We start from the raw sequence: 144,179 nt of genomic DNA, 5'->3' as shown, positions 1-144,179 counted from the left end.
CCACTGACACGAGCTATGCAGCAACTGGCTGGTCCCTAGAACCAGGCTTGGCCCTGGTGTCCTGCATGCAGCAGGGACAGTCCATGAGTGGGAGTCCCAGGGAGGTCTTTAGACATCTGTATGAACTCAACCTTACAAAACTTTGCAAAGTCTCGTAAGCTTTTCTCACCCAGAACTGAGCCACCTACCTTGCGCAGTTCCTCATTCTCCTGCCACACTATGCTGCCTCTCTGGCCCTGCCAGCTGCTGCGTAAAATCTTGGCACAGTGTCCTTGTCCTCAAGTTGTCACTTAAGCCTGTTTGAATCTGAGCAAAAGAGGAAATAATTTGTGCTCCTTTCTGTGTAGTGACTATATGTAAACTTTGTTAGCTGACTTACTGCAAGTATTTAATAATTGAGAACACTTATTTTTAGTACTGTATACTAAATAAAATACACAAGGCAGCAATACTTAGGGGCCAGAAATACTGTTTACTACAAGTCAGTTATGGAATCATAACTTACAGTAAAAATGGGCACGTCCAAGACTCAATTTTTCTGTCATTTACGGTAGAATATTTTGTTGCTAATTTTCTACACTATCTACTGGGAATATGTGTTACTTTTATAATCAGAAAAATAAACATTGCAGTCATGTGGCATATAATGATGTTTCAGACAACAGCAGACAGCATATACAACAGTGGTCCCATAAGATTATAATATCATATTTTTCATGTAGCTTTTCTGTGTTTAGATACACAAATCCTTACTGCATAGATCTGTAGCTGAGGGGCAATACGCTGTACCATGTGGCCTAGGTGTGCAGTAGGCTGCTCCATGTAGGTTGGTCTAAGTACACTCTATGATGTTCTCATGTCAACAAAATTGCCTGATCATGGCTTTCTGAGAGCGTATCCCAGCCTCTGAGGGACACACGACTGTACTGAAGAGCACCGGGTGATACAGGCTACAGCTGAGTTCTGTGCATGATGTGGTTGGGGCCCTGAGGGACGGGAGGGCTGTGGACTGAACTGTGTCCCCCCCACCCATTATTAGACACTGAAGCTCCAATCCCCAGTGTGACTGTATTTGGGGATGGGGCCTATAAGAAAATGATGAAGATTATGTGAGGTCATAAGGGTGGGCCCTGATCCGGTAGGATTCGTGTCCTTATAAGAGACCAGGGAGCTTGAGTGCTGCCTTCCCCCACCCTGTGGGAGGACATGGTGAGAAGGCGGCTGTGTGCAAGCCAGGACAAGACGCCTCTGGGACTTTTAGCCTCCAGAACTGTGAGAAAATAAAACTCTACTGTTTAAGCTACTCAGCCCATGGTATTTTTTTAGGGCACCTGGAGCCGACTAAGATGGAAGGATTCACCCTTCTGCGGAGAAGAGGCAGGGGGCCAGAGGCCTCCTCTGGTTTCCCTGGCTCTCCACAGAACTCCCTCCCTGCCCCTCCCCTTTGTGCCAAAACATCCTTCTAAGGGCAGACCTGATCGCACTGTTCAGAGGTCCCCAAAGCCCACAGAAAAGTCTCAGCTCCTGGACCTCATGAGTCCCATCCCACTGGGGGAGCTCCCTCTCTCTTCTGTTCTCTCCTCTCAGGAGGGAAAGTTAACAGCCTGCTTGGCCACCCTCTAGGGAGATGCCACGATGGGGTGCTGCATCCTGGTAATGAGCTGGGGGTAAGCCAGCACGTCTCCTCCAGGCCTTTTGTCAGAACTGAATACACATTGTTAAGATGATCTTTAGAAATGGAAGAATCAAACTGGGAAGAATTACACGCCTGTAGTCCCAGCCTACAAGGAAGCCTGAGGCATGAGGATCACTTGGGCCCAGGGGTTTTGAGTCCAGCGTGGTTAACATGGTGAGAACCAGTGTCCAAAAAATAAATAAACAAACAATAAATACATAAGGAAGAATCAGGTGACTGTTCCAGACTCCTCCAAAATGGGCATTGTGTCCCTACTCTGCTCTTCCCAGGACAGGGCTGTGCCTTCCCCTTTCCTGGTGGCTGTAAACCCGGTCCTTCTCGCTAAAGAAGAGAGAAAAAAAGTGTTCAAAGCACTTTGAGTTATGCGAGGTGTGCAGAATGTATCAGGCCCAGAGAGAGGAATATGGGACTTCAGTCACACATTCAGTGTGTGACTTCAGTCACACACCTCATACCCATGCCCCAGCGACTATTTAAAGGCATTTTGTTCCTGATTAGCTTTATCTTCCTGTTACTGGAATTTGTGATACAAAAGATAATACAGAGCCAATAAATAGCTTATGTTATTTTAATATACATTCCTCTGGCCAGACCAGCCAAGGTGGGAGGCCCCCTTCAGGCCAGGAGTTCAAGACCAGGCTGGGCAATACAGCAAAACTCTGTCTCTATTTTTAAAATTCTTGGTAAACAATTTAGAAACTGCCTCTTCTTTTCCTTTAAAAACCCATTTGTAATTGCTGCTAATTAGAGTGTATATCAAGGCAACTTGCATCTCCAGGGTTGCAGTTCTCAAACTTGGCCCAAATAACTGTATTTTTTTTTTTTTTTTTTTTGAGACGGAGTCTCCCTCTGTCACCCAGGCTGGAGTGCAGTGGCACAATCTCGGCTCACTGCAACCTCCACCTCCCGGATTCAAGGGATTCTTGTGCCTCAGCCTCCCAAGTAGCTGGGATTACAGGCACCCACCACCATGCCCGGCTAATTTTATTTTTATTTTTTGTAGAAACGGGGGCAGGGCGGGTCTCACCACGTTGCCCAGGCTGGTTGCAAACTCCTGACCTCAAGCAATCCTCCCGCGGAGGCCTCCCAAAGCACTGGAATTACAGGCCTGAGCCACTGCGCCCGGCCCAACCTCTCCGCCTCTCCACTTATATTAATTTTACCTCTGCTTCTTCTTTTCTTTTCTTTCTTTTTTTCTTTTTTTTGAGACGGAGTCTTGCCCAGGCTGCAGTGCGATCTTGGCTCACTGCAACCTCTGCCTCCCGGATTCAAGCAATTCCCCTGCCTCAGCCTCCTGAGTAGCTGGGATTACAGGCGCGCCCACCATGCCCGGCTAGTTTTTGTATTTTTAGTAGAGACGGGTTCACCATGTTGGCCAGGTTGGTCTTGAACTCCTGACCGCAGGTGATCTGCCCGCCTCTGCCTCCAAAGTGATGGGATTTCAGATCCTTTTTAGATCACAAAAGTGATCGAATCCCGCCACTTCCCGGGTGCTGGGTGGGAAGGTGGGGTGATTGCGGTGCTGCTGTGACTTAGGTAGATGCCCGGAAGGCCTCTCAAAGGCGGCCCTGTTTGCAAAGATCTGAATAAGGCACCTCCAGAGGAGCCGGCCTGGGGCAACCGGGGAGAAGGCAGCCGCACAAATTCGTGGTCAAGCCACTGCCAGGCTGGGAGCTTACTTACAAAGCAATGTTCCTCGACCCACAAAGGCACAGTAGCTGCTCCAACCCGGGTCAGAGGACCCTCGGAATCGTCTCAGCCCACGCGCGCCCTCTGACCCCACTGCCTTCCCGCCAATCCTGCATCCAGTCAGAGGGCGCCCCACTACGTGTGTTGAGCAACGGCCAATTGAAACTGGGATCCGAGCCTTGGCCCACCTCCCAGGAGCTCCGGACCAATGGTGGCCTGGCACCAGCGGGCCAATCCCAGACAGCGCGTGGGGGGAGGTTGCAGTTGGGCGTGCGCAGCTGCAGCGGCGGTTGAGGTCAAGTAGTAGCGTTGGGCTGCAGCAGCGGCGGAGTTCAACATGGTAAGGCCAGGTCACTCCTGCCCCGCAGACGCCCAGGCTGGGGGGTGGACGAAGTTGGCCTCCTGAGGTAGCTGGACGGAGGGATGCTGTTGCGGGCCAGGGAGCAGAGAGGAGGCCAGAGAAGGACGCAGGGCCCAGGGCGGGACACGAGGACACGGGATCGTCTACTGGGTCTGCGGGCTCCAGGGCAGGGACGGCAGCTTTTGTTTTAGATGAAGCTGCCGGCCTTGAGTCAGTGGACGGGGAACATTGACCGTGTCCCATCTCCCAGGGAGCAAACAGTGGTGTCGCCTCATGAAGACAGGAGGGTGCTGCTCCCGCTTTCCGGTCTCCAAACGTCTCTGTGCTACTGGAAACCACTGAGAACCCCCAAGGAGCCTTGCTGATGGAGGCTGGGGCTGTGGACATTGCTCAGATCAGGAATTAAAGCTCAGACAGGAGGTAGAGGCGGGGGATCCCCTGAGGTCAGGGGCTCCGCACCAGCCTGGCCAATATGGCGAAAGCCCTTCTCTACTAAAAATAGAAAAATTCCCGGGGTGGAGGCGTGGATCTGTGGTTCCAGCTACTCGGGAGGCTGAGGTGAGAGGGTCAGCTGAACCCAGGACTTCGAGGCCGCAGTGAGTCATGATGGTGCCACTGCACTCCAGCTTGTGCGACAGAGACCCGGCCTCAAAAAAGAAAGAAAGAAAGAAAGAAAAAGCAACCATCGCATTCATGTAAAGAATAGATTTCCAAGTTCCAAGTCTGAATAGCTGTGGCCATGTGGTTTGTCAAGTATCTTTTTTTTTTTTTTTTTTTTTTTTGAGACAGCTCCGCAACAACTCTGTTGCCCAGGCTGGAGCACAGTTGCATGATCACGGCTCCCTGCAGCCTTGAACCCCTGGGCTCCAGCAATCCTCCTGCCTCAGCCTCCTGAGTAGCTGGGACTACAGGTATGCACCGCCACACCTGGCTAATGTTTAAATTTTTTGGCCGGGCGCTGTGGCTCACGCCAGTAATCCCAGCACTTTGGGAGGCCGAGGTGGGCATATCACAAGGTCAGGAGATCAAGACCACCCTGGCTAACACGGTGAAACCCCGTCTCTACTAAAAATACAAAAAATTAGCTGGGCGTAGTGGCCTGTAGTCCCAGCTACCTTGGGAGGCTGAGGCAAGAGAATCGCTTGAACCTGGGAAACAGGTGCTGCAGTGAGCTGAGATTGTGCCACTGCACTCCAGCCTGGGCGACAGAGTGAGACTCTGTTTCAAAAGAAAAAAACCAAAAAATTTTTCATAGTTGCCCAGGCTGGTCTCAAACTGGTCCCAAACAATCTCTGCTCAGCCTCCCAAACTGCTGTAATTACATGCATGAGCCACCACATCCGGCTTGGCAGTGCTTGAAGAAACCACCAAAGGACAGTGCAGTGTCCCAGCACTGATGACGTCTGGGAGCCATTATACTCCTAGGCTTCAAGGGGTGGAGGGGAGGGAGTGCTTACAGAAAATTGAGAGGGTAACTTTATGAAGAGGGCCACCTGCCAAAACTGTGGCCTTGATGGAGGGATTTGGATCACCCATGAAAGTTGAGCAGGAAGGGGCCAAGGGAAGAGTAGCCTGATGCCACTCTCCTCCAGCCTTTTGGTCTCCTGCTGCTGCCTGTCACTGACCAAACCATCACGAAGCCAGAGGACAAGGAAGGCCTCTGATGCCGTCCTCATGGGTCAGCCTCTGGGAGCACAGAGCAGGTGGTGAATGATGGACGGTAGATCTCGGGGGGGCGGGCGCGGGCAGAGAGAGGACACATACTGAACATCTGGGTTTGGACCACAGTGACCTGGGACCTACTGTCTTATTTCCTTACCCAACCCAATTACCTTATCCTTTGATCAGGACATAATCAAAAACTGCTGTGTATTCTTCAGAGCATTACTGTGACTGGCTATAATGTGGGGTTGATTAATGACCTTACATGGCTTCCACATTTTAAAATAATCTAATTTTTGTGTAGTGGCAAACATTAGGTTCTAGGCCTACCTCTGGAACTTAGTAGCTAGGATGGTTTAGAGCAAGTAAGTTTTAATGGGGATAAAGGGGTCAGTCACCTAACCCTCCTAGGAATTATCAATTGTGAAAGCACCAGATACTGAAGCACTATACAGATATTAAATTAGAATATCTTGCATGCCATATAGCTTCAAGTTGCCTTGAAATGAATGGGTCTACATTTATGTTGTGGTTCACAGCGCGAGTGTATCTCTATCCACGTGGGGCAGGCAGGTGTCCAGATCGGCAATGCCTGCTGGGAACTGTACTGCCTTGAACATGGAATTCAGCCCGATGGTCAGATGCCAAGTGATAAAACCATTGGTGGTGGGGACGACTCCTTCAACACGTTCTTCAGTGAGACTGGGGCTGGCAAGCATGTGCCCAGAGCAGTGTTTGTGGACCTGGAGCCCACTGTGGTCGGTAGGTGCTAGGGCCCTGGATGGCAGCTTTTCTAGGAGGGTGGGAGAGCATCGTTGGTAAAGCCCCATGTGGGCTCCTTTGAATCCTTCTGCAGAAGGTATGAGAGAGAAGCATGTTCCCATGATGTTGTTAAGAGATAAACTGAAAGGTTCATGATTAAAGTGTCTGTGAGACTCCGCTCCTAATTTAGGAAAACCTGACCTACAGGGAAAAGCTGCTTTGCCGGCAGTAAGATGGGCTGTGGAGAGATTCCGTCGTGGCTGCCTCAGCCCTGTTCAGGTGGCCCTGCCTGCAGGGCACAACGGCATTGGTTCCATCCTGAATGCTGTGCACTCTAATGCTGGTGCACGAGAGTCCTGACCTGCATCTTAGGCATAGAAGGTTAAGTACAGAACATGCATTTGCTTCCTCCAGATTAGAAGCCCAAGTTAGTTTCCAAGAAGAGCTGCAAAGAGACAGCCCCTTTCAGTGGCCCCACATGAGATGACAGTGTCATCTGAAAGCCCGTGGGGCCCCAGCCACACAGGGTGCCCTGATGGGACTGCCCTGCAGAAGTCACATTGACCTGGTGACTTCCCAGTTTGTAAGAGTTTTTAACTTACAGCCTTTGATGTAGCTACATGTAGGAAAGAATTATGTACCTGTAGAATTACCTGTGTGGGGTTGCTAGAGCTTATTTCCCTTCCCTGGGAACTGGTCATGCTAACGTTTATACTGCAAGCTGAGTTGAACTTCCTAGAGTCATAAATCGCAGTTTGGTTATCACACAGAGACATTTTCTACCAGACACTGCCACTGTTGACCTGCAACATGCAGGTCATGTACTTTGAACAGCATGTACTTTGTAGAAGTGAACAGTCCTGGAATGTGTCCATCTTGGTGAGTACAGGCCTTAAAGATTCACAGTACACACGGTCTCTTTTGTAGATGAAGTGCGCACAGGAACCTACAGGCAGCTCTTCCACCCAGAGCAGCTGATCACCGGGAAGGAAGATGCGGCCAATAATTACGCCAGAGGCCATTACACCATCGGCAAGGAGATCGTCGACCTGGTCCTGGACCGCATCCGCAAACTGGTAAGAAGAGAAGGCTTCATGTGACCATTGTCCTGCACAGGAGGGTAGATCTTGGGTTGTGAAGGGGAGGTCATTTTGTCAAAACTTAGACCAGCACTTTGGCCAGGTCTGGTGGCTCACGCCTGTAATCCCAACACTTTGGGAGGCCAAGGTGGGCAGTCACCTGAAGTCAAGAGTTTGAGGCCAGCCTGGCCAACGTGGTGAAACCCTGTCTCTACTAAAAATACACAAATTAGTGAGGCGTGGTGGTGCCTGCCTGTAGTCCCAGCTACTCAGGAAGCTGAGGCAGGAGAATGGTTTGAGCCCAGGAGGCAGAGGCTGCACTGAGCGGAGCTCATGCCACTGCACTCCAGCCTGGGCAACACAGTGAGACTCTGTCTCAAAAAAAAAACTTAGACCAGCATCTTGAGTCCTGTTGAGTCTGCAATGGTCTTAGTCTGAAGTATGCATGGGGATTTGTCTGTAGATCTTTGTCTGCTTTTCTTTGCTTCAGAGTGTACTGCGTGTTTATTATGGATGATTTGAATCCATATCAAGTCTTCAGAGGCAGAGAAGTGGCCCTGGCTTGGTGGAGGTTGGTGGTGTGGCATCCACGGGCATTGGCTCATGTTGTTTGGTTTCTTTCAGGCGGATCTGTGCACGGGGCTGCAGGGCTTCCTCATCTTCCACAGCTTTGGGGGCGGCACTGGCTCTGGGTTCGCATCTCTTCTCATGGAGCGGCTCTCAGTGGATTACGGCAAGAAGTCCAAGCTAGAGTTTGCCATTTACCCAGCCCCCCAGGTCTCCACGGCCGTGGTGGAGCCCTACAACTCCATCCTGACCACTCACACAACCCTAGAACATTCTGACTGTGCCTTCATGGTCGACAATGAAGCCATCTATGACATATGTCGGCGCAACCTGGACATTGAGCGTCCCACGTACACCAACCTCAATCGTCTGATTGGGCAGATCGTGTCCTCCATCACGGCCTCCCTGCGATTCGACGGGGCCCTGAATGTGGACTTGACGGAATTCCAGACCAACCTAGTGCCGTACCCCCGCATCCACTTCCCCCTGGCCACCTACGCCCCGGTCATCTCAGCCGAGAAGGCCTACCACGAGCAGCTGTCCGTGGCCGAGATCACCAATGCCTGCTTCGAGCCAGCCAATCAGATGGTCAAGTGTGACCCTCGCCACGGCAAGTACATGGCCTGCTGCATGTTGTACAGGGGGGATGTGGTCCCGAAAGATGTCAACGCAGCCATCGCCACCATCAAGACCAAGCGCACCATCCAGTTTGTGGATTGGTGCCCGACTGGATTTAAGGTATGACTGGGTGGTGTGGAGGCCTTGTACCTTTCAGCAAGCAACATACACACAGAGTACTGCTGCCCCTGAAGGCTCGCATCCTTTGAGGAGACTACCCTTGTTCCATGGGCTAGGCGCGTGGGCATCAATTAGTGAACCAGAGTGATCATTAATTCAGTGATGTCTTTTTTTTTTTTTTGAGAAAGAGTTTAGCTTTGTCGCCCAGGCTGGAGTGCAGTGGTATGATCTCAGCTCACTTTAATCTCCATCAGCCTCCCAAGCAGCTGGAACAACAGGCACCCACCACCATGCCTGGTTAATTTTTATGTTTTTAGTAGAAACAGGGTTTTGCCATGTTGGCCAGGCTGGTCTTGAACTCCTGACCTGAGGTGATCCACCCACCTCGGCCACCCAAAGTGCTGGGGTTAGAGGCGTGAGCCACGGCACCTGGCCCAGTGATGTCTTTTGAACTCTCTTTCTGAGTCATTACACTATATATCTGTGATGAACTTTACTTACTTACTTTTTTGTTGTTATTGTTGAGAAGGCTGGAGTGCAGTGGTGTGATTTCGGCTCACTGCAACCTTTGCCTCCCAGGCTCAAGTGATTCTCTCACCTCAGCCTCCTGAGTAGCTGGGACCACAGACATGCACCACCACACCCCAGCTAATTTTTGTGTATTTAGTAAAGGGATTTCACCATGTTGGCCAGGCTGGTCTCAAATTCCTGGCCTTAAGTGATCTGCTCGCCTTAGCCTCCCAAAGTGCTGGGATTACGGGCATAAGCCACTGTGCTCGACCCTATTTATTTACTTTTTTGAGACAGAATCCCACTCTGTCACCCAGGCTGGAGTGCAGTGTGGTGATCACAGCTCTCCACTAAAAATACAAAAATTGGCCCATGCCTGTAATCCAGCACTTTGGGAGGCCAAGGCAGGCGGATCACCTGAGGTCAGGAGTTTGACACCAGCCTGGCCAACAGGCAAAACCCCGTCTCTACTAAAAATACAAAAATTAGCCCGGTATGGTGGCAGGCACCTGTAATCCCAGCTACTCAGGAGGCTGAGGCAGGATAATCACTGGGATCCAGGAGGTGGAGGTTGCAGTGAGAAGATATCACCCCACTACACTGCAGCCTGGGTGACAGCACAAGACTCTGTCTCAAAAAAAAAAAAAAAAAAAAGACAAGATCATACAAATTCTAGGCATTAGAGGTCACAAGACCTCTGTCATACCTACCCCTCTCTGCTGTTGGATAGCAAAATCAATCGGCAAATGAAGGGGTGTGGTGGCTATGTTCGGACAAGAACTTACAAAATTAGGTGGCTAGTCCAGCAGCTGTGCTAACCCTTGAAGGAGAGGAAGAGACACCCAAGGTAGGAAATCCCAGTCAGAGCTGACTGCAGTGGTCGCTCCCCACAGAGGCGGTGGGGATCTGAGTCAGAGGCAGCAGGGAAAGCACAGCACAAGGACCGCACGGGCCCAACAGAGAAATGCCACAAGATTTAGTAACCAACTATTGATAAAGCTGAAAGAGGACAGCAAGGTTTCTTTTGTGTCAGTGGAAGGTGGGGACAGATTTTGTGTCTTGAGGCAAACCCAGGCCAAAATTACTAGGCTTCCCAGAAGAGAAATAAAGACGTTGCTGGTTTTTTGTGTATTTTTTTGTTGTTTGAGACGGAGTCTCGCTCTGTCACCCAGGCTGGAATGCAGTGGCACAATCTCTGTTCACTGCAAGCTCCGCCTCCTGGGTTCATGCCATTCTCCTGCCTCAGCCTCCCGAGTAGCTGGGACTACAGGTGCCTGCCACCACGCCCGGCTAATTTTGTTTTTGTATTTTTAGTAGAGATGGGATTTCACCATGTTAGCCAGGATGGTCTCGATCTCCTGACCTTGTGATCCGCCCACCTCAGCCTCCCAAAGGGTTGGGATTACAGGCGTGAGCTGCCGCGCCCAGTCTTTTTTTTTTTTTTTTTTTTTTTGAGACAGGGTCTTGCGCTGTCACCCAGGCAGTGGTAGTGGTCAGATCTCAGCTCATTGGAACCTCTGCCCTCCAGGCTCAAGCGATTCCCCCACCTCAGCCTCCTGAGTAGCTGGGACCACAGGTGCACAACATTGTGCCCAGCTAATTTTTCGTATTTTTGGTAGAGACAGGGTCTTGCCATGTTTTCCAGGCTGGTCTTGAACTCTTGAGTTCAAGCAATCCACCTTGGCCTCCCAAAGAGCTGGGATAACAGGTGTGAGCCACTGTAACTGTTGCTGTTTTCATTCTTTTTTTAAATCAAACCCTTCATGAGACAGTGGAGTGAACGATGTAGTGAAGCAGTTTGTAGTAATGCCCAAGTTAAAATAAAATATATACACCACCTACAAGATTCCCCAAAATGCCCATAAAATTCCTAAGTTCAACCTACCTTTTCCACATGAATTCTACCACCCAGGAAAGGGGCACAAAAATCCTTTAGAAAATACCTTATTCTAAAATTAAAAAAATAAACGCTGGGCATGCTGCCTCATGCCTGTAATCCTAGCACTTTGGGAGGCTGGGGTAGGTGGATCGATTGAGCCCAGGAGTTTGAGGCCAGCCTGGGCAACATATGTTGTCTGGAACTGTCACCCTGCCTGGCACAGAGAAGGGCTTAGTGACATTTGTGGGGTGAACTGAGAATTCTCCTGTTCACCTACAGGGTGTCTTCTGTTCGAGGAAAAGTAACCACCATTTCTAGGTTTGATATAAGCTTCACGGACTGTTTCTTCCTCTTCTCGGGCAGGTGGGCATTAACTACCAGCCCCCCACGGTGGTCCCCGGGGGAGACCTGGCCAAGGTGCAGCGGGCTGTGTGCATGCTGAGCAACACCACGGCCATCGCGGAGGCCTGGGCTCGCCTGGACCATAAGTTCGATCTCATGTATGCCAAGCGGGCCTTTGTGCACTGGTACGTGGGAGAAGGCATGGAGGAGGGGGAGTTCTCCGAGGCCCGTGAGGACCTGGCAGCTCTGGAGAAGGATTATGAAGAGGTGGGCGTGGATTCCGTGGAAGCTGAGGCTGAAGAAGGTGAAGAATACTGAGGGGCGGGTGTGGTGGGTTCTCCACTGCCACCCCCAGCATGGCTGCTTTCAAGTTCTTTGCAATTAAAGGTTCTGTATAAAACCAAGACCTCTGTATGTTGTGCTGCTTAGCTCTGCCTGCAGGAGCAAGTGGGACCCCCAGAGCCGGCATAGACAGTGGTGGGGTGCCAGCCTGCCCTGCTGGTGTGGGGTTGGGTGCAGCGGGACAGTACATACTTAAGGAGCTGCTACAGAAATAACTTGACATGGAGAAAACTGTTTCTTCAAAGCCAAGTGTTCAGTGTATAGATTTCGTAAATTCTAGGAAAGCAGAGTCAGGGTTTTCAATTGAATTTGCAATTTTGAGGGCTTCTCTATTGATGGGTGATGCTGGCTAAAAAGAAGAGTCTAGAAGTGGAGTGTTTAAATCTGAGGTCTGTGGATGGGGCTTGTCCATGAAATCCCTAAAGCTGCGGGTCAAATATGTAAGGTCAGGACATTTTAGAAGGGGGAAAGAGTGTTACTGTGTTCTGCACAGCATTCGTGCCCACAGAAGGTCACAACACAGCCAGCCTTCCACAGTAACCTGGAAGACAGTGTTTGCCCTCTGTGCACACACACGGCCACTCTGCCCCTCAGCACTGTCAATCAATGGGCTTGGTAGAAAACCTCCTACCTTTCAGTTCAAGTGAAGCTTGGTGAGGTCTTTATAAAAGACCTGGCAATCCAGATGCCTTTTCTCAGAACCCAAATCAGGTCCAGGAAGTTGCCCCATGGTGAAGGGACCTGGTTAGTTCAGCTGTGGCACAACGAGGAATGGCACAAAAATGTCATTCTAAGTCTGTGCCTTAATATAATAAAAACAAAAAGGTAGAGAACGTCTGATCTGGATGCTCTGCATCTCAGAAAGGTTTATCATCAACTGAAGGAGACAACACGTAGCCTTTGCTGGGGACAGTGATGTGACAAGTCTGTGCCCTATCCTAGGTGCTTCTCCGTGTAGGGCTCTTCCCACGCCCGCCCCCCTTGGGCAGCCTGGTAGTGCTGGGCAGGTGGGGCATCCTCTGGCTGGATCCTTTGTGTCCGCTGCGTTCCACCAGGGCTGATGTTCCCCTGAGGGCAGTGCTGCCTTTATTTCTCTCTTTGTGAGGAGACACAAAGCACAATGATTAGGAATGGGCGAGCCCCGTAACTGCAGCATCTACTGTACTCATGCTCCTTGAGCAACATTGGTGTCTACACATTTCCATCAAAGCTGCTTCAGCTAGAGGCCCTGCATCAGCCCTGAGTCCTGAGGCCCAGAACCACTAAAGACAGGTCATGTCCCAGAAGCCCTTGGCAGTGTGTGCAGGGGACCTTTTAGGATGTGTCCCAGGAGCAAAGCCATGCAGAGAGCACACTGCCAAGGGAACGTTTTGAAAGGACACACACCACAGGTCCATTTAGGGAAAGGTAGGCACGGCCTGTCCACACCTGGCCTGGACAGCAAACCTGGTCTGCCCTGACGGTGCCAGCAGTGGCAGCAGCAGCAGGGGCTCGCCGCCTCATCCTCTAGGTGTGTTCATGCTGGACTGTACATTTGAGCTGCTCCAGACAGTGACAGGCAGGAAGTACTGCAATCACCAAGTCCTGGAATCAGATTTCTGATTTTGATTTTGGAAGCTCTTGCATTGTTTCCTACTTACCCAAGTGTTCTGCAAACAGTGGCCAAGCCTCTTCCTCTTGGGTTTAGCTGCTGATTCCACAACTGGGTTCCTGTCACAGTCTGAATGCTTGAGACTTTCCTTCTGACCACCAGAGTTTCACTCAGATGAAGACCACGGGTTCAGAGTTTCTTTGATTTGTAATTTGCTTACTTTTCTCTTTTTTGTGAAGATAGCCAGGAAAGATCTGCAAGGACACTTGGGCCACAGCTTTACTTTAATGGATTTCCCTGGGCTCAGGGTGTTGACAGCATTAGCAAGACCAACTGAGAGGACAGTCTTGCTCTCTTTCCCAGGCTAGAGTGCAGTGGCAAAATCTCAGCTCGCTGCAACCGCTGCCTTGGGTTCAAGTGATTCTCCTGGCTCAGCCTCCTGAGTAGCTGGGACTACAGGCACCTGTCACCACCCCCAGCTAATTTTTGTATTTTTAATAGAGACGGGGTTCCACCATGTTGGCCAGGCTGGATTTGAACTCCTGACTTCAAGTGATCCGCCCACCTCAGCCTCCCAAAGTGCTGGAATTATAGGCTTGAGCCACTGCACCTGGCCTAGCCATTATTTTTTTTTAAAGATAGGATCTTACTCTGTCACACAGACTGGAGTGCAGTGGCACAATCATCACTGAAGCCATTCTCTCACCTCAGTGAGTATGGGCATGCATCACCACAGCCAGCTAACTTAAAAAAAATTTTTTTTTTTTTCTGTAGAGATATAGGAGGGGGCCTCGCTGTGTTTTGCCTAGGCTGGTCTTGAACTCCTGGCCTCAGCAATCCTCCTGCCTCAGCTTCCCAAGTAGCTGGGATTACAGGTGCAAGCCACCACACCTAGCTAACTTTTTATTTTGAAATAATTTCAGGCTTACAGAAAAGTTTCCACAGATAATAAAAAGAACTTTCAGACCAAGCATGATGGCTCATGCCTGTAATCTCAACACTTTGGGAGGCCAAGGCAGGAAGATTTCTTGAGACCAGGAATTCGAGATCAGCGTGGGCAACATAGGGAGACCTTGTTCCTATGAAAAATAAAATTAGCCAAGCGTGGTGATGCACAATTATGCTCCCAGCTACTCAGGAGACTGAGGTGGGAGGATCACTTGTGCCCAGGAGTTCAAGGTTACAGTGAGCTATGATTGTGCCACTGCACTCTAGCCTGGGGTAACAGAATAAGATCTTGTCTCAACCAAAAAAAGAAAAAAAACAAAACAAAACACTTTCATAGATGCTTCACCCAGATTTCCAAATTGCTAACACTTTGCTGCATCTGTTTTATCCCATCTCTATTGTATGTGTTTTTTTTCCCTAAGCCAATATGAGTAAGCTACAGGATACGACACCCCTTGACCTGTTAATATTTCAGTATATTTACTAGAAATGAATGCATTATCCTATATATTCACAGTGCTTATAACCACACCAGAAATTTAGTATTGCTACTAGGCCACACCTAGTCATCAGAGCCCACTTGGGGTTCATTACTAGCTACTCCATTCATGCCCGTTACCCAGTTGGAGTCCGGCACAGCCTCACCGACTGTGTGCAGTGATGTTTCTAGTCCCCTTCAGTCAGAATCGTCCCTCGGCCTTTCTGTCTTCCCTGATCCTGACCCCTCCAAAGCATGCGGCCACCCTTTGGGCTGTCTGATATTTGCTGGGGCTTGCCTGGGGCCGCCCCTTGGGCTGTCTATCAGCTTGGGCTTTGTTGGCAATAGCACTGCAGTGGGACATCTGGTCCTTGCCAAGTGTCTCATCAGGAGGCCTGCAGTGCCCCTTTGCCCCATTGCTGGTGATGTTAGCTTTATCACTGGGCAAAAGAGTGTCGGCCTGGTTTGTCTCTGTAAAATAAATACTTTGTGCCCAGATTAAATAGTAATGAAGCCAGGCGTGGTGGCTCATGCCTGTAATCCCAGCATTTTGGGAGGCCAAGGCAGGGGAAATCACTGGAGTTCAGGAGTGCAAGATCAGCCCAGACAACATAGCAAAACCTCATCTCTACCCAAAATTTACATCAGGCATGGTGGCATGCACTTGTAATTCCAGTTGCTTCGAAGGCTGAGGTGGGAGGATCACTTTCACCCTGGAGGTAGAGGTGGCAGTGAGCCAAGATCATGCCACTGTACTCCAGTCTGGGCTACAGAGCGAGATCTTATCTCAAAAAAAAATTAGTAATCAGTGCCTGGACAACACAACATGACTTTGTTTCTACTAAAAAGGAAAACGTTAGTCAGGCATGGCAGTGTGCACCTGTGGTCCCAGCCACTTGGGAGGCCTAAGTCTAGGAGGTTGAGGTTGCAGTGAGCTGTGATTGCATCATTGCATTCCAGCATGGGCAACAGAATAAGACCCTGTCAAAAAAAAATGGTAATGACGATTTACCAGGAAGATGTATGGAGACTTTGTAATTATCACTACTATTAGCATCTACTGTTGATTCTCTCCTTTTTTCAAATTAATTTTATTTTGAGACAGGGTCTTGTTTTCTCACCCCAGGCTGGAGTGAGGTGGTGTGATCTTGGCTCACGGCAGTCTTAACCTCCTGGGCTCAAGTGATCCTCCCGCCTCAGCCCCCTAAGTATCTGGGACTACTAGCAGGCACCACCACACCTGGCTAATTTTTGTATTTTTGTAGAGACAGTGTTTTGCCATATTGCCCAGGCTGGAAATTTCATATTTAGAAACAGGGTCTTGCTCTGTCACCCCAGGCTGGAGTGAAGTTGGCATGATTATATGTCACCAGAGCCTCAACTCCTGGGCCCAAGCCATTCTCCCTCCTCAGCCTTCTAAGTACCTAGGACTACAGGCATACACCACCATGCCCAGTTATTTTATGTTTTGATGGTTTTCTAGAGACAGGGTCTCACTTTGTTGCCCAGGCTGGTCTCAAATACCTGGTCTGAAGAAATCCTCCTGCCTTGGTCTCCCAAAGTGCTGAGATTACAGGTATGAGCCCCCATGCGTGACCTCAGTGTTGATTCTGGACCAAATCAGCTCTTAATAGGGCAGTTGCCAAATGGTGGCTCTCTAACTTCATCCCTCCTACATTGATTAGTGGGTCTGTGGTCACTCTGTGGTAAGGAAGACTCCTCTTTGCTATTTATTTATTCAGGGATATCAGTGTGGATCACGGGGCAAGGGGGAGCATTGTGCTATTGAACAAGTTGCAGTCAGTCCCTACTGCCATTGATTTTGATGTCCAGATTGCCCCTGGCTAGGCCAGCAGCAGCCTGTAACTTGGACCTGTTTCTGTGTCTCCCTCAGGACACCAGCCATGCCCTTTGCTTCCTACAGCCTCCACCACACTAGCCTCCTGAAGCGAAATATCTCTCATCAGACGTCTGTGAATGCAGACCCCGCATCCCATGAGATCTGGAGGTCAGAAACTCTGTCCCAGTGAGAGCTGGGCTGGTCTCAACTTCTGTTTCAAAAGAAACTGTTCAGCCGGTGGGCACGGTGGCTCATGCCTGTAATCCCAGCACTTTGGGAGGCTGAGGTGGGTGGATCACCTGAGGTCAGGAGTTGGAGACCAGCCTGGTGAACATGGTAAAACCCTGTCTCTAGTAAAAATACAAAAACTAGCCAGGCATGCTGGAAGCCACCTGTAGTCCCAGCTACTCAGCAGGCTGAGGCAGGAGAATCACTTGAACTGGGAGGCAGAGGCTGCAGTGAGCTGAGATTGTGCCACTGCAAAAGAAAAGAAAAGAAAGAAGTGTTCAGCCACCTTCCACTATGTGCAGGAGAGTCCCAGAGATGGCCCCTCAGCCAGGGGCTAATTCTAAATTGTTGATATTTTCCTGCTATGACATTTAGAAAGCATAAAATAAATCATATGCCATTGACAGTGTTTTTCATCCCAGGATCCCCTGTCCATGGGAGTTGTTTCATTTTGCCCATGGTGATATAATCGTTGCAGAGTCTTTTAGTGTCCATCTCCTGTGTTGCTGGAGATGTTTCCTGTGATTACCACCATGTGGATATATAGCCCTGCCCCAGTAGCATTTTTATGACTGAGTGGTGAGGGGTCTGTGCAGCCTCCACAGGCCTTCAATTGATTCAGAGGATGTGAGTAGTAGGTGACAGAGTCCCCTGTCTGCCCAGAGGGGCTGCAGCCTCTCAGGATGGTGTGGGCTGGCTCACTTCCTGAGTGCTGGCCGTCTCTCAGGTCCTGGCTGTGTCTTCTAGGCACACCTTAGAAAGATTTGGCAGGTGCTTCTTCTTACACTGGACCCTAGGGCTGACCTGGTAGCCACAGCCTCACTGTTGACAGCCTGGCATGTAGATAAGATAGGATTCTTTCTCCCACCTTGTACAGAACTCCTAGTATGTGGGGTGCTGTGCTTTTTGAAGCCTCCATGTCATTTCACAGCTTCCTCCAGGGGTGGAATGGTAGGAACCATCACTCCTGTTCAGAGGGGGCCATGGTGCCCAGATGGCTCTCGGGTGTGTGGACTGTGGGCTGTGCTGGCTGTGAAGTGGGCAGGAGACCATGACACAGGCTTACAGGACAGAACTGGAAGGTTCTGTTGTTTTCCAGACCAAAGCATTAATTTTTTTTTTTTTAGATGGAGTCTCTGTCACCCAGGCTGGAGTGCAATGGTGAGATCTCAGCTCACTGCAACCTCCACCTGGGTCAAGTAATTCTCCTGCCTCAGTCTCCCGAGTAGCTGGGATTACAGGCATCCACCGCCATGCCCAGCTAATTTTTGCATTTTTAGTAGAGATTGGGTTTCACCATGTTGGTTCAGGCTGATCTCGAACTCCTAACCTCAGGCAATCCGCCTGCCTCGGCCTCCCAAAGTGCTGGGATTACAGGTGTGAGCCATCACACCCGGCCCTTTTTGTTTAATTAAGAAAGAAATTTTAATTTTAAAATATACATACCATAAAATGTACTGTCTTAACCATTTCCAAGTGTACAGTCAGTAGTGTTAAGTACGTTCACGCTGCTGCGCATCCCATCTCCAGAATGCTTTTCACCTTGCAAAACTTGAAACTGAATCAGCTCTGGCATGGAGGCCTCACACCTGTAATCCCAGTACTTTGGGAGGCCAAGAAGGGAGGGATTGCTCAAGGCCAGAAGTTTGAGACCAGCCTGGCCAACATAATGAGACCCCATATCTTTTAACAACAACCAAAAAAGAAACCGAACCATTAAACAATTCCCCACCCAGCCCCGGGCAATCACTATTCTGCTTTCTGTTTCTACAGATTTGACTCCTAGATCTGCAGAAACACAGTACTGATTTGTGTGACTAGCATGCTTCACTTAGCAAAATGGACTCAAGATTAATCCATGTTACAAACTGTGTCAGAATGTCCTTCCTTTTTAAGACTGAATAGTGTTCCACTGTGTGGATGTACCACATTATGTGTATCCATTCATCTCCCAGTGGACACTTGAGTTGCTTCTGTTTTTCTTTTTTGTTTGAGACAGGGTCTCACTCTGTTGCCGAGGCTGGAGTGCAGTGGCACAATCTCAGCTCACTGCAGCCTCAAACTGCTGGGAACAAGCGATCCTCCCACCTCAGACTCCCAAGTAGCTGAGACTATAGGTGTGTCCCACTACACCCAGCTAATTTTTGTTTTTTTTGTAGAGACAGATTTTCACTATGTTGGCCAGGCTGATCTTGAACTCCTGGCCTCAAGTGATCCACCTGCCTCAGCCTCTCAAGGTGCTGGGACAACAGGCATGAGCCATGACATCCGCTGGTTGCTTTTTTATTCTATCAGTAGTATCTTTTGATACCTGAGTGATTTTGATGAAGTCTGCTTGTCTTTTTTTTTTTTTCTTTTGTTGCCTGTGCTTTGGGTGTCATATTTAATTAATCACCACCAAATCCAGTGTTATGAAGCTTTCTCCCGTGTTTTCTTCTGAGAGTTTATGGTTTTAGTTCTTGTCCTTGGGCTGCTTACTGACTTTCAGTTTTTGGCGATGGTGTGAAGGAAGGACCCAGCTTTACTGTTCTGCACGTGGCTATTCTGTGCTCCCAGTTCTCTTGTTGGGGGCACTGTCCTTTCCCCACTGAACGGTCGTGGCACCATTGTTGAGAATAATTTGACTAGCTAATGCCTTTTTGCAGGCTTTTGTTGAAATGTGGCTTCACCAGTATTCCTTGGAGATGTGCCAAAAAATGCAGTCCCCTCATGCCAAGGTATGTTTCCACAGTTTTTGTTCCCACCTCCTGCTTCTGACCCTGCTCAGCCTGCTGCTTCTTATCCTGAGTGAGATTGCACAGGCTGGATGGTGGGAATAGAGACTCACCACCCACCCCTCACTCAGAAGCCAAACAAGAGGTGGGCATAGTTCTCTAGTTCCCGGTGGAGGGCAGGGGGCGTTGCACCCTGATGTGTAGACACTTGAGGCCTGGTCTCTCTGGAGCCCCCTCCCTGGCAGGGGAACACATGAGGCTGTGGTGCTCTTGCTCTGGGTGTGGGGGAGCCGTGACATCTCTGGGAGCCCATTCTCGTCTGTCTCCTTGACCATCAGCAGCAACTTTGTGTTTTCCCATGAAGTGGTTGCCTGGGGCAGACGCCTGCCCACCATGGTGACCTGGAGCCTCCTTTGCCCGTCTCCCCTATTCCCCCACCTCCTCCAGAGCATGAACAAGCAGCCTTTCTCATGGTGGATGGGGCCTGGTGCCCTCCTGCATGTGGCCTGGCCTGCTTTTTCTCCCTCTGCCTCACCTCTCCCTGTTCCCTCTCTGGGAAGCATGCGACTCACAGATGCATGGAGGTGGTGGAGGCCCTGGGTCACTCCTATTGTTTCTGTCCATGGGGCTAACATCCCTCTGGACTGGTCAGAGTGAGAATGTGGTAGATCCCCAGTCGGTCACCCTCCATGGAGCAGCTTGACTCACGCACATCCAGGACTCTGGCTGAAGCAGCATCAGCCACGCAGTCTGGTGCCCACAGTGTCTGTGCATCATTGTGCTTTGGGGACTTTGGCTTTGTCACTAACAAAATTCTTGAGGGCTTCCTCCAGAATAAAGGCTCTGTGGGTGATGGAATTGAACTTCAGAAGAGCATCCTGTCACTTTTCCTCTGATTCTGGGGAAGAGCTGTGGGTCTGCTTCTGCCACGGTCTCTGCAGCCAGTTCTACGGAGCCAGGCCTTGCAGTGTGGAGGCTGTCTCAGAGCACAGGGTCCCCCAAATCATCACCTTCAGCATCACATGGGAGAATGGGGAAAAGCTGAGGGCCCCATCTTCGGCCTCCTGAGTCACAAAGAGCCTGCAGTGCCCTTTCTGCTTCCAGAGCAGACTAGCTGCATGTGCCTGGCCAGTGCCTGGGGGCCTGGTTGTTCCCAGGGCCCATTCCTCCAGCGGGGCTCCGGGACACTCAGTGCACCTGCATGTGGTTCTGGCCTGGCAGGGGCGGGGACTGCTACATTGTATTGTGTTCCTGTTGCTTCTTCTGTCTTCTGAGCGAGTGGAAACACATCTTTCAAAGGCTAGCCAGAAAGGCTCTTCTGGGCTGTCACCTGTGAAGATTGTGTCCTCACGGGCCAGAGGGAAGAACAGGTGGCTGTCCCTGTAGAGGGTAGGAGGTGCCTTTCCTTTCTTCCCCATATTCGCTTACTCTTGAAAACTAGGTGGGTGGCAGTCAGAGAAAGGCAACTATGAATGTCTGTGTCCCCTAAGGACCCTTTCCCGGGCCTGTGCTGCACCTGCCATACAGAAATCCCTGCCCATTCCTGCTAGCCCTTATTTCCAGATGCACGGAGTGAGACTCCTGGGGTCATCCTCCTCTCCCTGGTTGAGTCCAGGGTGTGTGCTTGCTCTCTGATGGCCCTGTGGGCAGGAAGGATGGCCACGGTGCTGCAGGCCGCTGTGTTTCTGCAAGTGTGGACACACCACACGGGGGGAACTGTATGTCTGATTCCTGCCCGAGCCCCAGGTATGGCAGAGGAAGGCTGTGGAGAACACCTCCCCGCCCTGCTCTTTCCCACCCTGCTCTGCTTGTCTTGATGTCTAATAGGTGTGTTCTGATCTCTCCTGATATGGACCCCAGTGGATGCACTGCTTGGACAGAAGGCATGGTGCTGTCAGGGCAGGATGTGTGCCAGGCTGGCTCTGGCTGTGCTAGGCTGAAGAGGTGCTTTGGCAGGCCACAGTGCTGTGGGGCGTGTAGGTTGGAGGGTCCTGGCTGGGAGCCAGCTGAGCCTCAGGCTCCTGCTACCTGTGGGTGTGTGTGGTTCTGGCCAGATCCTTGGGGGCTCCTGCCCTTGGAAGCCTGCCATATCTGGAGGATGAAGTTTCTGGTGCTGTAGGAGAGGATGCCTCCTAGAGTCAGAACTGATGTGCACACCTCAGCTGACCTCCAGACTGTAGCAGTGGAGGGCAGGGCCTTGTGCCCTAAGGAGACCTGTGCTCGTCCTTACTTCTCAGACAGCCACTCATGGAGGGAACATTGATTGGGTTTTAGACACATAGGAACTGATCATGTCTTAAATTTCTCAAGACAACCCAGGGAAATCCAGTCTTTTCTGGGTGGAGTCCACCTCCTGGAATATGCCCCACTGGTTTTCTTTTCTGAGCCCCAGGATCTTGAGGTCTTGGTGGCTGGCATGTGCCAGTGAGGGCCCAAGGCCCTTGACGACCTCTGATGTGCATGTGTGACATAGTGTGGCCTGAGTCACTGGGGAGAGTGGGTCCCATCTGGAAGGGCAGTGAGTTGGGCCCTTCCAATGAACTGGAGAGGCCTTTAGGCCCCAGCAACATTGAGTGGCCACCCAGGTGACCTGGAGGGTCTCTCTGCCCGGGCCTCCAAGGCTGATGAGTGTGTGGCCACAGCCCTGGCCTGGCTGTGGCGGGGGGGTCCTGCACTGACCCATGGCTGCTGGGACTGTGTTTGGATTGTCACTAACTGTAGTGTTTTTTTCTCCTCACTTCCGGCCTCATTCTCATTGCTTTCTCTCTCCACTTTGCCCTCCCATGTCTGGTCCCATCTCTCCCCTTCCCCACCCCAACCTCTTGTCCTTGCTCTTCTGTGTCTTCCTGCTTCTCTGTTGGTTCTCTCAGCTGGAGATTCTGCACTACTGTCTCCAGCACCCTTCACAGCCCCGCCCAACTTAGCCTCCAGGTTCTTCACAGCCTACGAAGTACTGGCTGTGGTCCTCTATTCCCTTACCCTTGCCCGGAGTGCATGTCCGCGCCTGGCAAAGCAAGGGTCCAGCCACAGGTGACTCGAGAGTCTAGATCGAGGCAGAATGAAACCCCTGTATTGGGAAGAGGCGGGGGTCAGCGTCCAGCTTGGCCTGGCCCCTGGCTTCGCAGAGTAGCCTGGTGTGGGCAGGAGTGTGACTATGAGGCAGAATGAGGTGTATGGCCCTGGCTGGCCAGGCTCCCAGCCAGTGGAGGTGTCACAAGCTCTCTGGTGTTGGGGGCCCCGTGCTTGGCCCAGGTTTGAAGAGCTGGAGTCGTCAGGCCTCTGCAGTGGCCAGATTCACCCCAACTCTGCAAGGTTTGGCACTTGGGAAGATACAGAGGCCTGGGACTTCCGGGTGGTGTGGTTTCTGCCTTCTTCAGAAGTGTCTGTCTGGAGGTGCTGTGACACAGAGCCTATGTGTGAGGCAGGGGGATGGGAAGAATCTGGGGCTTGACCCTATAGCCCACAGAGGCTGTCAGTCCTTGACGGCCCAGCCAGGGCCCAGCCTTCACCTGGGGAGCTCTGGCCACTCATACACACCTTCAGAAATGGATGAGTTTAAGTGGTGACCTCATAGAGGTTGTGGCTGTCTAGGCAGGAATGACAAGTGTGTGGATGGATTTGGGGTTAGTGAAGCAAAGTTCAGACCGTAGGGGACTTCAGGGATGGCAGAGTTAACAGATCCGTGAGAGCAGGGAGAGACAAGTGGTGCTCGCAGCCAGGGGTATGTCCTGTTCACCCAGTAAGGAGCACACATGAATGGGAATTTGAGCACAAGATTAGAGAACATGTTGGGCCCCGAGTGCTGGTGGGCTGGGATGGCAGCTGCAGCACATGGGGACACCCTATTCTGCAGGAGCCACGCAGACGAGGGACCAGGGGGCTTGGGCCAGGTGGGGAAGGCAGTGTCCAGGAAGCATCTGGCAAACCCTGTGGTGGGAGGGGTGACTAGTGAGGCCCATGCGGAGTGAGCTGAGGTACTATAAGGCTGGGCCAAGTAGGAAACGTGGGGCTTTGCGGACACATCCTTAAGAAGCAAACAGGTGCAACTGTAACCAGGGACTCCATGTGGGAATGTGGCCCAGGAGGGGTGCAAAGCTTGGGGAGAAGTTTGGCTCAGCAAACCTGTGGAAAAATAGCGTGAGAGGGTTCCATGTGACTGCTGGGGGCAGGGGCAGTGAGCCCTCCATACTCTTCTGAAGGACCAGGTGAGATGGGGTGAGTGCACCAGTCGGGGAAGGCGGGTTTCCAGTTCCCATGTGGAGGTCATCTGCTCCCGACTGTAAGGAGGATGTCATGACTCAGGATCCCAGGTCAGGATTGGAAGGATGGCCAGGACTGAGACTGGAGAAGGACGCTGGACCCACCCTGCTGGTGCTCTTCTAGTCAGGCAGTATAGGTACAAGTATTCCATCTCATACTTCTCTCCTTTCTTCTTTTTATTTTCCTTTCTTTTTTGAGATGGAGTCACCCTCTGTTGCCCAGGCTGGAGTGCAGTGACATGATCTCGGCTTACTGCAGCTTCCAACTCCTGGGTTCAAGTGATTCTCCTGCCTCAGCCTCCTTAGCAGCTGGGATTACAGGTGCATGCCACCACGCCCGGCTAATTTGTGTATTTTTAGTAGAGATAGGGTTTCACCATGTTGGCCAGGCTGGTCTCAAACTCCTAACCTCAAGTGATCTGCCTGCCTCAGCCTCCCAAAAGTGCTGGGATTACAGGCATGAGCCACCATGCCTAGTCCATCCTTCCAAAACAGCGCAAATTTATTGCCCAAAGACCTAACAGTATAGATAAATAGAAGTAAATAGCAGGGCATGGTGGCCCATGCCTGTAATCCCAGCATTCTGGGAGGGTGAGGCAAGCAGATTGCTTGAGCTCAGGAGTTTGAGACCAGCCTGGGCAACATGGCAAGACCCCTGTGTCTACAAAAAAAAAAAAAAAAAATACAAAAATTAACCAGGTGTGGTGGTATGTACCTGTGGTCCCAGGTACTCAGAAGGCTGAAGTGGAAGAATCCCTTGAGCCCAGGAGGCAGAGGCTACGGTGAGCCGAGATCACGCCACTGCATTCCAGCCTGGGTGACAGAGTGAGACCTTGTCTCAAGAAAGAAGAAAATACCCCTCACCCCATAGCTCGATCCTCAGACTCAGCCACTATCTGCGGGGTGTCACCTGGACCTGTGGGACATTTTTCTGACAGAGACTTGAGTGGATTGTGATGTGGGCAGTGACTCCTGCAAGATCTGCAGCATCCCAGGATATACCTGGAGGCCATGCCCTGCACCAGCCTCAGCGGCACAGATGTGTTGAGGCCCAAAGGGCTGGGGGGCAAGCGTGGAGAGGCGAGCATGTCCACTCAGACTCACATCCCACCCTCAGTGCCCCCATTCCCCTGCCCTCATCCAGTGGATGCTCCCACCTGCCCTCCCAATGCTGAGCAACCAGAGGAAGCCCACAGCCAGCAAAAAGGCTTTCCTCTCCGGCTAGGTCTCCAGGATCTTGCTTGTGTGTTGCAAATCACAAGTTTGGCTTACACACTTGACAGTGCTCTTGTCTTGGGGCTTTCCTGACCACAGGTCCATGGCCAACAGAGGAAGTTATGCCTGGAGCTTCCCCTGGGCTGAGCCCTAGTCGGGCTATGTCTGGGATGAGGAGCAGGTGGAAGGAATTGGGGAGGAAAGTGAAGCCATGGGATTTTATTTTTTCAACAGGGTCTTACTATGTCACCCAGGCTGGAGTGCAGTGGCATGATCCTAGCTTACTGCACCCTCGAACTCCTGGGCTCAAGTGATCCTCCCACCCCTGCCTCCTGAGTCACTAAGACTATAGGTGTGCACCACCACACCCAGCTAACTTTTAAAAATCTTTCGTGGAGACAGGGTCTCCCTGTGTTGCCCAGGCTAATCTCAAACTCCCGGCATTAGCGATCTTCCTGTCTTGGCCTCCCGAAGTGCTGGAATTCCAGGTCTGAGGCACCGCGCCTGGGTTCCGTGTGCTTTCTGCACACACTTGGGAGGTAGGTGGGAGACCCTGGGTCTAGAGCTTGGGGGTGACACTGGCCTTCTCCTGCCCTGAGGGTCAAGCAGTGCCCAAGGGCACAGCCTGGTGAGGTCTATCCTGTGCCACCCACTGCAGGTACACAGCAGTGGGGAGGGGGAGGGGTCAGTGCTGGGAGACCCCCTGCAGATGTGTCTGCTTAGCGAGCCGTCCCCAGGGTGGGCTCTGTGGGTGTTAGGCCAAGTGCTTCCCTACCACGAGCTGGTTGCAGTTTAGACCAAGCAGTCCAAGGTACATCTGCTGGGTGCCAGGCACAGTGGTGTCCCAGGGCATGGTGGCCCCACTGCCGGCCTGGCTCATCTCATGCCTCCTGTGGGGAAGCTGAGCAAACGGCCCAGGGCAGGATGTGGTCAGACCTGGAGGCTGAGTGCCGTGGGCACCGCAGTCCTTCCCATCCCTGACCCTCTCTTCCTCCACCTAGCAGTGGTTCGGGCCCGCTGAGGAGCATGTGCTGGTGGTGCACCTGCTGCTGAAGCATCTGCATGTCTCTGCCAAATGCCTGAAGTCAGAGCAGGCCTCCCTCTCCTCCCACTCCCACTCCACCAGCCGCCTGGAGGAGTTGAAATAGCGGGTGGCCCTTGCGGCTTCTTGCAGCTGCCGTCTCCTCCTCTTACCCCTCTTCAGGCGTCACCCATAGCGACCTCACCCCAGGGCATGGTGGGGGCAGGGTGAGGGGAGTCCCTTCCTGCTCACATAGGATGTGAGGCCTCTGGAGGGCTAGGCAGCTGCTTTTTCACCCTGTCCAGATGGCCCGGCAGGGCTGCCAGCTGATCTCTGGCTCCCAGAGCCTCTCTCCAGACTGGCCAGAGAGGCCCTACCGTGCTGCCATCTCTTGTTCCTCCCCATCCCTGTCTGGAGAAGGGCTGGGGTGGCCCCGACTCCCACCCACCAGGGCCAGCAGAGTGGGCTATTTGTGTGGGACTGAGGTGGTGTGTGCATAAGTTGCACTGGCTTGGCCACCTGTGCTGTGTTTCTGGGATGTTCCCTGACCTCTCTGAACCTTGGTTTCTTCCTCTGAGGAATGGTGCTAAGGTCATCTCTTACCTCTCAGAGGTGCATGGTGCTCTCCCCCAGCAGATCCAACCCTTGTTGCTGAGCCCTGGGCTCATCTATGAGCAAGGCCTCCTTACCAGGCAAGCAGCAGGTGACCCTCCCTATTCTCTGCAGGGCCACCATCCTGAGGTTCATCCGGCAGAAACTCCTTCTTGCAGCGTTGCTTTGGCCACTGACCCCTGGACGCATTGTTCAGAGCTGTATCAGCCCTGTCACACGTGTGCCTGTGTCCACTGTGTACCCTAACGAGGAAGCTCCCCTGGGGTGGATGAGGAGAACAAGTGTTGTCACGAGGCCTTGAAGAGGAGGGGGCTCTTGGAGGGCTACATGGTTGTGTTTCAGTTTCCAAAGCCAGCCCTCAGGTACAGGAAAGCCCTGCCCTGTCCCACCTGTCTGCTGCCAAGCAGGTTCCTACCCTTACCCAGCCAGGGAGCACTGGACCCCCTGGGCTGGGAAAAGCGCACCCATGGCCCTGGCTTCTGAAGGGCCAGCAAGAGCCAAACCTCACAGGGCTGTGTGAGTCTCCTGTGCCCTCTGGGGGAAGTGGGAAGAGTCAGTCCCACCCAGCTGCTGCCTGGGACCTGGGCTCCAGGCCAATGGAGGAGTTGGCCCCCAGCCACTGGGCTCTCAGCTCACACCCCCTCCCACAGGTCCTAGAAATGTGGCTGAGCTACCTGCAGCCATGGTGGTATGCACCTGACAAGCAGGCTCCAGGCAGTGACTCCCATTCCTGGTGTGTGTTGAAGAAACGGTGAGCCTCAGCTCCTCTCCTGACAGCCATGCCACTGGCTCCCCAGGATGGACGTTGCTGCAGTGGGTGGAGGCCAAGCCAGCGGCCTGTGCTGGGGTCAGCCTGGCCCTGACCCCTGGCCTCCTGGGCCCCTCTCCCAGGCCCTACTTTGTGGAGCAGACCAGCCCTTCCTAGACTCAACTTTCCCAGGCCCTAGAATTGGTTTCTCATGGAAGCAGTGGGTGTCCCATCCTGCCCTGTCCCCTCCACCTTCTGGCCCAGACAAATGTTCAATGACCCCCAGCAGCACAGAGCAAAGCAGTGGCCACTTTCACCTCATCTCCTGTGTGATCCTTATGGCAGACCCCCAGACTTCCGTGGCACCTGGCCCGGCCATCGACCTCTTCCCTTGTGCCCTTTCCCTTTGAATCCTCTGGGGGATCCTCCCTCACCCCCCTCTGGCTCTGAGCTGGCCTCTGCCAATGGTGGCCTCAGTCCTCTTGGAAAGGGACCTCAGCCTTGCTAAGGATGCAGTGTCCTCAGAGGGCCTGGGTCTCACCTGCCTCTGACCTGCCCTTTCTGCCCACCCACGGCCCCACGAGCTATCATCTGACACCCTATCGCCTCGGCCAGGGAGAGTTTGGAAGCCCAGGGACAAGCAGGGGTCTTAGAGGCATGGACTAGTGCAGTCCCTCCCCCAGGGGGAGGACTGGCCCCGACCTGCCACCTCATTCCCCAGGGTGCCCTTTGTTCAGAAGAACCTGATGTACACCAAGCTCTTTGTGGGGTTCCTGAACCATGAGCTCCCCACAGACTTGGTCAGCCCCAAGCATGCACTCATCATGTTCTGAGTGGCCAAAGTCTTTGCCCAGCCCAACCTGGCCAAGATGATCCAAAAAGGTAAGTCCTCAGCCTGGGCAAGCCTGGCAGATCCTGACCCAGCCAGACCGGGGCCAGGGCCTTTGCTGGTGGGTGGCAGCTCTGCAACAGAGGCTCATGTGCTCAAAGTGGGCCCTGGCAAAGGGTGCTGTGGAGACTCCTGGGACACATCTGCAAGGTGAAGTGTGAGACCGGCTGGACCCCGCCTGCCCTGCAGCCACCAGGCACTGAGTGAGGGTCTGCAGATGTGCCCACAGAGGGGGGCTGCAGTACTGCAGCCCCGTTTCTCCCTGGTGATTCCTGGTGGCTGTCTCAGGAGGCAAGCCTGGTCTCTGCTGTTTGTCCTGGCTGGGTTGGGCGTTGGCTTCTGTCACTCCTCCTGGTGTTTGCCTCCTGCAAACACTGCTGGGGGGCTCTTTGTGAACCACCAGCTGCCCTGCCCACCCTCCCCATGTCAACCACCTATTGCACGGGAGATGCGGCCAGACAGGGCCTTAGGAGGACACCCTTCGGTCATGGCTCCCCAGACACCTCAGAAGCACCCCAGAATTTCACAGGCAGTAGCCGGATACTCTACCCCTGGAAGTGGGCACCAGGTACATCTCCTGACTTCCAAGTGAGCAGCTGTTCCTGCAGCCAGAGCTTGTCACCGCCCCCGCAACAAGCACTGGCTCTTCAAGGTCCCCACATTCACCACCAGCTTCCTGTCACAGTGGCCGCCAGCAGTCACTGATGCATCCTTCAAGGTGAAGAGCCACGTCTACAGCCTGGAGGACCAGGACTGTAAACACACTCGAATGTTCGGGGGCAGAGGCCCGCATCCTGGTGAGTGGGTCACCGGCACCCATCCTCAGGGTCCCCGGAGCCGTGGGGCTGAGCAGAGCCTGGGGAGTGCTGTGTTCCAGCAGGAAGGAGGGAGGCTGGCGTAGCGTTTAGGCCACATCTTCCCGTTTCAGTAAAGTCTGATTTTTTTTCTGATAACAAAGGCAGTGTTAGTTGGGAAATTTCACATTTACAAGATCATCCTTTACTCTTTAAAAGCACTCCGGCAGACGCTGCTCCTTCTGGTGCTCAACCGTCTGGCTGTGTGCATTGCTCTTGGGGCCCCTGGCTGGCCTGCCTGGGTGGCAGCACAGGCCCGTCCTGCCAGTGACCTGCCCATGCCTCCCTCACAGGTCCCGCACCTTGCTCAGCTCATCACGCAGGCCAAGCACGTGGCCAAGTCCATCTCGGACCAGTGCGTAGAGAGCCCCCCGGCTGCTCCTTCCTGTCGTGGCTGGGCTTTGGCCCCACGAACACCAATGGCTCCTACCCAGCCAACGATACGGACAAGATGCGGCAGGACAGTGTCTGGAAGACAGACAAGTACCTGAAGGAGGTCCTGGAGTATTCGCTCCAGATACTCCCTGTATGAACTATGGGGCCTTCCTCACTGCCATCAGGGTCCCTTTCCTCAAAGGATCCACTCCCCCTCAGCCTGTGGTCAGCCAAGTACCAGTCCCAGGCCCCACTCAGATGAAGCCAGTATTGTGGGAGGCAGGCCCACACCCTGAGCGTCATGTCTGTGTCTCCTTGTTGCCACTTCTAAGAGGCCGGTGGGGTGAAGACCAGTCCCCACCCTTCACTTTCATACTGAGAGAAGAGGCACTTCTCTCTGGCAACCCAGTGAAACACAGCTCAAGCAGTTCACACTCGCCTTGGGCACCACCCAGGATAAGAATGGAAAGCAGCAGCTCCTCAACTGCATCATGGGTAAGGATGGACTCATCCTCATGCCCCTGGAGGTCTGTACCAGGTGAGAGGTGCATGGGCTGGGCCCTGACCTGTCCCCAGCTCCCTCCTCCCCCATGAACAGATGCAGCTCCACTCCTCAGAGTTGTGTGTGGGCCGTTGTTTTCTGACCTGTCCCTGTGGCCTGGGTTTATAGACCATCAATGGGCTGTGAAGGTTTGACATTGAGTACCAGGGGGACCCAGAGCTGCAGCCCATTTAGAGCTACAAATTGCCAGCTTGGTCTGTGTGCTCTTCTGGTGGTCGTCTGCCACCCACCGCAGAGTGGGCAGGAGGGCCAGCCTGGCCTCTTCAGAGAGGGCTCTGGATGCCCCTGTGCAGGGTGCAGTCCTGGGGTGGCCTGTGGGGGTGGGGCACTGCTGTCCTGAGGCCTGCGGTTACACCACCCCATACCCCCCTGCCACTGTGCATCACTTTGCAGGACAGATGGCAGGCAGCTGTGTGTTCCTGGGATGACTTCCTGGGCAGTTTCCGTCTCTTTACCATGTCATGAGCCTGTGCTGGCCAGCAGGCACCTGCTAAGCCCCATGGGCAGAGGCAGACAGCCGGCCACGCCCATGGCCCCAGTCTCAGCCTGTGCTTCCTGGGTAGCTACCAGATTCTGCTTTGGCTGCTGCTGGCCTTCTTTGAGGCCTCTCTGTTCTGAGTTGGTCCCTCCCTGGCACTGCTGCTTGCCCTGGGCTATGTCCTCTTATGCCTCAGCTGTGAGGCCGCTGACTGAATGGGGAAGCTGCAGCAGCCCTGACTGTGTTGGCTGCTGTCTTCACAGCAGGCTGGGGGGATTTGCCACACAGCCCCACCCTTGTGCTTGGGAGGTGATGAGAGCACACCCCCCAATGACCCTGCCCCCGCACCTGTGAAAGCCCACCACACTTTGGCAGCGTGTTCATCTGCCAGTTGTGGAATGTCAACCTCCTGCAGGCCCAAGAAGTGAGGCCCTGGGTGGTGCGGGTGGCCCTGGGCAGCCTGGCACTGCTGTGGGCCCCACCATGCTGATGTCCTTGTCTTTCAGCTGCAGTACCTCAAGTCCCTCCTGGAAAAGGGCCAGAGGCCTCAGGCAGCCCCAGAGGAGGCTGGGTCTAGCTCTCCCAGGTGAGTGCCTGGTCACTCCCGCCCCATCCCTGGGGCCTGTTTGGGGCTCACTGCTGACTCTTCCTTCACCCAGGGACCAGGAAACCATGCAGTTCCCCAAGTTCTCCACCAAGAGCCTCTCCAAGAAATGGTGAGTCCCACTGGCATGCGGATAGGGGCAGCCCTGCAGCCTGGGCCCCAGAGAGGGAGTGGGGAAGGAGGGGTAGCAGTGCAGAAGCAGAGGCGGCTGTGGCCTCACTGGGTCCTGATGCACACTCCACTCCTGGGGATTCTTAAGGGGACAGTCCCTCTACCCGCCCCCAGCCTGCTTATGAGCCCCACTCCTGTGGCAGCACGTGCCACTCTGCCTGCACTGAAGCAGAGACCATGAAGAACAACTTTGCCAAGTGGCAGAAGAGGCTACAGGCACTGCAGAACTGGCACCTGCCCCGCTCAGTGCTTTGAGCCACCTGGATCTATGCCCGCAGCTGGTCAGTGCCAGGCATACCTACCTGCAGCTGGAGACTGACTCACTACACCATTTCCTGATAATTCCACTTTTTTTTTTTTTCAGATGGAGTCTCACTCTGTTGCCCAAGCTGGAGTGCAGTGGTACAATCTCGGCTCTCTGCAAGCTCTGCCTCCCGGGTTCAAGCCATTCTCCTGCCGCAGCCTCCCAAGTAGCTGGGACTATAGGCGCCCGCCATCACGCCCGGCTCATTTTTTTTGTATTTTCAGTAGAGACGGGGTTTCACTGTGTTACCCAGGATAGTCTCCATCTCCTGACCTTGTGATCCACCTGCCTCTGCCTCCCAAAGTGCTGGGATTACAGGTGTGAGCCACCACCCCCAGCCAATTCCACTACTTTTCAACCCAGCTAAATTCCAAGATAGATGACACTCAAGATAGAAAAAGTACTTGATTTCCAATCTGATAAGCTGTTTGTGTTCTAGTATTTTGCTATTTGATATTCACACAAAAGCACATGATGAAGTTAAGTACTGTCCTACCTGTTGAAGACTGAAAATAAAGCTGTTTCTTTCCAAGTCGTGTGCCTTGTCCTCACTGGCTATCAGGCATTTCTTCCCAGTCCCTGTTGCCTTCAGGGACCTTTCTGGGCTGCCAAGGAGTCTTGTTCATCCCAGGACCTGGCACTGCCCTGGCAGAGCTGCGCACACCTCCCTGGAGGTGGGAGGGCTTTTCTGGTCCCCTAGCTGGGCTGGAGCTGCCTTCCAAACACATGACCACTCTGGGTCTCCTGCCCAGACTGCACTTCCTGGGGACAAGATGCTGTCCTCTCCTGCCCTGACACAATACAACTGACAGGCCTCAGAAGACTGTCTCCAGAGTGCTGTGGTCACACCTGCACCACCCCTCCCACCACAGCACAGCTGTGTCCATTGTCTGGGAGTGGCCAGCTAGCTCAGTGCCACCCTCACCCGGCAGCACAGTCCTCCGAGGCCCACAGCCCCATTTCCTTGGCATTAATGTCAGCCTCTTCCTGCTTCAGGGAGCAGGAACTTTGCCAGGAAGCTGGAGGATGAGCCAGGCCAAGGAATGGGACAGTATGTCAGAAAAGGAGAGCTAAGGTCATGGCTGACCAGGGCCAGACTGGACAGTGCCAGCCCCAAGGCTGACAGCATCCTGACAGGACAGTGGGCCCAGGTTCATGGAGAAGGGTACACAGTGACAACTCCTGATGAACACAGGAATAATGAATTTATCATAACAATCACAAATGATGGGGTAGTGCACATAAAAAAGGGGTGATCCCTTATCACCAGAGGGCTGCAGGCTGTTGCCCAGAGTGGCAGGCAGCACAGGGAGGCGCTCACTGCATGGCCCCGCCAGCCGCCAGGCCCCCTCTCAGTGGTGCAGTGCATGGTATTTTGAGGATGCAGGTCCGAGGGCCTTGCTCTTCATCCTTCACAGTGAGGACATGGTCCTCATGCGAGCAGCACAGGTGTGCCTGCAGTAGGATCCTTGACAGCCCTGTGCCCTGGGTGCCCCACAGTGCTCAGCAGGAATGCTGTGAGGGCTGAGGCCCAGTTGGTGGTGGGAAGCTGGCAGCACCCCCAAGCCAGCCCTCCCTCTGAAGGGCAGCCTGTGTCCTAGATTGGGGCTTCTCCAGGAGGGTGCCCCACTTGTCCAAAGCAGCTCAGCCTGAACCCAAAACTGTGACCAAAGAATCACGTGTCCTGTGTTGTCCTATAGAAGTGAGTAGGGGTGTGTCGAGCACACACAAGACACTCTAACAACACCCTGAGTGCACCCTCACATAGCTGAGATGGAATCGGACCATGGACAGACTGCAGCAAGAGGAGCCCAAGGATCCTGACTAAGAATTCCTAAGCCTAGCTGTGGAAGGTGACTGCATCCACCTTTAAACATGGGGCTTGTAACTCAGCTCACACCCAACCAATCAGGTAGTAGAGGGCTCACTAAAATACAAATTAAGCTAAAGCAGGAGGTAAAGAAATAGTCAAATCATATACCACCTGAAAGTGCAGTGGAAGGGACAATGATCGGGATATAAACCCAGACATTTGAGCAGGGAGTGGCAACCCCCTTTGGGTCCCCTCCCTTTGTATGGGAGCTGTTTTCACTCTATTAAATATTGCAACTTAAAAAAAAAAAGGCAGCCCAGGGATCTGGATTCCTGGAGGAAGTCACATGGAGGACCTCCTCTAAGAAGATGGCCAATGCCTCATAGACAACCTGCTCCACTGCCTCTGTTCTGGTTCTGTCCAAGTGTGGGATTTCATTAATCAGGGACTGGGCAGCCCCAGCAGTGCCCGCTACCCAAGGAAATCATGCTGTCCTGACCTGATCATCAAGGAAGGACAGACCCGTCATCCATCACCTTTACTTGTTCCACTAAAAATACATTATGTAATAGGTTGGCTAAGATACAATTCACCCGTTTAAAGCATTACATTCAGTGGTTTTTGGTACCACATTCTGAATTGTGCAGTATTATCAAAATCAATTTTAGAACATTTTCTTTTTTTCTTTTTTTTTGAGATAGAGTCTCCCTCTGTCACCCAGGCTAGAGTGCAGTGGCATGATCTCAGGTCACTGCGACCTCTGCCTCCCAGGTTCAAGCGATTCTCCTGCCTCAGCCTCCTGAGTAGCTGGGACTACAGATGTGCACCATGACACCTGACTAATTTTTGTATTTTTGGAAGAGGCGGGATTTCACTATATTGGCCAGACTGGTCTCAAACTCCTGACCTAAGCAATCCACCTGTCAAAGCCTCCCAAAGTGCTGGGATTACAGACGTTGAGCCACTGTGCACAGACCAATTTCAGGACATTTTTGTCACTCCAAATTAAAACTCCATTTCCCCCACAGCATCCTTGACCCTTGACAATCACTTATCAACTTTTTATCTGCAGTAGGCTAAATAACAGTCCATAAAGACATCAGGTCCTATTCCCTGAAACCTGTAAATGTTACCTTATTTGGGAAAAGGTTCTTTGCAGATGTGATGAAGTTACAGATCTTGAGATGGAGGTTAATCCTGGGTTATACAGGTGGGCCGTAAGTGCAATTGCATGTATCCTCATAAGAGGGAGGCAGAAATTCTCACACACACAGAGAAGGCAATGTGAAGATGGAACATAAAGAGAATTTATTTACTCTGTGATGCTGGCCTTGAAGACTGGAGTGATACAGCCACAAGCCAAGGAGGACCAGCAGTGACCAGAAGCTGAAAGATGTGAGGAACAGGTTCCTCTCCTATAGCCTCCCTGCTGCCACTGTGATTTTTGCCCGTGGTACTGACTTTGAACTTCTGGTCTTGAGAATTGTGAGAAATTAAATTTCTGTTCTTTTAAGCCACCAAGTTTGTAGTAACTTGTTATAGCAGCCACAGGAAACATGAATTTCATTACCAGGAGTGGGGTGCCTAAAAATGTGGCAGTGGCTTTGGAATTGGATAATGAGGTCAATGGTAGAATTGTGAGAAGCATGATAGAAAAGGCCTAGGTTGCCTTCAACAAGTAGAAATGTGGATGTTCAAGACTCTGTCACCAAGACTCTGCCTTAAACGAAATGAGGAACTTGATACACAAAGTCTGTGTTATCTTCAAGAATACATACACTATCATAAACAGAATGTTGGTAGACACATGAATAGTAAAGGTAATGCTAAGGGCACAAGGAACATGTTACTGGAAACTAGACTGAAGATGATCTTTGTTATATAATGGCAAAAATTTAGTTGGATTGTGTCCTGTAGCTATTTGGAAGGCAGAATCATAAGCAATGAGCTTGCACATTTAGCTGAGCAGACTTCCAATCAAAGCATTCAAGACTCAGCTTGGCTTTTTTCCTGCTTATAGTAAATGCAAAAGGAAAGAGATAAATTGAGGGAATAATAAAAAATATAAATAATTTAAAAGTACAAAAAAATAGATAAACTGAGGGAAGAATTTTTATGCCAAAAGGAACCTAGACTTGATGATTTGGGGAATTCTCAGGCTATTTAGATTGGAAAAAACCAAAAAGCTAAAACTAGGAGGTTCAATGTTAGGAAATCGTGTTCTGTTGAGAATGCCAAGGGTGTGGCATGTCTTGCAAATTTCCCTAGTGCCAAAGAGATTACACATGGGACTCATGAATCCCCTCAGTCACCTCATGGAAGTGAGAAAGAGATGAAACTATCTAAGAAAGATCTGTGGAAAAACCTCATCTAATGCCATGAATTCCATCATATATGCAGAAATTCTACAAGGATTTTAGAATGTTCTACCAGCATAAACACTGCCAGCTTGGACTAGAAAGTTTAGGGACTAGACAAAATCAAATAACTCTCAAAATTTTAGAGGCGGGAAACAGGCTGATAAAACTACTCAACCTCAAACATGTGCTACCCTTTAAGAAAAGCAAAGATGAGCATGAGGGCAGAGCCATGGGATCAGAAGCCAAAGTCATAGACACAGAGATGGAGCCTCCAACTTTATGATATCTTGTTATGTGCAGCCATGGGAAACTAATATACTCTCTCTACAGATCTACCTATTCTTTGGAGTTTTTTAGAGCCTTGCTCTGTTTCCAGGCTGGAGTGCAGTGGTGTGATCTCGGCTCACTGCAACCTCTGCCTCCTGAGTTCAAGTGTTATTTTGCCTCAGCGACCCGAGTAGCTGGGACTACAGCCGTGCACCGCCATGCTGGGCTAATTTTTGTTATTTTTAGAGTTTCACCATATTGGCCAGTCTGGCCTCAAACTCCTGACCTCGTGATCTGCCCACCTCAGCCTCCCAAAGTGTTGGGATTACAGGTGTGAGCCACTGCACCCGGCCTCTTTGGACATTTTATAAAAAAGCAATATGTAGTCTTTTGTGACTGCTTCATTTCATTTAACGTTTTTAAGTTTCATCCATGTTGTAGCATTTACCACCTCTTCATTCCTTCATGTGGCCATATGATATTCCATAGCATATTCCACGTTCAGTTCATCCATTCGTCAGCTGTTAGACATGTGGGTTGTTTCTACTTTTGGCTATTACAAATGATGTTATGATGCTACAACCATCTGTGTATATGTTTTCGTGTGGACGTGTTTTCTTTTCTCTTGAGTATATACCTAAGAGTGGAACTTCTGGGTCATATGGTTAACTCTACATTTAATTATTTGAAGGATTGTCATACTGTTTTCTAAAGCAGCTGTACCATTTCACATTCTCTCCACCAATGTATGAGAATTCCAGGTTCTCTGCTAGGTGTGGTTGTTCACACCTGTACTCCCAACACTTTGGATCACCCGAGGTCAGGAGTTCCAGACCAGCCTGGCCAACATGAGACCCTGGTCTCTATGAAAAATACAAAATTAGCCAGCTGTGGTGCTGTGTGTCTGTAGTCCTAGCTACTCAGGAGGCTGAGGCAGGGGAATCACTTGAAGCTGGGAGGTGGAGGCTACAGTGAGCCAAGATTGGGCCACCGCACTCCAGCTTGGGCAACAGAGAAAGGCTCCATCGCAAGAAAAAAAAAGAATTCCAATTTCTCTACATCTTTGTCAACACTTATTTTTGTCTGTCTTTTTTTTAAATCACAGCCGTTATGATAGGTATGAAGTGGCATCTCATTGTGGTTATTTGCAATCCCCTAATGACTAGTGATGCTGAGCATCTTTTCATGTGCTTCTTGGCCATCTCTATCTCTTCTTTGGAGATGTTAATTCCAGTACTTTGCCCATTTTTGAGTTGCACATTTTTTGGTGTTGTTGAGTCGTAGGAATCCTTCATGTATTCTTGATTTTAAACTCTTACCTGATATGTAATTTGCAAATACGTTCTTCTTTTTCCCTCTTTTGACAATGTCCTATGATGTACAAGTTTTTAATTTTGATGAAGTCAAAGTCATCTATGTTTTTTGTTGCTTGTGCCTTTTTGGCATCTTATCTAAAAAAACTGTTGTTGCCTAATCCAAAGTCATGAAGATGTATGCCTCTACTTTCTTCTAACATATTTAGTTTCAGTTTATAAATTTTATTTTTGACCCACTTTGAGTTAATTTTATGAAAAAAAATACAAAAGTTAAAAATAATTAGCCAGGCTTTGTGGTGTGCACCTATAGTCCTAGCTACTCAGGAGGCCGGGGTGGAAAGATCACTTGAATCCAGAAGTTTGAGGCTAGAGTGAGCTATGATCACACCACTGCACTCCAGCCCAGGCAATAGAACAACACCCTAACCACACACACACACAAAGCTGAAGGTAGCAAAGCATCTCCATTCATCAGAGGCATGTGGGCATCTTTGTCCTCTCTTGCTAACCTGGGGAACGCAGTTGGGCCTGACTATCTGTTTTGCCCCTTGATTCTAGCTGGTTGGTTGCTCAGCCCAGGCCCTCCTCTCTGATGAATCCCAAAGTGGCTCCCCAGTTCTAATGCCCTCTCAGCTTTCCTAGTCCCTGAGTTTCACCATAGCTCCCTAGTCAGGGCTCAGCTCTGTACCAGCAGTTTCTAAACTGCAAACCAGAAACACGCACTAGTTTTCCATAATACTATGTTGAGTGCAAAATAGGTGACAGGTATTTAGCTTCTAATGGCTAAGTAAGCAAATGTCCAGAAATACATCCAATTCCAGTAAACGTTTCTCCACACTGCCCCTGTAGGTGCTGACACAGAGGTGCCAGTACCCATCTTCTCATTCAGTGGGTGCGAAATCTTCCTGAACTTTCCTTCAGGAGGCTGGCTGGAGTGTTTGGAGATGCCATCCTCACTATCACCTACCACCCCCAGGCATAGCTATTTTTGTATCCCTCAGCCTCCCGTAGACAGAGTAGTCCCACCTGTAGAAATTAAGGTGTTAAGAAATTAAAGTGAGTGTTGGGTAACTTTTGCTTTGACAGATGGGAGTCAGCAAGAGATGTCAGTAATAGTGTGGGCTCTGACATCAGCCAAGTGACATCCTGAGCATAACAATTAGTATCATGCTTCGGTTTTTCCTTGGCCATAAACTGGAATGAGTGGTACTGTAGCCGAGTAGGGATCAAATGAGTTCGCATACGCATGAAGCATGCAGAACAGGGCCTTGCAGGCAGACATCACTGTAGAGTGCACAAATGGGGTCTGGCTGTGAGACCCAGAGCCAGGCAATGACAGGATATGGAGGGCTTTAACTTGGGGTGCTGACACCCACACTAAAGGCATGAGCTCATCCCAGACCATTTGGTGAATTCTTTAGACAAGTACATGCAAGGCTTTCCTTGCCCTGGGGTATACACTTGATAGCCTTAGGTGCCCATTACTGGGGCACCTAAGGCTTTTTTTTTGGTTTCTTTTGGGATGGGCACCTCTGGACTTGGAAGCCTGCCAGGATTGCAATGGAGGGTCATCCTCCTCCTCCATGTCCCCACAGCCTCCCAGACTTTCTTGGGGTCTGGAAACACAGAGAAATTACTCCTTCCTATCCTGTTCCCTGCTCATGGGTCCCACGTTTTACATTCCTTCACGGTTGCTCCAATAGGGTCTCAGGCAGCAGGGACAGGTAACAAGTGTGCCTGGGCTGCATCTGACCTGGAGTCCTACCACAGTCCACCTGCTGAGACAGCCCTCACAGCACTAGCTGGCATTGCCTCCATGTGGAGCTTGAGCACTAAGTATAAAGATGGCCACTAGGCAATAATATCCAAGTAAAGATGTCTGTCTCTTTAAAAATAATGCAGAAAATTTCCAACAAAATTCTTATACATATTTGTCTTCCAACTAAAGCTTCTTCTTGGAGTTAGGAATTTACAACCAGCTTGAAAAAAGGAAATAGACTACAATCATTAAGGCACAGTGTGTGGGCTGCAGTAATTCAGGGTTCAAGGCAGAACAAGCTGTCATGGGGAGGGGCAGGTGTTCTGCTTGATGCCTCCTTCAGGAGGGACAGGTGTTCTTCTGGACGCCTCCTTCGGAAGGGGCAGGTGTTCTGCTGGACGCCTCCTTCGGGAGGGGCAAGTGTTGTGCTGGATGCCTCCTTTGGGAGGGAAAGCTTAATCCTCAGGCAGTGGGAAGGTGTCTGTGGTAGCTAGTCTCCATGATGCTCCCAAAATAATCAACGGTCTGCCTACCTATAGGCTGCTGCTCTTATCAAATGGTGGAGGTGATTTACCCTCCCCTGAATCTGCACTGGCCTTCAGACTTATTGTTTTCAAGTGATGTTCTAGGGGCTGTGAGGACTGGCAGCTGCCACTTCTTCCTCCTCTTGGAAGCCAGCTGCCATAATGTAGGGAAGTCCAGCTATGCTGCTAAAGATACCACGGTGGAGGCCAAGTCAGGAAAGCTGATGTGCAGCCACCAGAGTGAAGCCTTTATGGCCCTCCAGCCTGGTTGGGCTGCAGGGAGAAAGCAGCCACATGAGAAGTCACAAGTGAGACTGGGAGAACGGACCAGCCAGGCAATTCCAGCTGCCCCAACTCCTGACCTACAGATGCAGGAGAAATAGTAACTTGCTGCTTTAGCCCCTAAGTTGTGGGGTGGTTTGTTATGAACTAATAACGCTGAACGAGTAAGTCTGCCTTTCAATCTGAGATAGTTTAATAAGCCCTTATAAAAGCTCATTTAATTTTAAGAAACTACAAACTAACAAAAACAAAAAGTTTTTAAAAGACAGAATCAGGCTTGGTCGGGCATGGTGGCTCAAGCCAGTAATCCCAGTACTTTGGGAGGTCAAGGCAGGTGGATCAATTGAAGTCAGGAGTTCCAGATCAGCCTGGCCAACATGGTGAAACCTCGTCTTTACTAATAATACAAAAATTAGCCGAGTGTGGTGGCAGGCACCTGTAGTCCCAGCTACTTGAGAGGCTGAGGCAGGATAATTGCTTGAACCTGGGAGGTGGAGGTTGCAGTGAGCAGAGATCCCACCACTGCCCTCCAGCCTAGGTATCAGAGCGAGACTCCGTCTCAAAAAACAAACAAACAAACAAACAAACAAAAAAACAGAGTCAGGGTCTCACTGTGTTGCCCAGGCTGGTCTTGAACTCATAGGCTCAAGCAATCCACCAGCCTTGGCCTCCTAAAGTTCTGGGATTACAGGCGTCAGCCACTGTGCCTGGCCAAAAATTGACAAATTTTTAAATTAGAAATCCCCCAAAATAGGCTGGGTGCAGTGACTCACACCTGTAATCCCAGCACTTGGGGAGGTCAAAGAGGGTGGGTTGTTTGAGCCAGGTGGTCAAAACCAGCCTGGCCAACATGGCAAAACCCCATCTCTACTAAAAATACAAAAATTACCCAGATGTGGTGCTGCAGGCCTGTAATCCCAGCCATCCGGGAGGCTGAGGCAGGAGAATCGCTTGAACCTGGGAGACAGAGGTTGCAGTAAACTGAGATCACACCACTGAACTCCAGCCTGGGCAACAGAGCTACTCTGTCTCATTAAAGAAAACATTCCCCCAAATATTTGCAAATTGTGTATCTCATAAGAGACTTACATCCAAATGCATAAAGAACTATTACAATCCAACAATAAAAAGACTAACAACACAATTTAAAAATGAACAGAGGATCTGAATAGACATGCTTCAAAGAAAATATGCAAATGGCCAAAAAAGCACAGGAACAGATGCTCCACATGGTTAGTCACTAGTCAAACGCAAATCTAAGCAATGAGACACGAATTCAAAGGCTATAAACAGTGACAAGTACCGGAAAGGATGAGGGGAAACTGGAATGTCATTTAAGCTGCTGGGGAGAATTTAAAATAGTGCAGTTGCTTTGGGAAACACCTGACAATTCCTCAAAAGGTTAAATACAGAGGTACCATATGACTGGGCAACGCTACCGCTAGGTATATACCCAAGAGAAGTGAAAACACAGCCCCCATCAAATATTGTTTTACCTATTCATGATAACCAAGAAGTAGAAACAATCCATATATCCACCAACTAATGAACGGCTATGAAAAATGTGATATAGCCATTTATACATGGATTATTTAACAATAAAAAGGAATGAAGTACATACCAAACACTGTTCATGGACCTTAAACTTTAAAAATATTATGCTAAGTGAAATAAGCCAGCTGCAAAATAAAACATGTATTGTACAATTGTATTTATACGGAAAATTCAGAATAGGCAAATCCACGGCAGTGCAAAGTATAAGTGGTGGCTGAGGGTTGAAGGAAAGAAGAGCGTGTGACTGCTAACAGGTATAAAGTTCCTTTAAAAAATGCAGACTGGGCCGGGTGTGGTGGCTCATGCCTGTAATCCCAACACTTTGGGAGGCTCAGGCGGGCAGATCACCTGAGGTCAGGAGTTTGAGACCAGCCTGGCCAACATGGTAAAACCCTATCTTCACTAAAAATACAAAAATTAGCCGGATGTGGTGGAGTGCACCTGTAATCCCAGCTACCCAGGAGGCTGAGGCAGGACAACTGCTTGAACCTGGGAGGCAGAGGCTGCAGTGAGCCAAGATGGTGCCACTGCACTCCAGCCTGGGCAACAGAGCAAGACTCAGTTAAAAAAAAAAAAAAGCAAACTGGGCACGGTGGCTCACACTTGTAATCTCAGCACTTTGGGAGGCAGGAGGGTAGCTTGAGATTAGAAATTTAAGACCAACCAGGGTGACACAGTGGGACTCTGTACCTATAAAAAATAAAAAAATAGCCCGGTGTGGTGGCACACACCAGTAGTCCCAGCTACTCAGAAGGCTGAGGAAGGAGGATCACTTAAGCCCAGGAGGTTGAGGCTGCAGTGGCCTGGGTTCATGCCACTGCACTCCACCCTGGGTGACAGAGACACTGTCTCAAAAAACAAAATAAGTTCTAAAATTAGGCCGGGCTTGGTGGCTCACACCTGTGACCCCAGCACTTTGGGAGGCCTAGGCAAGAGGATTGCATGAGGCCAGCAGTTTGAGACCAGCCTGGGCAACACAGTGAAGGTGCACCTGTTTATTCATTTATTTATTAATGAAAGTTCAAAACTTAGATTTTGGTGATGGCTGCACAACTCTGTGAATATCATAGAGACTACTGACATGTAAACCTGAAAGGGTGAATTGGATAAAGCTCTTACAGAAAAAGCTTATCACATGCATGCATAGACAGAGCCTACTCCACCCACCTCAGCCCCTGTGCTCTTGCAGCTCTGTCTCACACACACACGTGCACATAAGTGCATGTGTGTTTTGTTCATTTCTAGTAAAACAGTTCTGTCCCAGGGGCACTCACAGATGAAAGGAGGTGGTCACATCAGGCTCTCAAGTGTGGTGCTGGCCCAGGGAGAGAGCTCATGTGGTGGAAACCCTTCTCCTCTACTCCACCGGGATTGAATTCTTCTAGATAAGCATCACCTTCTTCATTTCGCAAAAGGGGACAGGGATGCTTCTGGCCCACGCCTCAGGGCTCTGTGGGGCTTAGGTAAAGACCCCTAGGAGAGACTATAAGGACAAACCAGATTCTTGCTTATGGCACTGATCCCTTCCACAGGAGCAGCTGGGGTCTAACTGAGCTCTCTGTGGGATTCATGGGGGCTGACCACAGATGGAAGGTGCTGGCAGTGAGCTCTGGGGCCAGAGGCTGGCCTGCATCCCGTGTCCTCCTTATACCGTGGACACACAGGAGGACCCAGAGTGCTGCAGGCAAAGCCAACTGTGCCTGTGATCAATGAGCAAGTACCCCACCCTGACTACCTGTGATCAATCAATGAGCAAGCACCCCACCCCAACTCCCTGTGATCAATAAACCACTCCTCCCAGACTCCCTGTGATCAATCAATGAGCAACCATGACACCCCGACTCCCTAGGATCCCCCACAGAGGGGTTCCAGAGTCTGTGACACTGTCCTTTCCTAGCCTCTCTGCCAGAGGGGCTCACCCACTAGGGCCTTACCCAGGACTTGGCCTTCAGGAACACATGGCTCTCCATATCCCTGCTGGATTTACTATGCGTCACGCCAGCTTTCATCATGGCATCCTCGCTGAAACACAAAAGGAGAGGTTTGCACACACCACTGAGTCCAATGCTGTGGGACCTTGGGCAACAGGCCTTGCAGTGGTGCTGTCCCCAGCACGCCAGCCTGGCTGAGGTCCAGGAGAGGCAAGAAGGAAGGTGCACTCAATAGAGAGCAATGACAGGCCGCTGAGTCAGGGAGAAAGTGAGCAGGGTGATGAGAAAGAAGGGACAGGAAAGATGGTCACCACGGAGCAAAGAAAAACCCCTGGCATGAGGCAGTGGGGGACTAGCCCCTAGGGATGGATCACAACCCATTCAAGTTGAAGGAAGTACGTGTTACACTACTGGGCAGCAGCTGGCCTCTAGTTCCTAGTTCCCGCTCTCTGAGTGGCCTGCACCAACTCTGCCAGCATGGTAGGACCCAGATTCCTCCTCTGTAAAATGAAGGGGCCACATGAAGTCATCACTCAGTCCCTCCCAAGGCAATGGTCTGTCCCTGTGTGGGACAATGCAGGTTTCATATGAGGGATCAAACAGACAAGTCCCAACTTCAACAACTTCTAGCTGGGTAGGAGAGGAGAAGGACCACATAAATGTAATCGATATCTTTAAAAACACATTTACCAACAATTCTGTACTAAGAGATGGAATCCTGGGAAAGGTTTTTCATCACACTGCTGCTCCGCAAGGACAGACAACCATGTGCGTCAGTTAAGCTGGAGCCCCCTTGATTGCAGCACACGCTGCCCCCACATTCACACAGGGCAAGACAGGAACAGGTGTGTACCTGTTAGGAAGGCCTGGCCTGTGGCTCCTGGGGACTGGCTGCCCTGGTCTGTTCATGGCCTGCCTTCTTCCCAGTAGGAGGGGTCTCTTCCCTGCCTGGCCTCCCTGCAATAGCCTTGAGGTGGTGGGATGACCTCACCTTTGGGCTCAGTGATGATTTGACGGACTCCAAGTCTCTCGCAGACATAATGGAAGGCTCGATTCCCAGGGTTACACCACTGATCGATATAATCATTTGAGCACGTCCATAACATGTTGTTCACAGAGTCCTAGCACGTGCCTGTAAAAACAGCATACTTTATTTAACTATCATGCCACCAGCTACCTGTACACACATTCCACACAAGCACTGCTCAAAAATACAAGGGCAAGGGTGCTCTCTAATGTTGAAACCCACATCCTTACTCCCATATATTTACATGGCAGAACACTAGGTTGGGACTTGGCAAGAAGCCAAGACTTTTAAATTTTTGCTTACCTCCTGTGTGAGAAGGAATAAGTCTCACAGAATAAACAGTAACTGATTTATGTGTGGCCTAATTCCAAAAGGGATTTAAGTGGCTTACATTAAAAATCCAGGTAAAAGGGGACCAATTAACATTAATACACAATAAAAAGCCCTAGTAACTGAGCCCAACACTTAGATACAAGCTTCCCACCAGCCAGGGAAAATAGAAAATCCAATGTATTACATAATGTTCCCTTTCTCACAATAACAAGTGTACCAGTTCCTCACCGGAAATAAACATTTCTATAGCATTAACCTTGATAATTTGTTACAGGCATCATCACACAACCTAATGAACAGTATCTTCAATTGCAGTTTATTCAGAATGATTTTGCATATAGAAATTTCTCATACTGATTCCTAAATTTAAATAGCACAAAAGATTCTTCCTGGCTGCGTGCAATGGCTCCTGCCTGTGATCTCAGCACTCTGGGAGGCTAAGGCGAGAGGACTGCCTGAACCCAGGGGTTTCAGACGAGGCTGGGGGACATAGTGAGACCTTGGCTCTACAAAATGTAAAATTAACTGGGCATGTTGGTGTGTGCCTATAGTTCCAACTACTCAGGTGGCTGAGGTGGGAGCCCTGGAGGTGGAGGCTGCTGTGAGCCAAGATCATGCCACTTCACTCCAGCCTAGGTGACAGAAGAGATTCTGTCTTAAACAAAACTTCTTTCTTTTCAAGGAAACTAGAATGCCATAGAGAATTGGCAAGATACTTCAGGGAAAATTTGCTAAAATTTTAAATTTTCCAAAGAAATGCGTTTGTTATTCAATCCTGGTACAAGAGCACTACAGCCCAGTGAGCTCCCAGGAGCAATGAGGTCTGCACGACTTGTAAACTGATCACCCAAAATATGATACACCAAGCCAGAGGCTAGGACGTTGGAAACAAACATTAAGCTGTTTCATGAGCCTGGAGATTATTTTCAAAGTTTTTAAGTTTTCGGCTCTTAACAAGACTTTTTAACAATCACACCCTTTTGTCATTGTTGTGTATTGGTGGCAATTAGTGGTAAAGAGATGGAAAATAAACACGTAAGACCACAGAAAGAAAACTGTCACCACCCATCTTCCTAAATTTAATACCGAACCAGAATTTGCAAAGTGTTTCTAAAATGGCAACTTTTGCATGAAGGCTTTTCCCGATATACATTATCAAAAGGATAACTTAAGAGGGGTTATGATCATTAACAATGCAAGGTAAAAATGTTTACAGGAAACACTTTGTAGTTAGTGCTCAATACAGTTTGGTGTACACCCAAACATAGCTCAGCTGCAATCCTTCCAAATACTAGCTCTAAAACCTGGAGACACCTTGGCCTTTTCCCTTACCACAGGACAGTGCAGTGACAGCATGCACTTTAGGATTCAGAGGTTGAATTCCAGCTCTAACACTTTTGGGTGGCCCTGGCAAAGTCATGGAATATCTGTTACCTCATTGTAGAGTGGAAATAATAAAACTACATACCTACCTTATACAGTTATTGTGAAGAGTAAATGAGTTAAATATGTCAAGGATCCACACCAGCATATATGTGTGTGTGTGTGTGTGTGTGTATATATATAGTGTGTGTGTCTATATGTGTGTGTGTATATATATATAGTGTGTGTATATATATGTGTGTGTATATATACACACACACACATACACTAATCATGATCATTGATTTTATTTTCTTCACCACTTTCAAACAAAACTTTAGTGCTGTGTCTCTTGAGTTTGTTTCTCTCAAGTAGCTGGGACTGCTGGTGTGCCACCATGCCTGGCTAATTTTTGTATTTTTAATAGAGATGGTTTTGCCATGTTGACCAGGCTGGTATCTAACTCTTGACCTTAGGTGATCCATCCACCTTGACCTCCCAAAGTGCTGGGATTACACAAGTGAGCCACCATGCCCAGCGTGAGGAACATTTTTTGATTCTATACATTATTCCATTTAACTGTGTACCCACTCTGAAGCCAAAAATACACTGCTTTAATTACTATAGTATGCCTCCTTATAAAAATATATGTACATTTAAAAATATTGTTTCTATACATTTTTTCTGTATTGTATGCTTAGTATTTTGTATGTGTGTCCTAAAATGAGGTGTTTTACATGCTTATTTTAATAGCTTTGAAAGTCTATCATAGTGAGTAGAGTTCTTGCTGTCATCGGTAAATAACATGGGAAAATACTGTTTTCTAAAACTTTGTTGAACTGATTAGTGTCTCGACTACTTTTACAGGATGATACTTTTCAAAACTATACTATTATGTCAATCACAAAAATTGTATTTTTAAATCTTCCTACCCTATATTGATAATTGGTGTTTTTGGTTGTCAGAGAATTATTGCAAACATTTTTTTTTTAGATAGTCTCTCTTTGTCACCTAGGCTGGAGTGCAATAGAGCGATCTCAACCCACTGCAACCTCTGCTTCCTGGATTCAAGTGCTTCTCCTGCCTCAGCCTCCTGAGTAGCTGGTATTACAGGCACCCAGGTAATTTTTCTATTTTTGTAGAGATGAGGTTTCACCATGTTGGCCAGGCTGGTCTTGAACTTCTGACGTCAGGTGGTTCACCCACCTTGGCCTTCCAAAATGCTGGGACTACAGGCATGCACCACCACACCTGGCCACAAACAACTGTTTAACAAAGTAAGTTTAAAATAATAGGCAAGCCTTAAATTTCAGAATTTGAGATAAATCAAGGAATGAGCCACAAGTAAAAATCACTTACTTTTCAAAGATCACAAACCATTTGTTCCACCAAAAGGAGAGCGAGTGGTAGAGCTGCTTGATCCCCCTGGAGAAGACACCAGTATCACCAAGCTGGTGCCACAGGTATGTGTCTTCTGCAGTATTTTTAGAGGCAGCCCACAGCTAGTATTTGCTGGAGAAAGGAATGAAAATACTAAGTCTAAATATTTGACACAGAAATTCATTTGATTACCAAAACAGATTAGGGTATAAATGAGGGAGCCCCAAACTGAAACTAAGATAAATCCCAATTATGAAAACAGAGCAAGAAGTAATAGCTAAGGAAAAAAAAAAACTTATCTTCTGACTCCACAACCTGACCCCAGTTATGTGCTCTATTATTATAAGGCCTCCTATGATAGGGTCTGACATTTCTTGAGGGTGTTCCCAATCCTCAATATGGCCTCATGCCTCTACAAATTATTCCAAAAAAATTTCTCACGTGGACTAAATCTCAAAATAAGAGAAGAAATCCTATTTGTGTTTCCCCTAAAAAAACTGATATAGTTGAATACACTTATCTGAAATGCTTGGGACCAGAAGTGTTTGGATTTCAGATTTTTTCAGATTTTGAAATATTTGCATTACACTTAAGAGTTGAGCATTCCTAATTGAAAAATCAAAAATCCACAATACTCCAATGAACATTTCCTTTATTTTTATTTTTACTTATTACACCTGAGATTAGTGAGATTATTTCCTTTGAGCATCACATCAGCATTCAAAAAGTTTCAGATTTCAGAGCACGTTGGATTTTTAGATTTGGGATGAACCACCTGTATTCCAATCAAGATCTTGGGCTTTTATTTTCCATTTTATACAGCATAAATTCTTGACAGGTTTGTGATACTACACTCATAACAAACAACTTCCAACATAAAATCAGCCAAAAATTTCACCCTAATAAAAGCTTTCAAATATTACAAAACAATTTTATACCTGCGTAACTTATTGTAACCCTTTATATGTATTTTATTTTTCCTTTTATAAACAGTCAATGACATAAACTATCATTAGGAAAATAATTATTGTTTCTAGTGAGGAGATGCAAAATGTACTTTAATCTCCCTTACTGGCATATCTGAAACATGGAGTTTATGGATTTTCCATATACAAGCCCAGTGAGAACTGATGATGTCAACAGAAAATCAGAGTGGTTCACTTAGAAAGCTGTCAGGCTATAAAATATAACTTAATGGCAGGGCACGGTGGCTCATGCCTATAATCCCAGCACTTTGGGAAGCCAAGGTGGGCAGATCACGAGGTCAGGAGTTCAAGACCAGCCTGGCCAACATGGCGAAACCCCATCTCTACTAAAAACACAAAAATTAGCCAGCTGTGGCAGTGTATGCCTGTAATCCCAGCTATTCGGGAGGCTGAGGCAGGAGAATCACCTGAACCCAGAAGGCGGAGGTTGCAGTGAGCCGAAATCAACATCATGCCACTGCACTCCAGCCTGAGTGACAGAATGAGATTCCATCTTGAGAAGAAAAAAAAAGTAGCCTAGATAGATGAAAATTCATTTTTAAATGGTTTAGATTAGAAAAGTAAAAATCAATCTGTCTGGTATTTGTTTTGAATGCCTGTGCTTCTAAAAACCTTCATTTTCATTAAACTGCAAGCCCCAAGAAGTATATTCTTCATTCAGGAACATAAATCCAAGAGGATAAATTTCCACTGGTAACAAACCCAAAAAGGGGAATAACTGAAAAATTAGGAACTTTGTTAGCATAACATTTTCACCAAGATGTTTTTAACAGATACACTCTTATTAACATGGTCATAGGTAGTAATTTATAATGGAATAAAAACTTATAGACCTCCTGAATGTTCACCTAATTTTCAAAACTTTACTCAGTTCATAACTGGTGAATTTCAATGTAGTGACATCATGTTAAATGAATACACAGAGAATGCATATAAAAGTACAATCCTTACTTGGGCCCTGCAGTTCGGGACCAGCCTGGGTAACATAGCAAGACCTTGTCTCTCAAAAAAAAAAAAAAAAAACACTGAAATCACATGTTTAAAATATTCAAAACCAACTTCTACCAAGTTATAAATGTACCTTTGCCTTCTGATGGCTTTTTTTTTAATACTGCACACATTTTCAACAAGCATTCCTTCAGTATTTCCATTGTTTAGGGTAAGATTTAATTTTCTCCCACGGGACAAGCCCAGATCAAGCCTTCAAACTTGTCATGACAACGTTTATTCAGGTAAAACAAACAAATAAATTGTCCTCTAAAAAGCTCAAATTATCCACTTACACAAGTTATAACAACTATTAACAATTTTATCATTTCTATTTGATACAATAGAGGCCTATGAAAATAAAATACTGTCCTTAAATTCTAGTGTGGACTACTAAGTATTTCATTTGGTGTGAGTATTTAACTTGGTAGTCGCACAACGAATTAATCATATTTTCACTTTCTAGCATTTCCAACTATAAAATTAAAGCATAAAATTACACTGAATTCATTAAATGCATATTAACTCAGATGCATTTTTCTACATATGGCATCTTTTTCTAGCCTTACCTTTTTACTACAGCTTATGGTTTGTTACAAATCCAGATATTTGGTATGTTATCTGTAAACTCTTATGGAATGATGATTTTTAATCTTTTGGGGAATCACAGATGGCTTTGAAAATCTCATGAAAGTTATGACCAGATACAGATAAAATGGTATTTGAAACTTTGAGGGAGTATGTTTAATAACCCCTTAAAGGTTTATGCTGGTTAAGAACTCCTCCTACTTTAAAAGTACAGTGGGCCGGGCACAGTGGCTCACGCCTGTAATCCCAGCACTTTGGGAGGCCGAGGCAGGCGGGTCACCAGTTCAGGAATTTGAGACCAGCCTGGCCAACATGGTGAAACCCCGTATCTCCTAAGATACACCAAATTAGCCAGGCGTGGTGGTGAGCGCCTGTAATCCCAGCTACTCTGGAAGTTTAGGCGGGAGAATTGCTTGAACCTGGGAGGCAGAAGTTGCAGTGAGCCGAGATCACACCATTGCACTCCAGCCTGGGTGACAGGGCCAGACTCTATCTCAAAAAAAAAAAAAAAAAAAAAAAAAAAGGACAGAACAGCATACATACTATACTACCTTTTATTAAGGTAGAAATTATGAACATATATAATGTAATTATATTTGCATAAAGAAACCCTGGAAGAATAAGTGAAAACTAGTAAATATGGTTACTTCTGGGGGATACGGTGGGGGCAGAATATAGAATTCATCAACATGGTGGGAATAACACTTCCCTGCATATACCTTTGTACACTGTTTTGACTTTAAAACTCTGTACAGCTATTTTAGAACATTAAATTACAAAAACAATGGTAAATTCTAAAAAAAATGTACTATAGAAAGCTTTTACTTGCTTGTCAAGACTGTATTTAGCAAAGATGATGCTAAATATCAGGTTTTCACATTCACAAAGCATATGAAAAACATGAAATCAACTAATTTATACTAACAGTGATGATAAAGTGTTTACAGTTAAAGATGGGGCTGTTTTGCATTCTTACAGGTTCATGCAAATTTATGTCCATAGCCTACAACATGTATTGGCTGGAATAAAAATCTGGACAATGACTGGAAAAAAAATAAGGTCAAGTATGCATAGGTAAGGGCTTTGTAAAGCACAGAGTAAGTGCTCAATTAAACATGGATGAACAGAGCTATACAGAGGAACAGGTCTGGGAAACTCAGAGCAACATAGCTGCTTGTTACTGTTTCAGAGTTTTGGAGATGGTGGAACCAGTCCAGGCAGTTAGCGTTGCTGATAGGGAGGCTCTATATCAAGAAAGTCTACTTAGAAGCATCTCATTAATATTTTCTGCAGACTTGCCCTCTTTTCTCATTAGTATTGAACGTTCTGAACTGGGTTGGCTACAAATACACCGTTTTCAACCTAATATACAAAAAAGGGAGATCCCAAAATGATTTATCTGTTTCCATTTAGTTAGCAAATTTCTACTTGAGGATATTATTGTTAGTAGCTGCTCAAAAATATTTCAAAAAACTACACCTGAGTAGACATACACCTTAAAACTACAATGTGCTATAGAAACTACTACAAACAAATGAGATTATGCTAAGTTTGAGAGCTTTCATTTTTCCTAATAGCTCAGATTCTAAATGTAATGAGCCACATTTAATAGGTCTATGAAAAATTGTTAATTACAATTCCTTATACTGGATTCCACAGGCAGTGCTTACTAATTACACGCCCCTGACAGGTCAAAGTGAAATGCGAGGAAAACAAATCAGTCTTTGATTTCCTGTTAAGGACAAATATGAGAATGATGTCTTCTCAAAATATCATCAGTGACTAAAATCCAAACTCTCTATAAACAGCAGTAACACTAGCACCAGCTTGGGCCCTGGCAGAGCAAGCCTGGACAAAGGCAGAGTTTGCTAAAAATACATGTCAACTTCAACTGGATCTTTGCTGGTGCTTGGCAGTTTCTTCATTCTTCACTTGGTTAGGCCCCAGAAAAATATTTGGAGTGGTAACTCCAAAATTCCTGCAACAATTTTTAGCTTAACTTTCAGCAGACCACCTGGCTTTCTGTTTTTCCACCTGGCTTTCTGTATTGCTACAAAGATCCAGACCACTTACCATAAGCTTCTCCCACTCACGTCTCTTCCAACTCTAGAATCTTGGAACTCAGCCTCATTTAGTCTTTCCTTCCTCTTAACTCAGAAAAAGAAGGATTTCACCTTATATTAAGATTAGCCCTTCCACTTCTGCCTCAAATCCTGTGCTCTCTTCTGCCCTTCATCATTAGTGTCTCCCTCTCTATTAATTTCCTTTTGTTTTCAAACATTCACAAGTCTTAAACAACACCTTGGTGGCCCATTAAAATATCATCCCTTTTGTCACATCTCATGGCCACTTTCTAGATCCAGGAACCAGGTTCCCACCAGCGAAGACAGGCAGGACTGGCCTGTAGCTATGGGGTGTCTGGAGATTAAGAGAGAATGGAATGCAAAGTGACAAGTCTTCAGCAGCAAAGAGAAAGTAAAGGAGGAGCCCACGGAGAAGGGGCAAGAGAAGGTGAGTAAATTCAGGAGCACAGCCAGGAAAGATTTCCAAAGGTGGGGGTGCACATAGTGGGGGAGTCTTTTATGGCATATTCACAAATGTTAAAGGAAAAGATTTGTTAGAGTCCAAAAATGCCATTAGTATTTCCTCATCCCCTGCTTAACCCCTTGCATTTGGTGGTCCCTGAATTCAGCACCCTCTAATGAGTGCACAATCTTAATGGTCCACCAGTAACTAAGATCAAAACCAGTGACCCTTTCCTTGACTTCCTTGCAGGTCACACCATCACTGCCATCCTTCTTGGCATTCTGATTCTTCAGTCTTGGTGGCAGAACACAATCCTCATTTGTTTCTTTTTTTAGACAGAGTCTTCCTCTCCCACCAAGGCTAGAGTGTAGTGGCATGATCACCGCTTGCTGCAGCCTCAACTTCCCCAGGCTCAGATGATCTTCCCACCTCAGCCTCCCAAGTAGCTGGGACCACAGGCATGCACCACTATGCCCCGGTAATTTTTGTATTAGTATTTTCTGTAGAGACAGGGTTTTGCCATGTTGCACAGGATGATCTTGAACTTCTGGGCTCAAACAATCTGCCTGCCTTGGCCTCTCATAATGCTGGCATTACAGGCATGAGTCACTGTGCCCAGCCTTGGTTCTTTTTAACATGAACACTTACCTCTGTGTAAAGTGCTTATTGTGCTGGTGGGTGAAGCCAGCAAGGTCCCTGCCCTTCTTCCTGTCTCTCTCTTTGCTGCTCAACATCTTCACTTGCTTAAATGAGACCTTGCCCAAGGTTAGACTTAGCTTCTGTTGTCCAAGACTTCTACCTGCAACACTCTATCCCTACATCTTCGAGAGGTGGGATCTTTCCTAGCATTCAGGTCTCATTTCAGCATCACCTACTCAAAGAGGCCTTCCCTGGTTGCCAATCTAAGAAAGAATCTTCCCCAGCACCCACAAGCCAGAGTACATCAGACTTTTATTATCTGAACAGCACTTACCACTCTCTGAAAGTATTTTACTCATGAGGTCATGATTGTTTGCCCTTCTACCTCCCCATGCCTGACTGAATACCAACTCCCTGAGAACAGGGATCCGCCTGCCTTCTTCGCCATAACATTCCCAGCACTTACGAGGTATTCAATGAATACTTGATGGCTTGCTGAATACACAGATCAGGGCCCTTCCTCAAATCCAACTCCGCCTCTCTATGGCGACTCCCACATTTCTATTTACTGACCCATCTTTGCTGCTAAGAGCTAGTCCCACTTTTCTAACTATGCCTCACCCTACCCACCAACATTTCTACTTGAACAGCCTTCTGTCACCTAAAACTCAACACGTCCCCCTCTTACTTGTCTTACCTCAACCCTCCTGCTAGGTTAACCTTTAGCAAGTACAGCTCCATTTATGTCGGACAATTCTAAATATACCCCTTTAAAGGCATCCAAGATAAAAATCAATCACTTTAAGCTTGGCATTCAGAAGCATTATCTAATCCGGTCCTCTGAGAAAATCAATGGACACCTTAAAGTCAAACACAATGCTGTATTATTGTAATTGCGTACTTTGAAACGACTGCAAACAAAAACTGATAAAGCACCTGTGTGACATAAGTAGGGCTGAGGTTTGCTCCAAACTGGTAAATCTGCTGGGAATCCCTACTTCAGCAAAGATCCTCTTCAGGGAAAGAAGCCGCTGATTCAGGAAGGAGAGGAAGAGCTGGGAGGAGTGAGAAGCAGCCCAGAGTCTCATCACAAGGGGCTTCCTTCCTGCCAACCACTCTGGTCCAAGTCATATCATCTCAAGACAGATGATTGGACCAGCCTCCCAACCTGTCTCCCCACTTCCCCGGGCACCCCAATGGTTTACTCTCTGTATGGCCAGTTTGTTAGCAGAAAATGACTATTATTATACTATAAAATTGAATGTCATGGGGAGTTTAGTTTGCTTTGGTCACTACTGTATTCCCAGTGTCAAGAAGACTATATAGTACGTGTTCAAAAAATATTTGTGATGTGAATAAATGTATCCACAAAAACATAAACCACAATAATCAAACTATTTGTCAGTTTATTATTTATTAATACGCATTTGCCACTTGTTCATTCACTATGTCATTTGCTACAAGTGGAAACAGGGAAAAATGTATGCAACACAGCCTTAAAAAAAGGAACATTTTATGCATTAACTTTGAGTTGAGTGATGCAGCACCTCAAAGCCCAGGTCCAAGACAATCCTGTTACAAAACCATTGCTGTCATGTCAGTTTGGAATTGTGTACCACTAGCAATATAATAATATATCCTGTTAAATCTAAGCAAGGCAAGTTTTTGTTACCTTGAAATAAATCATTGATGTAAAAGAAGAGCTGTGCTAGGCGATCAAAAAGAAGTGGTTTCACCTCTGGGAATTAAAAAAATATATATCAAAATCCTTTCAATCATAGTACATTGAATTAAATGACTGCAAATTTTCATGATACATACCAGAGAAGCTACTTAAAAGAATCCAGCTCACAAGCTGAAGGATCTGTGACCAACAATAGAGGCCATCCCAGAAGGAAGGCTCTTAAACAGGAATGCTTCACAGGAATGAAACCCCTCCTGTAACACAAGTGAACGGTAAATTCTTATATGGAACTCTTCAGTCAAAAATTATGCTCTAAAAAACCAGTTTATTTTGTGCTCTATAGTTGCTTCACTCTTAGACTAGTTTTTTGTCATCAATATAAACAGCCTTAGGTTAGATGCCAGACTTCCTCAGAAAAAGGATAAGATGATTAGTATTAGAATGCATTGCCATCTTTATCAATATAGTTCTCAAATACCAAAAAACTTCATCAATTGGAAAGAAAGCTAAAAGTTACAGAATTTTTAAAATAAAATTTATTATCTTGGGGTACATGCAGTAATGTCAACAGTGAAAATGCGTACAATGTTATGTAATACAGCTAGAATTTCATTAGAGGCCATAGGCCAAATCCCAACTCTGAGCAGCTCCATCTTTAGAGGCTCAAATGTCTAGGCTGCTTATATTTCCACCAGAATGAGGACCTGGGGCTTCCCTTTTTTCCTTTCTCACCCAAGCCTTATATAGTGACATGCACCAGGACTCTGTCCTAAGACCTGCTTTCATGACATGAATCCTCTGGACAGTCTCATCCACATCATAGCTAAAACCATCGCTTTTAACATGAGGGGTCCTAAATCTGTATCTCTAGCCCAAATCTCATTCCTGAGCTTTAGACTCATTATTTCACTGGGTACTGGATATGACCGCTTTGATGTCCCATAGGCATCTCTTAAGTGAAACATCTTTCCTTCCAAGCCTGCTCCTCCTGTATTTCTTTTCTCAATGAATGCCATCCATCTTCCCAAGTAGGAAACATAAATGTCAACCTAAATTGCTATCCTCACTACCATCGTCTGCACCCAGCTTCCAATTAAATGGTTTCTCACCAAATCCCTAAAACTTGGGCTGGGTGTGGTGGCTCACGCCTGTAATCTTGGCACTTTTGGAAGCCAAGGCAGAAGGAATGCTTAAGCCCAGGAGTATGAGACCAGCCTGGGCAACATGGTAAACCCCCATTTTTACAAAAAACAAAACAAAAACAAAAAACTAAACAACAAAAATCAAAACAAAAAACATAAAAAAAAAAACAAAAAAACCCTACAAAAAACAAAAAGACTAGCCAGGAGTGGTGGTGCACACCTGTAGTCCTAGCTACTAGATTGAGGGGGGAGGAATGATTGAGCCCAGGAGGTCAGGGCTGCAGTAAGCCATGATTGTGCCAGTGCACTCCAGCCTGGGTAACAGAGTGAGACCTTGTCTCAAAAAAAAAAAACCCCAAAAAAACCCCCAAAGAATTATTCCACAAACATTTATCAATCAAGCTGAACATCTAAACATGAAGAAGAGTTAGATATGGTTTCTGCCTGCTGAGAGCTCATCATGTGTGGAAAAATGGATGCTGAAAGTGTCACGATAGAGGTAAGCACAGGGAGCCATGGGAGCACATAGAACAAGGAGCTAACCCACACTGGGCAGTAACTGAAGGCTTCTTGATGGTGCTGATACCTGAGTCGCAGCTTAAAATACAACTCAGGGTTACCCAGACCAATCAGTCCATTGGCTGGAATATATTTGACACACAAAAAATGTTTGTTGATTATAAGAATATTAGTGACCCTATGAAATTTACATTACTGGCTAATCCAATTAACTGAATATATTTAATTACATCTTCAGTTTGTTCTCTTAAATTACAGGCTTTTCCCTTTTATTTGCATAATGTAACATATTCTTTCTTCAAATCCAACAGTGCAAAGATTAAAGTCCAACTCAGCTCTATTTATAATGAGTTTCAAATTCAACAAATATTATTTACAAAAGGTGTCAGGTATTTAAGAAAGGTTTTTTATTTTTGTTTTTGAGACAGGATCTCACTCTGTCACCCAGGCTGCAGTGCCATGGCACAATTACAGGTCACTGCACCCTCGACCTCCTGAGCTCAAGTGATCCTCCTACCTCATCCTCCTGAGTAGCTGGGACTACAGATGCATGCCACCATGCATGGTTAATTTTTGCATTCCTTGTAGATATGGGGTTTTGCTATGTTGCCCAAGCTAGTCTTGAACTCCTGGGCTCAAGTGATCCACCCGCCTTGGCCTCCGAAGTGCTGAGATTACAGGTGTGAACTACCACACCTGGCCAAGAAAAAGGTTTTCAATGGGTATCTAAATAAATGTTAGTAAAGAGTGGTGGAGTGTGGAAGCAGTAAGTGAAATCTTACTTGTAAGAAGGACTCTGCCCTGGTGATAGTATCCAGGAAGTTGGTAAATTGTTTTCCATGTTCATAATTATTCACCTTGTACCAAATACATTCTAGAGCAGAAACAGTAAATATAAGCATCTAGCTGTACCACAATAAAAAAGTGCACATAACATAATTATCACTAAAGTGACAAATAAGTGACAAAGTAAAAAAGCCATTAGTCTTACACATCCTAGCTAACTCATGAGGTAGACTACAACAGATACGTTCAACAACTTGGTAATATAGGGAAAAGCTTACAGTGAAAACATAAATGGAGAAAATTCACATATAATGAATAAGGTAAGCTTTATATCACATAGTACTCCAAGAAAGTATAAACATCTGAATTGAAAGTTTGAGAATACCCTAAACTTCAATTAGGGTAGGCTGGGTATAATGTAAAAATGATAGAAATTTAGTAAGTGGAAATCTAATTAACTATCATATTCTGTTTAAAAGATTCAGAGTAGGAGGAGGAGAATTGGCCTGGAACCAACTAAAAGCAACTTTAACCACTAGAAAAATCAGGAGTAGCTTATCCAGTAATGAAACACTCAGTTTGGTCCAAAGAAATATCATTTCCCCGCCACCCCCCACCAGTGGAGGAATGAAATGCTTAGGCTTTACTATGGCCTGGATGAAAGGCTTCTCACTGCCCTTTCCTTTAATTCTATAATTAAGAAACTTTCCAATGACAAATTTGGTTCCCATATATGCTGATAGCAGACAGGAGATATTCTAGTCGGCAGATATGAGCATTTTGCTTAACAGAAATAATTAACTTAATAATTAGCTGACAATCTGGCTTACATTAGTCTCCTCTGAGTTTCATTACCATTAACGGGATGACTCTGGGGGCCTCACATTAAGTTTCTGGACATACAAAGATGAAGAATCCTTGGATTGCGACAGTCATCAAAGTAGAGGCACCCAGTGAGTCTTGGTGGCATCCATCCAGCAGTGTTTCCTGAACGGCACCCAGTGAGTCTTGGTGGTCACCCATCCAGCAGTGTTTCCTGAACAAAATCCCTCTCCCTTCCTACTGCCTTGAAATTACAACAGAAACATTCATGCTCTAAATATATGATTACCACAGACAGATAGATAGTCATCAAAGTAGAGGCACCCAGTGAGTCTTGGTGGCATCCAGCAGTGCTTCCTTAACAAAATCCATCTCTTTTCTTACTGCCTTGAAATTACAACAGAAACATTCATGCTCTAAATATATGATTACCACAGACATAATTACAGCATAGGAAGGCTCTTCTTGTCTAGAATTTAGCACCCTTACAAAAGAAACCCATTTGTAAACTATCTTGTCCCATCCTCACGCAACTCTTACCTTCTTGTAATGTTTGACTCAACCACTAATAAGACCTCAGCAAGACTGGCTCATCTGTTACACAGTTAATGTAGTGAAGCAGCAGAGAGTTGTTTAGCACTGAGCCCATCTGAGAAGGCAGCTGCCAATGACAGAACAACTGATCAGCAGTTAAGTATCTGAAAAGTGAATAAGGAAATCATCATACAGAAAATATATAACAAAAATAGGCTGGGCATGGTGGCTCATGCCTATCATTACAACACTTTGGGAGGCTGAGGCAGGAGGATCACTTAAGCCCAGGAGTTTGAGACCAGCCTGGGCAACTATTTTTAATATATATATATATATATATATATATATATATATATATATATATATATATTTTTTTTTTTTTTAGACAGTCTCACTCTGTCAACCAGGCTGGAGAGCAGTGGTGAGATCTTGGCTCATCACAACCTCTGCCTCCCAGGTTTGGGCAATTCTTGTGCCTCAGCCTCTGAGTAGCTGGGACTACAGGCGTGCACAACCATGCCCAGCTAATTTTTGTATTTTTGGGTAGAGATGTGATTTCACCATGTTGACCAGGCTGGTCTCAAACTTCTGATCTCAAGTGATCCACCTGCCTTGGCCTCCCAGTTAGGATTTATCAGTGTGAGCCACCATGCCCAGCCTGATACAAATTTTTTAAAAAATTAGCCAGGCGTGGTGGTGCACATCTATAGTCCCAGCTACTTGGAAGGCTGTGGTGGAAGGATCACATAAGCCCAGGAGTTCATGGCAGCAGTGAGCTATGAATGTGCCACGGCCTGGGTGACAGAGTTAAGACTCTGTCTCAAAAAAAAAAAAAAAAAAAAAAAAAACGAAAAACAAAAGGCCATGAAGGAAGTTCAAATAGAAAAATGCAAACAAGCATATGGTCCAGTCACATACCTCTAAGAAATGGATGTTCCGTAAAAGTTGGGGGAAGCTTTGAAGCTGTTCTAATGGAAATGATCCACTTCTATTCAATCAGAAAGACTCATCTCTTTTTCTCCACATTCTTTAGGGTAGCTACTAGAATCGAGCACTAGTATAACTGAGAGAGAATTCCACTTCTAAAAAAAAAGGTAATAAAACAATCTATTGTTGGACTAAACAGACTTACGCACCACAAATATAAAAGCAGCTATTAAGGTGTTTCAATTAAAGGAATCTGAATATGGTTTACATAGAATCCTTCCTGGGTAACTGACATGTATTTAAATATTTATAGTCTCCTCTAAGATCTGAATGGTTATTATTTGGATTTAACAAAAGAAAGCCATGCAAGTTGTTCGGGCTTTAGATACTTACTCTTTTTAGAGGACAAATATTAGCTGGACCTAACATCAACTTCAGAGGTTCTGGAGAAGGTCCCTGGTTTCTTTGCTTCACAGCAAGCTGAGCCATCTTCCATAGATTCTTTGAATTCTTCAAATAGATCTATAAATTTGGATATAAAGTACAAGAGAGTAGGTATCCATAAATTGGAGCAACATAAAAGTCTAAACTCCTCTTTAATTGAAAGTATAATATGAAATCCTGGACATTTTACTGAGTGAATGGAGAGATCTAATCCATCTGGCAAGTCAGTTAAGAGAGCTTCTGCCATTTTTCTTGACATGTTATACTGTAATAAACTGACATGTAATACTGTAAAGCTCTGTAAAAAAATTTCTAACCTAGCCTATTTGTTTAAAGGGGATGTTAACAATTCATGCTCCCTTGAACCTCTTCATTTTTGCCTTTAGGACGGGAAGGTTCATTAACTCAATCAATTACTAATCAATCAATTACAATACTCAATCATTACTAAACACACACAATCAGTTACTAAGTATTATCAAGCAGTAACCAAAAAATTCATATTAAGGCTATCATACCCAAACTGAAATATCCAGAAGCCAACTTAAGTAGTCCATGCCTCCTTGGCAAGACTATGGATACCACCTTTTCCTTGTGATAGTAAAACGTATCCATTTTCTTACCTCACCCAGTATCAGCTTTTATGCTTTACAGATAAAGCGGACAATGAACATACTGTATAGAAATCTTGAACTCTTAATTAAAAGGTACACACAGAATTATATCTAAATCATTGGCTACAATGATCTAAAATGTAGTTTTATCTAAATCATTTGCTATGATTAAAACCACTTTATTTACATCTTATATTAATCACAGGACAAAAACTCTTACGTTACCTTTATTTTCAGAACTACAGCCAGTATTGCTATCTGGCACAGGCAACATGTCTTCATAACCCCATGATACTATGTGTTTGCCCCCAAGCAAACAGGAGGGAGATACAGGCCCCCCCCCTTCCAAAAGCAACAGTGTAGCGGAGAGAAGGAAAATCAAAGACACTGAGATGATTCATTTTAGCAAGAAGTGAACCTGCCACCCCAAAGAGCATAAAACAAAATCTTAAAATTAAGCTGTATAATATTTTCTATGAATATTATTCACAAAACTTATTCTCAATTTTTTTTTTTAAATTACAAAACTGTTTCTGAAAAGTTACAATAAAATTATATCTGTGTGTAAAATATATCTATCTTATGTGTACATTTGTGTGTGTGTGTGTGTGTGTGTGTGTGTGTGTGACAGAGAGAGAGAAGGGGTTATGAATTAGGAAGCATATGTACCAAAACATTAGAAATAGTTATCTTTGGGTAATGAGATAATGAATGATTTTCACTTTCTTCTTTATACCTTAAAATATCATCATCTCAAAATTTATAATCAGAATTCATTATAAGCTACTGTATTTTTATTTATGTATTTATTTATTTATTTAGTGAGACGTAGTCTTACTCTGTCACCCAGGCTGGAGAGTGCAGTGGCGCGATCTCAGCTGGCTGCAACCTCGGCCTGGCAGGCTCAAGCAATCCTCCCCACCTGAGCCTCCTGAGTAGCTAAGACCAACCGAAGTTAAGTTTTCTTCAGTTTGAAGTAACTTATTATAATTATGTTTTTTAGCCTCATGGTAACCAGAAAACAAAAATCAATAACAGACATCCTAAACATAAAAAGCAAGGAATTAAAACACACTACCAGAAAATATTACTTCACTACAAATAAATACAGGAAGGAAGGCGAGGAGGAAAGAAAAGAAAGGAAGAAAGAAAAAGAGATCAGAGAGAAGAGAAAGAGGAAGGGAGAAAGAACAAAAAAGAGTAGCAAAACAAGAAAACAAGTAAAAAACGGCAGTAGTATGTTTTTACCTGTTAGTAATAACCCTGAATATGTGAATTAAATTAAATTAAGAAAGACTGGCTGAATGGATTAAAAGAGAAGACCCAATTATATACTGCCTACAAGAAACTCAGTTCACCTATAAAGACACACATAGACTGAAAGTGAAGGGATGATGAAAGATATCCCACACAAATGGAAACAAAAAAGCAGAAGTAGCTATACTTAGATAAAATAGACTTTAAGTCAAAAAAAAAAACAAAAAATAAAGATAATTATATAATGAGAAAGAAGTAAACAGCAGCCTAACAATTGTAAGTGCATATTCAACCAACACTCAGGCACCTAAATACAGAAGCAAATATTAACAGACCTTAAAGGACAGATGGACTGCAATATAACAGTAGAGAACCTCAACACTTCACTATAACCAACACCCCACTACCGTCAATGAACAGATCATACAGACAACAAAATATCAGTTAAACTTTACTCTATACGAATGGACCAAACAAACATTTACACAGCTTTCCACTCCACAACTGCACAATGGATATTCTACTGAATAGCACATGGATTATTCTCCAGGACAGACTATGTGTTAGGCCAAAAAACAAGTCACAACACATTTTTAAAAACTGAATTCATATCAAGTATCTTTTCTGACCCCAGTGGAATAGTATTAGAAATCAATAATGAGGAACTTTAAAAACTGAACAAATATATGGAAATTAAAATACCTGCTCATGAACAACCGATAAATGAAAAAATAAAAAGGAAATTAAACAGTTATTGAAACAAATAAGAATAGAAACACAACATAACAAATCCTGTGGGATTCAGCAAAGGCAGCTGTAAGTTTGAAAAGTGCATACCTATAACTGCCTACAAATCAGAAACGTAGAAAGATCTCAAATAGCCAACCTGACAGCACAGCTCCAGTCCTGAGAACAAGAAAAATCAAATGCTAGAATTAGTAGAAAAAATATCATAAAGATAAGAGAAGAAATTTTAAAAATAGAAACGAAAAATACAAAAAGTCAATGGAACAAAGTGCTGGGGTGTTTTAGAGAAATGAAAATTGACAAGCTTTAACTAGACTAAGGATAAGAAAAAAAATCATAGTGAGAAAGGAGACATTACAGTTGATAACAGAAATATGAAGGCTTGAAGAGATTATTAAAAACATCTATATACAAACAAATTGAAAAATCTAGAGGTGAATAAATTTCTAGACACATAATGAATTCCCAAGAAAGAATGATTTAAAAAAAACAAACCTGAACAAACCAATAATGAGTAATGCAATTAAAGCAGTAATAGTCTCCCGGCAAAGAAAAACACAAGAATCATGGTTTTACTGTCAAATTCTACCTAACATTTTTAAAAGAGCTAATACCAATTTTACTCAAAATATTCCCCATAAAATGAAGAGGAAGGCAGGCTTTGAAACTTGTTCTATGAGGACAGCATGACCCTGGTACAAAACCCAGACCAGGACACAACACAAAAAGAAAACCATAGCCAAATATCCCTGATGAACAAAGATGCAAAAAATCCTCAACAAAATACTTGAAAATCGCATTTGACAACACAATAAAAAGATCATCTGCCATGATCCAGTGGGATTCATCCCAGGAATATTAAAATGATTCAATAAACACAAATAAGTGTGATACCACATTCAGCAAATCAAGAACAAAAGCCATATAATCATTTAAGTAGATGCTGAAAAAATCAACATTCCTTCATGATAAAAACTCAACAACATGAGCACAGAAGGTACTTATCTCAGTGCAATAAAGGCCATATATGACAAACCCCCAGCTAACATCATTATCAACGGGAAAAAGTTAAAAGCGCTTCCTCTAACATCTAGAACAAGTGTGGCTACTTTTACACCACTTTTAATCATCATAGTACTGAAGTCCTAGCTAGAGCAACTGGACAGGAGAATGCAATAAAAGGCATCCAAATTGGAAGAAAGGAAGTCAAATTGTCTGTTTGCAGGTGACATAAACATACATCTATACAGAGAGAACCCCAAAGATTCCATAAAAAACCTAGTAGAAATAATAAATTCAGTCAAGTTGCAAGACACAGTATCAATATATAAAAATGAGTAGCATGCCCATGCACCAATAGTGAAATATCTAAGAAAGTAATCATATTTCATTACCAAAAAAATCATAGAGATAATCTTAACCCAAAAGGCAAAAGATCCCACAATGAAAACTATAAATCATAGATGAAAGATATTAAAGCAGACTCAAGTAAATGGAAAGATATCCCATGTCCACGCACTAGATGAATATTGTTAAAATATCTATATCACCCAATGGGATCTACAGAATCAATGCAAGAGACATTGTTCATAGAAATAGTAAAAACCAACCTAAAATTCACATGGAAATGCAAAATACCTCAGATAAACAAAACAATCTGGAATAAAAAGAAAAGCTGGAGACACCACACTACCTGATTTCAAAATATACTACAAATCTATAGTAAGTATGGTACCATCAAAACAGCATAGTACTATCAACAAAAGGGGTGAGGGAGAGACAGAGAGGAATGAATGACAGACATAGACAAGTGAAACAGAACAGAGAAATCAGAAATAAATTCACGCATTTATGGTCAACTCATTTTTAACAAAGGCACCAAGAACACACATTTGGGAAGGACAAACTCTTCAATAAACTGTGCTAGGAAAACCCAACACCCACATGCACAGGAACATATCTAGGCTGTTATCTTACCATATACAAAACTCTACTCAAAGATTTAAATGTAGGACATGAAACTATGAAACTACTAAAGAAAACATAAGATAAACGCTTCATGAAATTGGTTAAGACAAGGAATTTTCAAATAGACATCAAAAGCAAGCAACAAAAGCAACGATATAATTAAACTTAAACCCTTCTGCACAGCAGAGGAAGCAATCAGAATGAAGAAACCCAGAGAATGGAAGAAAGTATTTGCAAACTATGCATCAGGCAACGGGTTAATACACAGAACATAAAGAACTGAAACTACTCAAAAGCAAAATTACAAATACTCTTATTTAAAAAACATTTACCCAAAACCTTTGTCCCCCACCATTATTTCCCCACTTTCTTTTCCCGACCGCCTTGGCCCCAACTCCCTCTCGCTACCCTTTTTCTTCCTCCACCTACTCCCAAACTTTTTCACCACCATTTTTCTTTCTCCACCGTCATTTCGCAAAGCCTTCTCTGCTCTCCCGCTCACCACCCTTTCCCCATCCATCTACCCAAACCCTTTCCCCACTGTTTTCTCCCACCATCTTTTCCCTTACTCCCTCGCCACCTTTTCCCCCTCCCGCTCTCATCACGCTATTTTGCTCCTTCATCTAAGCAAAAACATTTTCCCCCGTCTTTTCCCAAAGACTTCTCCCCACTCCTGCTGCTCACCACCCTCTTTTCCACCTTCATCTACCCAAAAACTGTTTTCCTCATCGTCTTTCCCCCACTCCTCCTTGCCACCCTCTTTCCCTTCTCCATCTACTCAAAAACATTTCCCCCCGTTTTTTTACAAAGCCTTCTCCCCACCCTCTTTCCCCCCCTCCATGTATCCCCCAAAACTTTCCCCACCATCTTTTCAGTCTCCCCGCTTTACCACTCGTACTCTTCTTTCCCCTATCCTGCTTGCCACCCTGTTTTGCCCTCCATCTACCCCAAACTATTTTTCCGTCTTTTTCCCAACCGTGTATCCCTGCTCCCTCTCGCCACCCTCTTTCCTCCCCCTCGTCACCCTCTTTCCCCTCTCCATCTATCGAAACACTTTTTACCCACCGTGTTTTCTTTCTCCACCGTCTTTCTCTTCTGCCACTGTCTTTTCGCAAAACCTTGTCTTCCTCCTGCTGGCTACCCTCTTTTTCCTTCTCCCACTTGGTACCCTCTTTTGCTCCTCTACCCAAAACCTTCCCCCCCCCCCACTGTATTTTCGCCCCACCGTCTTTTCACAAAACCTTCTCTCCCTACTGCTTCTCTCCCGTTTTCCCCCATCCCTACCCTCTCTTTCCCCCTCCAACTACCCATAAACTTTTTACCCGCCGTCTTTCTGCAAAACCTTCCCTCCCTCCCGCTCCCCACCGTTTTTCCACCTCCATCTACCCAAAACCTTTTTTCCCCACCATCTTTTTGCAACGCTTTCTCCTGCTAGCTATCCTTTTTTCCCTTTGGCACTAACTATCCACTTTACCCCCCTCCATCTACCCCAAAACTGTTTTCCTTCTCCTACCGCTTCAGGCGGCTGCTATCTCAGTCGCTGCCAACAACCGCAGCGAGGCGAGCCGCGCTCCCGTTGGCTCCAGCCTCCAGCATGCGGCCAGTGACTCCCGAGTCCTAATCCTCTAACCCGAGCACTGAGCAAACCAGCGAGACACAGAAACCTGAAAAATCCTGATCCGTTGTCAGCATCATTTATATACTGCGGTTATGCCCATGGCGGTTCCTGGACTGCATGTTGTGATTGGATGAGAAAAAAACCTCCAGGCTTACTCTGATTGGACTTTATTATCATGTTCTGATTGGATGATAGCAAGTCTTAACACAACCAATCACAGCATGAAAATAAAGTCCAATCAGAGTAGGCCTAGAGGTTTTTCTCTCCTCCAATCAGAACATGTAGTCCAGGAACTGTACTTGTATAACCTCGGTATATAAAATATGCAGAAGTTGCGTCAGATCATTTTGGGCTCTTCTGTGTCAGGCGGAGAAGCTACTCTGTGCCCGGCTTAGAGAACTGGAAGGGCCCGCCACGTTCCGCTGGCTGGAGAATGGATGGAGCCTGGAGCCCTGGAGCCTGGGACACTATCTCGCTGCGGTTGGTGGTGGCGACAGAGTACTAGGAGGGCGGCCGGCAGTGGGAGCTTATCCTGCCAGGCTAGAGAACTAGGAGAAGGAAGAGGCACTGCCACATGCTGGAGGCTGGAGCCTGAGCAACCGTGGCTCACCTCGCTGTGGTTGGTGGTGACATCAGAGACTGCAGCTCGGCCACAGTGGTGGAAATGTGATGGGGTAGGTGAGTTTCCCGGGGCTGCCTGTACGCCTCTGGGAGCAAGGGTTGGGTGTCCTATTGGGGCTCACTGCTAGAGGCTACCCTGCCTGTGGCAGTGGTCTGGTTTGGGGCATTTTCCGGGGTGGCATTGCTGGTGGTGGGGCAGGTTGGCTGGCCATCTGGGGCTACACTAGTGTGCCCACGGTGGCAGGGGTGGTGGGGGGAGGCAGGTTGTGTACGCTAATGTGTACTGCCGGTGGCTGGGAAAGGGTTAGGGGCACTATTTTCTGCTGCACTGCCAGCGGCAGAGGGTGGGTTGGGTGGAGTTATCCGGAGCTACAGTACTAGAAGTGGGGGGCGGTTTAGGGGCGTTGTTGGGTGCTGACAGGGGGGTGCGCCATCAGGAGCTGAACTGCCCGTGGTGGGGTGGGGGGAGGCAGGTTTGGGACCCTGTCTAGTGCAGGAACACATGTGGCTGGTTCAGATTGTGGGCACTATTGGGTGACACACTGCCTGCGGTGTGGGGAGAGTGCTTGAGAGGGGGTATTGGGGTTACATTGCCTTAAACTGTAGGGTGTGTTGGATGTGCTATCCGGGGGCTACACTGCTAGTGGCAGGGGGCAGATTAGGGGTGCTAGGGGGGCTACACTGTCAGCAGCATTGGCGAGCTGAGGAGGTGGCAGTGACAGCGACAGCAGTGGCCTCCTTCCTCCTTCTGGTGGCCTCCAAATAAGGGATCATTCTGCTCTTCCCGGACTCCAGACTGTAGAAGGTGATCTTTCCCTGCTTATGCTAGATTGTACGGCAGGGCTCCAACACCCACCTTGGTTTCCCGGCCTGCCCTCATGCTGTGTTGGGGAGACCACCTGGGACTACTGGGCAGGGAGTCGTAGGCACCATGGGGGAAGTGGGAGACAGGGCACTGGGAGGAGGCGTCAGGAATGGGAACCAGCCCTTGGGTGGGGAGGGCTGGCTGGGTCTGAGTTTCTCCTACTCGGGCTCCCCGAGGAGGGCAGCCCTGGTGGGCCCAGCAATTCCTGGCCAGCTGGACTTGGCCAGGGGCCAGTTTCAGTGAAGGCACTCACTCCCACCCCAGACCCCAGTTCCTGGCCAGCTTTTGCCAGAAGTAGAGGCTGGAATTTGGAAGGTGGGTGTGAGTGCCTTCAATTAAACTGATCCCTGCCTCCCAATCACCAGTGTGACAAGGTGAGGCTCTAACGGTTCCACTCCCTGAATCCTGTTTTGGGCTTTTCTGGCTTTGCCTGTCCAGCTGCGAAGGAGGAGAAGGAGGAGTCGCCTGTGGTACGGTCCAGCCTGCAGATGACGTGGCTCTGCAGCTTGGTTGATGCGGTTGGTTGTGGTGGTGATGGAGACCGCAGCTCAACCAGAGCGGTAGGAGGACACCCACGGGGGCCAGGTGGTAGGAGCCTGGTAGGGTGGGCTGGTACATTGAGGGTGACAGTGGTTGTATTGGCATCGGCACTAGTGGTGGTAGCAGTAGGAAGTCTAGGGGCTGGGAAGGGGGAATAGGAGCACTGCAGGGGGCCCATGTCGTTCTGGGCTGCGGAGGAACCTGTGGATGCTGTAACGCAGGCGTTGGTAGCAGTGGTGGAGGCACACCTAGGGCAAGGAGTTCTCCCTCTTCTTCTGCAGTCTCTGGAGGGTGCCCTCCTTCTGCTGATGCCTGAGCCAAGCATGAGTGGCGGCATTGTCTCATTCTTAACAAAATGTAGGGGGTGACTATTTGTGTATCCTTTTGCTTTTTTGTTGAGATACTCTTGGACTTACTCAAATTTTATGAATTGAGGAAGAGATAAAAGGTATCATAATAGGCCTTCTAATTCCCATACCTGTTCTTTTTCCTTTCTTCCATTCTGTATTTTCTTCTTCTCATTTTCTTGTTCCTCTTCATTTTCTTTTGCTACTGCTTCTATTTCATGTTTGTGTTCTTGTTTCGCCTTCTGTTTTTTTTTTATGCCGAACAATGGCCTTAACAAACCAAAACCGAGTTAAAAATAAAATACTTGTCACTCTGTTGTATTTTTAAAATAACTGATCCCTTACTATGTTTTAGAGATGAGGAAAAATGTCAGTTGTATAATTAGTTACTTGAATAGCTATGCTTTCATAATCATGTTAACCCACTTATGCCTAGTGTTCCATTATTGGAACGCTAAGCATGCGGGAGTTACTTACATCCTACTGCCAAATGACATCGACAAGGTCTGATTTTTCACTAATGCAAAAATTGAACAAATTGCAGTCTCTGGCATAAATGGGCTAATGTGTTGTTAAGTGTTATTCAAGGAATCAAAAAATGAAGCATCACATAAAATATTGGTAGCAAACAGCCATTTCGTCTCTCTCACATAGCTTTCTGGAGCTATGCAAGAGTCGTGGGGGTAATAAGTTTAATTTATGAGATTATTAAGTGAACCATATTTCCTTCATTTTATTTCTCTGCCACCATGTTCAAGAGTACTGTCATCTGCATGAGCAAACCTGGTTCATCACCACATGTTTGCAAGAGGAAAAAGAAGGGGGGATAATTATGTGTATAATGTTGTAAGGCAACGATTCACAACCAAAAATGAGGTTTTATTAACTTTTGCCTTTAAGAACCTGCAGTATTTAGCTCTCTTTGATTCCTAGTATTACTACCTTTGGTATGAACTCTTTTTTAAACTGATTACTCTAGAAGTTTATGCATTTTGTATCATTTTTCAAGCCAACAGAAATGTGTAAGGCCTATAATTCTGACACTTTTTAGTTATTTTTAAGGATATGAGCATGTAAGACACTCTTGATATATGGAAGAATATGTATAAATACTACCAGGTAGCTTATTTTGAAGAGATAGGATCTAAATTTTTGTCCAGAGTAGATTGGTTGCAGTTTCTTAGGTGTGTTTCTTAATACGTTGCCTCAATGTTTTAAAGCATGTAGAAATTTGAACACAGTTTAACTTCACATAGTCCTTTGTTTATAGGTTTAATATTTCTTAAGACTAAAGACATCACAGCTCCCTTTAAGATTCAGTAATATTAATAAAACTTTAGAAATATAGGGTTAGAATCCAGCAAATTCAGAGGAAAATTTTTAAATTATATAGCTGTAGAGCAGGAATGAAACCCAGATTCTAAGCTCTAAGGGGGCCATGAGGTACCATACAGGTGCATCAGTGACTGGGCATAGGTTTGGCAAAATTACAGGATGGTTAAGAGAGTGAGCTGTGGAGCCCGACTCTATGTAAACATGAATTTTTAAACTGCATGTTGCCTCAGTTTATCCATCTTTACAGTGGGGACTGTAGTAAGTTTTTCTTTTTTCTGCTCAGTTGTCTGTCTTGTTGCCAACTGTTGCCCTAGTCTGTCTTGTTGCCACTCAGTGCCCACATGAGAGGATCTGAGGTAATTTCTGACAGCCTGGGACTCCTTAAGGAAAAACAGAAGGTGCTGCAAACCCCATTTTAGGAGAAACCTCTGTTGTCTTCATGGAACCCCAAGAACTTCAGGCAGACGGGTCTCTCTCAAAATCTAAGGCTCTCCTCTGTTTCGCTTTGCGTTATCTGACCTTTTAGGTTTGGGTGAGCATCAGAAATTAGGGAGAGAGATCTAAAGAAAGTTGTGAATATGAAGATGTATTTATGGTAAGAAAAGTTATGAAGGAAAGAAATGTTATATGAGAGAGGATCTTGTATGGCAAATTCTTGTCCTAAAGTAGAATGACTAACTATGAAAGATGAAAATACAGGAAAAGTCAGAAAGTTCAATTGTGTCATAGAGCGTCTGTGGAAGTTGTGTTAGGGTTCATAAAATGAGAAAGAAAAACTTACAACTGCTAGAACTTTTCCTGTCTAGAAGTGTTGTGTATGTGATGTATATATAAAGGAGCCTAATTACTTGGCTTAAAAGAAAAGGAAAGCTCTTAAATATTTTGTCAGAAAAATAGAATCTCTAATGCCTTTTATTTCACATGACTTCAGTAATCTTTGGGAAATAAAGACAGTGTTAAAATCATTGGTAAAAAAATCGTCAAAATTTATTCATTTTGTCTAATTTAAGTCAGAGGTTAAATTTTATAAGTGCTTTAATGTCATAAATTGATTCTTTGGCTTTGGAAAATTGTTTTGTTTATCTGGTTTGGAGCTGTTCAATTTCTAGGTAAGGCCTGGGGACAGGTAGAGTTAGCCATGGACCTAGCTATGCTGGAAAGAGTCAGACTTTACCTACAGTTCTGTCTTGTATCCTAGACACTACACCTGCTATGTTATTAAAACTTCCTGCTGCTGCTAATCTGAGTTCCACTTAAAATTTTTCCATCACATGAATATCCCCGTACTAATTTTTTTCACAATTAAATACTTAGAATCGTTTTTGCCCACTTGACCCAAGCATTAGTGATATATCTTTAAAATACTTATAATGTTTCGCAATATATTTAGCAAATGTAGGGAATGGCATTTTTACTTTTGTCAGCATTTACATAGCATTTATGTAGCAATGCTATCTCAAGTATTTTTAGTCATTTAAATGTTACATAATATGCTTTTGATTCCTTTGTTTCTATGTAAATAAATATGAGATATTCAATAAATAGTATCAATTAGTGTTTCATTTATAGAATATACTTATTAGGATTATTTTTAAACACTACATTGTATTTATTTTTTGGCTTTATGATAAGTTAGAAAAAATACTTTGGATTAACAGTGTGATTCATGAGATAGTTTGTGCAATTATAATCTTTACACATTTTTACTTGATTTTCGAGACTTATACTACAACTGTTAGAACAAGGTAATAAATAAGCATATCTATTAATAACACGTTTGGTCAACTCTTGACTAGACCCAATGATAATATAGGGATTAACATAATTTTTCCTACTGAAGGTATTGGATTTGTTTTGAGAGACCACAGTTTAAAATCATTGACATAGACAGTTTAAAAGTTGTTAAATTTTTAAAATGCCTTTGAAATCGTTTTATAGAAAAATAATTATACTGGTTTACATTGATAGTTTTTTTTTTTGATAAGGGCTAGACCAAGAGAAAGGGAGAGTAGTGATAAATGTCCAGGTTTTCAAGTTGAAAAGTGAACATCAGTGTATTTACAACAGATGGATTTGATGTCAAATTACAAATGCTGAAAACATTATATGTAATATGCTAGCCAGAGTAATTATACAAGGCAAAGAAATGAAAGGCATCCAAATAGGAAAGGAAGAGGTGAGATTGTCTCTGTTTTCTGAAAATGTAATCTTAACATAAAATCTTAGACTCCACCAAAAAAAACCTGTTAAAGCTGATAAACACATAAAGTTGAGAGTTACAAAATTAACATACAAATAGTATTCTTGTTTCTATATATCCATGACAAGCTATGTGAAAAATAAATTAATAAAGTAATTCCATTTATAATAGCATCAAAATATATAAGTAAATAAAATACTAAGTAATTTTAATGAAGGGTGTGAAAGATGTGTATACTGAAAATTATAGCACATTGATGAAAGTTGAAAGTGACATAAATAGAAAAATATATTTATGAATTCAAAAAATAATATTGTCAAAATTTCAATGCTATCCAGAACAATCTACAGATTAAATGGAACCACTATCAAATCCAATGCCCACAGAAACAGAAAAATTAGTCCTACAATCTGTACGGAACCACAGAAGATGCTAAAAAAACAAAACAATCTTGAGCAAAAAGAACAAACCTGGAGGCATCAGACTACCTGATCTTTGATAAAGCAAACAAGACATAAAGTGGGGAAAGGACACCCTATTCAATATATGGTGCTGGGATAATTGGCAAGCCACATGCAGAAGAATGAAACAGTTCTTCAAAAGGTTAAATATAGAATTACCACGTGATTCAGTAAATTCACTCCTATGTATACACCAAAAAGAAATTAAAACAAATGCCTACCCAAAAAGTAGCATACAAGTATTTATAGCAACAAAAAGTAGGAAACAACAGAAATGTCCATCAATTGGTGAGTTAGATTAATGAAATGTGGCCTGTCCGTAAAATATAGTATTACTTGGCCATGAAAAAGAAAAAGGTATTAATAGATGCTACAAAAAGGATGAACATTGAAAACATGATAAGTGAAAGTAGTGAGTCACACGTAACTATATATTATTATAATTCTGCTTACATGAAATGTCCAGGATAGGCAAATCCTTCCAGAATAGGCAAATCTTTAGTTAGGAAGTAGAAGGATGGTTGCCTAGGGCTGGGAGGGGTTTAAAGAAAAAGTGGGAAAAATGGGGAAAGATTGCTAATGGGTGCAATGTTTCTTTTAAGGAGCATAAAAATGTTCTAAAATTATATTGTGGTGATTGCTTATCCACCCAGTTAATGCACTAAAAAAATTGAATTTTATACTTTCCATGAGCGAATTAATATATAAATTATATCTCAATGAACCTGTGAAAAAAGTTTAAAAATATGTGGTATGCATACACAAAATTTCTTCATTTTATTTTATTTTATTTCCATAGGTTTTTGGGGAACAGGTGGTGTTTGATTATATGATTAAGTTCTTTAGAGGTGATTAGTGAGATTTTGGTGCACCCAACACCTGTGCAGTATACACTATCCAATTTGTAGTCTTTTATTCCTCACAACCCACACCCTTTCTCCTAAGTCCCCAAAGTCCATTGTAGTATTCTAGTGCCTTTGCATCCTCATAGCTTAGTTCCCACTTACGAGCGAGAGCATGCAATGTTTAGTTTTCCATTCTGACGTTACTTCATTTAGAATACTAGTCTCTGATTCCATCCAGGTTGCTGTGAATCCCATTATTTTTTTTCCTTTTATGGCTGAATAGTATTCCTACATATATATATATATATGTTTATTTATATCACAATTTCTTAATCTACTTATTGATGGGCATTTGGGCTGGTTACATATTTTTGCAATTGTGAATTGTGCTGCTATAAACATGCTTGTGCAAGTACCTTTTTTATATAATGACTTCTTTTCCTCTGGGTAGATACCCAGTAATGGAATTGCTGGATTAAATGGTAGTTCTACTTTTGTTTTTTAAGAAATCTTCACACAGTTTGCCATAGTGGCTGTACTAGTTTACATTCCCACCAGCAGTGTAAAAGTGTTCCCTTTTTACCACATGCCTACCCATATTTATTATTTTTGGATGTTTTGATTATGACCATTTTTGCTAGGAGTAAGGTGGCATGGTTTTTTTTTTTTTTTTTGACAGTCTGTTGCCAGGCTGGAGTGCAACCTCCACCCCCTGAGTTCAAGTGATTCTCCTGCCTCAGCCTCTCAAGTAGCTGGGACTAGAGGTGCCCACCACCACACTCAAATAATTTTTGTATTTTTAGTAGAGATGTGTTTTCACCATGTTGGCCAAGATGGTCTCGATCTCTTGACCTCGGGATCCACCCATCTCGGCCTCCCAAAGTGTTGGGGTTTTAGGCGTGAGTTGTGAGCCACTGCACCTGGCCCAGCATTGTGGTTTCGATTAACATATCTCTGATCATTAGTGATGCTGAGCATTTTTTCATATGTTTGTTGGCCATTTTTTATATCTACTTTTGAGAATTGTCTATTCAAGTCCTTAGACCATTATTTGAATGGATTGGGTTATTTTTTTTCCTGCTAATTTGTCTGAGTTCCTTGTAGATTCTGGATATTAGTCCTCTGTCTGATGTATAGATTGTGAAGATATGCTCCCATTCTGTGGGTTGTCTGTTTACTCTGCTAATTGTTTCTTTTGCTGTGCAGAAACTTTTTGGTTTAATTAAGTATCACCTGTTGATCTTCATTTTGTTGTTGCACTTGCTTTAGGGTTCTTGGTCATGAAGTCCTTGCCTAAGCCAGTGTCTAGAAGGGTTTTTCCAACATTGTCTTCTATAATTTTTATGGTTTCAGGTCTCAGGTTTAAGTTGATTTTGCATAAGGTAAGAGATGAGGATCAAGTTTTATTTTTCTACATGTGGCTTGCCAATTATCCTAGCACCATATGTTGAATAGGGTGTCCTTTCCCCACTTTATGTTTTTGTTTGCTTTGTCAAAGGCAAGTTGGCTGTAAGTATTTGGGTTTATTTCTGGGTTTTCTATTCTGTTCCATTGGTCTATGTGCTTACTTTTATACCAGTACTATGCTGTTTTGCTGACTTGTAGTGTAGATTGAAGTCAGGTAATGTAATGCCTCCAGATTTGTTCTTTCTGCTTAGTCTTGCTTTGGCTATGCGGGCTCTTTTTTGGTTCCATATGGATTTTTGAATTATCTTTTCTAGTTCTGTGAAGAATGATGGTGATATACTGATGGGATTTGCTCTGAATTTGTAAATTGCTATTGGCATTATGATCATTTTTCCAATATTGATTTTACCCATCCATGAGCATGAGATGTGTTTCCATTTGTTTGTGTCATCTATGATTTCTTTCAGCAGTGTTTTGTAGTTTTCCTTGTAGAGCTCTTTTACCTCCTGGTTAGGTATATTCCTAAGTATTTTACTTATTTTTTTATTTGCAGCTATTGTAAAAGGGGTTGAATTCTTGATCTGATTCTCAGCTTGCACGTTGTTGGGGTATAGCAGAGCTACTGATTTGGGTATGTTAATTTTGTATCCTGAATATTTGCTGAAATTATCAGTTTTAGGAGCTTTTTGGAGGAGTCTTTAGGATTTTCTAGGTATACAATCATTTCATCAGCAAACAGTGACGGTTTGACTTCCTGTTTACTGATCTGGATGCCCTTTATTTATTTCTCTTGTTTGACTGCTCTGGTTATGACTGTCAGTGCTATGTTGAATAGAAGTGGTGAGAGTGGGCATCCTTGTCTTGTTTCAGTTCTCAGAGGAAATGCTTTCAACTTTCCCGTTTAGTATTATGTTGGCTGTGGGTTTGTCATAGATGGCTTTTATTACATTAAGGCATGTCCCTTCTATGCATATTTTGTTGAGGGTTTTAATCATGAAGGGGCTGGATTTTGTCAAATGCCTTTTCTGTGTCTGTTGAGACAACAATGTGACTTTGCTTTTAATTTTGTTTATGTGGTGTATCACATTTATTGACTTGCCTATGTTAAATCAGAAGAGCTCGTGTGTTCTCAGGAGCTACAGGGTGCTGTGGCAGCTTCGGGATAACTTGAGGCTGCATCCTGGGGAAGAAACACCTCCTGTCCTGGCTGACTCTGAGGACAGAGCTTCAGTGTGGCCTCTCTGTGGCCCGGCTTCTTTGGGGCATTTTTCCTTCATGGTGAGTACGGAAGCTTTCATTTTCTGGCATGTTCTGTGTATTCCTGCTAGGTTCTCACTCCTTTTCTTTTTTCTTTCTTGCTATCTTACCATTAATTTTATAGTAGTACTCATTTCTCAAGGGCTTTTGAGGTTGGAAAGTGTAGGAGGCTTTAGGACTTTTTCTGAAGGAGACTTCCCACATGTAGTTGGAGAGAGAGGAAGGCTCTGGCTGTGGGAGGAAGGGGAACCCCAGTGCAGGTGGGGTGTTGGGACCAGGCCCCAGTTTGGCTGCCTTGCATCCAAGCTTCAGGTGGAAGGGAAGGATCCAACAACCTCCAGGGTTTGCTGATTTTTTAATTGTTTTTATTTTTTTGGAGATACGGTCTGGGCCTATTGCCCATGCTGGAGTGCAGTGCAGATCTTGCCTCACTGCAACCTCCATTTTCTGGGCTCAAAGGATTCTCCAGCCATAGCTTCTGCAGTAGCTGGGCATCTGTCACCATGCCCAGCTACTTTTTTAAAAAAATTTTTGGTAGAGATGGGGTTTTGCCATGTTGCCCAGGCTCTTCTCAAACTCCTGAGCTCAAGGTAGTTCTCCTGCCTTGGCTTCCCAAAGTGCTGGGATTATAGGCGTGAACTACTGCGCCTGGTCTGCTGAATTTTTAAATCTGTGTCCTTGCCATCGGGACATAGGGGTCACTTTTCTCCTCCCTGCAGCGCCTGCCTAATTCTGTCCCACTAGTCATGACCACCTGACTGGGGGAAAGGAGCTTGCTTGTGGTTTAATATCCACATTAAGGGGAGAAACCAGCTAATTTTCTCCCCTTAACTTCAGAAAGCATACTTGTTCAAATGTTTATAAATCATTTGTATTTTTCTATACTTTAGAAAAAAATATTTCTATATTCTCTATTTTAGGATATTAACTCTCAAGAGATTAAGGGTTGTTTCAGAAATCAAACCATCCATATTAAAATAGATACCTAAAATGCTGTTTGACAGCAGTAAGTATAAAATGGGCACTTAATATGAACTCATTCATTGATTCTTAATAAACACACATTATTAAGTTATTAAATATATAATTACCACTGATTTACTAAATCTTAATTGTGAAATTGAAACTATCTAAATCATATTATAAATGCTAAAATGTTGTTTCTTTGACAGATCTTTCCTGACCATGCAATCCAAAGTAGAATCCTAGTTTATTCTTTTTCAGTTTATACTGTTCTTTTTTTCCCCACTGTAATCATCATGATTTATAATTCTACATTTGTTTAATTGTGTCATACATATTTCTTTTATAGCTCATAAATTCTAGGAGAACTGGTCAGCCTTGGGTATCTGCAGTGCCTGGCACAATGTAAATTTTAAATGAATGAACACAAATAAATTGTATTTCCACAATTTTGAATCTTGGTATAGTGGAAAGAATATCACTCTGGAGGTCAAAGGGCTGTAGTTCTTGTCTTCTCCATGAATATTCTTTATGTGCCACTTCTACCATCTGTGAAATGAGGGATGGGAGGGGGAGCTTGAGGAAGTGGTATTAGATGATCATTAATGGTCCCATCAGCATAGTCTTGTAGGGTTTTATGAATGTTATAATTGCATTTTAGACCGTAATAACCAAACATTATATATTGATATATTTAATTTTTTTATTTAAGTGGTACATGATCAGCATTGTCCACATTTACAATCGATGGAGGAACAATGAAATTCAGTGTTACATTAATGGACAACTGGTATCTTATGGTGATATGGCTTGGCATGTTAACACAAATGATGTAAGTATTTTTCTGTCTGTGTTTTAATTTGAGAGTATGATCTATCATTACAATATGAATTGAATAATAAAATAGTTTGGTAGAAACTTAAAACTTTGAAAGTTTATTTTTTTATTAAACGAATCTTTCATTGTTAAATTTAGTATAAGAAAATTGTTAAAAGACATGATTAGTGATACAAAAACAGGAACATTTGGCCAAAGTTTGAAGTTTTTTAGATAAAAAACATGAATCCTGTATTCTGTTTTTCCATTTATTCCAGCATCAAGCACTAAAAAATGTGGTTTAACCCTTATTTATATATAGAAAGAAGACCCTAAACGGAAGTATAACATATAGTCACTATTAGTAATTACATCGTGATAAATGCTATGGAGAAAATAAATTGAGGATACAGAAAGTGTAGTTGTAGGGAAGGGAGGAGCCGGATGGTCCAGAGATGATTTTAGCAGGAAGAGTTGAGCAAGCAAGGTATGTGGGGAACTTCTTCTATTCAGTGGGAACTGTGAGTGCAAAGGCTTTGAGGCAGAATAGGAAAGTTCAAGGAAAAGGCAGTTTGTCTGGAGCAGAGGGAGGTAGAGGCAGAATAATATTAAGAGATGAGGTTAGGCAGAAATCATTTTGGCCTTCATAAGCAAACATAAGGCCTGGGCTTTCACATCTTACTCAGCTTAAAAATCCTTGGAAGGTTTTCAGCAGACAAGGGATGTGTGCTTATATTTTAAACACATCAGTCTGCCTGCAGTATTGAGAATATTTTGAAGGGAAATTACAGAAGCAGGAAGATGACTTAAATGGCTTATTGCAATAAAACAAACAGATTATATGAGTTTCTACCAGTATGTTAGCAGTGGAAGAAATGACACAGTTGGATTCTAGGTAGAGAACAACTCGAATTAAAACCTCAAGGGTACTTACGGTTTCTCTACTTGCAGCTTTCCATTGTCTACATTCCAGCCTCTCCGAGCCAAAGTAAAAGGTTTGTTTTAATGGTGAAAGTACCTCCAAGCTCAATAATATACAACCCTTCAAGCATACCTGGTTTTATAAGAACTTAGCTCTTAAACACAATTCATTTCTCAGTTTTGTTTGCATCTCTCTAGGCTTTAATTTCCCAAAGGGCAGGGATTTGCTTATCCTGTCTTGTATTCTTTTAACTAGCACTGTGTGTATGGTCCATAGTTTGTCCCCTAGATCGGGTCTTGGCAGACTACACCCTGTAAGCCAAATCTGACCCTCCTCCTTTCTCTGGTTTTGTGTAAGCTGGGGCCTAAGAATCTTGGCTTTTAATTTTTAAAGGTTTTTTGTTTGTTTGTTTGTTTCTTGAGACACAAACAAAATCAAAGAAGAATGGGACAGAAACCAGGTGTGGCAAGCAAAGTTTAAAATATTTTCTGTCTGTCCTTTTATAGAAAAAGTTGCTTTTCCCTGCCGTAGAAACTCATGGTTGTGCCACAACCAATAAATATTTAATAGAATGTTGTTCTCAGAATTAGAATACACAGATGAAATTCTGCTTTTTATCTTCTCTCCAGAGTCTTTTTATTATAGAGTGGTAGAAATCCCAGTGGTCTTCTTTTTTTTTTTTTTTTTTTTTTTTTAAATTTGGAAAGGAAACTTTATTTCTTAGAAAGGGTTGCAGTCTGCAGGGTGGCCATTCTGACAGGCTGGGAAGTATAGCCTTCAGCAGAGACCAAAAGCAGGCACTTTGAAGGAGGAAAGGATGAGACAGGAATTTATGCTGAATGGGTTGGCCAAGTATACTTATTTAACAGGTTATAGGAGGAGCTCTGAATATAAGAGGGGTCCTAATGCTTGTATACTGAATAAATGTAACATACAACCGCTGGTCGCTTTGGGGTGGAGACTTAACATTTAAAATACCTGACAATTAGATCCTGTATGTTATAAGATGAAGTAGGGACAGGGACATGACGACCCAGTGGTCTTCTTGACTCATTCAATGATAAGAGAGTATCTTGGAAAGAAAGGACTTAGTTTTTTGGTTATTTGTAATAGTGCCCTAACAAGTGGAGAATTCTAGATAATGACACGTATATACATACTTTATGCAGTTAAAGTTTAAGTTCCTATACCTCTAATTAAAGATTCGGTATTTAATTACTACAGTACTTTTTGCCTTTGTACGCATTCACAATTTTTTTTGTTACTTTATTGAAGGACCAAAAGTACTTCTTACATATATAATTCTTGCTTATTCATTCTAAGGTGTGAAATAGCCTTTGGGGATAGGGGAAGGGAACTGAGCCATGACTGGTTTCCCTGGTTTGGGTGGGTGGGGTGTAAGATGTAGAGGCTGGAAAGATCTTGTTAAGCTTTTGGCTTCTTCAGTGCTGAATTCCTCAACGTGGAGAGCACTGTACCATCTGTTTTAAGCAGCAGATTTTAGTTTTACTGTGTATTTGATTCTGTGTAGTTCCTACTCATACATGAGAGGGGATTTATTTTCCTTGTGTCTTTTACTAAATATGGAGGAATAGAGGAATAGATTCATAATTTCAAAAATAAAGTTGAATAAAAAAATTAGACCCTATGTGTTCATGATTACATTTTGGAATAGTCATTCCCTTGATTCAGATCAATCTCTATATGGATCATTATACATCGTTACAGTTTTAAATTATTTTAACGTTTGTAAATAAATAATTATAAGCTCTTTTGTCTTTAACTATAGTATTTGAAAAGTGGTAAGTCGGAAGATTAAGTAGGTGGCTATTGTTTGTTTGCTTAAACCTAAGTGTAAAACATATAATTGGTCACTTTTCCCAAAAAAACTTGACTGGCATTTATTATTTAAATAATAAAGTCTTAATTGATGTTTTCTTCTATTATAATTGTTATATTTTAAAATATTCATAAAGGCTGATTTAAGGATTTAAACCTTTTCATCATTAAAAATAATGCATTTTTTAATGACTTCTAAAAATAGAGCTATGACAAGTGCTTTCTTGGATCATCAGAAACTGCTGATGTAAATAGGGTATTCTGTGCTCAACCTGGTGCCGTGTATGTGTTCGGTGAAGCACTCGACCCAGCACAGATATTTGCAACTCATCAGTTAGGACCTAGATAGAAGGTACTAAGAACTGTAATTTTATAAATTCTATGGAGCGTTTTAGATGTAACGTGATGTAATATAATTTTTAGTGAAAATCTTTAATACATTTTAAGAGTCATTTCTATTTTTGGAATGTAGCCAGTTTTCATTATATGTTTCTTTTCGGTTCAAAGAGGCTTTTTTTCTCAACGGTTTTCTCTTTATAAACTTTTTTATTCTTCAGAATATTTTCTAATATTGATAGCATGCCTTTTGTTAACAATTCTGAAATAATAAATCATATAAAACTATTTTGCTTAATGTAGTATTTAAAATACAAAAATTTGAAATATATATTACATAATGAACATAGTAAAGAACTTGTTAATATTACTGGTAACTTGGAAAGAAAAGTTAAAGATTTAGAAGGAATTTAAGATAATATATTTCATGGGCCTGAAATTATTTAATTTTAGTTTATATTTTTGCTTTAATTGCAGCGAGGAAGTAGGTACAGTAGTGAGTAAACTAATTTAGCAAAACTAATTATGTAATGTAATTTATCATATTCTTTTTGTTTTTTAAACTTTAAGAAAAAATACTCTAGGCAAGACACAGCATGCACATACGAGTTAGTTTTAAATGTGGCTAGGGGAATATATAAGGGTTGTGTTTAAATCATGTTGGGAATTGTGAAGTCTCAAACTACTTGGAGCCGAAAGAGAATTTCACATTATAGTCAAAGTGTTTATAATTCTGAAGGAGTATGGAAGTCTTGTATGGAAGTGTGGTTTTTTTATTGAACTCAATTTAAATAATTAATGTGAAGATTGTGCTATGGAAAGGAAAAACATTAAAAAAAATTCCCCCTTTGGCCTTTGTATTTTTGCATTGGTATTTCTCTTTTTATTTTTGTCATATATATATATACACATATACACACACACTATATATATATGTGTGTATATATATATGTATATATGTATATATGTGTATATACATATATATACACACATATATACGTATGTATATATACACATATATACATGTACGTATGCATATATACACATATATATATATAGAGAGAGAGGAAAGTTTGAATTTACTCAAAAGATTTTTTTCTCAGTGACTTTAATAACCATAATAATATTGAAGGATAATAATGCTATTATTTTTATGTCAAGGTAACAATACTTGCTATCATATATTTTCCATATCATTTTTGTTTTTGTCTTACTATCTCTAGAAATGAATTTGTGCTTGTCCAGCTACTTTTTCTTTCATGGGTCTTTTTGTTGGGTTTGCATCATGGTTCTGCCATTGTTGTTCTTGTATAGAAATATTTTTGTAGTTCACATTTTTTATTAATATGCTGCCTGCTTTTCTTTCCTACTTCTTTGAGTTTTTTCATAAAATACTTGCAGTGTCTTTTTAAGCTGTAATAGAATGATATTAAATAGAGTGACAAGCAAACAAATGAAATATAAAAAGGTATAATATCAAGAAAGTACAAATCCAATACGATTGCTAATGTGAAATTTCAGAATTGATGGGAGCTTCCTGGAAACATCAAGGAAAAGGGCTGAATATAAGCAATTTTGTGATTCTTCTATTCACAGAGAAGCAAACTGTCCTGAACAGCTTTGCAAACTCTGTAGTTTGTAGTATTCTTTTCACACGTCTTTCTTGTCATTCTTTTTAACAACAGTGATAATGAGCAGTAACCCGGTCATCATGTGTGCACAGCTCATGTGACATAGTGTATCCTCAGTATCCTAACAAACAGTAGAGTACCTAAAGTCAGAACTTTTAAGAGATATACCTGTAAATTTGGGCATTACATCAGATAGTATTTTACTAAGTTTTGAAAGTTCTCAGCTTACTGCACCCCTTGTTGTTAGTGGGGGTTGATGATAAATCCACAGGTACATGCATTTTCTTAATTTGTAAATACTATAAGTACAATTGCATCATAACAGGCATCAGCAAAAATTTTTTATATTAAAAAGCTTTTTTTTTTTTTAGAAATTCAGAAGGAGGAATGCAAATGAGGAATGCAAAACACAATCTGATTGTGTTTTGACAGAAGAAAAGCTGAGTAGTTCACACATTACAGTCACAATTATCTTGCTAAAGTCACTGTGAGCAAAGGGGTAGAGGGCTACGGTGGAATTTTTAAGGTGTAGAGAATATAATAACTAATGGACATTTGGATAAATCACAAATGGAGTTTAAATTACTTAGTGTTGCATAATAACATAGTATTTATATTTATTGCCTTCAGTTACATGGAACTTTCTTTCATTGTAATGGTCAGACAATATTTATGATTTCTGAGCTTAGTGTAGATAGCATGTCAACATATGGGCTTCAAAATTAATAAAATAAGTTAATTCTACCTTCAAATAATGCCATCAAACTATATATTCAATGGAGCCTGTCACAAATGATTTTGACTTTTTGGTCACTGCAGTGCTATGTAAATCTTTTTCTGTCGATATTTGGTTTTGAGCATGGCAGCTTATCAGTAAATATTCTGTACTTGGATATTTTCTGGAAACAGTAAATAAGTTAGGGTATCAGTTATTAACTACATAAATTATTCACTTTGGAAAATACAGAAATACAGAAAATATTTAAAATACAGAAAATCTCACTGTAGATTTGTCTAGTATAGTAAAACTTAACTACCAGATAAGTTTACTGTGGATCTCTGTTTGGGGTTATTCAATGTCTTCAAGATTGTGTACGAGGTGGCCCTTTGACATAAGCTTGCCAATCAGATTTCAACAAAGTTTTTATATTTTATAATTATTACTAGACATTTTCTCATTATTCTGTTAATCCCGTGTGGCAGGCAGTTAGTCTTCATGGCCAGATATTTGAAAATTTAGCTTTGAGTTCTCTCCTTTATTTATGAATATGATAGTATAATGGTTTTTATAATTTGCTATATCATAAAGTTCTAACTGATAAGAAAAAAAGTATAACACAACCTCCAAAATTAAAAATCACTTCAGAGGATTTCCAGTACTTGTATGGAGGGGTGAGCTCCTAACAAACTGATCTTCTCACAAATAACCATTTGTAAACTCTGCACATAATATAGATAACATCTATCTGAGGGTTGTGGAGATTGAATAAAAGCGGGCGAGCTTTGGAGGGTAGTCAAAATATGGAACAGTCAGTCTGCATGGTCTGATATCCCTATTTTTTGCTTTTATAGGAAACTTTCTGGCCAGAAAGCTTCTCTACAATATTGTACAGAGTAATAGTCACACTATTTAGCATATAATCCAAAAGTACTTATTCTAAAAATGGTCAGGAAAATGTGACTTGTTCTCAAGGGAGGAGAAAATCATCATATACCAACTCTAAGATAACCCACATGTTGGAAATATCACATGAGGTCTATTGTAACTAGTGAGGTAGAGAAAAATTTACTTACAATGAATTAAGAGATAGGGAGTATCAGCCATGAAAGAAAACAAAATCAGATGGCAATTCTAGAACTGAAAAATATATCAGAATTAAAAATAAGCTGTATGGTCTTATTAGCAGAATTAATATTATAGAGAAGTAAATGAACTTGAATATAGGTTGATAGAAACTTTGAAGAGAGTTGCAAAAGATTGGGGTGAAAAAATAGAACCCTCGAGATGTATGGGACAATTTTGAAAGGTCTAATAGGCACAGTGTAAGAGAAAGAGCCAGAAAAGATATTTGAATAAATGATGATAGAAAACTTCTCAGATTTGGTGAAAGACTTACATTTATAGATTGAAGAAAGTCTGAAAACTCCAAACAAAAATGCAAAGAGAACAAAAGTAGGCACATTACAGTCAAAGTGTGGAAAACCAAAGACAAAGAGAAAATCTTGAAAGCAGACAGAGGAAAACTAGACATTGATAAGGGAACAATAATTTGAATTTCTGTACACATCTCATCAGAAAGCAGGGAAGCCATAGAGGTGGAACAAAATCTTTAAAGTTCTGAAAGGAAGAAAAAAATCTGTCAACCTGTTATTTTTTATCCAGTGAAAATATTCTTTAAGTCTTTTGAAAGAAAATTTTAAAAATTCATTGTTACTTGACTCTCATTACTGACTGAAGAAGAAAACCTGAATGATTAGGAGTATATATATGTAATACATATGATAACTAACAGAAAGATTGGGGGAGAGGCTATAAATGCAACTATGTCGTTGAAAAATTACTGTATTTTGCAACGTGTCTTGATAGAATGATGTTGACTACAATTCAATGGCTAAAACAAAATTAACAAAGCCAAAATTGCATGTCTTTTCTTGAATGATAGGTAAGTATGTATCCAGTATTTCATTTACCCACAGCATATGCTGTAGACCCCTCTTTCAAATTAAAGATAACAAAAGCCCAATTGAAAGGAAAAACAAAATAAATCAATGCTAACTAAATACAAATAATTAGCCTTCACTAATTCATCCATTCATTCTTTTATTAAACAGTTGAGCACTGTTCTAGATGCTAGGGATATAAAAATTACACAAAACCAACAAAAACCCCATGCCTGTATTTTGGAGGAGCAGGGTGTGCAGTATCATGGGAGAAGACAGATAACAAGACAAAATAAAAATATACAGTGTCTATATGGTGATAAGAGCTATGAGACACACAAAGCAGGTAAAAAAGATGGAAGTTGATGCTAGCCAAGTGGATATCCGGGGAAGAGCTTTAAGGGTAAATGCCAGAACAAGAATGAAGGCCATTAGCCGAAGCTCACTTCACAGATTGAAGAACACTGTGACTATGTTTTCCTGTGACTGTCACAGAAGGAACAAGGGAGAGAGTCAAAGAAGATTAATTCAGAGAACAACTATATGCTTTCAGAGGATTGTTATGATTTTGTTTTTGCTCTTGAATGAGAGGAACAGCCATTGAAAAGTTTTGAGTGTCCTGGCCTGTACCAATTTGAAAAGGATCACTCTGGTTACTATGGTAAATAGGGAGAAAATGTGGAAATAGGGAGACTAGTTAGGGGGCTGTTGCAGTTATTTAGTGAAAGAGCTCTGGAAAGTATTGAGACTTGATGAGATTTTTGATAAAGCATATCTAAAATATCTAAGACTCTAAAAGGCAGCTTTTGGATGTACTTTGGAGGTAGTGCCAGTAGGATTTTCTGTCACTGTGAGCATGGGGTAAGGGAGCAAGTGAGGATTGAGAGGAGCAAGTAACCCCATGAATTTTAGCCCGAAGAACTGAGCTGATGGAGTTGTCATTTACTGAGATGTGAGGACTATGAAGAAATAAGTTTTGGCAGAGAAGATCAAATATTAGGTTATGGACATAGGTTATGGGCATAGTTGTTTGAGATGCTCGATAAACATCTAATGGAAAAATGAAGTAAGTCTGGAGTTTAGAGGTGACATCTAGGTTGGAGACAGAAATTTGGCATTGGCAGGATATGGACAGGATTTAAAGGTAAAGGACTGGATTTAGGTACCAATGAAGTGAGTTCAGAGAAAAAGATACCTGAGAAATGAGTCCTTGGGAAAGCCAGTGTTTGTAGGTTGAGGAGATGCAGAGGAACCAGCAAAGGAGAAAGAGGAGAGCAAGGGAATAAGGAGAAAAAGCAGGAGAGAGTGGCGTTTCAGCTTGACCTACTTGAAGTTAAATCTCCTTTCTTCATTGAGGATACTGATTGTCAATTACACAGGATAATAGATTAGAAAATCCCATAATTATACATAAAGAACAGTCTCAGAATAATAATACCGATAATGCCCAATTGTTATAATTACTGAAAGTACAGTTAATTTGTTTTTGCATGTGTTCTCTTCATTCTGTCTCTTGCCATTTTTAGAATAGTTGAGGCATATGTTACAAGGTGAATTATGTTCCCCTAAAACTGATTAAAATTCTCACCCTCAGTAGCCTGAAATGTGACTGTTTTTGGAGACAGGGTCTTAAAGAGGTAATTAAGTGAGGTCATTTTGGTTATTGGGTCCTAATCCAATATAACTGCTATCCATATAAAGAGGAGGAAATTAGGACTCAGACACATGCAAAAGAAAGACCATGTGAAGACACAGGGAAGAAAAGATAGTCAGGCTGTCTTCAAAGCAAGGGAGAGAGTCTTCAGAAGAATACCCTGCTTACACCCATATGTCAGACTTACAGCCTCCAGAACTATGAGAAAATAAACTTCTTTTATTTAAGCCATCCAGACTCTGGCACTTTGTCATAGCAGACCCAGCAAGCTAATACAAGGTCTTATCTACATTGTGAGCACGCACAGTTACTACATACCATTCTCTCTTAACTCTTATTTAATCATAGTCCTATAAGTACCTGTATGTTTAAGGCTTATATTATTTCCTTATATTGATGTGTTTTGGCTGTGTTTTAGCTCTTTCTGTAGTAGATTCCTCAGGAAGAGTTCATGGAAACAGTATTTCTTGAGAAATGCATTTTGATACTAGTTTGTAAGGGGTTTTATACTTTTTACTTGAAAGTCATTTTGCCTGGCTATAAAATCCTTGACTTTTCTTTCTTTGGATGTCTTAAATTGCTACTAATTTTTCTCTGGCATGAGGTGTTAGTATTGAAAGTCTGTTGACAATGTAATATCTTCCCCATTACAAGGCACTTAGTCTCGTTAGATGTTCAAAGGATTTTTTTCTTTTTCCTTAAATCTAGTAATTTTGGTAGATATGTCTTGATGTTGGTCATTCTGAGTTAATTTCTCAGGTATGTGGTGTGCACTTTCATATGTAGTTTGCATCTTTTCATATTTTAAGAAATTGTTCTTATACTATACTTCTAGAATTTTTTCTATTTCCTTGCTTTGGTTTTCTTCTCCAGAGACTTGACTATGTGTGTTTATTTACTTTGCTTATCTTTAACATTTCTCTTAAATCACTTATTTTATTTCACTTTCTCTGAAATCTTTATATCCTTCTTTCTCTCTCATTTTAAAATTTAAAAGTAAAATAAAAATTACAGAAAAGCTACAAGCACTATGCCAGTCAGTTTTCTTCCTGAACCATGAGAGTAACTACTGACATGATGCTCCATCATTCCTGAATGTTATGTTCCTACAAACAAGAACATTCTTTCACATAATTATTCTGTAACATAAAATCGAGAGATTAGCATTGATTTGTTACTACCATTTAATTCTCAGACCCTATTAAAATTTTGCTAATTGTTGTATAATATCTTTTATAGTATAAAGATCCAGTTTACTGCATTTACATTATAATGCATCAAACAGCTTCTCAGTCTTTCCTTCATTTTCCATATGGATGCCCTCTTCACCTGAGGCAGGGGTTGGCTTCTTTTCTGATTACCTTCCATCATGGATGCCCTCTTAACCCTTCCTCAGTTCTAGCACAATACACTGAGCTCGGCTGTTGAGCTGATGCCTTCCCTATATCCTTCTGGAGCCCCAGGGTTTTTTACCTCCTGCTGGGCAGCCCTCTTATTCAGATGCTACCCTCTCTCTCGAATTCTTGACACCCCATTCTGGCTTACTTCTTTAGGCAATGTGCTCCCTGCCCTGCTGGTGGTGTGCCTTCCCTTGCCTGGTTGCTTCCCTTTGTGCATATTTTCTCATCTTCCTCAGGCTACAACAACCTGAGCCAGGCACCCCCCTGTGAGGATGCCCTCCTCTGCCTGCCCAAGCTCCAACATGCCAAGCCACACACTGAATGAATGATTTTCAACCCCCACTCTAGACCCAGCTGCCTCCCATGGTTTGCCGTCTCCTCTCAGGCAGATGCCTTCTCATCCTTTTCAGGCTCTGACTCTCTACACAGAGAAGCCCTTAGTGTACCTAACCTTCCTTACCTTGCACATACTCAGAAACTTTATGTCAAGGCACAACCCACTTGCTTCTTCCTTGTTGTTTCAGGTAGATGCCTTATCACTTTCTTAGAATTCTGACATCATGAACTGGGCAGCTCTCCTACCTATGCTTGCTACCCTTCTTATGCTCTGACATCCTGCAACAAATTGCACTATGTTGGCTGTAGGTTTTTTATAGATGCTTTTTTTGGTAGTTAAAAGTTCCATTCTACTGCTAGTTTGTTCAATGCTTCTTATAAAAAGTGTTAGATTCTGTCAAATATGTTTTGTGTATCTGTTGAGATAATAATATTAATATGTTAATCTAGGTACAGGCTTGTTAGTAGTGTTGATCTTTTCAAAGAACTGGCTTTTGATTTTATTTTGTTTTCACAGTTGTTTTCTTATTCTCTATTTCATTAAGTTCTTCTATAATTCTTTTTATTTTTTTCTTTCTGCTTGTTTTATGTTTAGTTTGGTTTTTTGCTTCCAGGGTCGTAAGGTGGGAGGTTTAGTTGTTGATTTGAAGTCCTGTTTTTAAATACAAACATTTACAGATACAAGTTTCTAAGTGCCTTAACTGCTTATATTTTGGTATTTGTGCCTTTATTCATCTCAAAATATTTTGTAATTTCCCTTTTGATTATTTCTTCTTTGACACATCGGTTATTTATGAATGTGTTTATTTCCACATATTTGTGAATTCCTCAAATTCCCTTATATTATTGATTTCTTTTTTTAATTTTTTTATTATTATACTTTAAGTTTTAGGGTACATGTGCACAACATGCAGGTTAGTTACATATGTACACATGTGCCATGTTGGTGTGCTACACCTATTAACTCGTCATTTACATTAGGTATATCTCCTAATGCTATCCCTCCCCACTTCCCCCACCCCACAACAGGCCCCGGTGTGTGATGTTCCCCTTCCTGTGTCCACGGGTTCTCATTGTTCAGTTCCCACCTATGAGTGAGAACATGCAGTGTTTGGTTTTTTGTCCTTGCGATAGTTTGCTGAGAATGATGGTTTCCAGCTTATTGATTTCTAACATTCCAGTTTGGACAGATAATATACTTTGTATGTCTTCATGAATTTATTGAGGTTTGTTTCATGACCTGAGTTTGGTCTATCCAGGAGAATGTTTTGTGTGTACATTTTTTTTGGAAACAGGGTCTCTCCTTCTGTCACCTAAGCTGGAGTGCAGTGGTGCAGTCCTAGCACAGTGGAGTCTTAGACTTCTGGGCTCAAGCGATCCTCCTGCCTCAGCCTCCTGAGTAGCTGGGTCTATAGGCACAAGCCACTGTGCCTGACTAATTTTTCAGTTTTTTATACAGACAGGGTCTTGCCAGCTCAGGCTAGTTTTGAACTCCTGGCCTCAAGTGATCCTCCTACCTCAGCCTCCCAAAATGTTGGGATTACAGGCATAAGCCACTGAGCCCAGCTATGTGTACTTCAGAAGAATGTGTATTCTGCTGTTTTGGGATGGTGTGTTCTAGAGTCGTCTGTTAGTTCTGTTTGGTTTTTGTTCAAATCTTCAGTTTCTTTCTTGATCTTATGAATGGAAAGTTGAGTATTGAAGTGCCCAACTATTATTGTTAACTTGTCTATTTCTCCCTTCATTTCTTCAGATGTTTCTTCATGTATTTTGACACTCTGCTGTTAGGTGCACATATGTTTACAATTGCTATATCCTCCTCATGATTGGCCCTTTTATCATTATCCAATGTCTTTTTAATATCTAGTAATATATTTTGTTTTAAAGTCTATTTTGTCTGATATTAGCACAGCCATTCCAGCTTTCTTGTGATTTATTGATATTTTTCCCATTTTATTTACTTTAAATATGTTTTTATCTTTGACTATTCTATAAACAGTATGCTATTGAATCTTACTTTATTATCCAGTCTGACAATCTCTGCCTGTTGTTTTGATTGGTTATTTCATTCATCTTTGATGTGATTATTGATAGTTAGGTTTCCGCCTGTCATTTTAATTTTTGTTAGCTATGTGTCTCATGTTCTTTTTATTTCTTTATTTATTCTTTACTGCTTTCTTTGGATTGTGTGCTTATTTTCTTATATAGCATTTTCAATTTTTAAATAATTTTTTTCACTTACAAAAACATTTCCTTAGTGATTGCACTAGGCCTTACCATATACATCTTAACTCACTGGAATCAGCCTCAGATTTATACTAATTTTATCCTAGTGAGTTATATAAATGTTACTTCTATATAGCTCTATTCGTTTTGTTTTTTTGTGACATTATTGTTATACATGTAATATCTGTATATGTTACAAACCCAACATGACATAATTATTACTTCACATAATTGTGTCTTTTAAAGAAGCTAAGAGAAGAAAGGAGATACAGTGTATGTTTGTAGATTTTGTTATATTGATCTTCTCATTTATCATTTTGAATCTCTTCATTTGTTTCTGTGGATTCAGTTACCACTTGGAGTCATTTCCTTAGCTCAGTATAACTTTGCTCTACCCACCTTCTTTGTTATGCTGAAGTGATCCATATTGAAAAGCATGCATCATACTCTACTCATTTGAGTATAATTAGTACAAAATATATTCATACCTTCTTTTCTTTTTATAATAACAGTTTTATTGAAGTGTAATTTACATGCCATACAACTCATTAATGTTAAGTGTACAAGTCAATTATTTTTTATAAACTTACAAAGTTGTGCAGACATCACTACAAATTAATTTTAGAACATTTTTATCACCCCAGAAGGATCCTACCTACCTATTTGCAATCACTCCTCATTTTCATCCATGTCTTATTCATACAGTTTTATATACGAATTCTTCCTCTGAAAATCCTTCTGAAAGAAATAATACAATAAATATTGATATTTATATAAAGGCTTATACTTTTATGTAAAATTTTTTCTTTTTAAATTTTTTTAGATTCAGGGTGTCACTCTGTCACCCAGGGTGGAGTGCAGTGGTATGATCATGGCTCACTGTGGCCTCAAAATCCTGGGCCCAGTGATCCTTCCACCTCAGCCTCCTAAAGAGCTGGGACTACAGGCATGTGACACCACACTCGGCTAATTTTTAATTTTTTGGTAGAGATGGGGTCTCTCTCTGTGTTGCTCAGGTTGATCTCAAACTCCTGGCCCCAAGTGATCCTCCCACCTTGGCCTCTCAAAGTGCTAAGATCACAGGTGTGAGCCATTGCACATGTCCACCTTTATATATAAATTTAAGAGACATAGAAATAACCTAATACTACGAATAAGGGAAGATAAGAAAATTATCTTTATTTAATGGATTCTATGTTTATGTTTAAATTACATTATACACTTTTTTAACCTAAAAGTGTTAGATTTAACTACATAAACTTGTTTTCCTCCTACAAACCAAAATAAGGTATGGTATGTATCATGGACTCAGAAAAACTAAGACCAATGTATTTCCAAATAAGAATAGGTTTTATTAGACATCTTACATTTCCACAAAATGAGTTTAAATCTTTTAAGATAATATATTAATTAAAACTTGTTAATTCCAGTGTAAGCAGTATGAACAAAATGAAAGCAAGAGTTTTGTTCTAGACAATGGAATGTACAAATGTTTTAGCAGTGGTAAAATGCAGTCACGGAAAGCTGATTTCAGTGTTTAACTACATATTGTGTGTGTTTTAATTCAGTCATTGTTTTTTTGAATGCAGATATGCTGAATTCTTAAGCATTCTAGTGATAACACTACCCTCCTCATTCAAAAAAAAAGTATTATCAATGAAATACTTCAGGCTACAGCATACACAAATTTTTAATTATTCTTGTTGCTCTTGTCTTGACACATGCCTAATAATTAATAGTTTGCATCCAGTTTCGTATTAGTCTCTACACACTAGTCCAGAAGTAAAAACTGACATGATTGGTCTTCACAGTGTTAAAATGTTTGAATTAAATTTTAAAATATAGAGCTTTTAGATAAAAATTTGGATTTCATGTTTCTCTTGAAAAATATGGAAGAATTAGCAACATTGAACAATTGACTTGAGCTGAGCAGTAGGGGCCACTTTTAGAAAGGACAAACATTCTCTGAGAGTTTGAGGAAGTCCCCACCTGGCCCAATTCACTTACATGTGTGTCTGTGTGCCTCCTGTGAAAACTTGAGTTTGGGACATTTGATTTAATCTTATTATAACAATGAGTGAGAAAATTGGAGCCACATCAGCTAAATGACTTCCTAAGCTTGAAAAAGATAATTAGTGGCAGAGTCAGGATTTTAAGATGATTTCACTAATGATACATTGAATATGGACTATAAATCAGAAGACTTAGAATTACATGCTGGCCCCTTCCCTTCTACATCTTAATTTCTTAACATTAAGCTATCATAGTTGTAAGTTGAAAGTAATAGTAATACTGATATGTGATTATTGCAAAGGTTAAATATCATTTATCATTATTAGACTCATATCTTCAGAGCAATTTTAACCACGTCTAACAATACCTTTCTTGTTATAGATGGCATATGTTTAGTTGTCTTTCATAAAAAGTAATAACATGTTTTAACAAACTTCTCTTCTGAGTTTAGTATGTATATTGTGATATTATTGTTGAGTAGCATTGGTATTTCATAGGTTGATTTGCTTTTTAGTAAAGATATGAATATTTTTGTATATTAACTTTTTGTAGCCTCAAACGATAGTCATTTTTATAAGTAATTCATGTGTCAGGCACTGTTTATTTACATAAATACTTTTTAAAGTGTTAACAAGAAAAATTAAACTTATACTATGATGTAGTCAAGTAAAATCCTATTATATATAATATCAGGTTTGATTTTTTTTAATGAAATGATTTTGCCAGTAATCAAAAATTTTAAATTAGAAAATGAAGATCTGAGTATCTTTATTGGCATAATAAAACTTAACTCTCATTGAACTGAAGTGACAATAACAAAGTAAGTAACACCACTGAATAGTCCCTGACACATGAAAGGTACACAAGTACTTTCTTATTGCAAATGTTTCTCTGCTTTAAAACTTTTGCGTTTTAATTGTTGCTTTTAAAAAGAGTGTTTACCTTAGTTTTATTTTTTCAGAGTACCTTCAAGTTTAAATCTGAGAGTGATATTCAATTGGCAGAACATCATAAACAGGTTTTATATGATGGGAAACTTCCAAGTAGCATTGCCTTTACATATAATGCTAGGGCCACTGATGCTCAACTCTGCCTGGAATCATCACCAAAAGGGGATGCATCGATTTTTGTGCATTCCCAACATGCTCTAATGCTTCAGGTGGGTGAATCGTGGCTTTGTTTTCATGTTGTCAGAATTTAACAGTATCTTTATTTTATATATCAAACATTGCTCATCTACAAATCTGTGACTTTTTGTTTCTTTTTGGCTTTTGCAGATCTTTTAAGTGAAACTTTAAAGAATGTCTATCTTTTCTGTAGCAATGTGCTCTACCCTGGCCTTGTCTCCTTAGTAGGAAATCTGTCATATCTATTATCTTATATATTATACAGCCTTTCAAATTAAATCAATTAACTGAATAAGTTAGTTAGATATAAAAACATACTTTGCTTTAAGATTCTATTACTAATATTCTGTAACATTAAAATTACTTGTCTTTAAATCCATCAATAGTATTTCTGATTTTAAAATAACATTTGATTTTAACTTTATATTTTTAGTGTAAAAATGTCTCAACCTAATATTTGAAATTTAAAAGTGATTAGCAAAGGTATTCACTTTTCTGTCTTATATGTGTATAAAAATAATTGAAAGCTTAAAAAATGTCCAACTATGTTATTTAATTCCCTTATAAAGGTATTTGGACCAAGGAAATAGTGATGAAAATCATTCTATAGAAGTTTTAATAAACATTTTTGGTTTTAGACATAGGATGTGAAAGGGATAGTAGTAACACATTCAATTCATAGTGCAATTCATTCAATTGGACAGATTCAAGTGCTTTTTCCACTGTTTCCCCAATTGGATAATCGGCAGCTCAATGACAGTCAAGTGGAAACAACTATCTGGTAAGTTTTCTTTACATGTGCAGTTGCTGGTATTTTATACACACTTAGACTATGCATGATGTACTCATGCTGTGTAAATGTATTACAGTATTTGGGTTCTGCCCTTAAAGTGCTAATAAATTTTTAGAACTAATGCAGATAGATATTTATACAATAAATAAAAACCCTGACACTTAGGTTGTTATATCATAAAGGAATGCCTTTTGTGACAATAAATAGAAAATTCTTAACAAAGATAGCATAGTGATTATAATATGTAGTTGAGGGAAAATATGAATCCTGACCTTACATTTGCATATACTCATGGTTCAAATTGTCCATGAAACCCTGTCAGGTTGAAGAAAATTACTAGGGTAAAATTATTCAGAAGAATAATATTTATTAGCAATTACATAATTTATATCTTAAAGAGTGGTATTTTATGATGCTTTTGTCGTGGCGTAAGTCTAGCATAATATTAATTGACATTAACCCTTATTTATATATAGTTTATGTTTGAGGACTCTAACTAGTGGCAAATCCAAGTTTATGTAAAAATTAAATCTCTTCTAATGAGTGTAATTTCATGTGCATTTTTATAGTTTCTCTTTTATTTAAAAAAAAACTTATGTGCCAGACTCTAATTTACTGTTATATCTTAGAATTATATCTCCAAGAATTTAAAAATAAATTCTAGTAGCTATTTTGACTATACACATTGCCATGCTTGGGGATTTTAATGGGAAAGTTATATAGATAAGCATTAATTTTTATTCCAGAAGTAACATAGTAGTGCTTCATCAGTATATATACATATACATGAGCTCCTTCATGGGTTATCTAATTTTGAATTGATGGTGAATCTAGTGAATGAAGGTATGGGAAAAATTTAAGGTACAATGAAGTGTAATACATGCTTTTTCTCATAATTATCATCTAAATTAGCTATTAATGAAATTCAATTTTAGCATTTCTAATAATATTATTTCTGTTTTGGGAACATCTTTATGTAAAGTATAAATCTAAATATAGATAAGAGATTCGTACATTTATAACATTACCTCCCGTCTATGGGTCTTGCCGCCTTTTATATCAATATAGTGTAAAGGTTGGAGTTTTGAAAGTAAAAAACTTTGAAGTGAAAAGGAATCCTGAGGTTATGTCCTGCTGTGATACTATTTTGTTTGTGAGATCTTAAATAATCTAATTGGAAGGTAGCTCAGCTTAGTGGAAAAATCAAACTTAAAATTTCTGTCCTTTATTTAAATTCAAAATGTTTTGCCATTTATCATCTCAGTGAACTAAGACACATTATGATCAGTAATTTAAAATCTAGTCAGTACTATGAAAAGAAGTGGGAGATGAAGTAGCCACTAGAAAAATCCATGTATAATTTAAATATTTCTTATGAAATACATATAATCAAATCTTATTAGAAAAATCCATGTATAAATATTTCTTATGAAATATGAAATACATATATTATCAAATCTTACTGCTAAAACCATATGTAATAGGTTATCTGGTTCATTAATACAAGATGCATGGTTACTTTTTACTGACCTTCCTCAAAACTCATTTAATATGTATATTATATCTTGGTATTTAAATTGTATTTATTTCATCATGGAGATCAAAGAAAGTGTGAGGAGTCAGCATACTTATTTTCATTTTTAGTTCTTTTATATCATTCATCCTAATGTTTCCATGTATTAAGTAATGCCAACTTTTTCAGTGATGCCTATTATGTCTTTAGTTTCTTTCTTTATTTAAGATGGACTCTTACTCTGTTGTCCAGGCTGGAGTGCAGTTCTGTGATCGCTTGACTTACTGCAACCTCGGTTTCCCAGACTCAAGCAATTCTCCTGACTCAGCCTCCCAAGTAGATTGTGAGGCACCTGGGGCAGAGAAAAAAAAAAAAAAAAAACGCGCGTGCAGAGAAGTGGGGCCTGGGTCCCTCACAGACGAAAGTGCCTTCCCATGAGCTCCTTCGCTGGGCCCAGTGGACCCTGGCGTCCCTGGTTCCACCCCAGGGTGCGCATCAGGCCGCTAGGGGTACCTCAAGGCGGACAAAAGGCCCATGAAGGGAAGGTGAGTTTTGAGGGAGGATAGGTGAGGCACCTGTGGCAGAAAAAAAAAAAAAAAAAGCGCCACGGAGAAGGGGGCCCTGGGTCCACCACGCATGAAAATGCCTTCCCATCAGCCCTTGCGCTGGGCCCCGTGGACCCTGGCAACACTGGTTCGAGCACAGGGTGTGCCTCTGGCCTGATAGGGGTACCCCAAGGAGGGCAGAAAGCCCATGAAGGGAAGGTGAGGCACCTGGGGCAGAGAAAGAAAAACGCGCCGTGGAGAAGCGGGGCCTGGGTCCCCCACGGACGAAATTGCTTCGCATCATGCCCTGCGCTTGGCCCTCTGGACCCTGGCATCCCTGGTTTGAGACCAGGGTGAGCCTTGTGCCGCAAGGGGGACCCCACAGCTGGCAGAAGGCCCATGAGGGGGAAGGTGAGGCATCTGGGGCAGAGAAAAAAAAAAAAAAGCGCCGCTAAGCGGTGTCTGGGTCATCCAGGGACGAAAATGTCTTCCCATCAGCCCTTGCGCTGGGCCCCAGGCACCCTGGCATCCCTGGTTCGCGCCCAGGGTGCGCCTCGGGCCACTAGGGGTAACCCAACTCGGACAGAAGGCCCATGAGGGGAAGTTGAAGTTTGTGGGAGGAGAGGTGAGACACCAGGGGCAGAAAAAAAAAAAAAATACAGAACCGCGCCTCAGAGAAGCGGAGCCTGGGTCCCCCACGGATGAAAGTGCCTTCCCATCAGGCCCTACGCTGGGCCCGGTGGAACCTGGCGACCCTGGTTCGAGCCCAGGGTGCGCCTCGGGACCGCTTGGGGTACCACAAAGCGAACAAAAGGTTCATGAGGGGAAGGTGAGGCACCTGAGGCAGAGAAAAAAAAAAAACAAAAAAACGCGCCGCCGAGAAGCGGTGCCTGGGTCCCCCACGGATGAAAGTGTCATCCCATCAGCCCCTTCGCTGGGCCCTGGGGACCCTGGCGTCCCTGGTTTGACCCCAGGGTACGCCTTGGGCCACTAGGGGTACCCCAAGGTGGGCAGAAAGCCCCTAAGGGGAAGGTGAGGCACCTGGGGCAGATAAAAAAAAAAAACTTCGCCACCGAGAAGCGCGGCCTGGGTCCCCCACGGACGAAAGTGTCTTCCCATTAGTCCCTGCACTGGGACCCGGGGACCCTGGTGTTCCTGGTTCGAGTTCAGGGTGCGCCTCGGCTAAGTGCACCCCAAGGGTGGCTCTGGGGGCACAAAGCCCATTAGGGGAAGGTGAGTTTTGAGGGAGGAGAGGTGAGGCACCTGTCACAGAAAAAGAAAGAAAAAAACGCGCCGCGGAGAAGCGGGGCCTAGGTCCCCCACGGACTAAAGTGCCTTCCCATCAGCCCCTGCACTGGACCCTGTGGACCCTGGTGACACTGGTTCGAGCCCCGGGTGTGCCTCGGGTCTGCTAGGAGTACCCAAAGGCGGGCAGAAAGCCCATGAGGGGAAGGTGAGTTTTGAGGGAGGAGAGGTGACGCACTTGTCACAAAAAAAAAAAAACGCGCCACAGAGAAGTGGGGCGTGGGTCCCCCACAGACGAAAGTGCCTTCCTATCAGCCCCTGCACTGGGCCCCATGGACCCTGGCGACCCTGATTCGAGCCCCAGGTGCGCCTCGGGCCCGCTAGGGGTACCCAGAAGCCGGCAGAAGGCCCACCAGGGGAAGGTAAGGCAACTGGGGCAGAGGAAAAAAAAAAAAACGCGCTGCAGAAAAGCGGGACCTGGGTCCTCCACGGACGAAGGTGCCTTCCCATCAGCCCCTGCGCTGGGCTCCGGGGAACCTGGGGTCCCTGGTTTGAGTCCAGGGAGAGCCTCGGGCCGCTAGGGGTACCCCAACGCCGGTGGAAAGCCCATGACAGGAAGGTGAGCTGTGAGGGAGGAGAGGTGAGGCACTTGTGGCAGAAAAAAAAAACAACACCGCACCACGGAGAAGCGGAGCCTGGGTCTGCCACGGAAAAAAATGCCTTCCCATCAGCTCCTGCACTGGGCCCCGTGGACCTAGGCGACCCTGGTTCTAGGCCTGGGTGCGCCTCCGGCCCGCTAGGTGTACCCCAAAGCGGGCAGAAGGCCCATGAGGGGAAGGTGAGGTTTGAGGGAGGAGAGGTGAGGCACCTGCGACAGAAAAAAAAAAACACAAAAAACCGTGCCGAGGAGAAGCGGGGCCTGGGTCCCCCATGGACGAAAGTGCTTTCTCATCAGCCCCTGCGCTGGGCCCCCTGGACCCTGGCGACCCTGGTTCAAGGGCCAGAAGCGACTCCGGCACGCTAGGGGTACCGTAAGGAAACCAGAAATCCCATGAGGGGCAGCTGAGGTTTGAGGAAGGAGAGGTGAGGCATCTGTGGCAGAAAAAAAAAACCCCAAAAAAAACCGCACCACGGAGAAGCGGACCTGGGTCCCCAACGGAGGAAAGTGTCTTCCCATTAGCCCTTGCGCTGGGCCCAGGGGACCCTGGCGTTCCTGGTTCGAGACCAGGGTGCGCTTCAGGCCGCTAGGGGTACCCAAAAGCGGGCAGAAGGCCCATGAGGGGAAGGTGATGCAGCTGGGGCAGAGAAAAAAAAACCGCGCAGCAGATAAGCGGAGCCTGGGTGCCCCACAGAAGAAACTCTTCTCATCAGCGCTTGCGCTGCGCCCCGGGGACTCTGGTATCCCTGACTCGAGCCCAGGGTGCGCCTCGGCCTGCTAGGGGTACCTCAAGGCAGAAGGCCCATGAGGGAAAGGTGAGACACCTGGGGCAGAGAAAAAAAAATGCGCCGCCCAGAAGTGGCGCCTGGGACCCCACGGACGAACGTCCCTACCCATCAGCCCTACACTGAGCCCCGGAGACCCTAGCGTCCCTGGCTCGAAACCAGGGTGCGCCTCTGGCCCGCTAGGGGTACCTCAAGGCGGGCAGAAATCCCATGGGGGGAAGGTGAGGCACCTGGGGAAAGGCAAAACAAAAAAGACGCCGCAGAGAAATAGAGCCTGGGTCCCCAAGGAAGAAAGTGTCTTCCCATCAGCCCTTGCGCTGGGCCGCGGGGAACCTGGTGTCCCAGTTTGGAACCCAGGGTGTGCGTCTGGCCACTAGGAATACCCCAAGTCGGACAGAAGGCCCATGAGGAGAAGGTGAGGTTTGAGGGAGGAGAGGTGAAGCAACTGTGGCAGAAAAAAAAAAAAGCCACGCCGCGGAAAAGCGGGGCTTGGGTCCCCAACGGACGAAAGTGCCTTCCCATCAGCCCCTGCGCTGGGCCCCGTGGACCCTGGCGACCCTGGTTAGAGCCCAGGGTGCGCCTCTTGACCAATAGGGGTATCCCAAAATGGGCAGAATGCTCATTAGGGGAAGGTGAGGCACTTGGGTCAGAGAAAAAAAAAAAAAAACAACAAACCCTGCCGTGGAGAAGCCGGGCCTGGATCCCCAATGACTCAAGTGCCTTTCCATCAGGCCTTGCGCTGGGCCCCGGGGATCCTGGCGACCCTGGTTTGAACCCAGTGTGCGCCTCGAGCCGCTAGCGGTACCCCAAAGTGGGCAAAAGCCCATGAGGGGAAGGTGAGGCACCTGGGGCGGAGAAGAAAAAAAAAAACTCGCCACAGATAAGGGAGGCCTGGGTTCCCCACGGAAGAAAGTTCCTTCCTATCAGACCCTGCGCTGGGCCTCAGGGACCCTGGCATCCCTGGTTCGAGCCCAGGGTGTGCCTCGGGCTGCTGGGGGTACCCCAAGGCGGACAGAAAGCCCATAAGGGAAAGGTGAGGCACCTGTGGCAGAAAAAAAAAACAAACCGCGCCTCAGTGAAGCGGGGCCTGGGTCCCCCACTGACGAAAGTGCCTTCCCATCAGGCCTTGCGCTAGATCTCGTGGACACTGGCGACCCTGGTTCGAGCCCAGGGTGCGAATCGGGCCCGCCAGGGGTACCCCAAAGCGGGCAAAAGGCCCATTAGAGGAAGGTGAGGCACCCAGGCAGAGAAAAAAAAAAACCGCGCCGCTGAGAAGCGGGGCCTGGGTCCTCCACGGACGAAAGTGTCTTCCCATCAGCGCCTGTGCTGGGACCCAGGGACCCTGGCGTCCCTGGTTCGGCCACAGGGTGCGCCTCGGGCCGCAAGCGGTACCTCTAGGCGGGCAGAGGGCCCATGAGGCGAAGGTAAGGTTTGAGGGAGGAGAGGTGAGACACCTGCGGCAGAAAAAAGAAAAAGTTCACCTCGGAGAAGCGGGCCCTGGGTCCCCCACGGACAAAAGTCTCTTCCCATCAGCGCTGGGCTGGGCCCGGGGGACCCTAGCATCCCTGGCTCGAAACCAGGGTGAGCCTCGGGCCCGCTAGGGGTAGCCAAAGGCGGGCAGAAAGCCCATAAAGGGAAGGTGAATCACCTGGGGAAGAGAAAAAAAAAAAAACAAAAACCCTGCGGAGGAGCAGAGCTTGGGACCCCCACAGAGGAAAGCGTCTTCCCATCAGCCCCTGAGCTGGGCCCTGTGGACCCTGGCGTCCCTGGTTCGAGCCCAGGGTGCGCTCGGGTCGGCAGGGGTACCCCAACGCAGGCAGAAAGCCCATGAGTGGAAGGTGAGGTTTGGGGGAGGAAAGGGAAGCACCTGGGGCAGAGAAAAAAAAAACAAAAAAACAGACCACGGAGTAGCGGGGCCTGGGTCCCCCACGGATGAAAGTGCCTTCCCATTAGCCCCTGCGCTGGGCCCCGTGGACCCTGGCGACCCTGGTTCGAGCCCAGGGTGCGCCTTGGGCCCGCTAGGGTACCCAAAAGCGGGCAGAAGGCCCATGAGGGGAAGGTGAGGCACCTGAGGCAGAGAAAAAAACTGTGCCGCGGAGAAGGGGGGCCTGGGTCCCCCACGGACGAAAATGTCTTCCCATCAGCCCCTGAGCTGGGCCCAGGGGACCCTGGCATCCCTGGTTCAAGACCAGGGTACGCTTTGGGCCTCTTGGGGTACCCCATGGCGGGCAGAAAGCCTATGAGGGGAAGGTGAGGTTTGAGGGAGGAGAGGTAAGGCACCTATGACAGAAAAGAAAAAAAAAAAACGCGCCACAAAGAAGCAGGGCCTGGGTCCCCCACGGACGAAAGTGCCTTCTCATCAGCCCCTGCGCTGGGCCCCGGGGACCCTGTCATCCCTGGCTTGAATCCAGGGTGCGCCTCTGGCCTGCTATGGGTAACCCAAAGCGGGCAGAAGGCCCATGAGGGGAAGGTGAGTCACCTGGGGCAGAGAAAAGAAAAAAAAAAACCGCGCTGCGGAGAAGCGGGGCCTGCGTCCCCCACGGGTGAAAGTGTCTTCCCATCAACCCTTGCGCTGTGCCCCGGGGACCCTGGCGACCCTTATTCGAGCTCAACGTGTGCCTGGGGCCGCTAGGGGTACCCCAAAGGGGGCAGAAGGCCCATGAGGGGAAGGTGACCCACCTGGGGCAGAGGAAAAAAAAAAAACGCGCCTCGGAGAAGCGGGGCCTGGGTCCCCCACGGAAGAAAGTGTCTCCCCATCAGCCCTTGCGCTGCGCCCTGGAGACCCTGGCATCCCTGGTTCGAGCCCAGGGTGCGCCTCGGGCCTCTAGGGGTACCCCAAGGGGGACAGAACGCCCATGAGGGGAAGGTGAGGCACCTGGGGCAGAGAAAAAAAAAAACTGCGCCGCCGAGAAGTGGGGACTGGGTCCCCCACGGACGAAAGTGTATTCCCATGAACCCTTGCGCTGAGCCCCAGGGACCCTGGTGTCCCTGGTTCGAGTCCAGTGTGCGCCTAGGGTGGCTAGGGGTACCCCAAGTCAGACAGATGGCCCATGAGGGGAAGTGAGGTTTCAGGGAGTAGAGGTGAGGTACCTGTGGCAGGTGTCCATCTGTAAACTGTTTATGCATGTGAGCCCTGATGTCCACCAGGGGCTGGATGTCCCCCTGGGGCTAGATGTTCGCCTGGAGCCTGGTGTCTACCTGGGGCCTGATATCCAGGAGAGGCTTAGTTATCCACCTATGGCCATCTGGAGCCAGATGCACATCTGAGGTTGGTGTACACCTAAGGCCTGATATCTACCTGGGGCTTGGATGTTCATGTGGGGCCTGATGTCCACCTAAGACCATGTGTTCACCTGGACCCTGGGTGACCATCTGGGTTATGATGTTCAGCTGGGGCCCAGAGTTCAGCTGGGGACTGGGTCAACCTTCTGCCTGATGCACACCTGGGGACTAGGTACCCACCTGGGCTCCCATGTTCACTGGAGCCTGATGTCTACCTGGGGCCTTGTATTTACCTAGGACCAATTCATCCACCTGGGGTCTGAGTGCCCTCATGGAGCCTGGAGTTTTCCTGGGGCCTGGGGTCTGCCTTAGGCTTAAGTGTACATCTGTGGCCTGATGTCCACCTTGGGATGGATGTCCACCTGGGGACAGATATTCAGTAGGGGCCTGAGTGTCCACCTAGTTTGTGATGTCTACCTGGGGCCTGGTGTTCATCTGAGGTTTGATATCCACGTGGGGCCTGGACATTTACCTGGAACCTGATGTATAGCTGGTGCCTGAAGTTCATCTATGCCTGGTGTCCCCCTGGGGCCAGGTAGTCAACACGGGGCCTGAAGACCTTCTAGAGTTCAGTGTTCACCTGGGGCCTGAAGTCCACCTAGGGCTTGGGTATCCAAACAGGGCCTGGTGTCAGCTTGAGATTTGTGTATTTACCTAGGGCCTGGTTGTCCATTGGGGCTTGATTTTTTACTTGTTTTTTTGTGTTAATCTGGGGTCTAGTGTCCACTTGGGGCCTAGGTATCCACCTAGGGACTATTGTCCAGCTGGAGACTAATGACTACCTATGGCCTGGTAATCACCTAAGGCTTTGTTTCACTTAGGTACTTGGTGTCAAACTGTTGCCTGCTGTTCACCTGGGCTATGGTGTCCACCTGCGGCATATTGTCCACCTGGGGTCTGGATGTCAGCCTGGGGCTGTCGTATACCTGTATCTTAGATGCAGCAGTCCATCTGGTGCTTGAGTGTCAACCTAAGGCCTGATGTCTATGTTGGACCTAGGGTCCACCTGCGGCATATTGTCCACCTGGGGTCTGGATGTCAGCCTGGGGCTGTCGTATACCTGTATCTTAGATGCAGCAGTCCATCTGGTGCTTGAGTGTCAACCTAAGGCCTGATGTCTATGTTGGACCTAGGGTTCACCTGAGGCCTGATATCCACCTGGGGCCTCAATGTCCAAATGGGGCCTGATGCCCATCTGGGCCCTGGGTGTCCACCTGCAGCATGGATGTCCACTGGTACTTTATGTCCCCCAGGGGCCTAATGTCCACCTAAGACCTGGTGTTCACCTGGGGTCTGATGTTCAGCTGAAGACCGGATGTCCACCTGGAGCCAAGGAATCTACCCAGGGACTGGTGTTGAACTGGGGCCTGATGACCACCTGGCGACAAGGTACACACCAGGCTTGATGTCCACCTGTCACCAGATGTCTACCTGAGTCCTGATGTCCATCTTGATCCTGGGTGTCCACATTAGGCCTGATGTCCAGCTGGGGCCTAGGTACCCACTGGGGGCTTCCTGTTAACTTTGGGACTGGCGTCATTCTGGGGCCTAATGACTGCCTGGGTTGTATTATTCACCTAAGGCCTGGTGTCCACTTGGGGCTTGAGTGTAACCCTGGACCTGGCATCCACATAGGACTTGGGTATCAAACTGGCCCCTTGGTGTCCAGTTAAGATATCATGTGAACCTGGCGCCTGAGTATCCACATGGGGCCAAATGACTACTGGGGACCTGAATGTCAACCTAGAATCTGAAGTTTACTAGGGGCCTAGGTGTCCACCTGGGGCCTAATGTCCACCTGAGCCTGGGTGTCAACCTGGGGCCTGATGTAAACCTCTAGTTCAGTGTCCACCTTGGGCTTGATGTCAACCTGGAGCCTGATGTCCACCTGAGAGTACTGATGTTCACCTTTGACCTGATGTCCACCTGTGGACTGTTTACCACCCATGGCCTGATGTTCACCTGGGGATGAATGTCCAGCTGTGACCTGTTGTGCACCTGGAACCTAGGCATCCATCTGCGGCCTGATGTTCAGCTGGGCTGAGACCCGGAGTTCACCTGAGGCATGATGTCCATCTGAAGCTTGATGTTCATCTGGGGGCTGGGTGTCCACTTGGGGCCCAATATCCACCTGGAGACTAGGTACCCACCTGGGATCTGGTGTTCACTCAAGATTGGTGTTCAGCTGTGGCCTAATGACCACCTGGGTCATGGTGTCTACCTTGGACTGGGTGCTCACCTGGAGCCAGTATTCACTGGGGGCCTAGTGTGCACCTGAGACTGGGGGATGCACCTGAGGTCTGGTGTCTACCTGGTGCCTAGGTATCCACTTGGGGCCTAATGTTCATCTGGAATCTGATATCCACCTGGGGCCTTGTAATTACCTGAGGTCTGGGCATCCACCTAGGGCTTGAGTATCCTCCTGGGGCCTTGAGTTTTACTGGGGACTCGTGTCTGCCTTGGACCTGGGTGTACATCTGTTGCCTAATGTACACCTTGACAGTGATGTCAACCTGGGGACAGATGTCCTCTTGGGGTCTGAGTGTGCACCTGGTGCCTGATGTCTGCCTGGGGACTTGTGTTCACCTGAGACCTGATATCCACCTGGGGCCTGGGCATCCACGAGGGGCTGATGTTCAGCTGGAGACTGGATATCCACCTGGGGCTTAGGGATCCATCCAGAAACTGATGTCAAACTGGGGCCTGATGTCTACTTGGGGACTAGGTATCCATATGAGGCTTGATGTTCATCCGTGGCCAGACGTCCATCTGATGCTTGATGTCCACCTTAGTCCTGGATGTCTACTGGAGACCACATGTCCAACTAGAGCTTAGGAACCTACTGGGGGCCTCATGTAAACCTAGGGACTGATATGCAGCTGGGTCCTAATGATCCCCTGGGTCATATTATTCACCTAGGGCCTGGTGTCCACTTAGGGCTTGAGTGTCAACCTTAGGTCTTGTGTTCATCTTTGACCTGGTGTCCACCTGGGACTTGGGTATCAACCTGAGGACTTGGTGTCCAATTGAGGTGTCATGACCACCTGGGGACTAAATGTCAATCTGGGGCCTGATGTAAACCTCTAGTTCAGTATACACCTGGGCCTGGTCTTCACTTGGGGCCTGCTGTCTACCTGGGCCTTGCTGTCAACCTGGGGCCTGATGTAAACCTCTAGTTCAGTATCCACCTGGAGCCAGATGTCTTCCTAGAGACTTATATTCAGTTTTGACCTGATGTCCACCTGGGGACTTGCTATCCATCCATGGTCTGATATTCACCTGGGGACAGATTTTCAACTGTGGCCAGAAGTGCACCTGGGGTCTGGGCTTCCACCTAGAGCCTGATGTTTAGCTGGGGCTAGAGTTTACATGGAGAATGATGTCCACCTGAAGTTTGATGTTTACCTGGGGCCTGATACCTTCCTGGTGCCCAAGTGTTCTCATGTGCCTAATGTCCACTAGTTGGCCTGGTGTTCATCTGAGAGCTTGGTGTCAACCAGTGGCTTTATGTACACCTGGATTCTAGTGTCCTGGGGCCTTATGCCTACCAGGAGTCTGGTGTACCCCAGGGGTCTAGTATCCACCTGGAGTCTGGGTGTCCACCTGGAGCCTAATGTTGAGCTTAGACTGAGTGTCAGCCTGAGGCCTGATGTCTACTTAGGGCATAGGTATTCACCTGGGGCTTGTTGTTTACCTGGGGACTAATGTCAACCTTGAGCCTAGGTATCCACCTGGGGAATAGTGTCCAGCTGCAGCCAGATGTCTACCTATGGCCTGAAGCATGGTTGTTATCCTAAGGCCTTGTATTAGTCCATTTTCACACTATTATAAAAAACTACCTGATATTGGGCAACTTATGAGGAAAAGAGGTTTAACTGACCCACAGTTCTTCAGGCTTAATAAGGAGCATGACTGGGCGGGCTTGGGACACTTACAATCATGATGTAAAGCCAAGAGGAAGCAAGCCCTTTTTACCATGGGGGAGGAGGAGGGAGAGAGGAGGGGGATGTGCTACACACTTTCAAATAACCAGATCTCATAAGAACTCTATCGCGAGAACAGCAAATGAATCTGCCCCCATGATTCAATCACCTCTCACCAGGCCCCTTCTTCAACCCATGTGGATTACAATTCAACATGAGATTTGGGTGGAGATATAGAGCCAATATCAGGCCTGATGCCCACCTGGAGTCGTGTCTACCTGAGGCCTAGTGTAGACATGAGGCCTGGGCATCCACCTAGGACCTCATGTTAAGATAGGGGCTGGAGTTCTTTTGGTGTCTAGTGTATACCTGGGGCCCAGATGTATAATTAGAGCCTGATGTTTCAGATGGAAACCTGGGCCCCAGGTGCTCATCAGATCCTAGGTGAAAACTCAGGCTTCAGGTGCACATCAGACTCCAAGTGGAGTCTGGGGCCAAGTAGGCCCCAGGTTGACACCAAGATTTCAGGTAGACTCTGGGTCACAGAAAAACACCCCGCCCTAGGTGGACAGCTGAACCTGAGTAGACATCAGGTCTCAGATCGACATCTGGCCCCAGGTAGATTCCTAGGCCCAAGGTGAATACTCAGTCTCCAGCCCTAGGGGAATCCAGTCTTAGGTGACTAAGGACTGGTGTTCCTCTGGGGCATCATGTCTAACTGGGCCCTGGGAGTGCACATGGAGCCAGATGTCTATAAAGAGCCTGGGTGTCCACTAGGGCCTGAGGTTCACCAGGAGCATAGACATCAACCTAGGACCTCATGTCCACCTAAAACCTGGTGTTCACCCGGGGCCTGGGTGACAACCTGGGATCTGATGTTCACCTGAGGCCCAGAGTTCAGCTGGTGCCTGTGTCAGCTTGGCACCTGATGCACATGAGAGGACTGGGTGCACACCTGAGGACTGGTGTTCATGGGGAACTGGTGTTCAGCTGTGGATTGATGACCAACTGGGTCCTGGTGTCCTCCTGGCACCTGATGTCCACCTGGGACTGCATGCTTACGTAGGGTCCGGTGTTCCCCTGGGGCCTGGAGTGCCCCTGAAACCTGGGGTCCACCTGGGCCTAGTATCCACTTGGGGCCTCATAGCCATCTGGAACATCATGTCCACTTGGGGCCTTGTAGTTACCTAGGGACTGGGTGACCTTCTGGTGCTTGAGTGTCCTCCTGGGGCCCGGGGTTCTCCTGGGGCCTGGGTGTACATCTCTGGCCTGATGTCCATCTTGGGATGGATGTCCACCTGGGGACAGATGTTCACTTGTGGCCTGAATGTCCATCTTGTGTCTAATGTCTACCTGGGGCCTGCTGTTTGCCTGAGGCCTTATATACACCTGGGGCCTGGGCATCCATTTGAGGACTGACGTCTACCTAAGACTGGGTGTTTAACTGGGGCACAGACTTCTTCCTGGAGCCCGACGTTCATCTGGAGCCTGAAGTTCACCTAGGCCTATTGTCTACCTGAGGCCTATGTGTCAACCTAGGGCCTGATGACAACCCTGAGTTCAGTGTTCACCTGGGGCCTGATATCTGCCTGGAGTCTGGGTGTCCACATAGGGCCTGATGTTGGCTTGGGACCAAAGTATTTACCTAGGGCCTGGGTGTCTACTTAGAGCCTGACTTCTACATGGTTCATTGTGTCAACCTGGGGCCTGATGTCCACTTAGGGCCTAGGTAAGCTTCTTATGACTAAAGTCCACATGGGGGCTGAAACCATCTCAGACCTTGTGTTAACCTAGGGCTTAGTGTCCATCTGAGGCCTGCTTGGGACCTGGTGACCCCCTGGGGTCAAGGTATCCACCCTGGGCCTGATGACCAATTGGGACCTAAGGATCTACCTAGAGACTGGTGTCAACCTGGAACCTGATGTCCACTTGGGGTCTGGTGTACACCTTGGGCCTGATGCCCACCTGGGCACAGGTGTACACTTTGGGCCTAATGTGCACCTGAAGCCTGGGTGTCAACCCGGGTCTTGATGCACATCTTTAGTCAAGTGTTTAACTCAGGCCTGATGAAATACTGGAGCCTGATTTACACCTGTGTACTGGGTCTCCACCTGGGGCCTGATGTCCACCTGCAGCCAGATATCCACCTGGCACCAGATGTCTACGAAGAATCTGGGTGTCCACCTTGAAAATGATGTATTCCAAGAGACTAGGCATGCACATTGGGCCTGGGGTCCACCTGGGTCCTGATGTCTACCTGAGGCTGGTATTGAACTGGTGCCTGTGTGTTCACTTGGAGCCTGATGTTCATTTGGAACCTGGTGTTCACCTAGGACATGGGTATCCACCTGGATCCTGATTTTCAGGTGGGGAGTGGATACAGACCTGGGACCTGACAGCCACCTATGCTACAAGTAACCCAACCACCTGGGGCCTGGTGTTCACCTGCAGCCTGATATCCACCTGGTACCTATGTGTCAATCTAGTGCCTGGTGTCCACTTGAGGACTAGGTAGATATCTGGGGCTTGGTGTTCACCAGGGGCCTGGTGTTCATCTTGCACCCAGTGTCCACCTGGACCCTGTGTATCAACCTGTGGCCTAGGTGGCCACTTGGAGCTTTATGTGCACCTGGGGCCTGAGAGTTTCCTAGGATCTGATGACCACTGGGGCCCAGGTATCCACCTGGGACATCAGGCTCCAAGTGTACACCTAGGCTCCATGTGGACACCAGGCCAGGAGAACTCCAGCCCTTATCTGAATATCAGGTCCTAGATGGATGCCCAGGCCCCATGTGTACATCAGGCCCCAGGTATACACTGGAATGCAGGTGGACACCACCACTCAATTGGATACACACACTCAAGGTGGACACCAGGCTCCACATGAATTCCTACACTCCAGGTGAACATCAGGTCCCAAGTGGATACCTGGACTCCAGGTGGATAGCAGTCTCTAAATTAATACCAGGTGTCAGATGGTCCTTAGGAGCCATGTGGACATTAGTCATCAGGAAGTTACCTAGGCCCAAAGTGGACATCAGGCCCCATGTTGACACAAGATCTAGTTGGAAGTCAGGCCCCAGGTGGACACCCAGGCCCTAGGTAAATACTTAGGTTCCAAGTTGACAGCATGCCCTATGTAAACACTCAGAACTCAGGTGGACATCAGGCCTCAGGTAGACATCTGAGTTCATCTGGAACCTCCTGTTACAGGCCCCATGTAAACACCAGGCCTTAGGTAGATACCAAATCGCTAGATGGACATCAGAGCTCAGATTGACACAAAGACTCCAGTAGACATAATGTACCAATGAATATCCAGGACCCTGGTAAATACCCAGGCCCCAGATTGATACCAGAGTCTATGTGGACAGACAGGCCCTGGGTAGAAAACAGGCCCAAGGTGGACACTGGACTGGACATCAGGTCCTAGGTTGACAACCATGCTTCAAGTTGACACCAGGCCCCAAGTGAATATCTGGCCCCAGCTGGACAGTAGTCCCCTGGTGAATACCTAGTCTCAAGGTTGACATCAGGCCCCATGTGAACACTAGACCCCAGATAAACACTTATGCCCTAAGTGGACATCAGGCCTCAGGTGGTTACCCAGTCCCAAGGTTAACATCAGGACCCCGATGGGCACCAGTTATGAAGTGGATTCCTAGGACCCAGGTGAATATCAAGCCCTAGGTGGATACCAGGCCGCAGGTGGATACCAGGATCCTGGTAGACATCAGGTCCCAAGAGGACACTAGAACCCAGGAGTACATTAGGCCACAGGTTAACACGAAGGCCCCAGATGAATACCAGGCCAACTTGTGGACATCAGGCCTGAGAAGGGTCCTTGGGCTCCAGGTGGATATCAGGCCCCAGGTGAACATCCAGCACTCAGATGAACATTAAGCTTCAGGTAGACATCATGCCTCCGGTGAACTCCAGGCCCCAGCTGAGCATCAGGCCCTGGGTGGATGCCCAGGTTCCGGGTGCACATCTGGCCGCAGTTGGACATTCAACCCCAGGTAACCATCAGGCCATGGGTGAATACACCGTTTCCAGGTAAACATCAGATTGAAGGTAAACATCAGTCCCCCAGTGGACATCAGGCCCAAGGTGGACACTGAACTACAGGTTTACATCAGGCCACATGTTGACACCTAGTCCCAGATGGACATCAGACCCCAGGTGGATACCTAGGCCTCCAGTGAATTTCAGACACCAGGTTGACATTCAGGCCCCCAGTGGTCATCTGGCCTCATGAGAACACTCAGACCCCAGGTGCAAATGATGTCTCAACTGGACACCAAACCCCTAGTTTGATACCCAAGGCCCAGGTGGACACCAGGTCCAAGGCTGACACTCAAGCCCTAAGTGAATACCAAGCTCTAGGTGAATAATTCAACCCAGGTGGTCATTAGGACCCAGCTGGATACCAGTCCCCAGGTTAACACAAGGCCCCCAGTGGACACCTAGGCACCAGCTGGACATCAGGCCCTATTTAAACACTCGGGTCTCAGGTGAACACCATGCCCCAGGTGGACATCAGGCCCTAGGTGGACTCAGGGCCACAGGTGGACATCTAGCCCCTGGGCAACATCCAGCCCCAGGCGGATGCAACCATTTCCATGGATAAACCATTCCCCGGTGGATATCAGGCCTCAAGAGGATGGCAGTCACCAGGTAGGCATCAGGCCTCAGTAGACACCAAGGTCCCAGATGTACAGCAGGCCCCAACTGAACCCCAGACTCATGTGGACATCAGGCCACAGGTAGACACCAAGCGTTACGTAGATACCTAACTTCAGGTAGACATCAGACCCAAGGTGGACACCCAGTTCCCAGGTGGACAATCAGGCCCCAGGCACTCATCAGGCCTTAAGTGAACACCCAGGCCCCAGGTTGATATCCAGCTCCCAGGGGATCACCAAGCCCCAGGTAGACACCAGGCCATAGGTGAGCAACAGGATGCAGTAGGCCATCAGGCCACAGCTGGATACGAGTCCCCGGTGAACACAAGGCCCCAGTGGGACATAGATCTAAGGCAGACATCAGGTCCCAGGTGGACATACAGGCCTGAGGTGGAATTCACCCTGAGGGGGACATTCGGCCCCAGGTATGCATCAGGCCTCAGGTGAATAACCAGTCCCCAGGTGGACATTAGCCCGCAAGTCAACCACAGTCCCCAGGTTGATACCTGGTCCCCAGGTAGCTACCCAATCTGCAGGGTAACATTAGGCCCCTGTAGGATCCCAGGCCCCAAGTGGATTCCTAGGCCCCTGAAGAGCATCATGTGCAGGTGTCCAAGCAGGCCCTGGGTGGACATAACTGTGTACAGGTAAGGAGTTGACCTGTGGGGAAGGTGAGCAGTCAGCAGCCCACTGGGGTCCTGAGTAGGTCTTCTGGAAGGAGGAGGCTGAGGGGATGGAACCTTAAAGAAGTGACCTCACTTCCTTGGCAACAGACCCTAAGAGAAGTTAGAATTCTGGTAACCAGGCCAGGCACGGTGGCTCACACCTGTAATCCCAGCACTTTGGGAGGCTGAGGCGGGAGGATCATGAAATCAGGAGATCGAGACCAGCCTGACCAATATGGTAAAACCACATGCCTACTAAAAATACAAAAAACAAACAAGGCAGGAGATCGAGACCATCCTGGCTAACACAGTGAAACCCCGTCTCTACTAAAAATACAAAAATTAGCCGGGCGTAGTGGTGGGTGCCTGTAGTCCCAGCTACTCAGGAGGCTGAAGCAGGAGAAGGGCATGAACCCGGGACACGGAGCTTGCAGTGAGCCAAGATCGCGCCATTGCACTCCATCCAGCCTGGGCAAGAGAGCGAGACTCTGTCTTAAAAACAACAACAACAATGACAACAACAACAACAACAAAAACAATCACAAAAAAACTAGCCAGGTGTGGTGGTGCATGTCCCGTGCCTGTAATCCCAGCTACTCAGGAGACTGAGGCAGGAGAATTGACTGAACCCAGTAGGTGGATGTTGCAGTGAGCTGAGATCATGCCACTGCACTCCAGTCTGGCCAACAGAATGAGACTATGTCTCAAAAAAAAAAAAAAAAATGAATTCTGATAACCAGGCAACCACATCCTAGAGTTAGCCCCATAGCCAGCTCACTTGGTGGGAGATGCTCAAGAGAGCAAGGTGTTCTTGTGCTGCATCCCCACATCTCAAGGCTCCTGCTTCAGGAATGGCAGGAGTGAGAGCCTTTCTTTTCCGATGATGCCCTTGTAGGCTCATCCCTCACCCCAGATGCCTCTGGCCATTTGACAGAAGCCCCCCAGGTACCACAGGACAGGAATTACCAGGTAGACCTCAGGCCCCAGATGGAGCTACCAGGCCAGGCCTCACCAGTGATCCCACCAGGGCCACATCTGCACATTGTCCTTGTCCAGCTGGAGCCTCTGGAGCTCATTGAGACACAGGCACATGGTGAGGTCACCTGCAGTCTGGAAGTCTTTCCAGGGACAATGTTTTCAGGCTGAAACTCCTTTAAATTCAGTGAAGTTGTTTTCATGTTTGGAAATTCCAGTGGAAAGTGAGTGATATTGGTGACCTCTCTCCTTTTTCAGCTCCTGCCTCAGGTGCAGAAATACAGCTATTTCCAGTTCCAGCTGTTGAGCCAGTGCCAGCACCAGGGGCAGAGCCCCCTCCAGGACAGCGCTGGAGCTAGAGGAATCTCCAGGGCCCTCCTGCCGCTGCCCTGGGACTGCCCAGGACAAGCCCAGGGAGAAGCTGCCTGACTTCATGGCACCTCCTGTAGAGCCACCGGCCTCAGCCCTGGAGCTGAAAGTGTGGCTGGAGCTAGAGGTGGCAGAGAGGGGGTGACCAGCACAGCTCCAGCCAGCAGCTCCCACACTGCTTCCAGTCCTGGGCACAGTGGAAGATATGGAAGCAGAGACCAGGGTGTGCAACCTGGGCTCCTCTGCCTCACTGGAGAGGGACTTCTCTCACTGAGCAGAGCAGCAGCCCTGCTGCTGAAGGGCCTGCTGCTACTGCTGCTGGGGGTGTTTGCCTGCCTGCAGGAGGTGCTGGAGAGCAAGAAAAGGAGCCTGTGAGCAGGGGTTCCAGCAGGTCCTCCTGCTCCCAGAGGCGACCTCCTCCTCCAGGCATGGAGGTTTGCCCTCAGCTGGGCAGCTGGGTCATTTGCCTCTAATGTGCTGCCCAGGATGGCCCTTTCTTGACAGGCAGACAGGGGTTGAGGGGGCCAGGGGGCATCTCCAAAGGAAGCTTTTAAACTCAGCAGCTGCACCCTAGAATCTCCATGCCTGCACCTGCCCAAGGATTTATTCATAGCTTAACTAAGAATTTCAAATTTCTACCATAACGCTGAAATAAAGTTTGATTTTTTGAAACTTCCATGACTTCTTTCACTCCCTAATATTGTAGATGGTGTTTTTGAGGTGGCATTGAAAACCTCTGATAGTTGTGTGTTTTGTTGTGGTTCTTTGTGTGATTAAATTACCATCTGATCAAGTGATATTGAAAACCCTTCAGGTATGGCTTTTAGAAGACTTTGACCTATTTTTGCTTGTGTTGACTCTCCCTCCAGCTTTGTGGAAAGAGGGATCATGTAGGTTCATTTGTCAGGCAGATTAGTCACCTTTTGCCATCAAAGTGTTAGCATCCATTTCCAAAATTTGGTGTAGAAGTTGATATTTTGGTGTTTTTAGCTAATCTGGGGTCAAAACAGAATGCCATAGATGAGGAAGCTTATGAACAAATTTGTTTCTCTCAGTTCTGGAGATGGCAAAATTCAAGGTCAAGTGGTTAGCAGATTCCATGTCTGGTGTGGGCTTGCTTTGTGGTTCATAGACAGCCATGTTTCTACCATGTCCTCACATGACAAAAGGGATGAGGGAGCTCTCCATGGTTCCTTCAATAGGGGCTCCTAATCTCACTCATGTGGTCCCTGCCTTCATGATCTAATCATTGCCCAAGGCCCTACCTCCAAATATAATCACATAGGGAATTAGATTTCCACACTTGAATTTGAGGGGGACAATAACATTTGGTCTATAGCATCAGGTTACTCAGAGCCTTATGCATTCAGAGGAAATCCAAAATCTTCTATACATATTCACTGGTCCCCTCTGGGCTTAGGGAAATCTTTAATTGCAGCTCTTGATTCAGCTTGGTCCAAGCTTAAATTCTACATTTGCCTGCATAACTTGTTCATGGGACAGAGGGAAGTTTAGAGGCAACTGACCATTTGGAGTTTTAGGACAATTGATGGAAGAGGGCTTGGCATCTGGATGAGAAGTGAATAGAACAAAGGCACAGAAGGAGAATAAAACAAAGGCACAGAAGGAGAGAGCACAATGAGAAAGGGGAAGAGGGACATAGATGGACATGAGGGCCAACTGGAGGGCAGGGAAGGTAATTTTCCTTGCATTTTAAACTCAGACCACATATCACATCAGAACCACCTGAGGGAGACATTTTCAATGCATAATCCTGAGGTTCCTCTCTTGGAAATTTTTATTTCTTAAATCTTGAGTTGCGCTGATTTACCCATATTTATCATAAGAATTTTGGATAATTCTTACTTTGAGAGGCCCAGGCAGTGGATCATTAGAGGTCAGGAATTCAAAACCAGCCTGGCCAGTATGGTGAAACCTCATCTCTACTAAAAATACAAAAATTAGCCAGGCATGGTGGTGCACACCTGTAGTCCCAGCTACTTGGGAGGCTGAGGCAGGAGAATCACTTGAATCAGGGAGGCAGAGATGACAGTGAGCTGAGATCATGCCACTGCACTCCAGCCCGGGCAACAGTAAGACTCCATCTCAAAAAAAAAAAAAAAAAAAAAAAAAGAATTGTGGATAATTCTGATGCAATTAGAAAACAAAGCAGAGCTTGACAACCACTGGGTTGGGATGTATATCAGGAAGACATTTGATTATGTAAAATAACTGCAAAACAAACTGAAGGGGAGTTATTTTAAAATGCTTGAATATAATTATATAATTCAACTCTTCTTATGTATGTAGTTTGACCACATATTTAACGTCTGCTATACTAAGATTGGAAATGTATAGAAGTTTTTTTAAAAATCAGGTAGAAGCACAGAAAATAGGAGTTGGAGAGAAAACAAAACTGGCTATTGTCTGGTAACAAGAGAAGAGAAGGGAAACAAAGTAGCATATTTTTGTTCGTTGTTTGATGGCATCTAAATTATGATCCCAAATATTTTTCTTCTAAGAAATCCAATAATACAAGTATTCAGAGTGGAGTACCAACACTGATTTCCTGGGAAAGAGAAGTGTACTCTGTTTTGCTGCATAATGTTGAGGGAGAAGGAAAGGAAAATTAGTTGAGTAAACAAGTAAGAGACTGGTCCTCAGGGAAGCTGTCTGCCTGAAAAATCACAACAACTGCACCTACAGATAAGCCCTGAACAGATAAGCATGCAGGGTCCAGCACAGATGCCTTCTGTCCTTTGTGTAATTGGAAACTCCCAGGAAAAATTTTCCTCCCTTTTTCAGGCATGTACATGGTGGCCTCTGTGGGAACTTGCGCAGGGAGGAGGGGGGCTTACCTAAAACAAACCCAGTTATAGAAACAAAAGAAGCCCACTTTGTGCTTGACTAGAGACATACGCACAGCTGGACATATAAAGGGAATTGTGCAGACAGTTTTATACATAGCTGAGAGGAGTTTCTTATAAAAGCTTTTTGATTCAACTGTAAAAATGGCAATCCACTCGGACCCCCTTGTCTGCTGCAGAGAGCCTCCTCCTTTTGCTTATTAAACTTTCACTCCAACCTCACCCGTGTGTCCCTGTTCCTTAATCATCTTGGTGGTGAGACGAAGAACTCCAGGTGATACCTCACAAGACAGACTGCTACATTGTGGTGCATTGGTGAGACTGCAACTTTAAGAAGTGTGACTTTTATTGCTGCTGAATTATTTTATCTCCTACCCAATTGAAAATAAAGGATATAAAGTGCTTAGGTTGAACACAAATGTCCTCTGCTCTAGGTAAAATCTTCAGCAGCCACATTAGCAGAGGGATGGGTGGTAATTGTGGAGTAGATGTCTCTTTGCTTCTGACAGGGTGTCTGCTTATGTGTTAAACAAAATATTATGGTATATATTTCATTAAGAAATCTGCTAAAAAATGAAGTAAAACAGGTTCATGTTCTTAAGAGGCACAGTATTTGCTACGGCAGCAAGACCAAAAGGCTTAAGTAACAAAAATGTCCATAGTAGTTACAAACATTTTCATATAAACAAAACAATGTGACCATCTGTATATGACAATAACTCATGCAAAAAATATTTTTTAACTGAGATTGAAATCATTTTATACATAAAAAATGTTATCACTGTATTCTGAGGTAATATATTGTTTGTATATAGATGTTATAAATAATAACTTATTTAAGTTACTCACCATTTATACCACAAATAATTCCTTGGAATCTACAAAATGCTGGTTTTGTTCTAGGCACTGAATGTACAAATTGATTTAAAATATGTGTTCTTAGAGTGTGGTACATTAAAAAATACAAAATAGGCCAGGCACAGTGGCTCACACCTGTTATCCCAGCACTTTGGGAGGCTGAGGCAGGTGGATAACCTGAGGTTAGGAGTTCGAGACCAGCCTGACCAACATGGTGAAACCCCATCTCTACCAAAATACAAAATTAGCCGAGGATGGTGGCACATGCCTGTAGTCCCAGCTACTCGGGAGGCAGAGGCAGAACAATCGCTTGAACCCGGGAGGTGGAGGTGGCAGTGAGCCGAGATTGCACCATTCCCCTCCAGCCGGGGCAACAAGAGCAAAACTCTGCCTAATATATATACATATATTATGTATATATCCATCCATACATATATTATGTGTATATCCATCCATACATATAGGATGGATATATCCATCCATACATATAGGATGGATATATCCATCCATACATATAGGATGGATATATCCATCCTATATGTCTGTATATATACATACATACAAATGCATATATATATAACATACACACATATGCGTATATATAACATACACACATATGCGTATATATATAACATACTACATATGCGTATATATAACATACATACATATACGTATATATAACATACATACATATGCGTGTATATATAACATACATACATATGCGTGTATATATAACATACATACATATGCGTATATATATAACATATATACATATGCATATATATAACATATATACATATGCGTATATATATAACATATATACATATGCATATATATAACATATATACATATGTGTATATATACACATATGTATATGTATAATATACATATATATCTGTGTTATATATACATATATACATATGTTATATATATAATATACTATATTATATATATTATATATTATATACTATATTATGTATATTCTATATTCTATATTCTATATTCTATATTATATATTATTATATGCTACATATATTATGTAATATATACTACATATGTATATATGTATATATAACACAGATATATGTATATTATACATATACATATGTATTTGCATATATAATGTATATATGTATATATATACATGTGTATATATGTTATATACACATATGTATATAATATATATTATATACACATATGTATATAATATATATTATATATAAATATATATTTTTATATATATTATACATATATGTATGTGTATATACATATATGTTTATATAATACATATATACATCTGTATATAATACATATATACATATGTGTATATGTTTATGTATATAATATATTTTATATAATATATAATATATAATTATTTATTATAATAAATTATAATAAATAAATATATAATATAAAAAATATATTTATAAATATATATAAATAAATGTATATAAATTTATAAATATATTTATAAATATATATAAGTATATAAATATATTTATAAATATATAGAAATATATAAATATATTTATATATAAAATATATAAATATATTTATAAATATATAAAATATAATAAACTATAATAAATAAATATATATTACATATTATATATTATATATATTATATATAATAAATATATAGTATATAATATATAATATATTATATATAATAAATATATAGTATATAATATATAATATATTATATATAATAAATATATAGTATATAATACATAATATATTATATATAATAAATATATAGTATATAATATATAATATATTATATATAATAAATGTATAGTATATAATATATAATATATTATATATAATAAATGTATAGTATATAATATATAATATATTATATATAATAAATATATAGTATATAATATATAATATATATAATAAATATATAGTATATAATATATATTATATATAATATATATTATATTATATAATATATTATATAATATATATTATATAATATAGAATATATTATATATAATAAATAATATATTATATAATATAGAATATATTATATATAATAAATAATATATTATATAATATATATAATTATATATTATATATTATAGAATATATTATATATTATATAATATATATTATATAATATATTCTATAATATATAATATATTATTTATTATATATAATATATTCTATATTATATAATATATTATTTATTATATATAATATATTCTATATTATATAATATATCATATGTTATATATAATAAATATATATTATATAATATATGATATATTATATATAATATATAATAAATATATATAATATATAATATATAATATATAATATATAATATATAATATATAATATATAATATATAATAAATATAGATTATATATAATGTATAATATATCATAAATATAGATTATATATAATATATAATATATAATTTATAATAAATATAGATTATATATTATATATAATATATAATTTATAATAAATATATATTATATATAATATATTTTATATATATTATATATTATATATAATATATTATATATATTATATATTATATATAATATATTATATATATTATATATTATATATAATATATATGTATTATATATAATATATAATATATAATATATAATAAATATATATTACATATAATATATAATATATAATACATAATATTATATGTATTATATATAATATATGATATTATATGTATTATATATAATATATGATATTATATGTATTATATATAATATATGATATTATATGTATTATATATAATATATGATATTATATGTATTATATGATATTATATGTATTATATATAATATATGATATTATATGTATTATCTATAGTATATGATATTATATGTATTATAATACATATAATATCATATACTATAGATAATACATATATCATACATGATTATATATGATATATTAGATATTATATATCATATATATTTATTATATATGATATATAATATATATTTATTATATATACACATGTATATTAGAAGTTGTACTGATGAAAACAAGAGGTATTAATAAAAAAATTTCGGGAAAACTAGTGTGATTATTTTTAATAGAAATGGATATTTTAATACAAGTCTCTTGTTTTTTCTTGTGGAAATAAATGACAAGATGGAATTTCTGGATGTTTGGTATCTGAATATTTAAGTATAGCAGGTATGGTCAGTTTTTCAAAGGCATTTTACCATCTTACTTGTCCATCGGCAACTCACACAATATTTTGTGGAACAAACTCCCCTCCAACAACCTCTAGTATCAGTCTTTATAACGTTTCCCAATTAAATGGGTGTTTTTTTGTGTTTGTTTTTCTTTTTGAGACAGTCTCACCCTGTCACCCAGGCTGTAGTGCTGTGGCATGATCTTAGCTCACTGCAGTCTTTGCCTTCCAGGTTCAAGTGATTCTCCTGCCTTGGCCTCTCAAGTAGCTGGGAGTACAGGTGCCCCCCACCACACCCAGCTAATTTTTGTATTTTTAGTAAAGACAATGTTTCACCATGTTGGCCAGGCTGTTCTCAATCCTGACCTCAGATGGTCCACCTGTCTCAGCCTCCAAAAGCGCTGGGATTACAGTCATGAGCCACCACACTTGGCTGGGTTTTCTTTTTCTTTATACATATATATATATATATATATACATACTTTAAGTTCTGGGATAAATGTGCAGAACATGCAGGTTTGTTAAATAGGTATACATGTGTCATGGTGGTTTGCTGCAAAATGGGTGTAGGTTTTGCAGGTAATTATTATATTATTAAAAGATAACAGAATACCTAGCTAAAAAAAAAATGTGAGGAGGCATTGATTGGCACATGTTTACTGAGCACATCCTGACTCCAGAATTAAAAATCCAATTTATGCCTCTGCAGTCCAATAAAATTTTTCCTTAAGAATCCAGAGATCAGACTTTCATTTCAGCAACCACTCCAATATGGTTTCTCACCTACTCACTCCAATGAAGCTGCTCGTATCAAAACATAAGTGTGATCCATATTGTTAAATTATAAATTGAACCATAACTCCTCAGCCTTTGTCTTAATTTATATATCAGCAGCATTTCACACAGTTGATCTCCACCTTCTCTTTGTAAAACTTTTTTTATAGAATTCCAGAACACTTAACCTACTTTCCCCCCACCACGTTTTTGATAATTACCCCTAGTCCTTTTTTGCAGGTTTCATCTTTACAATTTTTTAAATGTTAGAGGACCATTAGGCTCAGGACTTTGACTTCTTATCTTTCTTATCTTTGCTTTCTTACTAATTTTTGTGTCATTAATTTCCTGATATTTCATATTACACCTAAACACTGGACACTACACCCGACACTCCCTGACTTATCCACGTGGATGTCAGTTAGGAATCTCAAAATTAATATGTCTATATGGAGCCACTGAAACTCCCCAAATTTGCTCTTCCCCATTCTGTTTAATGGAAACTCCCGTTTTATAGTTTCTCAGTTCAATATTCTTGGTGTCCCCTTTTAATTCTGTTTCTGTAGCTCTGTCACTCTCTTTCTGTATCTGTCTGATTCTCTCCCTCTCTCTCCTCTCTCTCTTGCTCACTCTCACTCTTGCTCTCTCTCCCTGCTTCACACACACACAAACACACACAGACACACACACACACATACACACACACACATATTTTCAGATCTGATGTGTATGGAATTCCTGCCAGCTTTACCTTTAAAGTGTAGTAATTCCAAATGTTGTTTCAAATTCACCTTCCCACCGCCACCACTTGGTAACTATAGCACTTCCCTCACAAGGCCAAGTGCAGAGATTTCTTGGGGAAATAATGAGAACTATTATACATTCTTATTTCAAGGACCCTTAAAATTATAGGATTGCCATATTTGATACTAATTTAAGCTTTTGTCATTGCCCTTTTTTCAATCCATTCTCCACACAGCTACCACAGTGTACAAGCAGAAGTCTCAGCCATATCACCACACTCCTGCTTTAATGTCCCTACTCCATTGCTTCTTTTCTCCTTCAGAAGAGTTTAAGCTTAATAAAGCTGGGCAACTTTACATATTTTTCCATGAGCTGGAGATCACTTGGTGTAAGGTAAATGATCAGTAAATATTTTCAAATAACAGAATCCACGAATAATAGTTTTGTTTCTTTGAGAGTACATTTACTTTTAAAAATCAAGAAAATAGATTGGTCAAGAGAATTCTGCTTGTTTTGATTTTGTTATCACTCGATTAGATTAACTGTGTTAGTATAAATGTCAGTGTGGAAAGCTATAAGCATTTTCTAAACTTTAAAATGAAAGGCATGGAATTTAAGTATCTGCTCCCTTTATTCGAGCAACCAAAAAACACAACTTTTTAAATATATTTTATGTATGTATGAAATTTATTTTTCTCTGTTCATCCCTGAATACTTTTAAAAGTTATTCATGTCCTCATTATTTTTTAATCCACTTCAGTAACATTTTAAAATATATTTTTGACTTCATTAAGAATATCTTTGTGTTCCACTGAATAGCTTGCCAAATAATAAAACATTAGCAGTATAATTTCCTCATAAACATTATTTAATTTGTTTGGTTAAACATAGATTTCCTACTCTCAACTCATAATTTCATTCAAGTATAATATATTTGACTTGACCTTTGCGGGGTTTTCATACCATGCATTTGTCATTGAAATTGGTTTTTGTTATTTGAACCACTAGTTTATAATTGTATTGTTGGTTAGACTGGTCTGTAGAATCTTTCTTTGTTTTTATTCTGTGGTTTATTCATTACGGAGTAGCTGTGCTACTGTAAATTTTGAGGTCAAAATCTTAAAACATTTTATGTATTTTAAAACAAAGTGGATGGCATTTAAATATCTATTCCTCAAATTTTGGAAGAAAGGTTAACACCATATAAACCTAGAGTCTGTATTTTTAGATTAGTAGCATGTAGACATTTTCAATTTCTTCTAAAGTTGAAAAAAATAAACATTTTGTATTCATAGAATGCTTGATAACAGAAGGTAAATATTTAATTTTCACTTAAAATAAATTTGGTTACATTGAAAGGAAATTTGGCTAATATAAGTTAGATATATTTCTAATTAAAACAATAATTTAAGATAAATAATGCTCAAAGAACAGTGGTCATTGCATTTATTGCAGAGAGAGGACATTTATCCTGATCTGGCTGTAATAATGTAGTAGGTAGAACTGCTGGCGTGGACACCCAATCAAGGAAGGGAAGCTGGTGTTTCAAGGGGTCCCGCTGAGATGGAAAGGGGTCAAGGCCCAGACTGTTGATGTCACCTGGACTCAACCACCATGTCTCAGAAGAAGAAATGACCCTCCCCTCCTGGTGTTGCCCCAAACAAGGAGCTTAGCAGTGTTGCACACAGGATAGTCCTTGCAGGAGACATGTTTGACAAGTTGCTGAGGTGCCTGATGGGGCCAGGCTCTTTTCATGAAATGAGTTTGCATCCTCAGGAAGCCTTTTTATTGGAAACCCAGCAGGGATCCAATTTCCCCTTTGCCTTAACCACGTAGGAGCACAGTAGACAGGGAGGAGGTCACCCAGGTGGCTGTTCCTGCTTGGCCCTCACTTCCCAGACCATTCCAGGCAGGGAGAGCCACTGAGATCACTCCATGGGCTGCTCACATGGGGTCTGGACCCAGCCACCCTCCTGTGCCTGTCAGGCAGCCCCTGGGCCATCACAGGACCCACTATGTGGTGATCAGTGGCCCACTGCCTGCCCTTGTGGTGGGTGCAGTTCACAGGTGCTGCCCCAGGCCTGGCACACTGGCCTTCCCAGCCTGGCCCAGGATAGGGGACGTGAATGATCCTTGCCCGTGCCCCTTTGGACCATGTGAGTTTGGACACTCACTGCAGAAGTCCCTCCAGGTCCCTTTTCAACTGAGTTCTGGGGGACTTGCTTAGTCCTCATGCCCAGGGTCAGGGGAGGGGTGCAGAGTCTGCACCCTAAATCCCCTAGGGCCTGAGGGAGGTCTCCCAGGTGACCTCTGTCCTCTCCAGTGACATGAGTCCTCCAAGATGGCCTCAGCCCTCTCAGGTGACATGCTTCCATGGTGACTCTGGCTCTTGCAGGAGGTGGGCTACCACAGGGACATGAGCTGCCTAACTGCCATCCTCCTCCTGTATCTGCCAGAGGAAGACACCTTCTGGGCACTGGATCAGCTAATGGCCGAGGAGAGGCACTCCCTGCAGGGTAGGCGGACAGCAACCCCCAGGGCCACACACAGCCAGGTCATGGGAAGACCACCCTGGCTGGGTGATCCTGACATCCAGGCAAGGCACCTTCCTTGCATTCCAGCTTTTTAGGAGCCTTCAGGACATCCCTGCTGAGGGTCCCACAGGAGCCCAGAGCTGAAAAGGGACCCTTTCACTTCAAGGCAGACACCTTTCATCCCCAACAGCAGAGGGCACTGCAGCCTCCCCCTGGCCACCCTGTGTGTTCCAGAGCCACAGCCCTCTAGCCCTGAGTTCATGCAGGTGACTGTCACTTCCCCAAGAGTCCTCCTACTTCCCAGCTGGCCACATTCCCAGCTGCCCTCCCAGCCCACAGATGGGCCAATGAAGTCTAGATGGCAGTGTCTGCCCATCCCATGTCCCCCAGCCCGACCCCATGTCTAGGAGATGGCCATGTAGCCCCTCAGCACCCACCCCATTCCCTCCACTGGCCACTGCCTGCCTCAGCCCTGCCTCACAGCCTCAGGCAGGCCTGCCCTCCTGGCACCTCTACCCAGGATGCTGCTGTGCAGTGCCTCCAGCTAGGGCCCACCTCCCTAGAGCTGAGGCCACATGGTAGGGTCACCTGATGGAAGGGAGGAAGGCCTCAGGGTCACGGGTCCCCTACCACTGCCCAGCTCTTCCAGCTGACGGCTCCACATCTAGAGGGTGGGCTCTGATGCATGATGGGTCAGGGGCTTCTCAGTTTTCTGCAGCCCAAATACTGCCCAGCTCCAGAGGCTCCTATCCCACCAGGAGCAGGTATAACACAAATCCTTCCCAAAGATCATGCGGTACCTGCTGAGCGGACGACACTCTCAACTCTTTCCCAGAGGCCCAGGGTCCCATGGGGCAGGGAAACAGGGAAAGATGGAGCTCCTCGAGGGGCTGACAAGAGGCTGAGTCTCAGCCAGGGCCTCACCCAAGATGGGGATTCTCCATGGGTTTGGAGTTGGGTTTTCTTTTCCTGCCCTGTAGGAGGAGGCAGAGGTACTAGGAGGAGGGCTGAGCTCCAGCTGAGCAGGGTTAAAGGAAGTGTGTCCACCAGGCATCTGTGCATGGGGGAGTTGTTGAGGAAGCACTGGCCACTGCCCAGGGTTCTGCCCCAGGGCAGCTCAGGGGGCCCTGCACACCTCTGATCCAGGAAGGGCCATGCATTGAGGTTTGTTGTGTTGGCCCCTCTGGTGTTTCATTGATGGGGTAAGGAGGCAAATGGAGACCCCAGGGCAGGGACCCTCCTGTCCCACAGTGCCCAGCTCCCCCAGGAGGACCTGGCTCACCCCAAGCCCACAGGAAGCACAGGGAAGTTTCTGCATGGCACAGAAGCCAGGCCCTCCCCAAGAGGGGGCATCACAGTGCAGGGGCCAGGCCTCAGGCCCACTGCTATTTTCACATTATTCATTTTATAAGGTGATATGGTTTGGCTGTGTTGCCACCCAAACCTCATCTTGAACTGTAATTTCCATAAGCCTCATGTGTCATGGGAGGGACCCAGTGAGAGGTAACTGAATCATGGTGGCAGTTTCCCCCATGCTGTTCTCATGATAGTAAGTGAGTTCTCATGTGATCTGATGGTTTTATAAGCATCTGGCATTTCCCTCGCTTGAGGTGATGAATGCCCCATTTACCCTGATGGGATTATTACACATTGCATGCCTGTGTCAAACTATCTCATGTACCCCATAAATATATACACCTACTATGTACTCATAGAAATTAAAAATAAAAATAAATTTAAAATAAAAAGTGTGAGTTTTTAAAGGTGAGGTTTGCCCTCCAGCGCTGGTCCCTGCCAGGTGTGACCTTCACGTCATCTTTCCACATGGTCCCGGCCCCCATCTGCAGAGGCCAATAGTTCCCAGAGTGACCTTCCTCAGAAAACAGGGTCTTGGAGAAGACAGTCAGAGGAGGGGGCCTTGTCCTCCCCACTGCACAGCCCCTCATGGGGAATGGAAAGTGAGGGTCTCTGCCCACAAGTTGGCAGTCACCCTAAGCTGTTTTGTGGGAGGAAGCATAGGGAATATAGGTCAGTGCTGGGACAGCATTTCCTGAGCCTGACTTGGAGAAGGTGTTAAAATCTTGACATTCCCAACACCTCCTTTGTGAGAGCCCCTGCCCTGCAGGTCTCACAGGTTGTTGTGACGGTCACCTGTGATGATGGGTTTGGAAGTGCTTTGTGAATGACACAGTGGGCCTTCCTATTCCTGTCATTGGCCTTTCGACCTTCAATACTAATTGCCTGGGGATCTCCAGGCCTCAAGGTCTAATCCTGGAAGGGTATGAGGTGTCCGTAGTGGAATATTCTACACTTCCTGGGAGGTCCCTCATTTCCACCTTCACCCAACATAACCCCTGCTCCTGTTCCTTCAGCCTGGAGAGCTTGCCCAGAGGCACAGGGTAGTACTGGACTGACCTCTTTGGAAAGGGTGATTACATCCTCATTTCAGCCCTCCCTCTTCCTAGCTTTCCACATGGAATTCCAGGGCTCTGTGCAGCATTTGCTGGACATGAGAGGGAAAACTTTTAGGGCAGGGATCTGCCCTGGGTGGGGACAGAGGAGTATCCTGGAGTCTGGGTGTCAGGAGTGTGAGCCCTGCCCAGCTGGCCAGCCCCTGTCCCCATGCTGCTCGATGCATGATGTTTCCTGCACAAGCTTCCTTTAGAGGGAAGCTTCCAGAGTGACTGCAGTGAGGTCCATGCTGTTGTGGATGACAGAGCAGCCCTGGAGGTGGCCAAAGAGAAGCAGGCAGAGGAAGCTTCTCCAAGCAGGCTTGGAAAGAAATTTCCGCATATCACTTACGTCACTCTTGCCACTAGAAGGACAATTTTTACCGTGGAGTGGAAGAAAACGACTATGCTGTGGGAGAGAATGGATCCATCCAGAAGAGCAAGGCGGGAGGGGGAAATGTGCCCATTGCCAGAACTTTGTGTCTTTTGAAGACATTTGCCAGAATTCTACTTTTGAAGGCTGCCCCTTTTGACAGTCAGTTACTGAGGAAGCTGTGAGACATTTTCAAAGCCTTTTATATGAAAAAAAAGCCACACAACATTCTGCTGTGGGTCTGTGTGCAGGGACCACGAAGAGCACAGCTGCCGCTGTTCTGTGTCACAGATGCTATGGGAAGTGCCTTAACACACACGGATGTGCTTCATGCAACCAGCTGAGGAACATCTCTAAAACATTTTACAGTCAAGAAAATTCAGTGTCGAGGAGGTTGAATGCATTATCCAAGATCACACATATGTCCTGACAGATTCGGGGTTCAATGAAGAATTATGTATCATGAATTATAGGGCTGTATTTTAATTTTGCATTTTAAATTTCTGCAGTTTTCTTCCATCACTTTTCATCATGTTTTCTATACTTGGAATTACTTTTTTTGGCTTCTTGATCTTCTTTACTTGTATGTTATTGATTTTCTACAAGTTTTAACATATATGATTAAATAATATTTCTTAATGTTTTAATAATTACCCTAGAATAAAATATATTTACTTTGATAGATGTATGCATTGGATATTACAGTGTATTGTGTACATTTTCAAACACATTGTGTTATACCAGAGCATTATTCAACAGTGTTCTTTTTGTTACCTGAACTATGTTCAGAAAATCTTTCCACCACAGTACAAAGAGATCAATTTCATTTTGTTAACAGATGGATGTGCCATAGTGCAATTAACTGTTTAATTTTCCTGTTATCCTGTTGTGGATATTTAAGTTCAAACAATGCAGTAATAAATATGCAAGAGGGCTTTTAGACATTAAAGAATATGGCTCTAAATTAGGGACCTAGTGCCTGTAATCCCAGCACTTTGGGAGGTTGAGGTGGGGGGATCACCTGAGGTCAGAAGTTTGAGACCAGCCTGGCCAACATGGCAAAACCCCGTTTCTATAAAAAATACAAAAATTAGCTGGGTATGGTGATGCGCACTTGTAGCCCCAGCTACTCAGGAGGCTGAGGTAGGACAATTGCCTGAACCCATGAGGCAGAGGTTGCAGTGAGCTGAGATCATGTCACTGCACTCCAGTCTGGGGGACAGAGTGAGACCCTGTCCCAATAATAAATAAATAAATAAATAAATAAATAAATAAATAAACAAACTAGAAGTACAATTGCTTGGCCAAATTGCTTATGAATTTTGAATGATAAAAGTTGCTGCCTAATTTCTGTTACAAAGGCTATGGTAATTTACACTCAAAACACAGAACTGGTTGGTTGTTGTTACATATGGAGTCTTACTGTTGCCCAGACTGGAGTGCAGTGGTGTAATCCTAGCTCATTGTAGCCTCCAACCCCTAGGCTCAAGCAATCCTCCCACCTCAGCCTCCCTCCCAAGTAACTAGGATTACAGGTGCATGCCACCACACCTGGCTAATTTTATTTTTAGATATGGGATCTTGCTATGTTGCCCAGGCTGGTCTTGAAATCCTGGCCTCAGGGCAACCTCAGCCTCCAGTGTAGCTGACATTACAGGGGTGAGACACTGTGCCTGGCTGAATGAGCACCTCTATCCTGGCACTTGTGTCCCCACGGGATCCTGCAGAGTTCAGGACCCTGTCCACACAGGGGAAAGCTCTCTGTTGCGGTCCTGATGACTGAGGAGGGAGCTTACCCATGGCTCTCCTGGTCATTTTTATTTAACAGTGAGTGCAGAACTTCACATTTTCTGGAATGTTCCCATATGATTTTGTGAGAGAAAAGAGAATAGAGACCCCAACCCCAAGCTCACTGTGTCAAAGGAAAAATTAATCTTGGGAATGAGTTATGCAATACTGCCTTCCTTGTTCTCAAACATAGAGCTATAACTTCACAACCCTGTGTCATAGCCTCATCCATAAGCCAGGTTCCCACAGTGACAGAAGGCTGCATGTCTCTTCAGATGTCCTCCCTCACAATTTGCTGTGAGCCCCCAAATCTTTCAGAATGCACATCCCACCTATAAACTATCCCTAAAAGTGAATGGGCTCAATTTCACACTGACAATCTCAATTACCAGCTTATTTTCATAGTTCTGGGACAAGGTCAGGACCAGAAATCATCCCTCTGCCTATCCTGAGATGAATGAATCATTGACTTTTCCTCTACTCCACTCCCTCTATTCACATGCTTACTTTACCTTATGTAAAATGAAGATTTACTAATGCGAGATGAACGCATAACTAACTGTTTCCTCTGCTCCCTCCTTTCCTATGTAAAATGTAGATATCCTGATGCTAATCAGAGCCACACAAGAATGCAAGCATTTGCTTCACTGCCTACCTGCCCTCCTTTTTCCTCCTGCTTGTTCTTCCTCCTTTAAATATTGAGTTCCCAAAACCTTCTTTGGAAACCACAAGTCACAGATGCTCCTGTGGCTTGTGTTTTACTCAGGCACATCCTCAAACTTGGCTAAATAAACCTCTATCAATTGAGACACCTTCCTCAATCTGGTTAAAAAATTGAGATTTGGGAGTACATGTGAAGGTTTGTTACATGGCTATATTGTGTGATGCTGAGGTTTGGGCTTCTCTTGATCCCATCACCCAAATAGTGAACATAGTACACAGTAGGTAATTTTCAATCCTTACCTCCCCTCCTCCCTCCCTCCCCCCCACTTTTGAAGTCCCCAGAGTCTGTTGCTTCCATCTTTATGTCCATGTCTACCCAATGTTTAGTTCCCACTTTTTAGTCAGAACGTGTGGTATTTGGTTTTCTGTTTCTGTGTTAATTCGCTTAGGATAATGGCCTCCAGCTACATCCATGTTGCTGCAAAGGACATGCTTTTATTCTTTTATATAGCTGCATAGTGTTCTGGTATTCCATGGTGTATATGGCCCATATTTTCCTTATCCAATCCACCAATGATGGGCACTGAGTTTGATTCCATTTCTTTGCTATTGTGAATAGTACTGAGATAAACATACAAGTGCATGCGTGTTTTTGGTAGAAAAATTAATTTTCTTTTGGGCATATAGTCAGTAATGGGATTGCTGGGTCAAATTGTAGTTCTATTTTTAGTTGTTTCAAAAATCTCCAAACTGTTTTCCACAGGATTCAGACTAATTTACTTTCCTACCAACAGTGCATTCCTTTTTTCCCACAATCTCATAAATATCTGTTATTTTTTGACTTTTTAATGATAGCTATTCTGTCTGGTGTGAGAAGGTATCTAAGTGTGGTTTTGATTTGAATTTCTGTGATGATTAGTGATGTGGAACATTTTTCCATGTTTGTTGGCTGCTTGTATGTCTTCCTTTGAGAAATATCTGTTCATGTCCTTTGTTCACTTTTTAATGCGGTTCCTTTTTGCTTGTTGATTTAAGTTCCTTACAGATGCTGGATATTAGTCCTTTGTCAGATGCATAGTTTGCTGAGAATTTCTCCCATTCTGTAGGTTGTCTGCTTACTCTGGTGATAGTGTCTTTTGCTGTGCAGAAACTCTCCCATTTGACCAGGTCCCAATTGTCTATTTTGTTTCTGTTGAAACTGCTTTTGAGCACTTAGTCATAAATTTTTTCCCAAGGCTGATGTCCAGTAGAGTATTTCCTAGGTTTTCTTTGAGGATTTTTATAGTTGGAGGTCTCACATATAAGTCTTTAATCCATCCTGAGTTCATTTTTGTATATGGTGAGGGGTAGAGGTCCAATTTCATTCTTCTGGGTGTGGCTAGCCAGTTTTCCCAGCACCATTTATTGAATAGGGAGTACGTTCTCCATTGTTTATTTTTGTCACCTTTGTCAAAGATCAGTTGATTGTAGGTGTGAGGCTTTATTTCTGGATTCTCTATTCTGTCCCAATGGTCTATGTGTCTATTTTGTACCGGTAACATACTTTGGTTACTGTGGCCTTGCAGCATAGTTTGAAGTTGGGCAATGTGATGTCTTTGGCTTTGTTCTTTTTTCTTAGGATTGCTCTAGCTATTCAGCCTCTGTTTTGGTTCCCTATGAATTTTAGAATTTTTTTTTAATTCTATGAAAATGACATGGGTAATTTGTCTTATAGGAATTATGTTAAATCTGTAAATTACTTTGGGCAGTATGGACATTTTAATGATACTGATTCTTCCAATCCATGAGCCTGGAATGTTTTTCCATTCATGTCCTCTATGATTCCTTTCATCAGTGTTTTGTAGTTCTTCTGATAAAAGATCTTTCACCTCCTTGGTTAGATGTATTCCTAGGTATTTAAATTTTTGTGGCTATTGTAAATGGTATTTCATTCTTCATTGATTTATCAGCTTGTGTATAGAAATGCAACTGATTTTTCTATGTCAATTTTGTGTTCTGAAACTTACTGAAGTCAGGTCTAGGAATCTTTTGGAAGAATCTTTGCAGTTTTCTAGGAATAGAATTATATCATCAGTGGAGAGAGATAATTTGACCTTGTCTTTTCCTATCTGGATGCTTTTTATTTCTTTCTCCTGCCTAATTTCTCTGGCTAGGACTTCTAGTACTATGTTGAATAGGAGTGGTGAGAGTGGACGTCCTTGTCTTGTTCCAGTTCTTAGGAAGAATGCTTCCAACTTTTGCTCATTCAGTATGACATAGGCTGTGGGTTTGTTGTAGATGGCTCTTATTATTTTGAGATATGTTTCTTTTGTGCCTAGTTTTTAAGGGTTTTTATCATAAAGAGATGTTGAATTTTATTGAATACTTTTCTATATCTATTGAGATCATCATATGATTTTTGTTTTAAATTCTGTTTATGTGGTGAATCACAATTATGGACTTGCATATGTTGAACCATCCTTGCATTCTTGGAATGAAACCCACCTGATCATGATGAATTATCTTTCTAGTGTGCTGCTGGATTCAGTTTGCTAATATTTTATTGATGATTTTTGCATCTATGTTCATCAGTGATATTGGCCTGTAGTTTTCTTTGTTGTTGTCTCTTTGCCAGATTTTCACATCAGGCTGATTCTGGTTTCACAGAATGAGTTGAGGAGGAATCCTTCCTCCCTGATTTTATGGAATAGCTTCAGTAGAATTGGTACTGGCTCTTCTTTGTACATTTGGTAGAATTCAGCTGTTGGTAGTTTTTTTTTTTTTTTGATTACTGATTTAAAGTTGTATCTTGTCATTGATCTGTTTAGAGTTTCAATTTCTTCCTGGTTCAATCTTGGGAGGTTGTGTGTTTCCAGAAATTATTCCACTTCCTTTAGATTTTCTAGTTCATGTGCATAGGGATGATCATTGTAGTCTCTGAGGATCTTTTGTATTTCTGTGGGATTGGTTGTGTTGTCACCTTTTGTCATTTCTGATTATGCTTATTTAGATTTCTCTCTTTCTTATTTGTGAATGTGGTTAGTGGTCTATCAATCTTGTTTATCCTTTTGAAGGATAAGCATTTCATTTCATTGATCTTTTGTAAGGTTTGGGGGGTTCAATTTTATTTCATTCTTCTCTGATTTTAGTTATTTTTCTTCTGCTAACTTTGGGTATAGTTAGTTCTTGTTTTTCTAGTTCCCTTAGGTGAAACATTAAGTTGTTAATTTGAAATCTTTGTATCTTCCTGAAGTAGGCATTTGGCACTGTAAACTATCCTCTTAACTCTGCTTTTGCTGCACTCAAGAGGTTTTGCTATATTGTGTCTCTGTTTCTATTTGTTTCAATGAATTTTTAAATTTCTGTCTTAATTTCATTGTTCACCCAAAGGCAATCTGGGAGCAAGTTGTTTAATTTATTGTTTCTAATTTTATTACACTGTGGTAAGAGAGGATGCTTGGAATGATTTCAATTTTTTTTTTAATTTACTGAGACTTGCTTTATGACCAAGCATATGGTCAATCTTAGAGTATGTTCCATGTGTAGATGAGAAGAAAGTATATTCTGTGGTTGTTTTATGAAGTATTTTGTAGATGTCCATTAAGCCACGTTGGTCAAGTGTCCAATTTAAGTCCAGAATTTCTTTCTTAGTTTCCTGCCTCAATGATCTGACTAATGCTGCTAATGGGGTGTTGAAGTCCCCACTCTTATTGTGTGGCTATCTAGACCTAAGTCTTTTCTTAGGTCTAGAAGTAATTGTTTTATCCATCTGAGTGCTCCAGTGTTGGGTACATATACATTTAATATTTTCAAATCTTGTTGAGTTGAACCCTTTAACATTATGTAATGCCTTTCTTTGTTTTTACTGTTGTTGGTTTAAAGTCTGTTTTATCTGACATACCAGCCCCCACTCTTTTTCGTTTTCCACTTGTGTGATAAACCTTTCTCCATTCCTTCACTTTGAACCTGTAGGTGTTATTACATCTGAGATGGGTCTCTTGAAGATAGCAGAAGGATGGGTATTGTTTTGTTTTAATCCAATTTGCCACTCTATGTATTTTAAGTGGAGTAGTTAGACCATTTATACTCAAAGTTAATAATCATCTGTGAGGTTTTGTTCCTGTTGCAGTGTTGTTAGCTAGTTGCTTCATAGTCTTGGTTGTGTAGTTGCGTTATAAGGCTCATGGGCCATATGCTTATGTGTGCTTTTGTGTTAGTGACTATTGTTCTTTCATTTCCATGTTTATGACTCCCTTAAGCATTGTAGGGCAGGTCTGGTGTTGACAGATTCCCTTAGTGATTGCTTGCAAGGGAAAAGCTTTATTTCTTCTTTATTTATGAAGCTTAGTTTGGCAGAATATGAAATTCTTGGATGGCATTTCTTTTCTTTAAGGAGGCTAAAAAGAGGCCCCCAATCTCTTCTGTCTTGTGTAAGGTTTCTGCTGAAAAGTCTGCTGTTAATCTAACAGATTGTCATTTATAGTAATATGGCCCTTTTCCCTAGCTGCCCTTTAAGATTTTTTCCTATTGCATTGACCTGGGATAGTTTGATGCCTGTGTGCCTTGGGGATGGTCTTCTTGTGTACTGTCTTACAAGAGTTCTCTGGATTTCTTGTATCAGCATGTGGTCCTCTCTAGCAAGATTGAGGACACTTTCCTGAATTATATCCTCAAAAACATTTTCCAAGTTGCTTACTTTCTCTTCTTCTCTGTTAGAAATGCCAATAAGTCAGCTGGGCACAGTGGCTCATGCCAGTAATACCAGCACTTTGGGAGGCCAAGGTGGGAGGATCACCCTAGGCCAGAAGTTTGAGACTTACCTGGCCAGCATGGTGAAACCCAATCTCCACTAAAAATACAAAAATTAGCCAGGCATGGTGGCACACGCCTGTAATCTCAGATACCTGGGAGGCTGAGGCATGAGAATTGCTTGAACCCAGGAGGTGGAGGTTTCAGTGGGCCAAGATCATGCCACTGCACTACAGACTGGGTAACAGAGTGAGATTCTGTCTCCAAAAAAAAAAAAAATGCCAATAAGTCATAGATTTTGTTCCTTTACATAATCCTATATTTCTCAAAAGTTTGGTTCATTATTTTAAAATTCTTTTTTTATTTTTGTCTGACTGGGTTGATTCAAAGGTCTGGTCTTTGAGCTCTTAAATTATTTCTTCTACTTGGCCTAGTCTGTTGCTAAGGCTGCCAACTGTTTTTTGAAATTCCTATAGTAAATTATTCAATTCAGGAAGCTCTGCTATGTTCTTTCTCGATATAGCTATGTTGTCATTCAAATCCAGGATCATTGTTATGGGGTTGTTGTTGGATTTCAACTTTCTGTTGGATTTTGGTGAATTTTTTTGCCACTTATATCTTGAGTACTATACCTGTCATTTCAGATGTTTCATTTTGGTTAGGACTCATTGCTAGGTTGCTGGTGTAATCCTTTGGAGGTGATGGAACATTCTGGCTTTTTGTATTGCCAGAGTTCTTGTGCTGGTTTCTTCTCATCTGAGAGACTTGATGCTTCTTTTGTTGAATTTGCTATCATTTGGAAGCAGTTTTTTTTTTAATTTTTCATTCTTTCTTTCTCTTAAGGGTATGACTGTGGCCTATGTTGTATAGGATCAATTTGCTTCATTTCTGGGTACTTTCAGAGGACCAAGGCTCTGTACAAGTTCCTTGGTTGCAGATAGGCTCCTGTGGTGACTTGGTGTGGTGATGTATTCTTGTTTGGTGGTGTAATTCAGGCTGCAGTCCAGTAGACAGTGCTTAAGAGTAACAGCTGGCTGCAGGGTCTTCTCCTCTGTGTACTTGTCCTTGACAGGTGCAGAAGTGACAAAGTGTCAAAAGCGCCCTGTCCCAGTGTGTACTAGTCTTCAGCAGGGGCAGAGCTGCTGGAGAAACCTAAGAAGCAGCCTCTTTCAGCCCATGTTCCTTGGGCCCCAACAGGATGACCACTGCTGGGTCTGCAGCAGTGCACTAGGAAGGGGACAGAGGGCAAGAGATGACCACCTCTCTAAATCTGTTTCCAGGCTTTGGTGTGCCCCTTTCAGCAGCTGATGTCATGATCGTGTTTCCTTTGACCCAAGGGGTGGGCTTGGCAAGCTGTATTCCTCCTTCCCTTAGGGCTGGTCCTCACCAAAGTTTAGGTCTCCTGGGGAATGGGGTTCACCTCCCTCCTGTTTCTTGGAGCTGATGGGGCACTCTCTCAACTGACCAAGGGAGCAGGCTGGGACACCCAGCAGTGACACACACAGACCAGTTCCATGTTGCAAAGCTGTTCTTGGCTGCAAGTCTCACCATCCAGGAGAAACCTCTGCTTTAGCAACACTCTTCCCACTACAGTCCTGCAAGAGGAGAGAGCCTAATTCCAACACCTACTGCTGGGGCACTTTCCACACTCAACACTCAATTCTGGCTGTGGAGTCTGCTCCCCTGCTCCAGAGCAAGCATTCCAGTTCATACCCCAAGATTAAAGTGTCTGCAGTGGCCACCATTGCTAGGCACCAAACAATGATTGACTTTGTATGAGCCCAGATTAAAAATGGCATCCTTCTCTCAGTCCCAGGTCTGGGGAAATGCCTGCAGCTTTTCTGAGTGCCTTTCCTCTTTCCCCATCTCTCAGCCACTTTTGTGCTAGCTCCAAGGCTTGGGAGAAACAGAGTGCTCTCCCTTAGTCTGGGTTGCATGGATCCCCAGTGGAAAGGTGAGTCGCAGAGGGAAACTGGCTGCCCTTCTCTTGTACTGGAGTTTTGCTCCCTTTTATGAACCAAATGCTATCACAGAGGCTGCTTTCCCACCTTCCCCTCCACAGGGTCTGGGGTGTTCTCTATTCCTGTGAATTCCTATTTTTCTTCTTGAATCGAAGCTCACAAAGTTTATCTTTATGCTTATTTTTCTACTTCCAAGTGGCTGAGGCATACTGAAAGCACCTAATCCATCATTCTAGGAAAAAAGGATGGTTTAAATAAAGGAATGTTCATATAAAATATATATTAATTAACCCAAACATATTTTATTTGGCATGAGTTAGGTGAATGTTTGATACATTAATTAATTTTAAAATTGTTAAATAAAATTAGAAATATCTTCGAATTTGCCAAGGTATGTTTCTCTCCTGGGATTACTGGTCAGTTTTATTTTTTCCTTGGATAGATGTTTTAAGCCATAAATCTTGACATAGACCTGATGTAGACCTCCATACCTTTCCCAGACGTGGGACGGAGCAACTGGGACAGGTGCCTCCTAGCACTAAGGGATGATTAAGCCTAACTTGTAGTCGTTGTACAACTGTAAACATGGTTAATTCTTTAAGAGAAAGATCTTGATGAAAAGGGGTAAATGTAAAAATTGATCATACGAATTGGGTCATTCTTGTCATACCAAATAAAACCATCAAGAAGCCAGGAGGAGGAAGCATTCAGGGCAAAAACACCACTCCAAAAATGTAATTCTCTGCATGCCTGGCTGCTGAAATTACCTGCTTTAAGCTGAAACCAGTTTTATCGAATGGTTTCTGAAACAACCTCTTGCAACACTAACACTAGTTTTACCCACCACTGTCCCTCACCTATCAGAGCCTGCCAGCTCTCAAAAGCCTTACAGGTGCCAGTGAACTTTCTCAAAGAGAAATACATACCATTTTTCTCTCTGTCTCCCTTTTTTATAAAACCTCTAACTTTCTCTTTATGTTTTGGACATACTAAGGACACCCATTCTGCATGTATGTGTCAGATTGTAATACTTGTATCTCAGATAAAACATTTTAATTTCAAATGTTTGTCTCTATATTTATTTGACTTTGACAATTTGATATTATTTAGCATTATTTCCAGTCTCCCAAATAATGTCAAAATTTTGTTATGTTAGGAATATCTTGTTATTCAACTTGAAGGTAAACTGCTTGATCAATGCATGTAATTCCTTGACAGATTGTCAGCACCTCTAAGACAACACATAGATATTCCTCATTATTAACTCATTTCATCTTTTCATGATAAATTACATAAATTTAATTTTCATTTTTAAAATGCAAACCATTATGCCTTGTATTATGACATTCTTGCATTACTATAAAGGTATACCTAAGCACTACGTAATTTATACAGAAGAAAAGGTTGACTTGACTCACAGTTCTGCAGGCTGTACAGGAAGCTTTGCATTGGCAGTTGCTTGTCTTCAAGAAGAGTCCTCAGGGAGCTTTTACACATGGCAGAAGGTGAAGCAAAAGAAGGTATGTCACATGGCCAGAGCAGGAACAAGTAGGGAGAGGTGCCACACACTTTTAAACAGCCAGATGTCATGAGAACTCACTCACTCTTGGAAGGACAGTGCCAAGAGGATGGTGCTAAACATGAGAAATCAGCCCTCATGACCCCATCACCTCCCACCAGACCCCAACTCCAACACTGGGAATTACAATTCAACATGAGACTTAAAGGGTACAACATCCCAACTATTTCATTCCATCCCTGGCCCTTCAAATCTCATGTTCTTCTCACATTGCAAAATACAATCATCCCTTCTCAATAGTCCCCCAAAAGTCTCAACCTGTTTTGGCATCACTTGAAAGTGCACTTTCTTCTGAGACAAGGCAAATCCCTTCCACAGACGAACCTGTAAAATCAAAACAAGTTATTTACTTCTAAGATAAAACTTGGGTACAGGCATTGGGTAAACATTCCCATTACAAAAGAGAGAAGTTGGCTAAAAGAAAGGGGCTACAGGCCCCACACAAGTTCAAATCCCAGCAGGGCAGTCATTGAATCTCAAAGTTCCATAATAATCTCCTTTGAAACCATGTCCCACATCCTGGGAACATAGAGTATTCCCAGGATGCATAGGGTGGGCTCCCAAGGCCTTGGGCAGGTCTGCTCCCACAGCTTTTCTACACTGAAGACATGAGTTGCTGGTGGCTCTATCATTCTGGGACCTGGAGGGCAGCAGCCCCCCTCCCACAGCTCCACTAGACAGCTCCCACCAATTCAGGACCCCTTGTGGGGTCTCCAACCCCACATTTCCACTTGGCATTGTCCTAGAAGAGGTCCTCTTTGAGGGCTCCAGCCGTGCATAGGCTTCTCCCTGGGCATCTAGCCTTTCTCATACATCCTCTGAAATTTAGGCAGAGAATGCCAAGCCTCCTTTGCTCTTGCACTTTGCTCACCTGCAGGCTTAACACCACATGGAAGCCACCAAGGCTTATAGTTTGCACCATCTGAAGCCATGGACTGAGCTCTATCTGGAGCCCTTTGAACCAAGGCTGGAGCTAGAAGGGCCAGGATGCAAGGAACACCCTCCTGGGGGTGGTACAGGGCAGTGGTGCCTTGGCCATGGTCCAAGTGGAACAGGAATTAAAAGAAATTAAAGAATGTGTAAGCAGAAACTCAGTTGTATGTAAGAAAACCCAATTCAGTAAGCCTCATCTCTCCTCCTTTCCCAGGCATTGTGAACACCCTGTTTCTCTAGCTGTGCAGTTGCAAGGTCACTAGATAGTTAAACTCAAGTCATAAAACATGTTTTTCCTTGAAAAGTAAGAAATGATATAATGCATGTCTCAATTAATTGAATAATTGTCTTTGTTTCTCACTTCTGTAATATGCTTCCCCCTGCTCAGATCTCCGCACTCCCTACCACCCCACAAAATGCGTAAAAGGTAACTTCAGTCTTTGTTCAGGACTCAGTCCTTTGGATGTTAATCCGACTGGGCCAGTGCACCTAAATAATAAATATCCTCCTCAACCCCATCAGTCTCTGATTCCTTAAAAAGTCCTGCTACAGCCTGGGCATGGTGGCTCACGTCTGTATTCCCAGCACTTTGGGAGGCTAAGGTGGGCAGATCACGAGGTCAGGAGACTGAGACCATCCTTGCTAAGACAGTGAAACCAGTCTCTACTAAAAATACAAAAAATTAGCCAGGCATGGTGGCAGGCATCTGTAGTCCCAACTACTTGGGAGGCTGAGGCAGGAGAATGGCATGAAACTGGGAGGTAGAGCTTGCAGTGAGCTGAGATTGTGCCACTGCACTCCAGCCTGGGTGACAGAGTGAGACTCCATCTCAAAATAAATAAATAAATAAATAAATAAATAAATAAATAAATAAACTAGTAAATAAATAAATTTTTAAAATCCCACTACATAAGAAACCATTCTTTTATCCTAGACCTCTAGGTCTGTGCTGGGATGAGCTACTGCAAAGATTTCTGAAATGCCTTCAAGGTCTTTTTTAAATTGTCTTGGCTATCAGCACCTGGCTTTTTTTCAGTTATGCAAATATCTCTAATAAGTGGTTGCTCCACAGCCTGTTTAGATTCTTCCCCTGAAAATGCTTTATCTTCCTTTGCCAATGGGCAGGCTGCAAATTTTCTATACTTGTATGGCCTGCTTCCCATTTAATTGTAAATTCCAACTTTAAGTCATTTTTTGCTCCTGCATCTGAGTGTTCAAACTTCCTCAGATCCCTAGTAAATGAACAGACTGCAGCCAAGTTCTTTGCAAAGGCATAATAGGCATGACCTTTATTCCAAGTCCCAGTAAGTTCCTCATTTCCATCTGAGACCGCATCAGCCTATCTTTCACTGTCCATATCACTATCAGCATTTTGGTCACAACCATTTAACTAGTGTCTAAGAAATTCAGAACTTTCCTTCATCTTCCTGTATTCTGAGCCCTCTGAACTCTTCCAACTCCTGCCCATTACCTACTTCCAAAGTCACTTCCACATTTTCAAGTATCTTTATAGCAATGCCTCATGTCTCAGTACCAATTTTCTGTATTTGGCCATTCTTGCATTGCTATAAAGAAATACCTGAGACTGGGTAATTTATAAAGAAGAGAGGTTGGAAAAGAGGTTTGTATAGCTGCAGGCTGTACAAGCATGGTTCTGGCATCTGCCTAGCTTCTGGTGAGGCCTCAGGAGGCTTTTATTCATGGCAGAAGATGAAGAAGGAGCAGGCAGGCACATCACTTGGCAAGGCAGGGGAAGCACCACACACTTTTAAACAAATAGGTCTTGCAAGAATTCACTCACTATCACAAGGACAGCACCAGGGAGATGATGCTAAACCATTCCTGAGAAATCCACCCTCATGATCCAATCACCTCCCTCCAGACCTACCACCAACATTGGGGATACCACAATTCAACATGAGATTTAGAGGGAACAACATCTGAGGTATCTCATGCCTCATGTTGTGACTTGGTATAATTTCCATAAGATTACACTAACTTCACACATCATATTGCAGTTTTTGCTAGCTCTTCTGTAATAAGAAAATGGGATTCATCAGCAATGCCTTCTAAGTCTGGCTCTGTTTTCCCATGCAGACTTTTCCCTGAGCTCTGCTTGTAAGTCTTGCTAGAACCTCACCCTAGGCAGGAACTTCCAGTCTGAGATTGCCCTTGATGGTGGCTGAGGTTTGCATTGTTGGGATTAGAAAAAACAAACAGAAGATAGGCCAAAACAGATTTAAATACAGATCCCATTTGTTGAAGTTTTAAGTAATTTTAAATGTTTATTTTCACTAGCTGCCCACTCCCATTTTACTCTCCTCACCCAAAAAAGGTGACTTGATATTCTAGTAAAAAGCCAAACTGTGCTTTAGAGAAACCCACTTGTTACTTCTTTAAATCTATATAATTTTGCCAAAATGAATTTTTCTTAATAAGCTCTGGCAGAATCAGAAAACTAATTATTTACACCAGAGTCACTTAACCTTTCCTCTTGGTCATTTGCATGTAAATTATTTTTATATGTATAAAATTTGCTTACTCATGAAAGCTCTTACTATGTATATTTTTTGTTTTTGTGGTATCTTAACATATTCTAGTCTTGTCTTGAATTCCTTAAGACTTTGAGGTAAAGAACTCTATTGTAACAAGTTTCCAAATCAAAGTGGGAAAGAGGAAGATTAGGTTAAGCATTAGGTCATCAGGTATGTAAGACAGCTAATTCCATTATCAGAATGGTAGTGATAGCCAGTTTGCATTTTGCATATTAGTTGTAACAAAACTATTCAGCATATTAGTGACAAAACCAAAGTTATTGTGAATCAGTTTATAATTTATTTTTTGAGATAGGGTGTTACTCTGTCACCCAAGCTCAAGTGCAGAAGCGTGATCTTGGCTCACTGCAGCCTCAAACACCTGGGCTCAAGTGATCCTCCCAGCCCAGCCTCCTTAGTACAGGTGAGTGCCACCAAACCCAGCTATTTTTTCTCTAGTTTTTGTAGAGATTGGGTCTCACTTTGTTGCCCAGGCTGTTCTCAAACTCCTGGGCTCAAGCAATCCTTCTGCCTCAACCTCCCAAATGGTGCTGGGATTACAGGTTTGAGCCACCGCACCTGGCCAGTTTATAATGTTAATGGCTTTTGGAGCAGGAACCAGTGGGTGCTGCTTCTTGTCTGTGAGATGAGGAGCCTCCTTTCCCCAGAAGTGAGGCATCTTCTACCACAAGGGAGGCTTTGCCCAAACAGTCACCGAAAGGCTGAGATTGGGGAGAGAACAAAACAGGAGTGAATATGTCCCTGGAACCTAACTGCTCCCCAATTCAATTCTACTGCAGACATTCAGAATGAAGGGGACATTCAGCTGAGGAACAGGAGTGCACTGGTTGTAAAAATCTCAGATTGTAACAACAATTTTGCTTCATTTTCCCTAAATAATTTTTAAACAATTGTTCTTAGGTGATTTTCTAAACTTTGGGTAATATCTGTGAATTAGTAAATGTTCTTTAAAAGATGGGATAATATTTTTATTTTGTTTAATTATATGTGTTTTTAAACTAATTTTGTGGGAAAATAATTTCTTTCCTTCCCTGTTATACCAAATACAGCCTTTAGCTCAAGACACAAGTAATTCCAGGAAATCTGGAATTTAAGTTCAATATGTTGCACTAAGTACATTTGAAAGTGCATGCATTTTTATTTTAATTTAAAAAATAAATTTGCTTTATGCCTAGAAAAATCAGCAGACCAGACCTCCCTGGATACGCCTTCTGCTGCACTCATCCTCTTGAATGCCCAGCTCCAGGGAGGTCCATCCCCAGACCTGATGGCCATCCCCATCTCTTCACCTCTGGTAACATTTTGGCTTGATTTGCAGCTCATACAGTTAAGCCTTTGTAGCCCTGGGAAATTTCTGCTAAACAGAAAAGTGGTTTTGTAAAGGTCAAGTTTTTTCAGTTGTGATGATGGAAAAACCAAATTCTGCCAAAGTATTTAGATAGCTTTATTCTAAGCCAATGTGAGTGACCATGGCCTAGGGTTACACAGTCTTAAGAGCTCCTGAGAGAGTGAGCCCAAGATGGTCAGCTTACAATTTGATTTTATACATTTCATGGAGACACAAATTGCAAATTAAATTGTAAATCAATAAGTGGAAGGTATACATTGGTTCATCCTGAAAAGGCAAGACTTCTCAACGTGGGGGCTTACAAGTCATAGGTGAGTTTTAGGAATTCTTTAGTTGACAGTTGGTCAAGAGAATTAAACTATTGAGTAAAGACATGAAGTCAGTAGAAAGGAACACTTGAGTTAAGATAAGGGGGTCTGCCATCTGTTATGTGATGCTATCACAGGGTCAGGTTGGAAAATAAGCCACATTATACCAGGTTAATTGAAAAAAAAATCATGAGATTTTATGGTTTGTAGAGTGTGAATCTCCAGGCCCCTTAGACAGGATTTTGGGCAAGAGAATAAAAGGTCAGAGTTGAGGCCTCAGTCCCCACTATTGACCAAAGATCATTTTATGGAATGTATGTGAAGGCCAACAACCAGCAGGGAGTCCCACAATGCTAGGAAGTCTCATTCCCATTGTTGTTTATTTGATCATCAGTCATTGAGGATGATAGTTTCAGTATTAGTGAGTTCAGATCATAGAAGAAAGACACAATCTGACATGATTTAATAGACAATTATTTCAGTGGTGAGAGGGAGTAAGGCCTAGGGTTCAGTCTGAAAAGCCATCCTGGATCAGATCTATCCTGCAATTTATTATGATCTGGGTCTTTGATTGCATCTTTTTCTCTTCCTACAATAGGCATGGCATTGACAAGAGACATATAATGATAAAATAGCAATACATGTATAAAAATAGTGAAGACTGGGCATAAAAGAAAGTTATAGATAGAATCAAAGGACAGTAAACAACACAACCAGCCAAAAAAGTCCCCACATGCATCATCATATTCTTTAATCAAACTTACAACATGCATAGCTTCCTTGTCAATAGACTTTTGAAGTTTATGATAAATCTTATTTGATGATTGTAGGACCAACACCAAATCAGAGTGCAGTAAATTTAATTTCTCTTCTGGCCAACTGGTCTCAATAAGGATAATATCCTGAGGGGGTGTAATAGGCCATCCTTACCCTGCTATAAAGAAACTCCATGAGATTGGGTAATGTATACGAAAAGAGGCTGTAATCCCAGCACTTTGGGAGGCTGAAGCAGGTGAATCATGAGGTCAGGAGTTTAAGACTAGCCTGGCTAACATGGTGAAACCCCATCTCTATTAAAAAT

General features: G+C 44.0%; 2 protein-coding genes, 1 long non-coding RNA gene and 2 pseudogenes across 7 annotated transcripts; 4 read left to right on the top strand and 1 right to left on the bottom strand.

The window, feature by feature from the left end:
• The first annotated feature begins 3,580 nt into the window (after positions 1–3,580).
• Positions 3,581–11,689, top strand: LOC129044528 (tubulin alpha-3 chain). Its single transcript, XM_054502474.2, has 5 exons — positions 3,581–3,725; positions 5,948–6,170; positions 7,098–7,246; positions 7,874–8,554; positions 11,307–11,689. The coding sequence occupies exons 1-5, from the start codon at positions 3,723–3,725 to the stop codon at positions 11,601–11,603; spliced, it is 1,353 nt and encodes a 450-aa protein (XP_054358449.1). The 5' UTR covers positions 3,581–3,722; the 3' UTR covers positions 11,604–11,689.
• Positions 11,690–19,369: 7,680 nt separating this feature from the next.
• LOC134738310 (sphingomyelin phosphodiesterase 4-like) lies at positions 19,370–30,654 on the top strand (annotated as a pseudogene).
• Positions 30,655–41,545: 10,891 nt separating this feature from the next.
• On the bottom strand, positions 41,546–66,338 carry LOC129044529 (uncharacterized). Of its 3 annotated transcripts, XR_008504681.2 has the most exons (11): positions 66,110–66,324; positions 59,960–60,088; positions 59,558–59,721; positions 58,139–58,803; positions 57,280–57,371; positions 54,974–55,090; positions 54,825–54,890; positions 47,406–47,558; positions 44,316–44,456; positions 43,328–43,415; positions 41,546–42,876 (listed from the first exon to the last, which is right to left on the bottom strand). It is a non-coding gene; the product is annotated as an uncharacterized LOC129044529 (long non-coding RNA). The 3 variants fall into 3 exon arrangements; XR_008504690.2 differs by lacking the exons at positions 41,546–42,876; positions 43,328–43,415; positions 44,316–44,456; positions 47,406–47,558 and having other exon boundaries at positions 54,542–54,890; positions 58,646–58,803; positions 66,110–66,338; XR_008504682.2 differs by lacking the exons at positions 41,546–42,876; positions 43,328–43,415; positions 44,316–44,456; positions 47,406–47,558 and adding an exon at positions 54,543–54,724 and having other exon boundaries at positions 57,280–58,803; positions 66,110–66,276.
• Positions 66,339–66,585: 247 nt separating this feature from the next.
• On the top strand, positions 66,586–98,466 carry LOC129044530 (neurobeachin-like). 3 transcript variants are annotated; one of them, XM_063652471.1, is made up of 6 exons: positions 66,586–66,888; positions 75,969–76,113; positions 77,768–77,887; positions 93,851–94,048; positions 94,721–94,797; positions 96,575–98,466. In XM_063652471.1, the coding sequence occupies exons 1-6, from the start codon at positions 66,884–66,886 to the stop codon at positions 96,600–96,602; spliced, it is 573 nt and encodes a 190-aa protein (XP_063508541.1). In that variant the 5' UTR covers positions 66,586–66,883; the 3' UTR covers positions 96,603–98,466. The 3 variants fall into 3 exon arrangements, with proteins under 3 accessions (XP_063508541.1, XP_063508540.1, XP_054358452.2); XM_063652470.1 differs by lacking the exon at positions 66,586–66,888 and having other exon boundaries at positions 75,132–76,113; XM_054502477.2 differs by lacking the exon at positions 66,586–66,888 and having other exon boundaries at positions 75,132–76,113; positions 96,551–98,466.
• A 12,213-nt stretch (positions 98,467–110,679) lies between these two features.
• LOC134738308 (uncharacterized protein C2orf27A-like) lies at positions 110,680–113,927 on the top strand (annotated as a pseudogene).
• The last annotated feature ends 30,252 nt before the right edge of the window (positions 113,928–144,179 follow it).

Source organism: Pongo pygmaeus, chromosome 16, assembly GCF_028885625.2.
Source record: "Pongo pygmaeus isolate AG05252 chromosome 16, NHGRI_mPonPyg2-v2.0_pri, whole genome shotgun sequence".
Taxonomy (NCBI): Eukaryota; Metazoa; Chordata; class Mammalia; order Primates; family Hominidae; genus Pongo; species Pongo pygmaeus.
This window is presented reverse-complemented; position numbering and strand designations above follow the sequence as displayed.

Bases quoted from the DNA above. Each gene is read 5' to 3' on its own strand.
- LOC129044530 (XM_063652470.1), top strand. From the start codon at position 75,907: ATGTGGTGTATCACATTTATTGACTTGCCTATGTTAAATCAGAAGAGC. The intron at 76,114-77,767 runs GTGAGTACGGAA...TTTTTATTTAAG, and splicing joins TGGGGCATTTTTCCTTCATG to TGGTACATGATCAGCATTGT. The intron at 94,049-94,720 runs GTGGGTGAATCG...TCAATTGGACAG, and splicing joins AACATGCTCTAATGCTTCAG to ATTCAAGTGCTTTTTCCACT.
- LOC129044528 (XM_054502474.2), top strand. The intron at 6,171-7,097 runs GTAGGTGCTAGG...TCTCTTTTGTAG, and splicing joins CCTGGAGCCCACTGTGGTCG to ATGAAGTGCGCACAGGAACC. The intron at 7,247-7,873 runs GTAAGAAGAGAA...GGTTTCTTTCAG, and splicing joins TGGACCGCATCCGCAAACTG to GCGGATCTGTGCACGGGGCT.